Source organism: Colossoma macropomum, unplaced genomic scaffold (assembly GCF_904425465.1).
Source record: "Colossoma macropomum unplaced genomic scaffold, Colossoma_macropomum, whole genome shotgun sequence".
NCBI lineage: Eukaryota > Metazoa > Chordata > Actinopteri > Characiformes > Serrasalmidae > Colossoma > Colossoma macropomum.
The window spans coordinates 1-116619 of record NW_023495254.1 but is presented as its reverse complement, the minus strand read 5'-3'; the positions used below and the strand labels follow the sequence as shown (position 1 = coordinate 116619).

General features: G+C 38.1%; 6 protein-coding genes across 12 annotated transcripts; 3 read left to right on the top strand and 3 right to left on the bottom strand.

Moving 5' to 3' along the window:
- The first annotated feature begins 843 nt into the window (after nucleotides 1–843).
- yipf2 (Yip1 domain family, member 2) lies at nucleotides 844–10058 on the top strand. The gene is made up of 9 exons (XM_036561517.1): nucleotides 844–984; nucleotides 2764–2815; nucleotides 2912–3054; nucleotides 3200–3280; nucleotides 3833–3920; nucleotides 4033–4149; nucleotides 5315–5481; nucleotides 5998–6180; nucleotides 7855–10058. The coding sequence occupies exons 2-9, from the start codon at nucleotides 2785–2787 to the stop codon at nucleotides 7951–7953; spliced, it is 909 nt and encodes a 302-aa protein (XP_036417410.1). The 5' UTR covers nucleotides 844–984; nucleotides 2764–2784; the 3' UTR covers nucleotides 7954–10058.
- Nucleotides 10059–19135: 9077 nt separating this feature from the next.
- carm1 (coactivator-associated arginine methyltransferase 1) lies at nucleotides 19136–50691 on the bottom strand. Of its 5 annotated transcripts, none has more exons than XM_036561496.1 (17): nucleotides 50477–50691; nucleotides 43249–43374; nucleotides 40749–40855; nucleotides 38806–38910; nucleotides 35787–35897; nucleotides 34511–34688; nucleotides 34328–34418; nucleotides 33358–33439; nucleotides 30873–30958; nucleotides 29715–29804; nucleotides 28595–28732; nucleotides 28280–28369; nucleotides 27743–27855; nucleotides 26520–26618; nucleotides 25036–25104; nucleotides 22184–22253; nucleotides 19136–20967 (listed from the first exon to the last, which is right to left on the bottom strand). In XM_036561496.1, the coding sequence occupies exons 1-16, from the start codon at nucleotides 50616–50618 to the stop codon at nucleotides 22225–22227; spliced, it is 1656 nt and encodes a 551-aa protein (XP_036417389.1). In that variant the 5' UTR covers nucleotides 50619–50691; the 3' UTR covers nucleotides 19136–20967; nucleotides 22184–22224. The 5 variants fall into 5 exon arrangements, with proteins under 5 accessions (XP_036417389.1, XP_036417390.1, XP_036417391.1 ...); XM_036561497.1 differs by having other exon boundaries at nucleotides 22184–22250; XM_036561498.1 differs by having other exon boundaries at nucleotides 22184–22250; nucleotides 26538–26618.
- Nucleotides 50692–54426: 3735 nt separating this feature from the next.
- si:dkey-204f11.64 (uncharacterized protein LOC100537752 homolog) lies at nucleotides 54427–65841 on the bottom strand. Of its 2 annotated transcripts, none has more exons than XM_036561509.1 (3): nucleotides 65628–65841; nucleotides 61899–62025; nucleotides 54427–55000 (listed from the first exon to the last, which is right to left on the bottom strand). In XM_036561509.1, exons 1-2 carry the CDS (start codon nucleotides 65712–65714, stop codon nucleotides 61900–61902), a joined length of 213 nt encoding a protein of 70 aa, XP_036417402.1. In that variant the 5' UTR covers nucleotides 65715–65841; the 3' UTR covers nucleotides 54427–55000; nucleotide 61899. The 2 variants fall into 2 exon arrangements, with proteins under 2 accessions (XP_036417402.1, XP_036417401.1); XM_036561508.1 differs by lacking the exon at nucleotides 54427–55000 and adding an exon at nucleotides 57073–57467 and having other exon boundaries at nucleotides 65628–65837.
- Nucleotides 65842–68208: 2367 nt separating this feature from the next.
- On the top strand, nucleotides 68209–77340 carry LOC118801272 (caseinolytic mitochondrial matrix peptidase proteolytic subunit). Its single transcript, XM_036561503.1, has 7 exons — nucleotides 68209–68337; nucleotides 68648–68749; nucleotides 71954–72025; nucleotides 72114–72210; nucleotides 73198–73385; nucleotides 74482–74587; nucleotides 76345–77340. Exons 1-7 carry the CDS (start codon nucleotides 68326–68328, stop codon nucleotides 76563–76565), a joined length of 798 nt encoding a protein of 265 aa, XP_036417396.1. The 5' UTR covers nucleotides 68209–68325; the 3' UTR covers nucleotides 76566–77340.
- aldh3b1 (aldehyde dehydrogenase 3 family, member B1) lies at nucleotides 77341–89726 on the bottom strand. 2 transcript variants are annotated; one of them, XM_036561502.1, is made up of 10 exons: nucleotides 89313–89726; nucleotides 84656–84920; nucleotides 83760–83870; nucleotides 83058–83178; nucleotides 81924–82009; nucleotides 81162–81243; nucleotides 80269–80661; nucleotides 79465–79631; nucleotides 79270–79369; nucleotides 77341–78381 (listed from the first exon to the last, which is right to left on the bottom strand). In XM_036561502.1, the coding sequence occupies exons 2-10, from the start codon at nucleotides 84815–84817 to the stop codon at nucleotides 78182–78184; spliced, it is 1422 nt and encodes a 473-aa protein (XP_036417395.1). In that variant the 5' UTR covers nucleotides 84818–84920; nucleotides 89313–89726; the 3' UTR covers nucleotides 77341–78181. The 2 variants fall into 2 exon arrangements, with proteins under 2 accessions (XP_036417395.1, XP_036417394.1); XM_036561501.1 differs by having other exon boundaries at nucleotides 84656–84828.
- An 8179-nt stretch (nucleotides 89727–97905) lies between these two features.
- LOC118801283 (immunoglobulin heavy variable 5-51) lies at nucleotides 97906–100822 on the top strand. The gene is made up of 2 exons (XM_036561520.1): nucleotides 97906–97967; nucleotides 100506–100822. The coding sequence occupies exons 1-2, from the start codon at nucleotides 97922–97924 to the stop codon at nucleotides 100820–100822; spliced, it is 363 nt and encodes a 120-aa protein (XP_036417413.1). The 5' UTR covers nucleotides 97906–97921.
- Nucleotides 100823–116619: the final 15797 nt, after the last annotated feature.

Below are 116619 nucleotides of genomic sequence, written 5' to 3'. Positions count from 1 at the left end.
TGTCTATAAAAGTGTCATTATTATTATTATTATTATTATTATTATTATTATTTTACACAGAGCATAGATATACAAAGCAAACACAAAAATATGTTAAACATTACCGTAACATATCCTAGTGGGGTACACTGCATTTAAAATAAAAAGGTTGTATATTTTTAAAAGCGTATCTGAATGAATTAATTTAAAAAAATAATTAATTATTAATAACCCTAATTATTAATAATTTTTGGCTTGTCCTTAGCACATTTTGATCTATGTATGTATTAAAATTACATTTTATGAAACTAAATTATTAATCATGTCAAAAAAGAGTCCTTTTTCTTGTGCGCTTCAAAACCAGCACTCACGCTGTCGCATTTTGTGGGAAATCACACATCCAAACCTAGATGAAATTCTCTTAACACCTCAGCGAATGACGCTAATGTGTGCGCAATGGATCATGGGCATTGTAGTTTTTAGCGACGTCTGCTCAGAACTAACTGCGTTGACATGTCTCACTTTTGAAACTACAACCTAACAATATGCTAACCGATCCAAACTGATTTAACAGTCCTTGTTTAACAGTTATATGTTATATAATGTGCTTGTTATATCTCTGATAAATAGATGGTGTAAATTAGCCTGCGTAGATAAATTAAATCAACGCTGTATTATTTACTGGAACATATTCCTAATATTTCATTTTATTTTATTTTATTTTATTCTATTCTATTTTAATGCGAACGGCCTAAGTAATGCCCACAACGTAATAAATAATAAACGTAATAAACTGCGCACATTTTATTGAAATATATATATATATTTATTATTCCTGCTTGGGTCCGGTCACGTGACCGTATGTTGACACACGGACAGGAACTCTCTGGCCCGATAGGTGACGTGGAGTATGGTCACGATATGATTTAACGTAATGATAAAGTATTAAATCGCTGTTTGGCGTGTTGACGTGTTAAAACAGGCTGACAGGAGGACTGAAAACTGGTGAGGGAATGTTAATGTTATTACAGGCAATATATTTAACGAACCTGGATTCAGCTTCTCATTCGCCAGCTTTTTGTTCGAATTCTCCCGTTCCACCTTAAATGCTGCAGCAGTTATAATCTGGCGCTTGAGATGCGCCACAGTGTACTGCAGCACCATTTAAGGTGGAACGGGAAAATTCCGACAAGCAGCTGGCGAATGGGAAGCCAAGCCAACTCCGGCCTCGTGTATGTTGGTGATGTATGTTTGTGTGAATGTATGTCGTTCATAATTCGTTACTGTCTCATTTTTGGGGGGTTATGAATCAAAGCTGCTCAAGGTTGAGAACAGTAACCCTCCGTTGACGCCTTTAGCAAATAAAACAGGGAGCTGAACCTGTTCTCAAAGCTCAGCGTTTGGTTTAAAGACTTAAAGGGGAATTCCACCATTTTTTCAAAATTTGTGCATAATTAAATGGCTAAGATGTAATCAGTGTCGTTCAGAGTGGTTTGGTGTGAAATGCTCTGTTCTAGAGACACTTACAGAGTCAGAGTTTTCACAGCTGTAGTGATAGGAACCAGACGTCTGAAGAGTTTAGTAGTTGGTTAGCTTGCAGTTTTGCTCTACATATAAGTCCATTTATCATGCAACAACTAACCTTAGCATGATGCCACTGAACTTGCTGTGATTGGACTAAAGGGATGAGACTTTGTATACCGTGGTCAAACATCCAACGGTGACATTTTGATTATATGCAGTTAACATAATTATCTGTTGCTTTGTTCAGTTACAACAGTCTTCTGACCAAAAGACTAAATTTAAATGTGATAAGGGGCACAACTTATGTTTTAGCCATATGGCTGGATCAGTTAAGAGCTTTGTACTCAAAGAACATTCACTGATCAGGCATAACATTATGACCACCTCCTTGTTTCTACGCTCATTGTCCATTTTATCAGCTCCACTTACTATATAGGTGCACTTTGTAGTTCTACAGTTACAGACTGTAGTCCATCTGTTTCTCTGTGTACTTTGTTAGCCCCCTTTTACCCTGTTCTTCAGTGGTCAGGACCCCATGGCCCTCACAGAGCAGGTACTATTTGGTGGTGGATCATTCTCAGCACTGCAGTAACACTGACGTGATGGTGGTGTGTTAGTGTGTGTTGTGCTGGTACGAGTGGATCAGACACAGCAGTGCTGCTGGAGTTTTTAAACACTGTGTTCACTCACTGTCCACTCTATTAGACACTCCTACCTGGTCAGTCCAACTGTCTAGATGTAAAGTCAGAGACGATTGTGTTGGTCATCCTCTAGTCCTTCATCAGTGGTCACAGGACGCTGTTGGCTGGATATTTTAGTTGGTGGACTATTCTCAGTCCAGCAGTGACACTGAGGTGTTTAAAAACTCCAGCAGCACTGCTGCGCCTGATCCACTCAGACCAGCACAACACACTCTAACACACCACCACCAAGTCAGTGTTACTGCAGTGCTGAGAATGATCCACCACCCAAATAGTACATGCTCTGTGAGGGTCCATGGGGGTCCTGACCACTGAAGAACAGGGTAAAAGGGGGCTAACAAAGTACACAGAGAAACAGATGGACTACAGTCTGTAACTGTAGAACTACAAAGTGCACCTATATAGTAAGTGGAGCTGATAAAATGGACAATGAGTGTAGAAACAAGGAGGAGGTCATAATGTTATGCCTGATCGGTGTATAAACCATTGGAACATATGGCATTTCACAGTTAGTCATCTTTCATATTTGCTGTGCACTTTTCTATGTTCCCTTCGTCAGTCTTTGCTGTGATCTCCTACCATGGCTAGTCCTGATGATTTAAAGTTTCAAGGTGAGTGGAGTCCTTTCCGATCAGTGACATGTCAATATGCTTTTGCCCATCTCTTTCTGCCTCATTCCATTCTTTATATTTTGTAAACTTGTGCAGAGTTTGAGGAGGCCGCTGACTTACTGGCTGCTGACCCCGGCGCCTCCACACTCAGCATCTCCAGCTCCAGCGCTGCTGTGTCTTCAGGGGACGTCAAAGTGGACCTGTCGGACGATGAGGACAATCAGCAGGAGAGCTCAGAGGTGCATTTATCAATATATTACATGATTAATATTATGGAAATTTTCAATGATTATTTCCTGAATTTTATCCTGAATGATTTAGTCATTCAGTCATTAGTTTTCTGATGCTTTGTCTGAACACTTTGGTTTTGTACTTTAATTACAGCTACTTGGAGGTGAAAAACAAACTAGTGGCTTCTGGACGTTTGAATATTATCAGTCTTTCTTCAATGTGGACACAGTGCAGGTATGGAATATACACTCTAGAGGGGATGACTTAGCAGGATAAGACTGTATGAACAGTTACATCCCTAGTATGCCAACATACAAGGGATGTAACTACAGCCTGTACGCCTGGGCTGACCATTAATACTGAATACCACAATCATTTTAAAAGGTCTTGATATTATGTACAGTCATTCTAATCCATGGTTTGTTCAAAATATGTATACAAACCTGTATCCACAAATGCAAGTTCAAACTGTAGTATGCACAGCAGAAGCCATGTATCAACAACATCTAGAAACGCCGCCAAATTCTCTGGGCTCAAGCTAATCTGAAATGGACTGAGGCACAGTGAAAATGTGTGTTGTGGTCTGAGTCCAGCTTTGAGATTGTTTATGGAAATAATTTACATTGTGTTCTCCATGTCAGAAAAAAGGGACCATCCAGATTGTTACCTGCGTAAAGTTCAAAAGCTAGAGTCTGACATGCCATGGGGGTGTATCAGTGCCCATGTCGTGAGTAACTTCAGGACATTCGTAAAATATCATTCATGTCTTTTTCTAATTTAATTTAGGTGCTGGATAGGATCAAAGGGTCAGTTATGCCTTTGCCAGGCCGAAATTTCGTCAAACATCACATTCGAAATAACCCAGATTTATACGGTAAGGAACGTGTTGTGTTACTGTGCTACTCATTTAATAATTTCATTGTGTTTAATATATGGATGTCTTTATGATTAGGCAGTTGCACTTTGAATGTTCTTTCATTGTCCAGGGCCGTTCTGGATATGTGCGACTCTGGTGTTTTCTGTGGCAATCAGTGGGAACCTCTCCACATTTCTGAGTAAAAAGGGTGACCCTCAGTATCACTATAGGCCACAGTTCCACAAAGGTGAGGAAAAGGATTTTTTAATTTGTTTTTTTTAAATCTCACTTGTTTCTGGAAACCTGAGAGTGATTTACATACATGCATTCAAATGGAATCAGCCTTACTGGAGTCATATGTTTTGTTTTTTGGTTAAATTTTACAGTCAGATGGAAAATTTGAACACCCCTGGTCAAATTGCATATTTTGTTTATATTCTAAGTAAACATAAATTAACTCATCCTCTACTGAGAACCCACTTAAATATGGGATTTTTTTGCTAATTTTATTTATTTGCTTTTGACATATTAGAAAGAAAACATAGCATATTAAATGTAGCATAACTTTCGCACAAGCCACATTTTATGTCTTCTATTTTTATATGTTAATATAATATAATATAATAATAGTACTTGTGTATTAAAATGTACAGAATTGTGTTGAAAATAAAAAAATTGACCACGGGCGCCCAAATTTTAGCACACAGCTGTACCTTTTATTTATGTTTTTTCCCCTTGGTCTCGGTGAGTTTTCCTGTTTTTCATGGTGTTTTTCCTTGTTTATTTCTAATCTTCCTGTAAAGCATTTTTTAAATTATTTTATTTTATGCTTGTTTTATTTATTGCCATAACATGGACTAAAACAGGGGTGTCCAATCTTATCCACAAAGGGCCGGTGTGGCTGCAGGTTTTCGTTGCAACACAGCAGGAGCTCACATGATCAGTTGTTTAAGACTGAGACTGACTGATAAAACGAGTGGAATCAGGTGTGCTGTTCTAGTTTGGAACGAAAACCTGCACCCACACCCACTTTGTGGATAAGATTGGAACTAAAACTCTGAACTAAAATGTGGATATTAGTATTGCTGCATACTATTTTCTATGTTTATAGATAACAGTATGTCATACAGTATCAGAAACTACGTAAACAAGTTTATCTGACATTACTTAACAACTTGGCACAGTTTGAGCCAAGCGAGTGATGATTCACATGCAGTTAGTAACTTATTAGATGGTGGGCTACACGATTCCTTTACTTGGAAGCTACATTAGCTTCATAGTTCCAGTGCTAAAACTAATGAAGCAAACTTCACACACCAAACATGTCTTGGCTGATTGGCTGCATTTGGGGTAAGGAGGGAAACTGCATCGGAGAACCGTTTCATTAAAGCGGTATTTTCGTCTTCTGACAGTGACAATTGCAGCAGTTGCTGTGTTCCTCTATGCATGGCTGGTCCCGCTGGGCGTGTGGGGCTTCATGACGTGGCGACAGAATGCTGAGAGACAGACCAGTGCCTATTCATTTTTAGAGACTGTGTGTGTCTACGGATACTCTCTCTTCATTTATATTCCTACCTCGGTGAGTTTGCTACTACATGAGCTAGGGATGGATGGAGATATTCAAATAAGATATTCAAAGATAAATCAGCAATTCGGCCTAAAGCACAAAGATAGATCACAAAAGCAACCTAAACCATATAGATAAACCACAAAAGCAACCTAAACCATATAGATAAACCACAAAAGCAACCTAAACCATATAGATAAATAACTAAATCAGTCTAAAACACAAAGATGAATCACAAATCAGCCTAAAACACAAAGATAAATCAGTAATTTGGCTTAAAAACATATATCACAAAAGCAACCTAAACCATATAGATAGATCACTAAATCAGCCTAAAACACAAAGATGAATCACTGAATCTTTTCACTTTTTTATTATTGGTAGTGTAAAACATTTTCTTGTTGGAATATTTGAATACTGTTCGTTTAAAAATATGCACATTTGAATATCATCCCAAACCATTGAAAAGCTTTATCGTTACATGTATTACAGCAGCACAACAGTGACTCTCTCTGTTTCTGTTTTAAGATATTATGGAGCATTCCCTTTGGGTGGCTTCAGTGGCTCTTGATTGTTGTCGCCATGGTGATTTCGGGCTCAGTGTTGGTCACCACCTTCTGGCCAGTTGTCCGCGACGACACCAAGACGACGGCTTTCGCCACCATGGCAACCATAGTTGTGCTCCATGCACTGCTGGCCGTCGGCTGCAAGGTAACTTTACACAAATGAGCGGAAGATCAGGTCGGATCCGTTTCATCTTAGTCAAGTCGAAGTTTATTTATATAGTGCTTTTTATAACAGGTGCTGTCACAAAGCAGCTTTACAGAAAAAAGCAGTAGTTCAGCAAAAGATCTAGTGCACCTACTCTGGAGCTGTGAGGCTAATGTAGCTAACAAGTAATGGAAGCTTATACCCCGAACCTGTGAAGTCATATGTTGTTCTGTAGTTGGCCTCAAACCCATATTAGGAACTATTTTTGTAAATCGCCAATATTGTGCCCTGTACCTAATACTTTTTACGAATAGCTTAACATTAAGTTATTAATGGTTATTAATTTGGTCATAAAGACCTTAAAAACCATTAATAAGCAGTTATAACGCATACATAAAGATGTCAGCAATGACCTGTTGCTTGCCAAATAGTGAGCCCACATTCAGCTGCACTGTTCGACTACACTCAGATCTTGCTGGTTACTTTGTCGTCTTCATCAGTCAGCATTAAACCTGTCAGCTTCATCAGATGGTTCATTAATGGTTTTTAAGGTATTTATGACTAATAAGACGACGTTTTTTCTGATTTATTAAGCCTGATGATATATCAATGAACACGTTTACTGCTTTCTTTTATTTACATTTATTTGCTTCAACTTGACACACAGTTCACATTTTGCATGTTGTGGCTTAATATGATTGTGAAATCTGTTATTGCAGTCAGCTCAAATCATTTTCTGTGATCCTCTCAAGTAATTGTGATTAGGCAATTATGTAATTGTGAAATGCCTGCTACCAGTTGGCACTGTGCAAACTGCATGTCTAAATAGTCACCCATTTGCCTCAAACCGTGTCGATTTATTGACAAAATGGACAAAAGTATGGACAAAAAATGTTCAGTTTTGTTGGTAACAGCATTTAGTACAGTGTCAAAAACCACATAAGCAAATTTATTTGAGATTACTTAAGAACTCTATGAGGGGAGGAGTTAAGAAAAATTGAATGATGAAAATAGTTTGAATAAAAATGCTTGTGAATAAAAAAGAAAGCTAATAAAATGCACATGAATTTATATCGTTTTAATAAGCAGTTTTGATATTTGTTTGTTTTGATAAGTCAACTCTTACTTGATTAAAACAGTGTTTATTGATAAAAATATGTATCTCAAATGTCACAAGATGGCAAAAATTACTCAAATGATAAATGAATTTTTTCTCACATCATTTGATGAGATACCATTTTAGTTTTCGGTTTACATGCATTTTAATTAACTTGCTTTTTTCCCGATATTGTTGTAATCAAATAGCAGCTCATCATATCAACTTTTTATAGCTCAAATATTCAGTTCATATGTATTTTAGTACCTACTTTTTTAAATTCGAATGCATTTTTATCAATCCCATATTCATCATTTATTTTTTGTTCATTGCACCTCTCGTACAACTCGACACAGTTTGAAGCAAGTGATGATTTAGACACGCAGTGTTAGCACCATGCTAAGTATCCATCACTTGTTAGCTACATTAACAGCACAGCTCCAGTGCTAATGTTTGGACACCACTGATGTCTTGACTGATTGACTACATTTGAGGGGGGAATCATGTATTGTCACCTCTAGTATCAGTGCTTGCAGGGAACTGTGTTCGTTTTGTAACATGTTTTCCTCTGTTTTCAGATGTATTTCTTCCAAACGGCAGAACTAACGGTATCACCACTCTCTCCAACAACTCCTGCTATGCTAAACCATACAGCTTTGATAAACAAACCTCACTGACCAGCAGCAAAAGGAAGAATGGAGGAGAAATGAATGAAGAGGAGAATTCATTCAAGCACCTTTTGATTAGTGAACTACTGGTTTAGCAGCTCATCAACACGTATGAAGCTGAATTAGTGTCAGATGGTGAGCAAAGTATGACATAACGTCGCTGTCGGAACAAACCTCGCATCTCCAAACATAAATTTAGGTTAACGTAACAATTTAATTCCATGTCATTTTGGACTATTTCTGTTGGTCCATCATGAAATGTTCACACAGTGTAAAGCTGCCGTTTTCAAATGGTGTAAAAACATAACGTTTTGGTCTGACAGCGATGACTCAGACAGTACTGTGCAAAACTCAGAGACATCCTGGTTCATTTCCAGTCAAAATGGCCATTAAGTACAAGTTATTCATTTTCAGTGTTAGGAAGAAGAAAGATTTACGCAGAAGCCTCAACAACTAAATATAATATCAAACTTCTCAGTATTTAGCGTGTCCACTCTTGACCTTTATTACTGCTCCCATTCTTTTCAGGAGACGCACTTTCAGTTTTTCAGAGAAATCTGCAGTCATACCTCCAAAGTTCAGTCTTAGGCTACGTTCACATTACTAGATTGAAGTGGCACAAATCTGATTTCTTTGCCCTAATGTGACTCAGATCTGATGTTTTCAGGGCTTTGTGGAAATCTGATCTTTTCAAATCCGACCTGAGCCACTTTCATATGTGGTCCTAGATCGGATATGTATCCAATTCGTGGCCATGTGACCTTAATGTGACGCTCAGATTGGAATTCATGTGGTTTTTTTTTCCGCTGTGCGTGCGCCATCGTTCAGTGTTTTGTGCTGATGACTCACGTGATTCATTCACATGACGTTACTGAGTAGGATGTGTTCATGAGGGCCATTTTAGGACGCCGGTTCGTCACATTAATGACAGATTTGAATCATAAATGATTGTGAACCATCGCATCAGAGATCAGATTTGAGGAAAAAATCTGATTTGAGCAATGAGGCTTGTAATGTGAACATAGCCTTAGAAGTTGGTTTAGCATTTTCTTCTCCCCACAATCCAAGTAATCCCAAACACATAGTGATGTTGAGGTCTGGACTCTGGGGTGGTCACTCCATTGTCCAGCTTCTTTGTTTGATGTGTCCGTCTCCTTTTCTCAGTGATGTTTCTTGACAGCTACACATCCTTTCAGACCCATAGCGCTGAGTCGTCTTCTCACAGTGGAAGGATGGACAGAAACACCTGTGGATGTTTTCAGATCTGAAGCAGCTTGATGTTCTCCTCTCTCTCAGAGATGAAAGCACTGTTTATCTTATAGGGATAGTTTTGATGGTCGACCAGGTCTTGCACGGTTGTTAGAAGGTCCATCATTTTTGAACTCCAGTTTTGACCTCCTTTGACCTCCTGCTTCCTTATCTAATATCTCGTCATAAATATCTCCTTAAAAATAAACAAATTTGGACTGGAAATGAAATAAGGGTGGTCTCTGACATTTGCACTGTACTTTGAGTTGGTTTATGACGATTGTGGATCAGAACTCTTTGTGGTCTTCAGAAGAATCAATGTTTGAGTTGCTCCTGAGAGTTTTCTGGTCTTTGTGTGCTGCTTTGAACAACAATGAAATTGAGGGTTGTTGTTTGTTTTGATATTTCTGTTGCAAGAAAGTAACATTTGTGTAAGAAACCTGACGAGTGATCAAATGTGAAATGCTTTGTGGGATTAGATTCGCTTAGCAACTTCTGGAGCACTCCTTCAGCCTAACCTGGAAAGGGTGTCTTACATTTCTATGTATTTTTGCCTCTTCTTTTTAAGGCTGCTTCCTCTCACGCTTCTGAAGCACATGGGTCGTTATTTATTTGCATATTTGCATTTATTTTCCTTTTGTGATCATTTTTTGTTCCATGTGGAACAAAGTCATTCCAGTCCGGATTGTGTGTGATTGTAAATTGATTGGAATTCTGTTTAAAGGGCTTGCAGGGAATTCCCAACAGTGAGAATTCAAGTGAGTATTGATGGGGAAAAATATAAAAAACTTTGCTACTGTACCATCTAATGTACACCAGCCCTCCTTGTGGGGCACAAAAAGACAATAAATCATTTGTTTCTTCTTTTTATGACTCATAACTAGATCGGAAAACGGCCTGACTGAAGAAGTCAGAGACCACCTTTCGTTTATTTAATGTCCAGTCAATTTAAAAGTAGAAGAAATCATATTTAAGAGAAAATTAAACAGAAGCCTCGTCGATTGAATATAGTTTTTTTTAGTATTTATTTTGTCCACTCTTTACCTTCATTACAGCTTCCATTCTTTTCAGGAGACTCACTTTCAGTCTTTCGTAGAAATCTGCAGGGATATTTTTCAAGACCGCCAAAGTTCAGTCTTAGAAGTTGGTTGCATTTTCTGCTTCTCATGATCTGTATAAACGCAAACACATTCAGTATTAATCTGACAGTGACGGTTTGGGTGGTCTACCTGCTTTTTGAAACTCCTCCTTTTTCCTGACTTTTCACTTCTTAGTGTGAGTGGTTTATCTTATAGCTAATCCTTCTGAGAAATATAACCTGAAAAAATGATGATCATCTTGTACTTAATAGCTGTTTTGACTTGAATTGAAGGTGGTCTCGGACTTTTCCACAGTGCTGTATGTCTGAAACTAGTGGGCGATATATCATCAAGGTGACGAATTCTATCACAGTTCTGTTTTTAGTGTATTTGATGGGTTCAGTTAGTACTTCTGGAAACACTGAACAACTGCATGAATCATAGAAAAGACCTATTTATAGATTTATACCGGTCATAGACTACAGTCCACTACAGGCAAATGAAATTAATAGATACATGTGTTTGGGATGTGATGTAGGTTTATACAGCTACATTAACACCTGAGCGATAGTAATGATATACGTCACAATAAGTGAAACAAATAAAACAAATATATAAACAACAATACACAGGAAAGAAACAGCTACAATGTGGATATTACATGGTCTTTTAAACATCTTTTGTAATATTTTAAAGAGTATTTGGACAAATGGGAAAGCTTATTCCATATTTTAGTGCCCCTATATCGTATTGAAAATTGACCTCTACAATTGAGCAATTTAGGAGGATGAAAATCTGAAGATTGACGAGTTGAATAAGGACGGATATTTGTCTCACTTAAATGTATCTTCTAAATACATTAGCAAATAAACAGGACAAATTCCCTCGTTTTGTCAAGAAAAATCGTCGTTTTTAACATGATGATAACATGCTTTTTTTAAATGATCAATGTCACTGAATTTTTTTGTGCTCAATGAACTGATCAGCTCCCCAACCAATCAGCATTCAGTGCAGTAAAGGGCTGCTGGAGAAACACAGAAAGATACTATTGAGTTTTCATTGATTTTTTTTTTATGTAATATGTCCTTCTAGTTTCCTAAACCTGAAGCACATCCCTGCCTGTGTAAGTAGAAACATATTTTGTTCACATTTCTAGCCATTTGGCTCCAGTCTCTTGCATTGATTGAAGACTCTCTGGCGCCCCCTAGCATTTCACAGTCATGTCTTTGGAACAGTGGGACGAACAGGGCTTTGTCCCAAAAGGTGCCCCAAGCCCTGTAGTTCTGCTTAAACTCCACACCCCTAGGTGACGTCAACAACGTGTGGACATACAGGGCAAAAGTCCTTGAGGGTGCAGGGTTTAAAAGCTTGCTTTTGGGCCAAACCTGTCCAATGTGCAGTATCTGCATGTGCAGCATGTGGCGAGATGATGTTGGTCATACTCCTCGTTAATTTGCTAATCTATATTCGCTCAATCCAGATTACATGCAAAACGCATCTTAATAACAAGGTAAATTAGTAAATGCATTTTAACTCACAGCTAAACAGACCTCTGAAGTAGTGTGTCATTCTGTTGTCAGTGTCTTGCCTGTCTTAGGAGGTCTGGGTCTAAGCTGGTCTCTTTAAAAGTCACATCCTGTGGTGAACAAAAATGCCCCAAAGCCGATTTGTTAAGTCTCGGGTACATTTTACATTTGTAGTAGTCGAAATATGTTACATACATCCCTGCTAGAAAAACCAGCATAGTCCAACATGGCTGCTCACCAGCAAGACCAGCATATGTTGTATTCCGGATGCTGGTACTCTGGACAACCAGCAAGGGCAAGCTGGGTGCCCAGCTAAACCAGCAACGGACCAGCAGTATTCGTCTTTCAGCTTTTTAGTTAACAACCTTGCAATTGTGATTGGAAGTGTTTCGTTTACCACAGGGCGCAACAGTGGAGAAGAAAACCAGCTTAGATCCATAGTTCTTAATATAAGCTTGACGCTGACTACAGAAGTTTATACCAGAGCCCAGAGATGCTCTACCTTGTCGAAATTCTGTAGTGCATATTTACGTAAAACTGTAGGCAGGACATTCTGATAGCCTAAATCACTGTATCAGAAAATGCCACCAGCAGTAAAACTACTGGTAGGATGTTGTGATAGCCTGAATTGTCTTATCAAAATCATAAGGGGGTAAGTATCAATATTAAGCTGAGTCTGTACAATAGGCCACTTCCCATTTCTCCTGTTAGCTCAAAAATACAACCACTAAACACTAGACATGTGTGAGTGAGTCCTCAAGGAATGGGAGCACACACACACACACACACATTTTCTAAGCCGCTTATCTTTCTGGGTCCCGGGGGACGCTGGAACCTATCCCAGCAGTCACTGAGCGGAAAGCAGGAAACACCCTGGACAGGTCGCCAGTCCATCACAGGGTGGAATAGAAGCAAATGGAGCTGAACGAACACACACACACACACACACACACACCATCTAAACCGCTTATCCTTCTGGGTCGCGGTGGGGTGCTGGAGCCTATCCCAGCTGTCATTGGGCGGAAGGCAGGATACACCCTGGACAGGTTGGAGCTAAGCAGCTAAAAATGAAAATTTAAACGTTTCTCAACATTTTTGTTGGACCTTCCTTTAATTTCGGAAAATAAAAGGATGTATTCCATTTAAATACAAAGAAAACTCACCCATATACTCAGTAGGGCAGTAGGATGCTAGCATTACTGCTACTGAGTGCTAGTTATCATTATTGCTGCTGAGTCAAAACCTCTTCTTATTTCCCTGTTATATCAAAAACAGGACTGCAAAATGCCTGAGGGCACCCATGACCGAGTCCTTAATGAATGGGAGTAAACGGCACTAAACAGCTAAAAACGAAAAGTTAAAATAGTTTCTAATCACTCGCCCAGAACGTTTCTTTAATTGTACGAAGTAGAAGGATGTACTTCACTAAAAAAAGCAAAGAAAACTCACCTGTGTTTCCTTTTGTCTCATTGGCTGTTCACGTTCACTGATGAATGTACATGAGGCGCCGTTTTAAACTGCTATAACTCGAATTCAAAAGCGTTTAAAAATATAACAGCAATGTTGAAATGTTTTATGCTATTCAGTGTTCAGTAAATGATGCTATTCTTTTATATCAAAAAATGTTTAAGCATTTATAAACTATGATTTTGCTCAAATGCTCCATCTCAACCCATTTATTTTGGAGCGCCCTCTAGCGTTTGAGAAACCTGGAAGACAATACAGAGTGGTAGTTCTCCTCTCTAAAAGTTCTCTGACTGAGTGCTGATTGGTTAGCTTTACTGCTACTGAGTGCTGATTGGTTGGGGAGCCGATCAGCTCATTGGCTGAGTGTCCAAATTGGTCCCCTAATCACTTTTCAATTAGAAAAATAGAATAGAAATCTGGATCACTATACAGAGCCGTATTATAGGGAACAGAATTTGCGAGGGGAGTAAATGATTTTGGACACTACATCATTTGCTCATCACTAAACCACTATAAACATCCTGCCACCTGTCCAGTATAACCAATGAGTTTGACTGCACACATGATAAGCTTACTTACATCAGTAACAGGTCTGAGGCCTGTGGAGACGCTGTTATTGTAGCTGGGCTCAGTGAATCTGCAAACCAAACAATGCAGTGCATTATGGGTATCCCCTATTCGCTAGGGTACACTGTTTGTACGCTACTTATTACAGTTCATTGTGGGGTTGTTTAAGTGCAGTAAATGTTTTGCACTATGTCTTTGGACACCGCTACAAAATGGTGGAACCACAAAAAAAGTGCACTATATAGTCAACAGGCCACAAATTTAGACACAGCTCTAAAACTGGAGCTCAAAAGCCCTTAAAATATATAACAGCAGTGTTGAAACTTTTGTGTTTCGTGTTCAGAATCTCACTGCAATCAGTTCTGTATAAAAACGATTAAGTATTTAGCACAAAAGCTCAATAGGAGCCCATTGATTTTGGACTCGCTCAGGAGCGCCCTCTAGTGTTCGACAAGCATGGAAGACAATACCAAATGGCAGTTCTCCTCACTAAACAACTTCTCAAGCCATGTTGGTCAGATAGCTGTAAACAAATCTTTTCTCTCTGATTGGTCCTCGTCTGTATTTCATTGAATTTTGGGTGTGACGCCGCTCCTGCACTGCTACATTAAAGTCAGAGACTGAAAAACAAAAGTACTTTTTTGCCCACCAAAGTGCTGCTATGTGTACAATTCTATATATGCATACTAGCATACGTACTAAATAGTATGTCAAAAATAGTACATCACCATTGGAGGACCCTTCATTAGTACTGTACTGTATATCATACAACAGTCAGTTTCGGCCACGCGAGCTGATTGGTTGAGAAGCGTTCTAACCGTGCTGTTATTTCACCATAACATCACGGGTTTTTTCACAAACACTGTATCACTCCGCTGAGACGCCGTTGCTAAGCAACGACTTTAACCGCTGTAGGAGACGCTCAAACCATTTGAACGTTTTTACTTCTTACTTTGGTCACAAACAGAAAATGGACACTTTTAAGATCACATTTGACCGACAGCCGATTTGGTCCGACTCTGAAGATGAGACGACACTAAATTCCCAAACTGTCGCCACCACTGAGCAGCTTTTCAGTCGGCAGCTGTGACAGAAGAACAGCTAAACAACCAGGAATCAGCCAGAAATGAACTCAATACCATTCGCCAAACTAAATGGGCTGTAAGATGCTTTACAGACTGGCTGGAACAAAACAACATTAATATTGATCCAGCAAAAAATGACAAAACTGAGCTAAACTTGATATTGCGGCAGTTTTATGGCTCAGTCCGTAGTTTAAAAGGCGAGGTTTACAGCCGGCTGTGCAGCGAGTGAGCGGAGTCCGTTACTCTGACGTAGCAACTAGCTGCTTGTTAAGGAACTATAATCTGGCGGAAGGAACTGCGAACATTAAAACATATTAAACGCCGCGTTCACGGACCAATTTATTAATTTCTTACTTTATTTATTTAACTGTTGTATGAATAGAACACTGGAGGTCTTGTGTTATCGTGAACATGACAGCCATGATGTTGTTTCGCGATAACACTCCCTCTCGTGTTCTGTTGCTCAAGCATATTGTTTTGGATGCGGCCATTGTCTTATATTAAGACTGTGACTATCTAATTCCATGGGGGACATGGCCCAAGTGTAGTTAGGACAAAAGCTGCTGTAGTCCACACTAAGTACACGTTAGGGCACTTGCAAGTGTCCCTTCGAATACCAAAATGAGAAATAGGATACAGCCTCGTGGTCCTTGCAAATGAGCACTGCAGGACTGCAACTGCGCCAGTAGGAAAAAGGCTGTATGAAGTGGGCCTGGCTACAATCTGTCATCTAAATCCCCCCGACTTACCTCTGACCTCTAGTGGGGAAAACCTGTCACTGACTCTCACTTCGGAAACTATGAATGCACCCACCAAACCAGAGTCAGTGCCTCAAACTGACGCGGGGCCTTGTTGGAGGAAGCTGTCTTCTGTCATGAACCCAAAGGCTGAGCAGTTCCTAACAGCCTTTAGTCTATAGGCAGCTTCACAGTTCATTTGGCTAATATGATAAACTTAAAGGGGAAGTCCACCAATTTTTCAAAAAAATTCTACATAATAAAATGGTTCCGATGTAAACAAAGTCATTCAGGGTGGCTTGGTGTGAAACGCTCCGTTCTAAAGAAACTTACCAAGTCAGAATTGTTCACAGTGGTGGTGATAGGAACCAGACGTCTGAAGAGTTTAATGCTTCTAAAAGATCCTGCATTGAAACCTGTTACATTAAATGGTTAGATGTATGCTGCCTGATGGCTGACACACTGTTTAGGACAGTTTTGGCTTAAAATGTATTGTAATCCATTCATGGTGGAGGGGTACAGACAGGGTGCAAAATAGTCCCTAAATAAAATGTATTTTTTCCGATTAACTGCTATTTTACCATTATCAACATTACATATAAAAACTCAGAAGGCGCGTGTAGGTTCACTGGTGGTTTTGGATAGATAAATAAAATAGATGTTTTTGTGTTGTAGTCAAGGTGACCCCTGATTCCCATCGCCACCACTGTAACGAATCTCAGTCTGCAGGTTTTTCCACAATGAGCCATTTCATGACAACATCTACTGAATTTGGGATTTTCTTTTCTTTTCTGACTCGGATTCATCTCACCATCTTACGACTTTATTAAAGAAATACTTCGTGTTTTCAACTTCATCTCTTCATCTGATGCATCCAACTAATTACCATAGACAATTTCCACACGTTTCCCTGAATTTAGAACAGAACTGAAACCCCACTCACTCAAATCTCACTTTACAGAACCAGCGGGCAGATCCTGAACTCTGAGAACGACCGTTTGAAATGTGACTGTATAATGTTAATTGTAAAACATAGTTCCGGTCCTAGAATCTCATTGGCTGAGCCACCATTGAGGCTGTACACAATATGAGCGCACCTATGACCGCCTCACAACAACTGAACTGAAATACTATTCTACTCTAAGGCTGCTTGCATTGACCACCGAGTGTGCTGATAAATTAAGAACCGTTTTTTGTTTAAACTGAGGGGCTGACAGCTTATTTTCTTAACTAGAACTACACTGGTTAGCTAGCTATCAGACTAAAATACATCATTAATATCAGAGGCTTTAATTAAAGTACTTATGATGTGATTCACTATAGAACTGCAATATAAAAGTCATATAAAAGAATGTCACTTGAATGCCTTATACACTTCAGATATCCGTGTTTCTACAAATAGTCCACTACTTGTCGAGTATGGATATGGTTGAATCCCAAATGACTATTTTTTAGCCATCTTAAGCACTGTTGTGGTCCAGGAGCCAGTTTTTAAGCTCCTACATAGTGCACTATGTAGGGAGCTGGGAGTTATTTGAGATTCAGCCCCAGCGTAGTAAGAGGGGCGCCGTTGGATTGGTGCTATATGAGACTCGAGGTGATAATTTGGTGACTAATAAGAGCTTCTAAAAGAAGGTTTCTGTTATGATACGTTCGTTATTATACGACAATAAGTTCATGAAGTGACTGCAGGACACAGTGGTGGGTGACCGAACACTCTTCTCCTCATTCAGCAGTCCATGGCTGCTTGGCACTTACACTCTACTCTAAAGGAACTACATTTCTTGGCGGAAGACTTGTCCATTATTGTAATTATAGTAAGAAATCATTTTCTAAAGTTGTGCATTTTATCATATTTAATGTTGACCGGCGTTTTATAAAAGCAATAAGCCACTCACGGCCGTGCGATATTGCGATTTTATTGCAATTTTATTACGGGTAAGGGTGCTCTTAGGCACGAAAAGCCTTCTTTCTTTTATCTCGTGGCTTATTGCTTTAGTCGAAACTCCAGCTGTTCCACTCTAACAGTACAGGTGTTAGGATGGCATAGACTGAAAAAATGTGCTACCAAAACTCTTATGACGTTTTATCCAACTTTACAACACTGGAGAAACACAGTAAAGAAGTAGTTCTACAAAAATGTGAGATTTATATAAACGTTTAACAGAATTCAGGAACTGCCCATTGACTGTTATAAGAGAGTTTAAAGTCAACATGTTGCCTGTTTTGTTTTGCCCTAAGTTCAGCGAAATATGTTGCAATTATTGACCGTTGTAATTGACTGTATGCTACATATGCAGCAGATAAAAATTAGGTTGAAACATGCTGGAATACACCTGTAAAGGGGAATTGCATTGATTTTTCAACACCTCTGCATGATTAAAATTTTAAAACGTAAACAAAGTCATTCAGAGTGGTCTGATGTGAAGTGGTTCATTGTAGAGAGAATGGTTCAGATTTCTTTACAGTGGTAGTGATAGGAACCAGGGGTCACAAATGTAGTAATTTTATTTAATATCCAGAACCACCAGTTAACCTATGTGCTTTCTGAGCTTTTGTATGTAATGGCAATGATAAGATGGTGAAAAGTTTCTTTGGTGACTATTATGCCGATTTAAAAACATACGTTAAGCTAAAATTTTCTTAAAGCTATCATAAAAAAATGTTTCCAAAACTGGCTGCGTATTCATACCTATTTCATGTCATAACTATGTGATGTAATTTTTAGGGTTTAAGAGAATTACACAGCTTTTTAAGAAAATTTCTACATAATTAAGATCCAAAATCATTCAGAGTGGTTTGATGTGAAGTACTCAGTCCGAGAGAACTCTTTTTACAACAGATTTTGGTGTAAACCATTTGTGTAAAAAAAAAAACAAACAAAAAAAAAACAAACTAACAAAAAACAAAACATTCATGGTGGAGGGGTACATGCATGCAAAATATTCCCAACAAATTTTTTGGCTCTTACACCATTATAAACAACACATACAAAAGCTCAGAAGACATGTTAGTTTGCTGGTCATTTGGATAGTAAATAAAATGGCTATATTTACTCTGTAGACATCATGACCTCTCACTCCTATCACCACCACCAAGTTTCTCTACAATGAACCATTTCACCTCAAACCACTCCGATTTTCTTTTATTGGAAATTTTGAAAAAGCAGTGGAATTCCCATTTTAACTGCAGACGTCTGTTTCCTGTCACCACCACTGTGAATGATTCTGACATTCTCTCAGGAAACTCTTTAGACCAGAACATTAAACATCAAACCTCTCTGAATTACCATCGTAACCATTTAGTTATGCAGAAATTTAGAAAAATTGGTGAAACTGCACTAAGAATATCCACCCCAATTCCTATTTCCATACTTTCCCCACATCTAAAAATTCTTCTCAGGAGAACAAATAGTAACCCCATACGCCCCCCCCAGCCGTTTCTGATCATACTTCAAAAGAAAGGGGGTAACAACTGAAACGTGAGGGTGCAGTTACACTTTAATCCATGTGTGTGAAACTGCCCACCGGTTAAACAAAAATGTAAACATCAGCAAATGCATTGTTTTTTTTTTTTTGGCCTACATCAGTCTGGTATGAACCTCTGGACTGGGAGGTCATGTGGAACTACTGTTAGAAGAAGCCAGACTTTCATAGGGATGTCTCCACCAACATTTAATTTGCACCTTTTTTTTCTTTTTTTGTGTCTGTTGCTTTTTTTGTGAAAGGAAAAAGGCAAAAGAAAACAAAAACAAAAACAAAAAAAGGTTAATCTACAAACTAGCAGGCTTTTCTCTTACCTCAATGAAAAGTTTCTAAATCAAAATCAAAACTGAAAATGTGTGAATGGAAGCAATGCATACACTTTCAGAGTCTTTGTCTGGACTACTGCTTCCCCAGCGCGGGGAGGCAGGAGGGGGAAAGGAAAAGGGGGTCAAAAAAGGTCAAAGCTAGTTAAGAGAGGGTTGACTGGTGACAACAATCCCCCGGTTATCTAGACAACAGTCTCACAACACACAGAGGTCGACAAGGGTTTGTTTTTTTTCTTGGTTTTTTTTGTCGTTTTTTTGGGGGGGATGTAAACTAGGACACAGATCCGAACGACTGTCCTGCTGCAGAGGTCGACGACGAGGGCGTGTCCACAGATCCCATCTTCCTACACTAACGTGCTAACATGCTAATTCATCCCTCCAGCGGACTGTCCATCTGAAGCTCTTCTCTGTCCACTGGCCTCCGGAGCAGCCAAATCCTTTGAAAGACTAAACAGGTGGTGGACAAAATCCAAAAGGAGGCGGGGGTTTGCGTTGTCAGTGCGAAAGCGGCTGGACTGAGGTGGCTTTGCTAACCTTCGCTAGCCTTGTAAAGCTCTTGGGGGGAGGGGGGGGTGCTTTCTTTTTCAAACAAAGATAAACAAACAAAAACATCTAGCCACACGTTTCAAATAGACTGGATGGTGCGCGCAAATGGAATGAACCACAAACATGGACCTATCTACCTACACTAGGTTCTCTACAGGCAGGTTCGACGGTCAAAAGGTGCTATGATGGGCTGCTGAGCTGTACGTGTGTCCGTGTTCCTGGGCGCCAGAGGTCGAGGAGGCCGAGAGCAGATTTCATGCTGACAGTGGGTAAAATATGTGCGCAGTCTGACATGATTAAGAAGAGAGAAAGAGAGGAAGAGACAGAGAAACAGCGGGACAGTCCTGCCACAAATCTCAGGTCAGCATCAGCGGTCCGTTGCGAGTGCCTAGTGTGAACGTATGTCATTATTATTCTCATCATCATTATTTTTAAAAACTGTCCTGTGGTCAGCATTCCGTCAACTTGAGTCTTTGTCCATTGGATTTCAAAACTCAGTTTGTGCTCTTTCGGTACACTGACAACCAAGTGCTGCCCCCCTGTGGCTGGTCCTGGAACAGCTGACGGTGGCACACCTCTGACTCACTGAGAAAGAACGCTGGCATCGTAGGATGGGGGGGACGGATATGTGAGAATAAAAACCAGACAGAGAGAGAGAGACAGAGAATATATACGAATATATAATACACATATCAAGACGAGAAAGGTGATGGCCAGAGACTGCAGCACTGGATTTGGTTTTTCTGATTTTGGCTGTGGTCAGTTTAGGAGGCTGGACATGCAGAGGGCCCAAAAAGTTGGGGGGTGGGGTGGGGATGGGAGCTTAACTCCCATAATGCATGGTGTTGCTGGGGATGGCCATAGGGGAGGCCATGGAGATGGCGGGCCCGCCCATGGTGAACTGGTTGGTGACGGGGTAGTAAGTGCTGCTTGAACCCTGCTGACCAGTCGCAGCTCCTGGTAAGACAGAAAAGAGAGAGGAGATAAGTTATGTGGGAAAATAAAGAGAGAAATTAACTGAACAAGAAAAAAAAATTAGTCACATTCAAAACGTAAGCTATTTTAGTCTGAAGGACCACTTTAGATCAAATGGGATTTCTGTAAAGCATCCAGTAAAGCTCATTAAACTCAACAGAACACTGTAATAAATAACCCGTTTCATTCCAAAATGCTGTTTACCTACTTCTAACAATTTGGGATATGAGTTTCTGAAAAACGAAATCCGCTGACAACGGAAAATACATTTTTATTTTTCTTATAAAGATGGTATTGATCATAACAGATTTGAAATTTGTGGAAAGCAACCGCCAGCAATCTAAATTCAAAACAATAATTCCCACTGAATAATTCACTTATTGGTCAAACTTAACCTGCCATCACATTTTAAACATCTTATTTTAGTCCAAATCATTTTACACGAGTTGGCGTAAAAGCAGTGTCCAGTCAATTAAGAACAACACTGAACAACAGAGAATGTGCTGGTGCAGACAATAACGAAGCTAGGCAATTAACAAATCTATAATTATGCATACATGGTATGAGGAGAAGCATACTCAAATAATATATATATAAACGTGTATATATATATATATATACACACATACATATATATACATACACACACACACACACACACACACACACACATATACATATATACACACACACACACGTATAAAAAAAATAAATAAATTTGGGCATGTATATATATTATTTGGGTATGCATCTCCTTGTACCAGGTGGAATTACTCAATTACCCACGAGAAAAACACAATTCATTCCCTTTTATTTGACTTCTTTGACTTTGGCTGATTCAATGTTTGGGATAATTGCTCTGTCAATGCTAATAGTTTTTCTACATTTTAAAAAAGGGTCAATTTAAGTAATATCAACATTGATTTATTTTCTCAGTTCTAATTTTTTTGAATGTATATCGTGGTCTATGATGTGTTTAGCAGCAAAAACAAACAAAAAACAAGTGATGTTTCGCCTAGGGATACACAATCGGGCAACAGCAGTGTTCTTTGTGATGTAAATAACGTGAGGCAAGTAAGTGCACTTGCACTGTATTTGAATGCTGACTATTTAGCACAACAAGTCATGCATATATATATATATATGATTTTGGTACAGACATAGCAGCGGCATTCAAATACTCCATAAGTGCACTTACCTGCCACACCTGACTTGGAGTACAGCCAATTCTGATCTCAGCTAATCCAACTGGGTATTCCTACTGCCTGCTTAAGTTGAAACACTTTTTTAATATTGACATATTAATGTAACAACAACAACAAACAACAATAATAACAATCATCATCACCTTCACCATCTCATGGACCTGGCCTGTAACTTACATTAGCGAGCTGAAAGATTCGCCACCAGGGATCGGTATTGACGCTCTAGTAGCTTTTAGTGCTTTATAAGAGTGGTAGCATGCTGTTGTTAGGTTCAACATGTTTTACAGGATGCTGATATTACGGCTGTTATTTGTTTTATTGGTTGTAAAATGTTTTTTTTTTTTAGGAGAACGATTTACTGCTGGGTCAGTTAGCTTCACTGACCCTTGGGTTGTGTTTGTGTTATTAATTTGGCCGTGACTCCAAAGGCTCGTTGTCTATGTACAAAAGAACTGAACTTATTTTGCAGTTTGTGTATGCGCATTCTCGTTCTCGACTGACGGAGCTGTGCTGATGAAGATGAGTCACCAACAGTTATCATGAAATCATTTACAAGGACGCAAATACAGGCAGATGTACCACTGTGAAGCCAATACTAGTTGTACTCTAGAGGGTCTAATGAGAGGTTTGAGCAAATGCAAAGAAAAAGCACTGAACATGCAATGCTGGTAGATAATGATATAATCAATATTTCATTACATTCAGCACTGTGATCTTGTTTAATCAAGCATATTTTGCCGTTCCTTCAGTAGGTATGACCACTAAGGGAAACAATGGTCCTGTATCATTCACAGTTATTTTAGAACAAGCGATTTAGCTACAGCACAAATTATGTGATTGTACTCCTGTTAAGCTATATCAACAAGCAAAATCCACAATGCCTCCTTCACAAACCAAACTAAAGTCCACTCACTATGTAATGTACAACTGCAGGTATTTTGCATACACCTGAATGATGTGAAGATAACTCAACAGCCAGCAACGTATCAGCAGTTAGTGTTTGCATAGATGGAGCCAGACTAGAGGCCCTGTACACTGTATCTCTAGTAGAGCCTTGTCTCTAACATGGATTAGCGCTGTAATCAGGCCTAAAGCTTTGGTCCACACCTAGATACAGCCTGAGGACCTTCTGCCCTGATTCTGTCTGAAAAGGATAAACTGACCCTAATGACCCTAAGTGCGAATAAAACCTGACATTACGGCGTTGCTTAAATTACTGACACTTAATAGTGTCTTAATAGTGACACTAATAGCAGTCATGGTATAATTCAATACTATTTTTTATTCTTGTTAAACGTGCTGATACAGCAAGTCTTCATCTGTTTAGTCCCTAAAACTCTATTACACAAAAATGATTACATATAACATTGAGCATGAAAATATTTTAAAGTATAACAAATATGTTAAAAGTATCACATCCTTGTAAATGCATCAAACTTAATTCCTGCACATCCATTTTCTCACAAGCGTGGACTCGGTGTGAGCTAAATTCTGTCAATAACACGTGTGGGTGCCTCCAGAAAGCCAGATTTAAAGGAATGAAAGTTGACAGGGAGAATAAAGCAAGGAGGAAAACTAAACCTGGTAAAATCTGTTGAAAGTGGGAAGCGAACTGTGAGATCCCTGATACGAAATCTGAACCTGACCTGAGCTTGACACATACGAGATCTCCACATTAGTGTTTTTACATCCTTTTCAAAACGTTCTCCATCCACACAAACACACAGACTGGCGACACTTTGCTTGAGCATACCTGACCCAAGCAGTTTAAAATCACCACAAGGAGATTGGTGTGGTGCATGTTAGCGAAAATAGCCAGACTAAGATATAAATACAAGCCTGTGACAGAATGGCCCTCTACTTCCTCTTAAGAACTGTTCTGTACAGGGGTGAACTATTTAGTCTGAATCAAGACATTAACTCCGGACACCTTCTTATCATCAGCCTGCACATAAACAAACTGGCATTAGCTGCTTGAACGAGGCTGAAGTTGTCTTATCTGTCACAGCAGCAGACATGAGCATAACGCTTTGAACGTTTTTAACACTTGGACAATGATTGTAGTTTTTATACAACAGTTATTATTCAGTGTTTTATGCTGTATGAATAGGGCAGCGGTTTTTAGCAATGTGGGCCATGGTGGTACTGCTAGGGGGCTACTGGCCATCAAATTTTATCTATTTTTTTAAGCAAAACATAAAATATAGACAACTTTAAACTGAAATATTGTTAAATATTGTGAAAATAGATGATTAAGATAGCTAGGTATGTTTATTTTTTCAGTGAAAGTCAAAGTAAAAAGGTCTCTTTTTTGATAGTATGGAATTCATCTATCATTGATAAATGGATGCAAATGGATTTTTTTTGGTGTGTAATATGTTATGTGAATATGCAACCAAGTGAGATTCAGCAGGCTCCACTGACTGTGTTATATTTGCATTTTAAACAATTGTGTCGGTTTTATCTTGTTGTGGGTCCTGGAAGCTTTGGCAGTCAGTTGTGTTAACCTCAGAGTTAGGGTCTTTGTTTTTGACTGTGCATAGCAGCTGTTTTTGTTTTTCGCCTGAGAGTCCACACAGTCGGTTAAGTTTAGCGCATTTCACTCGTCCTCCATTTCAGGTTAATTGAAGCTGTTATCAGGTGACCATCAGGAGCCAATTACAGAATGATAAATATTTCAAATCCAGCTTTAGAGAACATTTTAAAAAGATGATTTCAGTGGTTTAAAATCCCGTCCCTGTTTGGATGCAAAGCCAAAACAAAGACGAACCTTCGTGAACAGGTTTTCAAATGTATGTGCATTAGCGTGGACAAGGGCAGTGAGAGCAAGAGGGCTCAGACTTACCCTGGACAATTCCTGTGCTCATGATTGAGCCCATTCTGGAGTGAGTATGGTTCACAATCCCCGTGTTCACTAGGAAAAACACACAAAATGCTAAAACTCTCCATTTCAACAAATTGTTAAAAACAAAAAAGGCATGAAAGGTGACCTAGTCCAATACGTGTATCCTTAAATAAAGACAAAAATGTTTACAACAGAACTATACAATATTACAAATCACAAATTATGTGAATCGATTATAGTCATATGCAAAAGTCTACGTATCTCCATCAAATTACGTTTATTGATTTTCTGAACAAAAAATAAGTTAACATCTACAGTGAACACAAGTTTATTTGTGGAATCTAACATATTAAAAAATAATAAATAAAAACAGTAAATAAACAGTAACAGTGCTTTAAAATGTGGGGAAGTGTCTTCTCTGTATATGTTAACTTAGTTTCATGACAAAACATGCCAATTGACCAGGGGAGCCCAAACTTTGCATATGACTCTATTTAATGAACATATAAAAATTCAAATCAACTTATGTTAGCTATGTTAAATCAATATTTAATGGTCATTCTCTGTAGGGCTGCACAATATATCAGTTCTTAATCATTACTGTCATACTGGTCTTTACAGTCCTGACATTAGAAGGCTATAATATACAAATGAGCCTCTAACCAATTACAGAGTGCGGTGAGCATCCTGACCAATCACAGCACCAGATGAGTTTGTATGTATGTTTTGATGAATCAAGATATTTATGTAACCCAAGAAAAAGTCCATTGTTTTGCTTAAAAATAATGCAGGCTAGTCTTCAACCACTCCACATTACTGATTTATTAGTATATACTAAGTAGGGCTGGGCAATATAACAATTATATTTATCGTCATAAATTGTCACAACATGCTTCTCTGAGTATACTGTGGAGATTGTCAGCACTTAAACGACACTTCCCAAGTGCATGTTTGATGACAAAGAAAGTGTAATTAGGCCTGTCTGTGAATTATTGAATACAAACCATATTATTAATAATTTTTGATAGTATTATTAAATGTTGTACTACTTTGTACTACTTATCAAATGTCAGAAAAAAATAAATATTGATATTATGCATTGTGAAAACTTGAAGTATCATGAGACATCACATTTTTGCCATATCGTCCAGCTGTAATTGTAAGCTATATCACAATTTTAGTTAGGACTGATAACTTTATGGTATTAAATATAGTAAAACATTTATTGGTATTTCTGGTTTAAGCCATGCCCACTTTTGTCTTGGAAATCAAAAGAAGGTACAGAAAAAAAAAGCACTGGTCAGGAATCAGTTTAAAAAAAAATTAGGTATCTGCATTGGTATCAGTACTGATAATGATACCTGGCCCTAATTAAAATACAATAAACTATAATCCCAACACTGTCCATATTGTGCAGTCCGAATTCTGTTTGCTCATCTGCGTGTACATGTGGTGCGTGTGTGCGTGCGAGTGCGTATCCGTACGTGCATGCGTGTCTGTACCAAGGGGGATGAGGTTGTTGTGGGAAACTGTAGAGCCACTGCCGCCAATGACAGTGCTGAGGTCATAGGCTGTTGGCATCCCTGAGAAGAGAGGGAGACAAAAGAGAGGGGGCAGATGAAAAAACAAACAACCTTAACACACATCAGGCCCGACTGAGACACATATGGAATGCTGGGAGTCTATTACTGAGCTTACATGGTACAGTTAAAAAAATCTAATACTGGAGGGAAAAAAGCGACTCCTAGTATGTTCGAAGGGCAAATTTGCAAACATCGAACAGCTTTCTTTTTTAGCAATTATCAAATCTCTCACAACAAAACAATATTTATTTTTTTTAAGCTGAATTATGCCAATATTCAGCTTCTTTTCTTTCCAAAATAATGTAATGATTTTTTAAATAAAGTATTTAAATTAGAATGTATCCAAATATTTGACAAACAAACAAGGGTAATATTTGAATTTCCCAAGTATTTTTATTCTTTCCAATTTCTCTGTTTACTCTGTATCCATTGTCCATATGGGTGGCCGGATTGCACTTTCGTGACCACCTCTTGACACACCCCATAACAGTCCAGTTTTAGATACGGCGCAGGCACATCAGACTATGCCAAGTTAACACTAGAGTCAGAAGACAACACATACATGAACGACAAATTAGGGATGAGCTTGGCTATTTGAAAGTATAGATAATCTGAACATCTTCCACATAAAAGGCTTTAAACCATGCTAATCAAACCCTGTTTGTTTGGCCAGTTCAGACTACTTACAGGCTAAGGGGCAAAACAATCATCCTCAGAGACAGGCTTTAAGTTTAAACATATCACAAACAATAGCTGAAAAAAAAATGTAAAAATTGTTACACTACTGCGCTACACGCATGTTTTTACGTGAACCAAATTTAGAGTAATAGCAGCAATGAAAAAAATTTGCTCAAAAATATCAAACGCTAAGTATCAAAATACCTATTGTATTGTAACAATGTCTTTAAGTATTGCGATATTATATATTTTGCCATATAACCTACCCCAACCCACGTCCTGCTTATGTCAGCTCATCCTGAGTGAAAGTGTGCATGTATGTTAGAAGCAAGTAAAGCAGGTAAAATGTGCATCATCAGTGGTACAAACTTAGAAACCACTGATGTGATGGGTCTCAGTACAGTCTACCAGTATTCAGTGGTAAGGAGGGGTGTGTGTATGTGTACCTGACACAGCCATGCCTTGGCTCATGCTATAGGCCCCCCCAGAGTTCCACATGTTCTCAGAGGGGGAGGTGTAGTGTGAGCCTGGTGGGGGGTTAGGGGTGGTGCCTGTGTACCTACAGAAACAGATACACAAAAGGATTAGAGGGCAATCGTCTTATTCTCATAAATCTGCCACTATCAGTCCCATATTTTGGGTGCATTCGGACAGTCCTCATAAACTCGTTAACAGGTTTACATGAAGAAACTTCAACAGCTGACAGTTGTAATTACAAGAGGTAAACCCAGGTAGATTCCATGTAACCTCAGTTTACACAATCAAATGTTCTAGTATTTTGTACAGTGGAAAAACAGCCGAAATAGCAAACTTCTACATCATACTGTGTATAAACTGTAACACTGAACTTCTGCTATGAAGCTTTTTCTTTTTTGCATAGTGAATTTATTTTTCCATCTCATACAGACACTGTTAATGTGATGAATTTTTCAGCTGATAAAACACCAACTTAACACCTGAATGATTCGTTAGTGCCAACTCACCTGAAAAACGGGTTCTTCAGATCCAGCAGGTTGCTGGACTTGGAGCCTGTCTGATCCACTTGAGCAACAATGCTAATGTCATAGCTTTGCCTGAAAGAAACACATGATGCAAAAAGCAAACATGATGCAAAAAGTCAAATTTACCCAGTTTCAAATACTGAACTACTGCAAAGAGCACACGTAAATCAATGTCTTACATCGAACCATTTGCACTTTGATGTTTATTAAAATGCATTTTAAGAGAAAAGGCTCCGTTTTGTGAAACTTAAAGTTCCACATACGCTTGGGGTCTCAGAGAAAGTGGTAAAAGCTCACCTCTTGTTAGCGATGAGGACAGCCGTGCCCGACATTGTGTCTCCAGCCTTGGCAAAGAGCGGCGACTGCAACAGACAGCGAACCTGATACCAATGAGTGAGGGGCTCTGTAGGGGCTGTGGAGAGCCACACTGTCATCCTGCCCAGTGTAAAAGTGTGTGTGAAAAAAAGAAGAAAGAAAGAGAAAAAGAAAAAGAGTGAGTTGTTGGAATTTAGACAGCAGACAGAAATCTATCACATGACAAAAACTCAAGCTTTTATTCGCGTTTATACTGTAGAGCCATAACAGTTAGTCTATTATCAGTCAATGACACTGGTAATGAAAAAACGTTGACATGCTGTAACCACTCTAAAGTGCTCTACAGATGTGGTCCTCCTGCCAGCTGGCAATACAAAAACCAATAACCTTTATTCTGATGTGCTGTCACACTTTGTTAGAAGGGGCTTTTATTTTGACACACTGCAGTGCTTTGTAGAGAAATACATGATGTACCTCACGTTTGCAAAAATAAATAAATAAATAAAATGCTCATTTCACCTCCTTAAACAACAAGTCTGCATGTAATGTGATCATTCATAACTATAAGCTGTATCTTGAGCACTGAGTGAGAATTTAAAGTGCATCACGTTTCGGAATGACATTTCTATTTTAGAGGGAATTTGTCCAAGAAACAGCATTGACAGTGGATCAGTCACGTCTGGCAAATACCGTTTACTAAGTTTAGTACGCTGTGCCGATCCAGTGAACCAAATCAGTGCAACATTAGTTCATAATGGGAACAAACCTCTGTATACAACTTATTCATTTTGGTATGCGAAAGCCCTTATAAATAAAATGTATAAATAACAAATGAAATATTGTGAACATTTTTCTCCGAATGTCACTGATACGGGGGTGCTGTGAAAGGTGCTATGTCCACACTACTCCTCAACAAAAACTAATCAGCGCTCTCCGTGGTGACAGGATATCAAATTCAGAGAGCTTTCTTAAGGTCTCTGTTTTATAACCGCAACACTTGGTGCATTTAAATCAGCCTCAGATGACTCAAGGGAAAAACAAAACAAAAAAAAGCTCTGAAATGGTTCATTACATAGAAATATGATGTTCTGAGTGCACTTACACAGATCCCATGAACGCCACATCAAACCAGAAGGCCAGGCCATGCACCAGCCCTGAGTGCATCATGTGAAACTTGAATGGGATCTCTATCCTGAGAGAGAAGAAACAAAAACAAAAAAAATACTTCATTCTAGAGCTTATTCAATTCGGTCTGTGAAACTGAAGGGCATGCTTGCTTAGTATCGATATTAACTGAGATTATTTGATAAATCAGACATGAAAACTTATCAGTAGAGAACAATGGTGGCATTGTTCCTCTGAAAACAGGAATAACCGCTGTGGAATTATTTACTTCACTCTCACTCATCACCTGAACTGCTTTTCCTTTTGTGTCACTGGGGGGTTAGTTCAATAACTGCAAACAGTCACGTTCAAACACTACATGCTCTTCCTATTGACATGTTTAAAATAAATTGCTGCTTAGGTTAAAAGATCAATGTGTACGAAATTTGGCAGACATCATCTCGAGACCCCACATCCATTATAAATCCAGGTCATTTGTGTTGTACAGTGTTGTACTGGCTCCATAACAGCAAACCCTGAAGTACTTTGTAGACTGTCCCTAATCTCTCATAGTGATTCACATAAATGAGAACTCAGATGAAAACTAAATTGATGCTGATTTTCTTGGATGTTATCAATCACAATTTACACTTATTACCACTAAAAGCTATTATCGAAAGAAATTAAAATATGTGAAAATGAAAAAACTTCACTGCTTGTGAAACACAGCTCTTTTCATGTTTCGTTCCAAATGGGTCATAAAAATTAAACACCACATATCTGTGTGTTGGCCAAATAATGACCACGATATGCTGCTGGGCTTTTTTTTTGTCTCTCTTGGTTATGCTCAGATAAATAAGTTCTCCAACAGATCTACAACACCTGCTCTGCCTCCTTCTAACAAATTAAACCCCAAATATCTTAACCTATGAGGTCTTCAGAAAAAGCCCAGTCATTTGAGTGTGGGTGTGCCCACAGCATAAGCCACACCCCCTAACCACCCACCTTACCCTGACAGGACATATCCAAAAGCCTGATTGTTCACAAGAGATGGTGAATGAGAGATGCTCGGAAGAGTGTGAGGGGTGCGATACAATTTTTTTTGATAGTCTAAAACAGTTAAACCCTTAACATCACATCACGAGTGATAACTCACTTATAAAGGTCTTCCTCTTTAGCGTCTAAAAAGTTGACTGTGTATTTCACGGATTTGGCCATCAGGATTCGGATGTCGAACGTGTCCTGAAGGAAATAGAAAAGATAAAACGGTAAATCTTCAGTGTAACATCAGTGAATAATGAGGACACAGGAGAAATGTGTAAGGCCTCCTGTCAAGCGCTGAGCCACTGAAAACGTGTAGTCAGGCTCAGCTCTCGCTCAGAGGGACTCCGTACTGCCTGCGCCTAAATGCTGAGGAGTCGCCAGAACAGCGACACCTACAGCCAGGCCAGTGCAGCTGCAGCTCACTGTTCCAGCAGAGTAACACTGCCTCAGGCACCAACACACGCCTGCACAGCTGACTACTGCTGAATCAAAACACGCACTCAAACTGAAATATGACTGTTGTAGTTTATGCTATAACACACTTCAGTAACATTTTCATGTAGGTTCACCATTAGATGTTTAGAGGTAAAGTGAGTTTTACCTCGCTAATGTTCAAAAGGGGAATTCCACCAATTTTGTATAATTTCAGAATATTTTAGCAGTTAAGATGTAAACGAAGTCATTCAGAGTTGTTTGATGTGAAATTCCTTGTTCACTGCAGAGAAAACTTACCAACTTATTTATCTTTGTAGTGGTGAAAGGAAACAGGGGTCCCAATGTCTACAGTCATTGAATGTACTATCCAAAACCACCAGTGAATGTGTCTGAGTTTGTATTTATAATGCTGATGGTAAAATAGTCTGCAAAAATAAGTTAACCTGAAAAAAAGTGTTTTTTTGGGGCCAAAAGCTTCTCAGAAGTTTCACAGAATTGTCACAAACATCAGGCAGTGTATTCATTTTCTATGATAACTTTCTCCTTTGAGGGAGATTTAGAGGCACAAAACTCTTCAGACGTCTGGTTCCTATCACCACTACAGTGAACAATTATGACTCGGGAAGTTTCTCTAGAACAGAGCATTTCACATGACATTGGTTACATCCTAATTATGTCCTTCAACTGGTGGCAGAACATCGTACACGGGTATGCAATATTATAAAGAAGGACTTGGCAGATGGCTTTTGATAGCTACTGGGGTACACAGAGCCAAAGCTAGCCCCAGTCATGGCCCGGTCTTGATAGTTTTAACATGTAATGAATGAGAAGTATAATGTTAGAACTTGACTACAGAACTTTTAGTAGCCATTCATTATATATGCCCCCAACTAATTTGTATTTGCTCATGTAATTAGGAACACATTAAGGTTCGATTTTAAGTTTCATTTCATATACCTGGCCCTACCTATCAGCACTAGGTTCTGCAGTTCATACAGGGAACACTTTTTAATATCTTGGTGCATTAAAACAGAATTCAGCTGATGTGTACGCTAATATCAAGTATTTTACAATAGCTTCAGTCGTGGCTCAGCCAATCCGATTCCAGAACCAGAACAATCAGTCTTATACTTGATATTTTCGATAGTAACCTCAGCAGTTGACGATTAATTGCCAACTAATGCAGTCGGTTGCCAGCCAAAAGAATTTGCCCGAATTTGCATCACTACTCATTTTTACACCCCTAGTTTTATCAAATGGTTCTATGATGTGTGCCTGACACTCTTCATAAAATCCCTTATTCCTAAACATCAGCAGCAGCAATCTGGCTTCTCTTTCCTCCCAAGTGCACATTCAACAGCACTGCACAGAACAAGCCTCATGCCCACACGCACTCTATTTAAACTCAGCCTCCACAGCCGGCCATTAAAACAGTGACTACATCCAAAATTTACACACAAAGGGTAGCATACGCAGGATATTTATTAGACTGAGACAGCACTGGGCGAACAGAATGAGACAGAGCAATTTCGCGTGTAATCCCGTAGAAAGTGGCTTAAAAAATAGGATCTGAAATTTGCTCATTAATGAGACCAAAAAAACTGTTTTCGTTATTTAAGACGATGGTTAAGCAGACACCATTTTCCCTGCTCTCTTGTACTGCTCATCACTGATGTGTTCAAACACCACTAGCAAACTAGACAGGGTTGCCAGATTGGGTAGGATCACTCAGATTAGCATTTAATACTATTATCCTTATTTTCTTTCTTCATTTTTTTTTTTACCTCAATGAATTTTAGTTAAGTTTTTTATTAAAGCAATTTATGGAACAGCACAAATGCAAATTAGTCATAGCTTTAGGTAAAAATAGTAAAAAGAAAAACAAGAAAAATAATTTTTCCATTCAACCATAAAAATAAAACATGTTAGGGTTTTTCGTATTCTTGTACAGTAAATATTCAAGACAATACTTGATAGATTTTTTGAACATTTAAATATTTGATAGCTGCAGCTATTGGCCATTCATACTGAGAAGTTGTGAACTCATCCTGTTTAATGGAACTTCAATAGCAAAGGTGAATGTGTGCGTCCCCACATTATCAGTAAAGGTAAATCAGTAATGTACTAGGCTTTGAGTGTGAAAACACTATTTCTTCACTTACCACAATGGGCTGTCTGAAGTACTCGTCTACAGCAGCTCCCCTCAGTGCAGACAGATCCACCCCGTGGAAAGATGGCTGATACCTGAAATGCAAACATACACACAGTGGAAGATATACAGTGTTACAATGAACAAATGTCAGCTGTCACCAGCCAGTCTCTCCTCATCAGGAAATCCCAGGTAACAGAGTAAAACATCAGCAATATTTGTATGATACTGAGTGCTGTATTTAACATCCAGCAAAGTTTGAATAAAACAGACACAAGACAGCAACGTCATAAAACAAGCTTAAAAACACTGATCAGACCTATCTGAGAACTGCCTGGACACGGCCTTCGTATTTTAATGAGCATGTTTGATTGACATCCCTTTCTCCAACACTCCCATTCTTCTACACAGCTGATTGTTGTTACTGTGTCGATTCACTAAAAAAACATTATCTAGCTTTTATGTGGAGACAAATGAGCCAGCTTGATAGCCTCTTAGGTCTGCTTTCGCTTGGTTGTTAGCTTTCACTCTCTAATTCTCTCCGACTTGAACAGAAACCGTGAGGGAACAGTTCTGTTGAAGTTGTGTGGGCAGGACTACCTATATTAGTCTTGGGATAGGTGAAGTTAATGATTAATAGGACACAGTTTTTACAAATTGAGTACCCACAAGAGCAAGATTTACCTAATTAGAAAAAAAAAAATTGCGTTCCCTGGGGCCTTAGGCGTTCTCTTATTCAACAGAATGTTCCTTCTCTCATTCTTTCTCCTCTAGGGGTGCAAAAGGTGCAATCCTGCTCTAATTTCCGGAATGCTAGAATTGATTACAACTAATTATAATAACTTCAATAAGTACTCAACTGTTTGGCAAAAATAGAATTAACATTATTTTCAATCGTATATAATTTTTTAGCACCAAAACAATCCAAGCTAACTGCGGTGAACTAAAATCTACACTTCTATTCTCTGCTCGAAGATCCTCACCAGAAGTTGGCCTTGGTGAACTGCTCCATGTAGAGCTGCTCGTCTGTGAAAGGAGCGAGATGGACGTCGGCAATGGTGGGAAACATTTTACCTGCACAGAGCGGAAAAAAATATCAGCATATTATTACAACGAACACTGCAACACACATACTACATACTTTAACTCACATCTCTACTACTAACCATTAGGCTTGAGGAACTTCTTGGCGTGCAGGTAGCTCTCCAGCATCCTCTCGTTAAACAGCATGTAGCCCATCGGCTCAGAGATGATGATGTCCACCTGTTCAGGTAAGGTCACCTCCTCCACCTTCCCTGGGATTACTATCACGCGCTCTGTCAGTCTGTTACTGTTCACCAGCACCTACGCAACAGACAGTAATGATATACTTTTTTTTTACCCTGCATGAAAATATGAAGTTCCTGAACTTAACATAAAATCTGGCAGCTTGATGCTACATTAACAATCAGGGGAGGGAACAGTCAACATGATACAATACCACGATATTGTATTATTATATTATGACACGACTGAAGATTTGTAAGATTGGTAATATTATAATATAATTACTGTGCTGTGAAATATTGCAGTATCAAAGTTATTACTTTTCACTGTAAATTATTCCACCAAAAGAACGTTTCATGAAATTTACATATATATGAGCTAAACAGAACTGTCAAGCAGACAAATCAACACTCAAAATTTACATATTTAGCTGTTTTCACCTGCAAAATAAAAAGACTTTTAAAATAGGTTTCATCCATTCATACTTAACACATACTTGGGAAGGACCAATATGGGAATTATAAACCGATGATGATTCTCAGTATTTTTCATGTACATGTCTGCTAATGCAGATCAATAAACATTTATAAAACGTATCTACCTGCACTGAAAAAAATAAAAAAATAAAGATATTTTAACAAACATTCTGTGGCTAAACATTGTTCTTCCAGAATACAGTAAATGTTGAAAAAATTCATTTTGAAATATCTGAACGTCTCCCTACCTTATCTAGAACATTTTTACAAGAGCAAGTGAATTTAACAGTTAAGGTCTCACCCAGTTATTAAAACTGGAGTACTGTGGAAGTATTTTGAATTCCAGTGCGTGTTAAGAGCATTACACTACACTGTCCAACAGTTCCCATCAATAACTTCATTCACCAGAACTTTATCTCAACTGGAAGACACTGTAATGTCTTGATAATCAGGACAAAAAGCGCATTTTGGTAATGTAGGTGTTTAACAATGACATTAACAAACAATAAAAATATTTATAATATTACAATAACAAGACTTGAGCCATTACATATTGATACCATGTTATTAAAAATATCACAATATTATACAGTACCATTTTTTTCACCCATCCTTAGTCATATTGTGTGATTACATAAATAATGCCCCCTGGTGTGGAAATTATATTTTTCGCCAAAGAAAAGTGCGCAATAAGTCGTACCTCTGCATGCTGAGCCATGGTACTCGCCTCCACGGCATAAACTTTATGTGCGCCGGCCTGAGCTGCAAAAAAGGAGAGAATTCCCGAGCCACAGCCCACATCCAGCACAACCTACAGACAGACAAGGGGGTTTGGAAGGGGAGAGAATAAATCAGTAACTAAAAAAAAATGTTAAAAGTGTCACTTGATCTGAATCTACCACATCCTTACTGCAAGATCAATCCAATAATAAGGATGTAAAGACAAACAGTATAGAAAAACCGTTAAAATGCCCACATGAAACAGCATATGGAGATGTAAAACTGCCACTGATAAGTCCGTCACTCTCTTCTAAGTGTCTCATTTTACTCTCTTTCATGAAATCTAGGTATCTGGGTGGAGCGTATGAAAGTAAAGTGGGCGAGAAGGGGCGGGGCTTATTACATGGGCTACACACATGAGCGAAAGAACAGCATCATTTTAAATATCTTGGATAAAGAGAGTTTGTGACTGGTCACCAAAAACAGATGTGTTTGACGTTCAGTTGAAGTCAGTAGGTGTTTGATATTCTCTTGCATTGCATCATACTTGGAAGTGATGTATGTAAGGTGTACTGATTACATCAATCCAGTGTCAAAAATCTGAAAAAGAAAGTGCATGAAACTACTCATAAAATCAGATTTTATAGTGATTACCTCCCTTCGCTCTGAGTGTCATCTGGTGTATTTATATGACCCAAACCAATCTGTGCAGTACAGAATTAGAGCTCAGTAGAATCAAAACACAAGATATCCTAAATCAAATCAAATATGGATCTCAATCAAAAAATCCAATTCAACCTGGAAATATTATATACAGATTCAATGGTGAAAAGATGCCACTTGGTAATTATCTCATCTTTTAATGCTTTAAGTAAATATATAAATAAATAAATAAAAAAATAAATAAGGATGTGACTAGCTGAAATATAAAAAGGCAGCTATCCAGTGTTACAGCTTTACAGAACCAGCATCAGAATAAACAGAAGCTTTTTGAATAGACACAAACGACATCGCCTGGGTGCTGAAAGAGAAATCAACACACCTCAATCCAACCTAATCAATCATTAGACTGGATACTCAGCAGAGCTGAGGCTGCAACTCAGCCAGAGTAAAAACACAAGCTATGATATCATGAAGGACAGGTCAACAGCACGGAAGCAAGCATTGACTTTGCAAAAATATTTTACAACTGACCAGAATATTGCAGTGGTGTACTGGTGCTGTATTTTAAGACCCAGTCACACCAGCTTGTCAGTCAAAAAGCGCATTTATTTGAGTGGTCTTTGTGAGCGGTTTCGCACTGTGGACTTGAAGAATAAACATCACATCAAGTTCAAATTTGGTGAACTTTGACACGTAGCGCTACTGCTTATTTTAGCGGTATATATGCACAACATAAAGTATTTCTTCCTGACTACCCAAAAACAAATTCACAAAATGAGAGACTGCACGATACGCATTACGTTAGGAGACTTTCAGCTGGTAGAAATATTTATACTTTTAATGTGTAACACACAAGTAATCCAGCTTGCTAACTGCTAGGAAGCCTCCTTGGTGAAGTACTGCAGCAGACACCATTCACACCACAGCCACACCAGTTATCTACAACTCAGTGCAGCACTATGCTCTCACAAGTATATCTGTATATAGCTGCTGAACAAAACCTCGCAAAATGATAACTTTACAGGAGAAGCAAAAACATTTTCACATGTAATGGAAGTTAATATTAAAAGCCCTTTTTTCAGTGTACGTTTTGATTTTTATTGGTATGTTAAACACAAAATTTTAACATAACACAACTGAATACACTGGAAAGAAACTGTTTTTGTGCATCAGCACCGATATATACCGGTATAACTGTGCTGACTTTTTGTGGTTTTACTGTTTAGGGTTCATGCTTACACCATGATTATTTAAACACTGCTAGAAATAAAGGTACACTTTTTGTTCATCAAGGTACAAACAATGTAAAAGTTCCCTCAAAGGTACAACAGTGGTTTTAAGGTCAACTTGAGCACCTTAAATAAGTTTTTCCAGGTGAAAAGTACAGATTTGTACCTTTTCATAACCGAATGTTTTAAAACAGAACAATAAAATAAAAAAGCCTGGAGACGAGACGGGGTGTGTGGAGTCAATACAACATAGACAATATAAATTCAATGGATTTTGGTACAGTTATGTTCCCTGACTAAAGGTACTGAGATGTACCCTTGAGGGTCCCACCCCAGGGACAGGGTAACTGGCCAGTCACAGTTTCATACCTTTATTTCCGGGAGTGTAGAGAAAAGCTTTCTTAGCGCTCTTTGCTGATAACAGTATCTCAAACTGATCAGCTTTAATTATTTCCACATGCCTAACATAACAACAGATTGAGTTGAGCATCTGAATGGGGCGAATCAGGTGGATCTGATTAGAGGAGCAATAAAACTGCAGGAGAATCAGCAGGAGCTCAATTCACTAACAATCACTTACTGCACACATTCAGGAACAAAGCCATCTGCTCTTCCACACACTACTATTCAGTGTCTCCCCACACATAGGCTATACCCCCCCCCCACACACACACACACACACACCCCCACCCAAAAGTATATTCATGAGCACCTGAATATATTTTTTAACACCATTCTATTTTTATTTCATTCCATTTTAACAAACACCAGAGATAAAAAATATTTTTTTTATGAATAAGATGTTTGTAATGCAAAGCTTCCCTCTCTCCCCTGAGGTCATTTAGACGATCTAAACATAAAGTGCTTTAGATCTAAAAACCCAAAACATGGGAGGTTTCACATTTAATCATGTGATACCTTATTCAAATACCTGAATAAGTAAACAAATGTTATGATGAGATTGGATATCCGTATATTCAAATAACCTCCCCTGTCCACCAGGCCCGTTTCAGACCTGCGGGAAACTCTGCTATTACATTATTTTTATAGATTCAGTTTTGCTTCCACACTTCGGGCCCGCAGTGTTAGTAGCAGTTGGGTCAGTACCTTGTCCTTGAAGTCAGTGTGGTTCTGTAGAATGGCTCGTTGATAGGTTCCAGTTCGAACGTAATCCTGCATCATGTTCTGCTGCTGAGAGAGGTAGCCATAGAACTGCAGAGCCCAATAAGGAAGGAAAAGAGAACAGTGAAGTATTAGTGGTCACAGACTTGAAGAACCTAATGGATAGACCCATTTACATGCATGTTCTTAACCATGTTTTACATACAAACTTAAAAAAGATGGTTCTTTAAGGGTTCTTTAGTAAAGAAAATGGTTCTATATGGAACCAAGAACACTCCTAGAACTCTCTGCATGATTAATGGGTTCTCTGCATCATGAAAATATTCTTCAGATTGATGGAAAATGTGCTATAGATGGTATAGATGGCTTTTTGAAAAAGGTTCTTCTTATCCTTCTTGTTATATAGAGCCCTTTTCAAAAAGGTATAGAACCATCTATAGCACATTTTCCATCAATCTGAAGAACACTTTCACCATGCAAGGAACTCATAACATGCAAAGAGTTCTCTGATGTTCATGGTTCTATACAGAACCATTTTTTTTTTTACTAAAGAACCCTTGAAGAACCATCGTTTTTAAGAGTAGTTTTTTAAAGTCCAAAGTATTTCAGAATTGCTGAAAGGCTCTGCAAAGTTTGTTATGGTTTTTATTGATCGGCCTTATTTTTTAAAAATATGCTCGATTAATCAACATAAATCAACTTATTCATTTACTAACAGGGATGGGCATTTTAGTCAAATTGAATATTTATTTTTGCAGGGCATTATTCAAAAGTATTTCTGAGCTCAGACATCTCATGGTTCTTAAACATAAGCATAATGCACAGTGCTGTGCAAAGCTCGGAGATCACCCTTCATTTCCGATATTTTCAAGTTTGATTTTTCCGACCCAAAACGTTCATGAGCCCTGTAGTGTGCTGTAGCTGAACAAGTGATTCAGGAAACAATCAAACAGAGAGCAAGGCGAGTGGAGAAATCAAGGTGATGAGAGATGACGGACTAGACAGAGGAGCTGCTTATTAAGTTCAGGCAAATAATCACTCTTCACAGTTTCAGGTTAGCACCCAGTTTTGTCCAGCTCTATCAGCATTTCAACCTTGTTCATCCCCAGTTTTTGTTTTCGCTGTACGTTTTGTGTGTGCATAAAACTACAAGCAGGTTTGGCCCTTATCACACGATACAGACAAAGTCTGGAATTTTGAGTGCTTTTTGTACCTGAAACTTATTGTGTGTTGTACCCACTTTCTGCTACACCTATTGTGCAGGTCCTCACGGCAAAATAAGAGTCTGTTAAAGACGTAATTCTGTTAAGTGAGCAGGATTCTCCGTTTTCAAAATCTGTTAGGAATTTAAAAGTTGTGTAGTAGCTTAAATATAATATAATGTCTGTTTTTTTGCCTTTTCTCAGTAACAACTTCTTCACAGCTACACATCCATTCAGACCCAGTGTTGACTTGTCTTCTCACAGTGGAAGAACGGACAAAAAAAACTAGGTTTTTTTTTCAGAACTGAAGCAAAAGTGCTTGATTTTCTCCTCTCTCTCAAAGATGAAAGCTTTAAGTATTGTTTATCTGATGGGCACAGTTTGGTGGTCTACCAGGTCTTGGACGGTTGTTACGAGTCCCATTTACATTCTGATCATTTTTTGAACTCCCAGTTTTAGAAACTCATTCATTTTCCTTTGACTTTCTTTGTGCAAGTGTATTATCTCATATTTAATATCCTCAGAAATATCTCCTGAAAAATGAATAACTTTTACTCAATGACCACTCTGACTGAAAATCAACTCAGTGAAGTGGTCTCTGATTTTTGCCCAGTATTAAATAGGGTTACCATCACTACTTGGAGATAGCAATGACAAATCCATTCAATCACTTAATCACGTGACGGCAAGGAAGCTGTGTATGTTTGTGGATCCAGATGGACACACCTGAAAGTACTGAACGGCCGACGACTCCTCTGTCCTCTCGCTGAAGACTGAGCATTCGTTAAGGTGTCCGCGACAGTTCTTCAGAAGGTTATAAAATGATGAGAAATCTGCAATGTACCAAAACAGCATCAGGCAGCAGGTCAGAATACTATACCACATTTTATTCAAACAGACAGACAATTGTCAACAGACTAATATGAACTTGGGATGTTTTATAGGTGGTGTTTTGGTTATATGGGTCAGAAGTATGGTCTTCATAATTACCACTAAAAAAAAAATATATACATATATACACACACACACACACACACACAATGAAACAGTATTTATACTATTTAAAATTATATATATATATATATATATATATATAATATATATATATATATATATATATATATATATATATATACATATATATATATATATATATATAAATCATAATCACATATTATTAAATAATCATATATATATATGATTACTATTTGACTAGTCAGTCAAAGAAAAGAAGCTGACCAGTCGTTACTACAGGGAGATTCACTCGAAAGAGACCCCGAATATTCTGTAATAACTCTCGCTAGGACGAAGCAAAGTGAACAAAACAACGTTGAGTGTGCTCCTCAGTATATGGAGCTTCGAACAAGCCAGGACGCCCCTGCGTTGGAGCAGAGAGGTAGGCGGCGGACAGCCATCGCAAGGTTTAACCTTCGTTTGCAATTTCCAGGTGCATACCCCCGTACCACTTCATGTGTCTGGCAGAAAGCAGAGATCACTTCGATCATTTCATGTAATGCAATCGATTACACATACGTCAAGGTATGTAGTGTATTTTTTTGGTTCAGATTGCTTCATCTTAACGGGAGTTACAACAGAATATTCGGGGCCTCTTTCGAGTGAATCTCCCTGTACTATAGTAAAAAAATAAATAAAAAGTCAATAAACAACTGTGGGATAAAAATAGACATAGGCAGATATGTATGACAAATATTTTCATAAATAAAGGCAACAAATTTTTACAGCTAAATGTATTTTCTGCCCGAGCATCCTTGGGAAGTGAAATCAGGATGTGGACGTGAGACTGAGCTTTACAATGCGAAACAATGAAAAGTTTGCTGCTTGCAGCTTGTTAATTGATGCTGATGCAGCATTTTGTGGTGTAAAACATGCACTGTACAAGAGTTTTTGTTGTGTTTCAGTCTTCTCGGCTAACTGAGTTAAACGTGGTCTGACAAACTGCAAATTAAAATAAGGAGGAGGTTGAGTTCTCTTAAGGAGGTTGAGTTCTCTTAAGGAGGTTTTTTGCCACTTTGCCTTGCTCACTGGGGCTTGGACTAGGATTTTCTGTAAAGCTGCTTTGTGACAACGTCTGTTGTAAAAAAGCGCTTTATAAATTCATTTTAACTTGAGTTGAGGACTGAAAGCTATAGGGACCACTCTACTGAATTACTTTAAATTTAAACATTAAATTAACTTCATGTTTTAATACAAAACATGATTTTATGTATGAAACAACTGTTCAAAAGCTGTGTCTGCTTGTCATGTACTGGTGAGCATTTTTTAGTTCTGTGCAAAAGTGCCTAGAATTATCACTACCAAAACATTTAGTAAAGTGTCGGCTGTGTTATGACTGTTTTGGTAGTGACAAAATGGTCTCAAGTCCAAGCCAGTTATGTGTCAGTCCAAATATAAGTCAGTATGAACCAGTCCAAATGTGTTTTGAACTCTGACTAAAGTAATTTGGTAGATTGCTCCATATTCAATCTTTGGCTACAATCAACCACATCTCACAGAATCTTGCCTCTTGCAGCTTTCTGCACTACTGCGCAGAAAAGCTTTAATCAGTCCACATTCCAGGCAAACTTGTTGAAATGAGCATTTCTTTGTGAAGGTGAAATGAGTCACGTTTCTCTACAAAGTGTTGCGGTGCGGAAAAATAAAAACCCCTCTTTATTTAAGACGCCGCATCAGAATAAAAGCCAGATGCAGAAGGACTGCGCTTTATGAGCTTAGCCAGCAACTATTTCAGAGTTTAACATTTTAATGTAGGCTAAAAATTAGATTTTTGAGATCACAAAATCATAGTTACGATGTCTACAGTGACCAGATGGACAAAAAAAAAAACAGCTCTAAATTAGAAGAACGTGGTTTAATATAAAGTACTCGACCAGTGTGCCTCACCTTAAATCATGCTTTGGAATGAACTTTTCAATTGTAACAGCTCACTTTAAGATGAACTCAGATTTTAAATTGAAGAAGGAGGGAAAATTCTGATCAGTACTCAGTATCGTCCAATATCCTGAGTTTTTTTCCCCAGGTATCATAATCGGTATCCGGAGAGAAAAGTCAGATCCTCAATACAGGTGTTAATGTAGAATTTAAGTAGACAAGATAAAAAGGACAGTGAGTGTGGTTGGTAGGTGTACCTAATAAAGTGGCCAGTGTTCTCCTAAACATTTGCTGGTGTAAAGCGCGTGCGTGGGCCAGGAGGTTGAGCGAGTGTTACCTGTGGGGGATGCAAACTGCAGGAGCACGCTGTTGCAGCCGAGTGTGATGATGAAGGACTGTTTCCCAACACGACTGCACTCAGTTTCCCGCGACACTGAACACTTAAACACGCTCGCCTCGTCATCTGCAACACAAACACAAGTCAGTCCATGGACAGCAGGCAAGTAACACTCTATTCTGCATTACATGGTGTGAGTGATCAGAGTTGTAAAGGACTGAAACAAATACACTCCTAAAACACACCAACTCCCTGTTTCATCTGATCAATTTACGCAGCAATATTATTATGACGTAAACATGAGCCAGCTAAGTACTTGTGCTGCATCTGAGTGGTACCCTGAGCGTACATTACACAAACACCATATTAAGTTAATGTTTTGACAAAACAAATATAATATACACCCCAGATGAACCCATACATACAACTTCTGCTTCTTCGTCGGAGCTGTGAGGCTCATTTTGCTAAAACACTAGAAGTCAATAGTCACCCAAATCGTTTCTGTGAGTACATGCACAAAACTTTCTCTCAAACCACATCCAGGTCTTTATTAAGGTCGCTTATACTTGAGATCACTGTATATAACTTAGTACGAATGCTGCCATTTTTAAACCACTTATAGCTTCAACACTAAACTGACTATTTCTGGCTTAAGTGGAAAATTGTGTAAACTTGATCAGTGTACTTATTTTGAACACATAAACCAAGTTACTGTATTTGCCGCCTGCTGCTTTAAAGACCCCATGCACTCAAAACTGTGTCTTTTTAAATGGTTAACTCCTCTGTGATGGCATATTATGGTATACACACTCATATTAGTATCAAACGTGTTACCATATCATTCACATTTCACATTTTTCTATTGAAAACGGGTTTTCTCAGGACAATATGTGGGGCACTCTGTAGCAGCTTAGCTTTGTACATCACGAATGAGCTTGAACCTATCATGGTCCAATATACTAACATATGCTAATGAGCCACACGCCACGAATCTGGCACATTTCCATTACGAAATAAAGATGTTGATTAATGTGAATTGTACCTGTTAACCAAAGTAAAGTAAATAAAAGCTGCATGAGCCCAACCTACCAATGCTAAACCAGCATCAACTGGCATTCGTTAAGGGCAGCACAAGCACCCGAGCTGAGAGGGAGAGACAGAGAGCTTGTGGCCTGTGTTGCCTCACGTCCTACGGCAACACCACTGGGGTCGAACTGCGTGGTCAGGCAGCTGCACCACTAGATGTTATGCATAGAAGCTAGCATTAGCTAAGCAAGAAGGCCTAAACTTTAATTCTGACCAGAGACGTTACAAAGGTAGGAGACCGGTCACTGCTTGGAAAATGAAATTTCTCTTTTGTGCCTGGTTTGGAAAATGAATGTGGGAAATTTCTCAATTTCTAAACAGAGTCAACTGGGAAAAGATCCCCTCAGTGTTGAGATCTCTGAAAGCACAGAAGCCAGAACAAGCAACAAAATAAATAAATTAATTAATTAAAAAAAGTTTTTTCTGTGTTATTTGAGCCGATCGCTATTTGCGATTCTTTTCAGAGGTTACCAGCAATTTAAAATGTGTTTTTACATGATAATTTGGCCTTTTAGAGTTTTTAGGTCTCTCCTCCCCCCATTCAAAGAGAGAGAGGAGTCTGGTCTGCCTGGTCTGGAAATAACTGCCCGGCGGCGTTGTCAAGACGGCCGCCGGCAAAACAGACTTTCAGGCAAGTTTAGAGAATAAACACCCAAATGTTACTTCTGAGTTACATGCTTGTTAGCACCTGAGGATAACACTAGCTTAGCAAGACGGCTAAACCTCCAACACTTTGATGCCACAGTGAGGCAAGTTTAGAAGATGAAGACTCAAATCTGAAAAGATGGCTGAACTGAATGCAAAAAATCTGAAATCAGCCATATTTATAAAAAATAAATAAATAAATACTTTTAAGGTACAGACCAAAAGTCGTCGGTCTCATAAGCATCAGTGAGACAATAACTATTCTTGTTTAACACTTGGTGACTGGCCGTCTTAATTACATCTCCACACATGTAATTAACATCAGCGCTTCTTGATTAGTCTGCAGCAAGTAAATAAACCTGCTTCCCGCACCTCAGTCATTTCTGGCTTAAGCCACACCTACATTCGCTTTGTATTTTAAAAGACAGAACTCAAAACCAAAGATATTTTAAAACTATAAGTTAATTCATTCAGAAGAGCAACAGTACAGCTTCCATTATCATGCTTGCTTCTGACCACCAACCAGTCCTCTAATAGGACCACAAGGGCATAATCCCGATCAATTTCCCATCATTCAACTTCTCATTAAGCCATGCTATGAGGGATTAAACAGTGAAGAGTGACTGCAGAAAGCTCCTGTGTTCACAGCACCGTTTCAGCTGTTGCTGTTGGGACAAAACAAGATGCCAATAAAGATTAGTGAAGCAAGATTAGCTAACGCTAAGGCTATTGATAGCTCGCATCTACTGTGGCTGCAGAAACTCAGGAAAATTCTTGCTGTCCTGCACAGGACAAGAAATGGACAAAATAACAGAAACACTAATTTATTAAAGGGCTCACATCTTACATTTTTCTTGGATTTTGCTTTTTTCCCCCCTTGAGATCCACTTGATGTATGTGCGGTTTAATGCACCAAAACCAGACATGCTTCATTTTTCCATGATAATTTTCCAACCTCTCTTTATACCTTAAAATTGAAACAGGCTGCTAATTTGTTTGTATGCGAGTTTTCGATATCTTTTTTCTATCTTTCGGTTATTTTAACCATGAGGATTTGGGTTCAGATTCTCCAGCATGGTCTGTATTAGCATGATACAGTTCAACAGAGTACACAACTGTAAGTTTTCATCAGGTATTTTTGCAGATACTAATACTGGCCGTTAATATTGGTGTATATTATCGGTCCGGCTCTAGTAAAGCTAACGAACTAGGAAATCCTGTAAATCCTACAAATAAAAGCAGAAACTTCTTTCGGCGGCAGAGATCCTCTCAGAGACTTCCACTTCTGCATTTATCCAAGTTTGCAAAAGACAGAAAGTGCAGAATTCGTTTCAGCTCCATAATGCAGTCAGTTTACTCACAGCTAAACAACCATGAGTAAATTTTTCCAGAAGCACACAAAACAACTCACAGTGAAGCAGAGTGAGACATGAAGGCACATGAAACACTCTGTTCCAGGTTCTGTTATACTGCACTGAATAAAAGATCATAACTTCAAGGTCCACATCATTCGAAGATCACATGTCTCATAGGGCCTATGTTCTTTATTCTAGATGTGTTTTTTCATTTCAATGTTTTATCTGTTTATTGAGTCTTTCTCAGTCCAGCACATCTTGCAAATAAAATCAGGTGCAACATATAACATTATTGTTATCGTTATCAATTAAAGCTGACTGACACAGGCATATGTTGGGCTGCTCGATAATTCATTTTGTTTAATTGTGATATAAAGGTGGGCAATACGATGATATATTGTCACTACTGTGATAAACAAAATGCTTTTCAAAGCATATTGTGAATATCATACATAAACAACACTGACCAACTGCATGTTTCATTACAGAGAGCATAAATAATCCTGTTTAACCGGATTGAGTGCAGTGAAGTGTGTGACATGAGAAAAAACACAAGACATATTTTTGGCTGTTTTTAAATGTTGCACTACTTGTGCTTTGTGTCTGTATGTAAAAATACAGTGACACATATTATGTTCTGCAATATCGTGATAAGTAATAATCACAAGATAATATTTTTGCCATATGGCCCAGAACTCTTCATGTCTTATACAGTACTGGATTTTGCAGGAGTTTTTTGGACCACGCCATACATCTTTATGAATTTACATCACATGCACAGACTCAAAAGATTGGGTTTGATGTTTATTATACTGATAAAGATATAATGACAATAGTAGATCATTCACTTGCATCCTCTGAAGACAAGTCCTTCACCAAGTTTATGACAGTTCTCTTTCAAAACTCTTAACATGTTCTCAATCATCAGATTAATTTTGGGCAAAAGGGACAAAGCAACTCTACATGCTGCGTGCAGTTCCACAATTCCACCAGAGAGGTCTCCACATCCCCAAAACTTACGTGGTGCAGCTTTTCATTTTCCGATTTTATTACTTTTCAAGGACACTTTTAGTACTGTAATTTGGCCTTTATATTTTCCAGGAGCCGTATGAACCCTGTGTCAGCACTTGGGTACACGGGGCTGTTGGGAACTGTTTGAAAATTCCTTATTAAACTGCTAATAGCAACACCACAGAGAAATTTTTACATGCTTTCATGCATATCTAATGATATATGTAATCTAATGATATATATAACACATACATACACACACACACACACATTTCCAGTTTCAATAGTTTTCAATGTTGAGGCCAAGATTTAATTTTATTTTATACACTAATAATGCTCTTAATTCAGTGCTCTAATTATATACTACAGTACTGCAGAATGGTTTGGCTCAGATAAATAAACATTCTCCACCAGAACTTTAACGCCTGTGCCTCCACCCTTTAACCAAACAAAACAAATGAACAAAAAAAAAGTCACTTGAGTGAGACTGTGCGCATAGGATGCACTCAGATGCCTAGTTTTCACTACTGACAGTGGGTTTACATCTCTATACAAATAGACTGCACTGAGAATGGTACAACCTGACATACATACATACATACATATATAACTATATATATTATATAACTATATATTTATATAACTATATATATCAACCACTGACATCAACAGAACATCAAACAGTGATTGCTGATCAATCACCAACTATTTTTATAACTATTATTTCACAGAGATTTATGTGCAACTTGGCTAATGTTGAATGTCGTACCGTTACACTATAAAATATCTACTACACATTAGCAGCTCCACAACACCAAAAACACCAGGTTCTGTCCACAGAACTGCAGAGAGGCGTGATAAAGGACCAAAAGTGACTTACAGGACCCCTTCATGCACCTCCATACTCCATTAATATAACTTAGAAATATATATTTCAGGCCAAAATCCAAGGGTTATTTCAAAGCTATCACAAAACAAGGACTCAGACATCAGGCAGCGTATTCACAGCCTGTTCAATGTAATAACTTTCTGTGAAGGAGTATTTAGAGGACTTCAACTTCTTCAGACATCTGGTTCCCATCACCGCTGCTGTGAACAGTTCTCGCTAGGTTTCCCCACAACAAAGCACTTCATATCGATCAACTCTGTACTACTTTGTTCACATTTTAATTGTTTACTTGTGGAGAAATTTTGAAACATCAGTAGAATCCCCTTTAACACTGGGATGCAGTGTGGCTATAATCCTTTCTTTGGGATGTTTGAGGAGATCCGAAAGACCACTTTTCTTTTCTGAAACTCCTGCTTATATCTTAAACATGACGATATGATATTTACAGACATTTCACGACCGAATAAAACACGTCTCTGAGAGCGCCGTGTTGTGCAAATGTGCTTTTGCGCTCACGGAGCCGCTTCTCCATTCTTTTCTTCCAAGGAGCATCCAAGGCAGCCTGAGGCTCGAACAAAAGCCGAGACTGCTGAATGAACAGGCGGGCAAGTGGCAAGAGGGGAGGCGGGGGGGACCTGCTATTGTCTCATAGTGAACAAAGATGAACGTCTAAGCGGTTGTGGATAAGTAAAACAGTACACAGGCTAAAAGCACAGCATGTTATACTGCCTAAATGAGCACTGAATATGTGGCTCACATTTCTCTCACATAGACCGGCGTCCAGTGATGCGATGTGCGCCATCCAAGCTCAAAAAATAAAACACGGTCGCACTCCCCCTGCCAGCTGGCACGCGTTAGGGCTAGATTAAGCACTTAAAGGGGAACTCCATCGATTTTTTAAAAATTCTACATAATTAAATGGTTGCGATGTAAACAAAGATACTCAGACTGGCTTGGTGTGAAATGCTCCGTTCTAGAGAAACTTGCCTTCTTAGAATTGTTCACAGTGGTGCTGATAGGAACCAGACGTCCGCCTCTAAAAGCTATTACATGAAATGGTGAGATACATGCTGCCTGATGTCTGAGACACTGTTTTATGATAGTTGTGTGAAATTTTGGCTTAAAATGTGTTTTAATCCATTTATTTTAGTTAATTCATGGCAGAGGGGTACACACAGGGCATTGTTAGGCAAAACAGTCCCCAAAGAAATCTTATGTCCATTTTACCATCATCAATACTACACATAAAAACTCAGAAGACACGTGCAGGTTTACTGGTGGTTTTGGATAGTAAATTAAACGGCTATACTGGTGTTGTAGACACTGTGACCCCTGGTTCCTATCACCACCACTGTAAAGAAATCTGAGTCTCAAGGACCTATTTCACATCAGACCACTCTGAATCACTGTTTACATCTCAAGGACTGAATTATTCAGAAATTCTGAAAACCTGGTGGAGTTCCCCTTTAAAGCGCCTTAAACACGAAACTCTGGGACACTTTATAGGGGCAAGTTTCATTTTTGGCCCTCTCTGTTTTAAGACGGACTCAGTTACTGACTCCAAAGAAAGAGCGAGGTGCTAGCTAACTTTATGACTAACGTTAGGCGCGAACCAGCATCAATAATAAGCTATTAGTTAGCCAACTTGCTAAGCTAACCCCCTCGCTTTATTGTCCAAGGCGCGAAGTTGAGGACAAGTTATGTTTTCTTGGGCGCTGTTGTCCAAAATACGCCACGGCTACTTTAATATCTCCCCAAATTAAACTTCTTACACTTTGCTGGACATGGTAGTGCGGCAGCTAGCTAGCTTCAAGACGAAGCTGGAGTCAGCGTCTTATTCGAATTTTCCCGGTCCACCTTAAACAGTGCAGCAGCTACATGCTGGTGCCTCATGCGCCACAATACAGCTGCTGCCTCATTTAAGGTAGACCGGAGAATTCGGACAAGAAGCTGGCGAATACGCTGCCACACTTCCAACGTGGTGAAGTAAACAGCGCCTTGTCTGGTACGTCTGAAGTAACATTCACAGCTGTGGTTAAACGCCACAGATTTAAATTAAATCATTATTAAAAAGCACAAACTCGGGTTTTTACTACAAACGCAAACACGTAACCCAACTATTAAATGCTGCATTCGCTCTAGCCTAGTTAGCATTAGCATTAGCGTTAGCGTTAGCCAGCGGCTAAGGCTAAGCGTGCCGGACACAAAGGCTGGAAAAACAAACCGCCGAGCGCTCACTCACTGTTGGAGAGGTTTAAGAGGGCCGCGTCCTGGGTGGTTTTCACCTCCAGCCGCAGAGGCTGCTGCTCGGAGTGCCGCTGGATGTCTCCTTTCGCATCCCCAATGGAGAGGAGCCGCACGCCGGGGAACACGGACACCGCCATCTTCAAGCTCGGGGGGAAGAGAGCAGCAGCAGCAGCGAACACGCAACCGCTCCGATCCGATCTCCCGCGGACTCGGCGGGGAAAGCAGGCCGGGCTCATTAGCGCCTCCGTTCGGTCAAAGCGGGTAGCTTAAATCTTATACTCCTAAAATGTTTCTTCAAAGGTTCTTAGGTAAAGGCAATGGTTCTATCTAGAACCATATGTTCTGTACAGAGCCATTTCAAGCTTAAATGGTTCTCTGCACGGTGAAATGGTTTTTCAGATTTACGGAGAACGTGTTGTGTATGGTTCTGAATAGAACCTTTTTGAAAAGGGTTCTATATAGCACCAAAAAGGGTTCTTCTGTTGTTACAAGCTTGATATATATAGAATAATTTTCAACACGTTGTCCAGCACCAGGCACCATGCAAAGAACCATTGGTAGAACACGTGGTTCTAAACAGAACCATTGGCTTTACTAAATAACCCTTGAAGAACCTTCTTTTTAAGCGTGTGTAGTTACAAGCCTGATATGGTAGCAGAACCCTTTTTGGTGCTATATAGAACAATTTTCAAGCAGGTTCTATGTAGGTCCATACTTCTATGGATCTACATAGAACCTCTTTGAAAATGGTACTATGTAGAATCTGAATCCCATTAATTTGAAGAAACATTTCACCATGCAACTAAGCATGGAAATGGTTCTACATAGAACCCTTTTTGGTGCTATACAGGACAATTTTCAAGTAGGTTCTATGTAGATCCATACGTATATGGTTCTATATATGTATATGGGTTTCTATATAGAACCTGCTTGAAAATGGTACTGTGTAGAATCTGAATCCCATCAATTTGAAAGAAACATTTCACCATGCAATTAAGCATGGAAACGGTTCCATACAGAACCATTGTCTTTACTAAAGAACCACTGAAAAGCAGTCCTTTTTAAGAGAGTAGGAAATTCTTGTGTCAGAGGTTGCTTAGAAAAATTACAACAGAAGATTAAAACACAATTAAGTAAAAATTTAATAAATAAATGTAATATTATTTATTAGAACGGAATAAAAATAAAAGTAAGATAAATGTAGTAAAGGAGGCTAAAACAGAAATGTAGAAAGGAGTGTTACACATGATACTGAAAATCATTGGCAATGATATTGAAAAGTATTAAAGTAATTATTGCACATGATATTGAAAAATAATGTTACACATGTTATTGAAGAGTAATATTGCAATGATGTTGAAAAAAGCCATATTGCACATAATAGTGACCATATTATTCTCAGTGTTCAATGTTTTAGCTGTCCTGCACACTTAAAAAAGATGGTTCTTTAAGAGTTCTTTAGTAGTCTTTTGTGGTTCTTCAGTGTGGTTCTTGCCACACTGACCCCAGTGTGGCAAGCAGGGGATGAGAGGCATCGTTCATAATTCTGAGTTCAACATCCTGCTCTCCGACACCTTCACCAAAGACTCCAGTTCCACTCCCAGGACAGAACCCGCTTTCTTGATGAACTTATTGGGCCTCGTTCACCAACCGTTCTTGAAAATAATTTTTTTCTTAAAATCCACTTAGACCGCTTTCACAAAGATTCTGACCTTCACCAATATTTTCTTATTTGGGATTTGTTCTTAGATAGACTCTTAAAAAAAGATGGTTCTCCAAGGGTTCTTCAGCGAAGAAAATTTTTTCATACAGAACCATAAACGCTCAAAGAACCATTTGCATGATTAAAAGGTTCTTTGCATCATGAAAGAGATCTTCGGATTAATGGAAAATGTGCATGAATATGCTGTAGATGGTTCTATATAGAACCTTTTTTAAAAGGGTTCTCCCATTGTTACAAGCTCGACACCATAACAATAGAAGAACCCTGTTTGGTGCTATATAGAACCATTTTCAAAAAGGTTCTACAATGCACGCAATCAGAAGAAGCCTTTTCATGATGGAAAGAACCCTTCAGTCATGCAAATGGTTCTTTGAGTGCTCATGGTTCTATATAGAACCATTTTCTTTACTAAAGAACCCTTGAAGAACCATCTTCTGTTCATGAGTGTAAGAACAGAATCTATGCACAGAGTACAAAGCTCTGAACAATTCTGCGGTTTAAGAACACGTCATGAATCTGACACAGACTTTTTCTTATGACCTCTCTCATAAACACTTAAGTGTATTTCTACACGACATGACGCTGACCACCACTGAGTGAAAAAACATCTGCAGCACGGTTTCGCAGACGTTAAAGAGTTCTTCTGCAGGGTCCTTTGCCAAAGTGTGGAGACCACCCTTCATTTATTTATTTTAATTTCCAATCAAAATGGTCATTAGTTATTAGTAAAGTTATTTATATTCAGGAGATATTTTGAGGAGATTAGATATAAATAATCCACTTGCACAAGAAAAAGGAAAGAAAAAATAATCATTGAAAGATACAGAGAAAATGGAACTCCTAACAACCGCGCAACCAAGACAGAAGCTCCACTTTTGCTTCAGATCTGAAAAAAGAACCACAGCCATCCTTCCACTGTGAGAAGACAACTCAGCCCTATGGGTCTGAAAGGATGTGTAGCTGTCAAGAAGCCTCACTGAGAAAAGGAGACAGACACATCAAACAAAGAAGCTGCTGGTGATCTGAGAAAAATGGACTGACTGATGCAAATACTGCCACATAAAAGTACAAAAAACGTCGAATTTAACTACATAAAAAATTCACATTACTAAAAAAGCATTTATATACTGTTGTATGTACAAGTTTTGGTGCCCCTGGTCAAATTATGCTTAGTTGACTAACACATCCTACAGAGAACACGTTTTAATGCACAATTTAACATTTCGCTGTTGTCGGAAGAAAACCTCGTATCTCCAAAATGATAACTTTACAGGAGAAGGAAAAAACCTACTTTATCTTTAATGTAAGTCAATGGAACCAGACTTTTTTCCAACTCATTTTGGGCCATTTCTTTTGGGCCATTCCTTATGAAATTTACAAACAATGTGAAGGAGAACAGGCATTTTCAAATTACGTCAAAAACAGAAAAACGACAAAAATGGAGATACGAGGTTTTCTTCCGACAGCAGCGATAATATATAACATGGCCTGTGCAAAAGTAATGACACATTTTAAATTTTATGCTTTATTTTTTCCAAAATGTTAAACATATCGATACCTGTATTGTTCAGGATAGTTTTAAGGCTCTAAATGACCTTAAGGCACTGCTTACATCACAGTGTCTGTCTGTTTATGTTCCAGCATGTGATCTTAGATCTGCAAATACTGGTCTTCTACAAACACCCTCTGTAAAATATAGAAAACCTGGAGAGACTCGTTCAGTTATTCTGCTTCTAAACTGTGGAACTCAATTCCACCTTTTATTAGACAGTCAAGCTCAGCGCTCACTTTTAAGAAGCATCTAAAAACGTCTCTTTAACTCAGCATTTAATTAATCTCATGGTATTTATCTTTTAATGTGATCTGTGTCATTTTCTTATATGATTCTAAATGAATGCTTATAATTTCTTGTATGACTGTTAAGCTTTATCACCTGTCTGTAAAGAACTTTGAGCTGCCACCGGCATAAAAAGTGCTATATAAATAAAAAAATTATTATCAAACAGAAAGTGTGCAATAAGATTTGCCTAAAAATGAAACAGTTCCCTGTAGAGGACGTGTTTACCTAATTTTACTTAGAAAGTCAACAAAACATGCAATTTGACTAGGGGTGTTCCCACTTTTGCATACACCTACACCGGCCCTTTGCGGATTTGAACAGTCAGTCATCTGCCGTCACTTGTTACGTGATTAAATATTAAAAAATACTTAACGCATGAAAACATCATTGTGAAATAACTTTATTGGAAATGTGCATCCATAATATATATCATAGGTGCGTGTGTATTTCAAGGCACTGAGCAGCTGATGGTTTAGTGTATTTAAAAATGCAAAACTGCATAAAACCTGTTCAGTAAACACATTACAGGATAATAATTTTTCATCCTTCAAATAATGTCTTTATATAAATTCAATTACACATTTCATGTAGGCTTGTATAACACAGACAAAACACATGTGGTCAGATCGTGTGAATGGGTGTGGGTCTGTGGAAAGCTCCCAAAACAGTTTTTTAGGTGTTAAGCAGGGATTTCTGTGATTTTCTGAGTGCATATTTGCCGTTATAGGTAGGAATGCTTAGCTTTAATGCAGTAGGTGTCCTATTAAATGAAATACATTGTACTGCTGCCACGGTTGGTTTTGATATATGACAGGTGTCTGAATGGCATATATTACACATTTAATCTCAGATGAATAGGCTTTTATATGTGTTTCTTTTTCATCTTCACTTTCTTGGCACTATACGTAGAATTTCTGCAAACAGTAAAAATAATACAATATGAACCGACATCTTCACTGTGGAGAAAAAAAACAAAGAAAAAAGTACCTCATTTAGTATTCAGACTGTTTAAATACACAAAAAATATAGATTTTACTTGGATTTAATTCAAATGTGTACATAATTTCCACATGAATAAAACATATCATATATAATATCAGTGCTGTGCAAAAAGTCAGACACCATCCTTCCAGTCAAAATGGCTATCGAGTAAAAAAAATGATTACAGATCGAGAAAATGGGGCTCCTAAGAACCGTGCAAGAACTGACAGACCACCAGAGCTGTACCCATCAGATACTACTTTAAGAGAAAGTGCAGCCAACTTCTAAGACTGAACTTTGGAGGTGTGAAAAAATATCCCTGCAGATTTCTTTGGAAAACTGAAAGCGAGTCTTCTGAAAAGACCGGAAGCTGTAGTAACAGAGTGGACATACTAAATACTGAAAAAAAGATATATTTAGTTGCTGAGTTCATATTTCATAAGCTACATTCAAAAGGTGGGTGTCATATGAGAGCTGTAACTGTCTTCTTTCCAGTCAAATAGATGGGGTAATAAAGAAGCTGAACTTTTTTTGTCTACTGAAAGTCGACCGATTTTTCCACAAATCTGAGCTAGAAACTATAAACAGATGGCGTCTCTTCAGTGATCTGCTCTGTGAAAATTATTTTTATAAAATAACACAAAGAGCGACAAAAAAGATTTTTGGCTTTCAGCAGTAAATTGTAAGCATATAGCAATCTGTGTGATCATAAAACACATGTTCTGTTAATTTGAGGGGAGCTTTTACAAAAATAATAAATAAAATAAAAATTTATATTTATTTCATGCAGTTACTGAATAATTAGCCTTACAATTTGGTCATGTAAATTCAGATGGAAAAACCAAAATATACCCTGGAGAATAAGAGGTATATGTTTCCTGCTTTTGTGCTCATGCTGAAAAACCAATCACTTGTACTTAGTGGTCATTTTGACTGGAAATTAACTAAATGAATGGGTCACTGACTTAACAGTACTGTATATGTAATACATTTAATTCCCATGGAAATGATGTATACAACTGAATAACGTATATTCAAAGCATATCTTCTTTTCAGTGTTTAGACCTTAGCAATAAAATCCCTGTTTCATTTTCAGTCAACAAAAGATCTACAAGCAGGGCTAAATAACAGGGTTTTGTATTGTATCTGCTGTTGTTACTGATAACTGGCTCTTCCAATTTGCTTGACTGTATTCGTGGCAAAATACAGAACAGCACTGGCTGATAAACATGCCATTAAAACTTATTTACAACTTCAGTTAGCTAAACTGGCTGATTTTGGCACTTTTTAAACTGACCCAAAAGTCAAAATATTACACACATCTCCTTTAAATGGACTGTAAAGGGTTAGAGTTTCATTACATGTATGACCTTAATATTTAAAGTACATTTGACTTTCCACCAAACTGAATACGTCACAATAAAGCTGTCAAATTGTTTCTGCCGAATTGCATCTCACCTGTCCAATGAATTTGACTGACATTTGAGAAATAAAAGACAAGAGAATGCAAATTTGTTTAAAGAAAAATTAAGACGAGAAAGTAAGGATATTCAGTGTTTGGAATAAAAGGCCTGAGAATTTTGTGTTTCATCTGTTTTCCTGTCATGTTAGAGCTTTCAGGACTCAAACTCCCCTCATTTTACAGTAAATGATACAATACATAAAACTATATCTCTTAAAGGGCCCATTTGAAGTCTCGATATACGATGTAAACAAAGTTTCAAAACGTACATGGAAATTAACCAGCAAAAACAGCCCGTTTTGAATCCATTGTTTATGTGATGTCACAACCCAGCTCATTTGCATACATCTGCCTATTCCGTCTACAGTTCAGTCACGCCCTTTCAAGCCAAAGTTATAAGAAGCGTTTCGGTGTGATTTTTAAACAAGGCACAAGATAGGTCAGCCAATCAGAACGCAGCTCATTTACATATCGCAGCTGTCAGAACAAAACCTCGTATCTCTATTTTTGCCATTTTTGATTTTTTGACAATGTGAAAAGGCCTGTTGCCTTTTATATTGTGTCTAAATTTCATCATGAATGGACCTTCTCCTGTAAAGTTCTCATTTTAGAGATATGTTTTCTTCTGAGAACATCGATATATCAGTTTTACAGTAATAGAACAGGCTGTTTAATTCTAGGCGATAAAAAAGGTTGGAAAATGTCATGTAAAAATGAAAATGACGTTTTTGCTTAAAAAAAAGAAACACAACTGTCATAAGTGGATCCCAGTATGGAAAAATAAATTACAAGAAAAATGATGTATATGGGCCCTTTAAAGTGAAATTACAATACATTGGATTTTAACAGCAAAGCTTCAGTAGCGTCTCCCACAAAAAGAAAAAAGGTCAGTGTAAATGTGCAAGTAGTGTCGATCCAGCGATGAGTGTCACTCCTGAAGTGAAGGAAGAACGGGAATGAGCTTTTAAAGCCCTCTTCATCTTTATACATTCAGAGAGGGAAAAAAGAAAGAGAGAAAGGATTGTTTTTACAGTTACAGTACAATAACAGAGGTGATATAGAGAAGTAGCAGAATTAAAAATATGATTAGCATCATCTCGCACACCGATAATCACTGATGATTCATCAATAAGGTGCGTTTTAATAGATTTTTACTGATCTAATACTGTAGATAAACAGACAAGCAGACAGACAATCCCTGAGAAAAGCTGGGTGCTGTGGCAAAATCACTGGACATGCAGTACTGTGCAAAAGTCAGAGACCGCTCTTCATTGGACATGCAGTACTGTGCAAAAGTCAGAGGCCACTCTTCACCTCATTTCCAGTGAAAACAGCCAATAAGTACAAGTTCAAAAATTTCAGCATCAGGAAAATAGCAGAGCAACATATTTAATAGAAAATTACTCAAAAGCCTCAACAACTAGCTACAACAAAAATTTTCATCCTTTGCTACCTTTTTTTTATCCTACTTCCTTCCCTTCCATTCGGGAGACTTACTTTCATCTATTTTTCCACCCTTCTGAAGTTCAGTCTTAGAAGTTGGTTAAATTTTCTGCTTCTCACAATCTGAGTCACAATTGCAAACACATTCAGTGATGCTGAGGTCTGGACGCTGGGGTGGACAGTCCATTTTTTCTAAGAACACCAGCAGATGTTCTTTTTTGTTTATTTCTTTTCCCAGGGAGGCTACTTACGACGGGCCACTGTTAATAAAAATAAAAATAGTAGACTTCGAGAATAAAGTCATACTATTTCAAGAAAAAAGCCGTAATATTTGGAGGATAAAGGGGGCTAACTGTAGGGGGGCTGCCATAACGCGTTGGGGTCTCGGTTGCTGTACTGGCGCTGGAGCTCCACTCACTCCTGTCTCCTTGTGGAACGATCATTTTGATCATCATTCTCACTGTCTGTGAAACTTCATGCCCTCTTTGAATGGCGCGGAGATGTAGCCACCGATAGCCGTGTAGACGACCCTGCGATTCTCCTTCAACAACACAGACAGACAGTTTCCTCCGAGTCCGTCTGGCTCTCTATTCTAGATAAACAGTTTCCTGCTCAGCCGTTTCAGATTACTAATAATAATCTGGTGCTGATGTGCAGGAGAGACAGGGAGACTGAGTGTTTCTTTATGGGTGAAATCGATATGAAAGTATAACTCCACCAACTCACCGCCCCTCATTTAACACGAGGAGGTGCTGCCTTCCCTTTGCAAAGCCGTTGGCCACAATATTGCGACCTTTCCTGGTATTAATGCCACTTTAATGTCATAATTCTACGACTTTTTTTTTCTCAAAATATTATGACTTTATTCTCGAAGTCTACTATTTTTATTTTTATTAACAGTGGCCCTAAAATGCCGTCGTAGCTTCTTGGCAGCTACACATCCTTTCAGACCCATAGTGCTGAGTCGTCTTCTCACTGTGGAAGGATGGACAGAAACACCTGTGGATGTTTTCAGATCTGAAGCAGCTTGATTTTCTCCTCTCTCTCAAAGATGAAACCTTTAAATGAAACCAAAGATGAAACAGAAGATGAGACTCCTAACAACCACCTGAAAAATGTGGTAGACCATCAAAACTGTCCCCCTGAGATAAACGTGCTGTTTATCTCAGGGGGACAGTTTTGATGGTCTACCACATTTTTCAGGTGGTTGTTAGGAGTCTCATCTTCTGTGTCTCTTTTAATCACTTTTAAAAACTCCTGTTTTTTCCACTTATTTTCCTTTCTAAAGCAAGTGGTTTCATCTTATGTCTGATCTCCTTGGAAATATTTTGGGAAAGATGAAAAATGTGTCCTTAATGGCTGTCTTGACTGGGAATTAAATAAATGGGTGGTGTCTGATGTGCACAGTACCCAACACATGTACACAAAAAAAAAATGATACCAAATGCGGAGGCAACATCAAACCAAAGCGTTCACATTTTGTGGTGGTATGTAAACAACAACAGGGTTTTGGGGGCATCCTTGAGGTAAATGTAATACTCTTAAAGACTTTTTTTAATGCCACTTCAAATGTACTTTAAGGTCACATTTGCAGTGACGATATACCAAATATACTCTCTCTAAACAAAAAAATGTAAAATAAAATGCAAGAAAAACAGCAGGTAACGTTGCCACAACAACCCCATATTACTCAATGTCTGCCGCATGATGACATGATGTCAAATATATATATATATATATGTACATACACATTTATATATAAATTCCAATGTAAATGTCCATCCATATTAAGCCTTTTATTTGTAAAACATAAATGTTAAGCTTTTTAAGGACCCACAGCCACTCTGAATAAATGTGATGTGCCTATGACAATAATTTGATTATGAACCATGAGTTGTTGTCCATATGCAAATTCTGTCCTATTACTCATCATAAGAGATTAGGGGTGAGGTAGCGTGTGTTGTGCAGTCTGTAAATAACCCTATTTTCCTATAAAAAAAAATAGTATTTTAGCAGGGTGGCAGGGCCCGAGCTCCGAGCAGGGACGAAACCCGACGAGACAGCCGCAAGAGCCGGGGGGACAGGCGAATGCCACATCCAGATAATAGCTAACTACAGAATGACAACATAACATCTTATGGAGTTCTGGACAGTATGGCCAAAAACGAGAATTTCTGATTGTTTTGTAGTGTGCCTGTTCAAATAAAATCGTTTTAGATGCTTAAGTTAACCTGTTTGATGTCCCTTCAATATTTAATATGAACCACTTACCAACCAAAGTAACTCTGAAATATTTTATTATGCAAAATAACACAAACAAAACTGAACAAAATATAGATAAACCTGTCTAGAGCTAAATGTTGTTTCATGTCTGAATTTCTACAAGGCTGATTCAACAGCCTACTGTTCGAATTTTCCATTCCACCTTAAATGGAGTAGCAGTTACACTCTGGCACTTGTACAGATGCCTAAATGTAACTGCTCCAGCATTTAAAGTGGAACGAGAAATTCAAATCAGAAACCTATTTTAGCTTCGTTAAATTCTCAAGTTACTTGTCTCGTGTGTTCCAGAGGTCCTGTTTACACCACGCATCAACATGCGTTCTTGTTGATCGGGTCTTGTTTGAATTTCACGTGACAGCCAGAAGTAAACACTCCCATGACCAATTGTGAGTGGATTAAGATCCATCACTCAAACCACATTCGGAACTGGTCAGAGATGAATCTTGACGACATTTAATGTGTGTTCGCTGTCTGTGTATAATTAAGTGAGTGGAGATGTGTCTGCCCAGCGCTGACTAGCAGGAGGAGAGAATAAATAATAAGTGTGTTTACATGCACTTAATAATCTGATCATAATATTATTTCTGTAGTTATCTGATTATTCAAAGGGTCATGTAAACAGCACACTCCGATTTCTTAGACTGGAGTAAAGTCTAAAAATCCGATTAAGAAATCTGATCAAGAGAGCTGGACTTTAGCTCAGTAATCAGATTTCTCAGTGCATGTAAACTCTTACTCTGATTTCTTTCCGATTTCACAGTCTGCGCATGTGTGAAAACAGACATCAGTACCGGAAATAAGCGAGCAGCATCGCCGAAAGACGCAGCAAAACACTTTTGGAGCAACGCTGAAACCAAATACATGCTTGACAAAATGAAGGATTTAAATCTTCTAGATGATTTATGTTCATATTTTCAGGTAAAGTGGCTTGGAAAAAAAAGCTGCGGCATAAAGTTTGAGTTTTACGTTACGTTTACGTCACGTCTTCTTCTGTGAGTTTATTGGCTGGTTGTAAAGCAGAAATCTGAGTACTGCCTGACTCAAGTGCATATAAACAAACAAAATCTGATTTTCGGTTTCAGTTCATTGGATTGTTAGGTAATTATGCAGGTAAACGCACTTAATGAAATAAAGGATGGAGGATACGCAGGCTGGATTTATCCTTACACATGAATATACATGCTTATTTGAAGGTTTTTGGGGGACTTTCCAGTGATGCTAACTTGCATTAGTAACGACAGGCTTGTTGTCCGCTGGACAGTGTTGACAAGCGCACCATCGCACCATGCACAAGGCATTGGATTGGTTTAGAAGTATCACTCTCCGTTTGTTCTCACCCTAATAAGTCTAAAAAACGCATCTCATCTGGTCAAAATGGGGACGCATTTTAGTGAAAAGTCTAAGTGGAATTCGCACTTCAGACGTCTGGTTCCTATCACCACCACAACAATTCTGACGCAGCTTTTCTAGACCGGCGCATTTCACATCCAACCACTTTGAATGGCTTCGCTTACATCTTAATTGTTTAGTCATGCATAAATTTTTCAAAAATGGTGGGGTTCCCCTGTCCATCAGTAACTGTTATGTAATTACAGTATTTAAATTGTAATGTATTTCACTGCTTTGTTACAGGAAAAAGTAATTATGCTGCTTTGTAATGTGTCACTCCTAGCACTGGTCATTACCTCAGAAGAGCTCACAGGATTTTGGGGGCCGGAATGGGTTGTCACTGGACGGGACCCCCATAAGCAGCGGGTCTTTATGGGCATTTTGCAAGCAAAAAGCCTTCAGGTCAGCTGCCGCCTGGGACACCTAACAACATTAAGGAACATAAACAACAGGAATACATTAACATTCAAAAGTTTGGAATCATTATTTATATGAATAATTACTGTTATTTTATTTTAATAATGACTTACACAGTAACTTTAAAAGTAATTTTAAGATGTTTTATTCAATATTTCAAATGCTTTAGGAAAGAATCATTCATCATAATTCATGTAAAAACACTCTGCCTTGATATTTGAACATCACAAGAAAACTCATTTGTTTAGAATTTAATTATTGATATAATTCAGTCATTATGAAAATGTCTACAGCTCTGTCCACCATTCTGGCCACATCTATCATAGTAACACCGCAATACAATCGTTTTACACGTGTATTTTCAACGCAAATTAGCTACATATTATGGAAACCTCAAAACCTTTCAATAGTAATCTCCACTTTTGTCAATTTCTGCTTTTTTCCATAAATTGTAAACTCCGTAATTTGTTACACTGACTTCCATTACAAGTAAGAACACAAGGTTTTGTTCCAGCAGCGACTCTATGTATTTTATTTATTTATATATTGTGCAAAGATCAGCTTCATTTATTCAATTTCCTGACAAAATGACCATTAAATTAAAAACCAAGTAATCATCTGTATAAGTACATGCCTCTGTGTGTGTATAGGTGCATATATATTATTTTATTTATTTATTTATTTTAGTTTTTAGTTAGTTTGCATGTTCTGCCAATTTTATTTCCTATTTGTATTTGTACTTATGTTTATTATCACAGTTTAATTATAGTACTTTGAGCGGAGTAGAGAGATAAGGGCGGGTCTTTAGGGAAAAGGGTGAAGGAAACCAATAAAGGAGTTGTCTTTTATTAGTGTACACCATGCTGTGTCGTCATTGTTGAACATTGCAAAAAAAAAAAAAAAATGTTCAAAAAACCAAGTAACCCACTCGAAATTCAACAGAAATATCTTTTTTTCTCAGTATTTATTGTGTCACTCTTCGCCTTTCATTCTTTTCAGGAGACTCACTTGTTGTTCAAAGAAATCTGCAGAGATATTTTTCCCTGTTGGTTCTCATTTAGTGATGTTGAGGTCTGGACTCTGGGGTGGTCAGTCCATTCTCACAGCTTTTACTGTTTATCTGATCGTTTAATTCTATTTTAAGCTGTATTGGAAACTCTTGTTGTTTTTCCACTGAATAACAAGAGGTCCTGACCGTTTTGTCTGGGCATTAAATGAATGAACCGTGGTCTCTGACTTTTGCACAGTACTTTATGTGTTTCGTTACTATTAAAACGGGAAAAAGGAGGAATTGTTTTTGGAGCTTCCTTGATGTTACACTTTTAGCCGTCTCTTCCCGCAGGGAAAAGCATGTGTCTCTAATTAGGATTTGGCCTTTAGCAGCCAACAATCCTCGCACTGTCACACGGTTTACAATCAACAAAGAGCTTCTCTGTTCGGGGCACATGCTCACTCTCACTCTCACCACAGCTCAACTTCAATATGTAGAGTTCTGAGCGAGAGGGACTACAGCAGCCTGGACTAAAACCACAGCGTATGAACTAAAACCTTATCTTTCTCACTTACTCTCACCTTTTTTCGTTTTTGCTTTACCTTAATAAACTGAAGCACCCTAAAATGTGAACTCTTGACAAAATATCGGCGTCACATAATACAGATCTGTATAGTGCACAAGAAAACACTAATAAACAATATACTATATTCTGATTTATACTCATTTTGAATTTGTATTGATTTACATACTATGCATAGCACTTGTTCCTCATTTAATTTCACTGTTTGTTTCTATGTCTTATCTGATTACATTTGCAAACTACAATAATTTCCAAGTAAAAGAAAACTTACAATAAAAATAATTTTCCCTTTTTTTTTTGTTTTAGTTTTAGCACTGTAGCTTGTAACGGAAGTTTATACACCACCAATTAACGTGGTGCTAAGCTACACTGTAAAAAGTGACACATTAACTAGTGTTACCCATTTTAACACTTTTTGCGTCAGACTGTTTTCTGATTTAACACATTCCGTGTTAAAAGCAACCCAACGTGTGTTACCTTTAACTGGGTACAGAAATATTTCGCCACGCTGTGTTAAAAGTAACCCACTGATGTGACTATTTAAAGACAGAATGTGTTGTTTTTAACACACATCCTTTAAGAGCGTAACTGCATGTCTAACTCATCACACGTTTGCCTCAAAATGTGTCGAATTGTTAGTTAATCTCAAAAAACTACACACAGTTAGCTACTAAAATGGACAAGAGATATAATTTTAAGATTATTTCACAACTCAACAGGGTGGAGTGATGATTTAGGCACACAGTTGGCACCGCGCTAACCAGGGGTGGATTTAGTGATTCTGGGGCTCTAGGCAAAAGACAGGAATGAGACCCAGTGAAGCATGAGAGGCTCTGGGCTCCTCAGTGGCACGACTCTAGACTTGCCAGCATATAAAAAATTATATCCTGGCAAGTGAAATCATCTTAAATCTAGCCTATATATCCAATACTTCTCATTTTGAGTTAGTTGTAAAAATATTAGATGATTTAACTGTTGCTATACATTGATACTTAGCTTATTTAATTAAGGTGATAATATCTCACTATACTGGCAGACAGATTTTTTTTTAAGAAATAATGCTTTAAACAAGCAAAATTATCTGCCAATGTAGAAGGATAATTTGGTACAGAATAACACAGAAGTAATAAGTAATAATACCTTTTTTCAGAATGTAATAAGTACTGTAATCATTACATTTTTGAAATGTAATGAGTAAATTGAATGGATTACTTTTTTTGAGCAACAACAGGGAAAACGTGGCCGGGGAGCGAGGCTGCAATAAAATTACAGAAAATATTCGCCAGTCGCCAGTCTTTTAAAAATGTATAGATATATACTGAAACAGAGCATTTAACCTTAACGCTTACAGTATAATTATTTGTATTTTCCTGGGGGCCCTCGGCTCATGGGGGCCTCCCTACCTTCGCCTAGGGCAAACGAGTACTAGTTAACGAGGCAAACTTCAAACACGTCCTGACTGACCGACTAAATTTAGAAAAAGGGGTAAAACTGAAAACATATGATTTTTCGAAGAACCACTGCTTTAAAGGTTTGTCTGGTAGTGTTGAAGCTTTATCAACAGAGCGGAGGTGAATGAACAGGTGCTAACTTAGCTTCTAAAGAAGGGTCGCAGTTTCGAGTGGCTAACAGTTGCCTGGCTACCCAATTAACATTATCCGTCTAATTTGAACTCCGAAAAATAATTTTCTGGTATATAAAAAAAGGGTATTTCTCCAGAAACAGACTCTGTGCTGTCTTAAAATGTTCCAGCTTTCTGGTTTGACCACTGTACAACAAGTTAGTCCGGTCACGCCCTCGAAGACGAGGCTGAAGTGAACGTCTAATTCTCCAGCTTCTTCTTCGAATTTCCCCGTTCCACCTTAAATAGTGCCCGAGGCCAGAATGTAACCGCTGCACCATTTAAGGGAGAATGGGAAACTTTAAATAAGAAACTGACTTCAGCTTCGTCCCTCGAAGTCGGTCAGTCAATGGTTTCCTCTCTCTCTCTCCCTCTCTCTCTCTTCTAAAGCTCCGTTTGTTTTCTCTCCCTACCTTTATCCGGCGGACGCTGGCCTCCAGCCGCAGTTGTTTTACGGCTTTTTGGGCGATAACCAAACTGCTTGCGCTGTTGTTTGACATCTCATCCGACCGCGAGGCTGACAGGGAGAGCTCCGAGCTAAACAGTGATTAAAATAAAAGAGGGACGACGGCAAAAAAAGCTCATCTCCGCCCCCTCTTCAGACTAACTTTTCCTTCTGCGAGGACGGGCGCGTCTCGAATCGAGCCCTAGTGCCCTACGTAGCTAGTGAATCACTAGTCATGAAGGAGCGCAAAATGAACGGGTTAAGATGGCGAATTTGAGCAAAATCATAGTCTGTAAATACAAACATTTTTATATGGAGGAATGCGTTAATTTACTGAACACAAAATAGGATAAAATATTTTAACGCCGCTGTTATCTTTTTGAGCGCTTTAGTACTCCGATTATAGGACTTAAGGTGCCTTTTGTTCATTACCTTCAGTCAGCCAATGTACACGCCAATCAGTTCGCCAACCAATCAGCATTCAGTAGCAGTAATGCTAACTAATCAGCAATCAGTAGCAGTACTACTAACCAGTCAGCGTTCAGTAGCAGTAATGCTAACCAATCATCACTCAGTAGCAGTAATACTAACCAATCAGCACTCAGTAGTAGTAATGCTAACCAATCAGTCCTCAGTAGCAGTAATGCTAACCAATCAGCTCTGAGTAGCAGTAATGCTAACCAATCAGCTCTCAGTATCAGTAATGACAACCAATCAGCTCTTGGTAGCAGTAATGCTAACCAATCAGTGCTCAGTTGCAGTAATGCTGACCAATCAGCTCTCAGTAGCAGTAATGCTAACCACTCAGCGTTCAGTAGCAGTAGTGCTGACCAATCAGCTCTCAGTAGCAGTATTGCTAACCAATCAGCTCTGAGTAGCAGTAATGCTAACCAATCAGCTCTCAGTATCAGTAATGACAACTAATCACCACTCAGTAGCAGTAATGACAACCAATCAGCTCTTGGCAGCAGTAATGCTAACCAATCAGCTCTTGGTAGCAGTAATGCTAACCAATCAGTGCTCAGTAGCAGTAATGCTGACCAATCAGCATTCAGTAGCAGTATTGCTAACTAATCAGCTCTCGGTAGCAGTAATGCTAACCAGTCAGCCCTCAGTAGCAGTAATGCTAACCAGTCAGCGTTCAGTAGCGGTAATACTAACCAATCAGCTCTCAGCAGCAGTAATGCTAACCAGTCAGCGTTCAGTAGCAGTAATGCTAACCAATCAGCCCTCAGTAGCAGTAATGTTAACCACTCAGCTCTCAGTAACAGTAATGCTAACCAATCAGCCCTCAGTAGCAGTAATGCTAACCAGTCAGCATTCAGTAGCAGTAATGCTAACCAATCAGCCCTGAGTAACAGTAATGCTGACCAATCAGCACTCAGTAGCAGTAATGCTAACCAATCAGCACACAGTAGCAGTAATGCCAACCAGTCAGCCCTCAGTAGCAGTAATGCTAACCAATCAGCGTTCATTAGCAGTAATACTAACCAATCAGCTCTCAGTAGCAGTAATGCTAACCAATCAGCACTCAGTAGCAGTAATGCTAACCAATCAGCTCTCAGTAGCAGCAATGCTAACCAGTCAGCGTTCAGTAGCAGTAATGCTAACCAATCAGCATTCAGTAGCAGTAATGCTAACCAATCAGCACTCAGTAGCAGTAATGCTAACCAGTCAGCATTCAGTAGCAGTAATGCTAACCAGTCAGCGTTCAGTAACAGTAATGCTAACCATTCAGCACTCAGTAGCAGTAATGCTAACCAATCAGCACTCAGTAGCAGTAATGCTAACCAGTCAGCATTCAGTAGCAGCAATGCTAACCAGTCAGCGTTCAGTAGCGGTAATGCTAACCAATCAGCTCTCAGTAGCAGTAATGCTAACCAGTCAGCATTCAGTAGCAGTAATGCTAACCAGTCAGCGTTCAGTAACAGTAATGCTGACCAATCAGCCTTCAGTAGCAGTAATGCTAACCAATCAGCACTCAGTAGCAGTAATGACAACCAATCAGCTCTCAGTAGCGGTAATACTAACCAATCAGCTCTCAGTGACAGTAGTGCTAACCAATCAGCTCTCAGTAGCAGTAATGCTAACCAATCAGCTCTCAGTAGCAGTAGTGCTAACCAATCAGCTCTCAGTAGCAGTAGTGCTAACCAATCAGCTCGCAGTAGCAGTAATGCTGACCAATCAGCCTTCAGTAACAGTAATGCTAACCAGTCAGCACTCAGTAGCATTAATGACAACCAATCAGCACTCAGTAGCAGTATTGCTAGCATTCTACTGCCTAAAACCTGTAGAAAAAAGGAAATTTTATTTGCTTTTTTACTGAAATCCGTTCTTTACTTTCTAAAATTAAAGGAAGGTCCTGGACAAATGATTAAAAACTATTTAAGCTTTTTATTTTTTACCTTCAGCCGTTTATCTCCATTGACCCCCACTCATTTAGGACTCGCTCGAGGGCGTTTAGCGGTCATCTTTTTGATATAGAAATAGGACGTGGCCAGGCTCCCCTTTTAAGCGGCTCTGGATTGAGACACAGCTCAAGGCAGGATCAGCTTACTTCCACTAGGTGGCAGTAATGGGCCTCGCGCTGTCCAGTTTGCCACACGAGCTCAAAAAGAAGAAGAGTCCGGGCTGAGTAGACCGCACTTTATAAATAAGAGAATAAGATGTTATTACGAGTAAGTGAAGCTCTTTTTGCGAAGACAGTTGCCTTTTGAGCTTCGAGTGGGTTAAAATCCACAGTCTCAATATTTACTGAAGTCAGGATAGGCCTGCTTAAGTGTATTGGGCAACAGCAGCAGGGCTAGGCTAACATTAGCTCCAACGACACAGTCCCTCGTAACGGCCGATCAGAGGAGTTTGGGAGAGATTAGACTCGATTAGACAGCTCGGAATAAAAGGCTAAAAGCTGATATATGTGCTTTTTCCGTACCTGTATGTCTTGAACCTCTTTCACTGGTCTTTAATGCGCTGTGTTTTTAATTCCAGAGGGTGTTACAGTGTGGAAAGTCTGCACTGAAGGGCAGCCGGTCAGTCCATCAGAGCTCTCCGTGGAGGAGCCCTCTGATCCCTATAGTGGTCGAGCAGACGGTAAGAAGAGCTTTTTAGGGTGAAAATGGCTCTGAGTGAGCTGTCAGTCTGTTTATTGTCAGTAATAAACCATAAATGCTGCTTCTGTCTCTCTTAAGGGGATGTTTAAAGGGGAGCTCGGCCCATTTTTCGATTTTTCTGCATAATTGAATGGCTGAGATGTAAACAGTGTCATTCACAATGTCCTTGAGTTAAAGAGAGACACCCAAGGTAAAAAATTACTCCAGTAAAAGTAGAAGCTCCTCCCTTTAGACCTCCACTTGAGTAAAAGTACAGAAGTATTTTCCTTCAAATGTGCTTAAGTATCGAAAGTAAAAGTACTAAAATATTAATTATGATTTTAATGTCCTATTACCATTTTTGTAACAGGACTCTGCTTCATTAACTCATTTTAGGTGAAAATACTCGAGTGTCACTCTTGGTGAACCAGTCTTTTAATATCTATTTAAATTATCATAAGCACAAAACGCTGAAGGCAAACCATTTCCATTAGGTAGAACCGAGTGGCTCCAAAATAACCTTTTACGAACAAGCAAAGTTTCAGTTTAAGGTTTATTTGCAAGTTTAATAAAAGCTTTAAACACAGGTTCACAAATGAGTTTCCTTTACTAAACTGCATCTGTAGGTCTCTGTTCATAAACATAAACTAGCCAAAACAAATTTACAATAAAATGAAATAGTGTTTGTATAAATTCAGAAAAAAGACACGTCAGTCACAACTGCATATGGTACATATTTCATTATTGTGGTCTATTTACACAAAGTTAGGTTAGTTCCATCATCTATGTTGGCATAGGCACCCAAAATTTTACGCGGCTGCACTGACGTTGAACGGCTGAGCAGGAAACTGTGTTTATCTAGAATAAAGAGCCAGACGGACTCGGAGGAAACTGTCTGTCTGTTTTGTTGAAGGAGAATCGCAGGGTCGTCTACACGGCTATCGGTGGCTACATCTCCGCACCATTCAAAGAGGGCATGAAGTTTCACAGACAGTGAGAATGATAATCAAAGTGATCGATCCACAAAGAGACAGGAGTGAGTGGAGCTCCGGCGCCAGTACAGCAACCGAGACCCCAACGTGTTATGGCAGCCCCCTACAGTTAGCCCCACTTTATCCTCCAAATATTACGGCTTTTTTTTCTCGAAATATGACAACTTTTTTCTCGAAATATTACGACTTTATTCTTGAAATATTACAACTTTATTCTCAAAGTCTACTATTTTTATTTTTATGAACAGTGGCCCTAAAACGCCGTCGTAGAACCGTATGCTTGCACTTGGTAGGTATGTCCAACAGGTCAAAACAACCTCAAAACAAAGTGCGTGCTGTGCCCTGATTGGTGTGCTGCTTCACGCTTCTTTCATTTTGACTTTGAAAAATATTACGTTTTTATACACACATAAACCAAAAGGAACGACAGATTTCGCATAATGTAGTGGAGTAAAAAGTATGATATTTGACTTTGAAATGTAGTGGAGTGAAAGTAGAAAGTCGCAGTAGAAAAATGGAAATACTTAAGTAAAGTACAGATACACGAAAAAACTACTTAATGAATTACATTTACTTTGTTACTGTCCACCACTGGTCATTCAGAGTGGTTTGGTGTGAAATGCTCTGTTCTAGAGAAACTTGCCGAGTCAGAATTGTTCACAGTGGCCTTGATAAGAACCAGACGTCTGAACAGTTTAATGCCTTTAAAAGCTCCCTCACAGAAAGTTATAACACAAAATAGTTGTGAATATGCTGCCTGATGACTGAGACATTGTTTCATGATAGTTGATACTAAAACATCTTATTAATCCTTTTATTGTAGTCCATTTGTGGCAGAGGGGTGCATGTATGGCATTGTGAGGCAAAATAGTCCCTCCAGAAAATATATATTTTTTCAGATTTATCACTATTTTACCATCATAAACATTACATATAAAACCCAGTAAGCACGTGTTGGTTCACTGGTGGTTTTGCATGATAAATAAAATGGTTATATTTGTGTTGTAGACACTGTGACCCCTGGTTCATTCAGACCATTTCACATCAAACCAGTCTGAATGACTGAATCTGAGTCACAATGATGGAAATATTCAAAAAAGTTGAAAAATTTGAGTTTTTGCAAAATATCATTTAAAAAATATTTGAGCCATTTTCATACAAGAAACCAACACATCTCTGCTACAAATGAATACATAACATTTGTTCCCAACATTTACTGATTATGAACAACTCAGTAGAGAAGAAAGCAAAGTGAGTGCAGATGTTATAACCTCACAGGCAAGATTGAAGGGCATATGTCCTGCGTTTTTCCTAAATTGTAAAGTTGTTCCTCGTGTCCACTTTTGTGTTCAACATTTGTGTGGCCTTTTGTACCAAAAACAGTCATAATCCATTTTTACATGACCATATTACATTCTCTCTTCACCCCTTAGAACTAAACAGATGTAGTTACTGTGCCTTTAAGACTAATATAAGATAAAAGCTTTATATGGATGGCCTGTTTTGAGGCCCATTAAAAAAGCACTTGGAGCTGAAACTCTCCTTATAGCTTCAGTGTTAATGGGTGGAGCTGAACTACTGTAGAATGAATAATACATGAAGGCTTTCGTTCTAAAACGTATTATAATTCACTTTCAAGAAATTAGAATATGTTTTCCATTGTATGTCAGCAGTGACTCTTTTCAAAAAAATGTTTATATTCAGAACTTTTGCAAATGGATATAAAGCACTTTGGATTGAAACTCTTCATTTGTAAAAGAGTTCTTGTGACATCACAGAAATAATGAAGCAAAGTTTCCGTATATGGACCATATAAACAGAGTGGTGAACGGTTATGAACCAGCGCAAGCAGCTTTCATATGTTTTGAAACTTAACATTGTTTACATACTGCATCAAACTTCTTTATTCAGAAATAGTGAGGTAAAGTCAGTTTTCCATGATTGGCACTTTAATTGTTTGCTTACAAAAAAGGCAAAGAATTGTTAATCATGGATAGGTAGCTGTTTATGATTGTGACAGGCTTATGTACTGGACATCTACTATGTTTCAAATGATGTAGAAAAATGTAAATTTTAAATAAAAAAAATTGTAGACTTTTTTTGTTTTGTTTTTGGACAGTGATGAAATGTAGAATATAGGTCAGATTGTTGCTTTCTGCCAAAACAGAGCTGGAAAACGAACCTTCTCTCTTTTATTGCCGTCTCTCCCACAGGGCCGAGGAGAGCGAGCCTATGATATTTACTCTCGTCTTCTGAGGGAGAGAATCATCTGTGTAATGGGTCCAGTAAGTGTCTCAGCTTGAGATCAAGGTGTGCTGTGGAGTTAAAAGTCATTTCCATTCAAATTCTCTCTTCTTTTTTCTCTGTCTTTAGATCGATGACTCTGTGGCGAGTCTAGTGATCGCACAGCTACTTTTCCTTCAGTCAGAGAGCAACAACAAACCCATTCACATGTACATCAACAGTCCAGGTGAGAGACTGAAATGTTACTCGCAGGGCTGACAGATTGCTGACTGATGATTTTAAGCCAAATTAACTATTCAAAACCAGCCTTAAAACGCTGATACATACCAAATACACACACAAAATTCTACATCATCAACAGTCAAAAGTCAGAATTCGTCCTATAATACTAGTTTACAGCCAAGGTAATGTTCATATGTGTGCTGTAAAAGGTATGAGCAAAGCAAAAGAGCTTCAGCGCAAGCATGAAATTGTCTTCCAGTTCAGCTCCGAACTGTAACATGGTTCTGATCACTGTGTTGGGGTTTATTATAATTTTTTTATTATTATTATTATTATTATTATTATTATTATAACTGCCATTGAGTTACATTTGCAGGTGCGTGTGGCTCAACAGGAGCAAATAAAATGTAAGGCAGATGTAGCTGCCTTTCCATTCATGTATTTTATGGGTACTTTGACTTATATAATAAAAAGAATTAATGTAAAGCTCCAAATATCTGCTAAAAAGAGTGTGATACATTGCAATGGAAAATGCATTAGCCAAAAAAATACATAAATGAAAATGAAGTCATATGATAATAATAATAATAATAAACTTTATTTATATTGCATCCTTCATACTCATGAGCAGCTGAAAGTGCTTAATAAGAAATAATGCAAATTAAAATATATTTCTCAGTGTTTATTTTATTTATTTAAGCATGACATGGAGTTTTATTTTCCTGTGCAGAGCTGATGGACATTTGTGTTGAATTTTGACCTCTGGCTGCATGTAATCAATAAAAATCACACTTAAAATGTTTTAAAACATTAAGCAGTGCAACGCCTTTGCTTCCCTTTTTGTAATTTGTGACTACAGTTGCGCGTGTGGTCTGTGAGGTCATGCTGGTGTTTCCTCTTTTTCAGTGATAAATCTACTTGCGTGCTAATAGCACCCCCTAGTGGAGATTTACAAGCCAGTTTCGAGGGCTTTCTCTGTATTTTCCTGCAGGTGGTGTAATTACAGCAGGGCTGGCGATCTACGACACTATGCAGTACATCCTCAACCCCATCTCCACATGGTGTGTGGGTCAGGCAGCCAGTATGGGCAGTCTGCTGTTGGCTGCAGGCACCGCTGGCATGAGGCACTCACTGCCCAACGCTCGCATCATGGTGCACCAGCCCTCAGGGGGAGCCAGAGTAAGAGCCGCTTGTTACTATGCATTTTATGTAGTTTCTATCCACATTTTTTTCACATGACCGCTGTATTTTAAGACTGCGGCTGAAATATCCAGCAGGGGAACATAAGTGTTATTAAGTTGGCTCGGTATCTTCTTCTTCATCTTCTTTGTACCATTTGCACAGGTCACAGTTTTCAATCTAGAACGACAAAACTTGGCAGGATTGTAGAGCCTATGAGGGAATAGTGCGCTTGTGGTTTTGGGACAGTTTTCATACACATTTAAACATGTTTTTTTTCCCCCATAGGAAATGAATGATAAATTGTTTTGTGTTAAGAAGGTTCAAATCTAGCTTCCATGTCCTATGTGACATCTCTCACACTGACCCTTGTAGACCTTGCATACACACATTACATACATGCTAGCACACTAACACATGTGCACACACACTCACACATATATAGTTATGTATGTATAGCTTAAAAAGCTTAAAAAGCACAGCTAACCTAAGACTAAATAATGCTTATTCCAACAGGCGTCATCTGTCATAAAGGCTACTTTAGCTAACTGATCAAAATTGGTCAATTTTATAGCCTTTATAGCGGATGACACCTATTGGAATAAGCATTTATAAACAGTTATGTAGGGTTATGTCAGTCGTCATGACAAGCTTACGTAGGTGTCATGTAGCCTTATGAACAGCACCCTACAGTAAAGTGTTACCAACAATACTTTTCCCTTATGATTTCTCTGATTTCTTTTTTTTTTAATCCTGTTTCATAGTCGCTGTACATACGTAAAACAGCTAGTCACAAAACCAATGTTCAACATTTGAGAAACCATTTTTAATGTAAAACAATATTTTTAAAAGGTTTAACTCAGGAATTTATAAAACAGATTTGTGTTCACTTTTTATATCATTAACGTTGTACTACATTTAAAAAATACGTATTTTATTTAAAAAATTCATTTGTCACAGAGATTTTGGTCTCTGGTGTTATCAGGACTCTTACGTTACATTTTAACACAGTATTTTCAGCTCTATTAAACAGAGTCCTTTGTTACTGCTGCAGAATCTGTGGAGCGTCTAACACACTACTGATTCCTGATTTTAGGGTCAGGCGACAGACATCGCCATCCAGGCTGAGGAGATTCTTAAGCTAAAGAGACAGATTAACAACATCTACTGTAAACACACAGGACAGCCTCTGGAAACCCTAGGTACTGTATCTACTATCTACCAGTTTTTTGTAATGGCTATGTTGGCTCCATTCTTGTGTTTGGGTTTGGAAAAAATGATGTTCCATGCAGAGGTGGGCAATATGGCAAAAATGTTTATCATAATAACTTCAAGAAGTTTTCACAATACAAAACGTCACAATGTTTGTTTAGATATATATAATAAGTCAGGAAAGACAGTGCAGTGTCACAATTAAACAATACCATCTAAAACTATAAATCCAATGATTTGTATTTCAAAATTCCACATACTGTGCTGCACTAAATCTAATTAAACAGGATTAATTATGCTCTGTAATCAACCATGCAGTTTGGAAAGTGTTTTTTTAAGTACTGAAGATGTTCATGATGTGCTCAGAAAAGCATGTTGTGACATATTGATGTAATTTATCACAATAACGATAAGTATTGTCAAACTGCTCAGCTGTTTGACGCCTCAGCTGTTCCATGCCTCATAGCACAATTGCTGAAAAAAGCGGCAGTACATGACGGATGGCGGCATGCATCCGTGTAATTGTTGCTATGGTGACACTGTTATTGCTGTTTACAGTGGCGTTTCTGCCTGCCAGATTTTGTCAGTAATCCGATCAATGTGTTTACATCCACTTGGGTAATCAGATAATGGGGAAACTCCAGGTCTACATGAGTCAGGCGGTAATCGGATTTCTGCTTTGCAACCAGCCAATAAACTCAAAGAAGACGTGACATAAACGTAACGTAAACTCAAACTTCATGACGCGGCTTTTTAAAACATTGAAAATATGGACATACATCATCTAGAAGATGAAAAATATTTAAATCCTTGATTTCGTTGAGAATGTAGTTCGTTTCAGCGTTGCTCCAGAAGTGTTTTGCTGCGTCTCACAGCAATGTCGCTTGCTTATTGTTGGTACCGCAGTCCGTCTTCGCACATGCGCAGACTGAGAAATCGGAAAGAAATCAGAGTAAGAGTTTACATGCACTGAGAAATCTGATTACTGAGCTAAAATCCGGCTCTCTTTATCTGATTTCTTAACCAGATTTCTAGACCTTACTCCGCTCTAAGAAATTAGAGTGTACTGTTTACATGACCATTTAAATAATCGGATAACTGCAGAAATCAGATCATAATCATCATAATCAGATTATTGAGTGCATGTAAACACACTCAGTTACGCATAGAATAACACTGAACGAAAACATAAATGAGACACTTTTTACTGAAGAAGATGCCATGGAAACAGAATTTTCCCATTAGTATCTGGTGTGATCACCTTTTGCTTGAAGCAGCGGGACACGTTTTTTCAGGAAAAAAACTGGATTTTTCTTTTATCAAAATGCTGCAAAATGGTAGCAAGACCAAACATGTTGCATTTATATTTTTGTTCAGTATACATACTTGAGTAATAAATTACATTTACATTTACGTTCTTTATAGACAAGTTTGAGCCTGCACTTCTGACTGAAAAGCAGCAAAAATGTAAAGTTTTTCTTTCATCAGATTCAAATCATAATAAAATGGCTCCTCTTTTACTTAAGTTCTCAGCTTGTTTTACTAAGCTGCAGGTGAGAAAAAGAAATCGATATAGAATTCCAGCATGATTTTGTCATCAGTGGCTATCACGGCAGATTGCAGGGGTTAATCAACTTCCAACAACTGTGAGGCCGTAGAGATTCAGTGCTTATTAATCTTAAATCTACAGTTAGCACACTGTATTTGTCTGACGGCAGTTTTTTTTTCATGTTTATTCCTTTCCCAGAGAGCGTGATGGAGCGAGACAGGTACATGAGCCCAATGGAGGCGCAGGACTTTGGCATTATCGACAAGGTCCTGGTTCACCCACCTCAGGCAGGGCAGGATGAGCCTCAGCTGGTTCAGAAAGAGCCGGAAGCTTCTGCCAGCCCCACCGCTCAAACAGCAATTTCTGAACCAGCCCAGACTGGGGCCTGCCCCCCGTCCTCTTATAAACCCGAACCCTGAGATGCAACTGGAGCTGCTACTGTGACGCTATGAAAGGACATCTGAGATGAAGAGTTCTGTTTTTTTTTCTTTGTAACTTCTTATGTGCCGTGTTTTCCGTTTATTTGGTCCACCTACCTTGTACTTATTCATTGGCTATTATTTTGGAAACACATACTATGTAGGTACGTTTTGTAGGTTTACAGTTAGTCTGTTTCAGCCTTCAGTCTCTGACCACAGGACCTGTGTTGACCAGATATTATTTGGGTTTTGGACCATTTTCTGCACAATAGTGTCACTGCTAGGTTGGGTTTGGTCCACTTCCAAAAAAATGTCCATCCAGGAGCTCTGTGGTTGCAAACTGACCATTGATGACAATCCAGTTTCCAGTCCTGGATTTTTAAATCACTTTTAATATGACTGACTGACCACCTTTATAAATCCAGTGATTAAAAAATCCAGGTTGGGAAACTTCAAATAAACTGATGGGCTTTAGTCTGTAATTGTAAACCTACAAAGTGCACCCATGTGGTAGGTGTTTCTGATAAAATGGCCAGGTGCACGGTAGGTGTTTCTAATAAACTGGACACTCGGCCTACCCAAATCTGAGCCTTTTTGGAGTCTCTGATAGAGCAGGTCTGGTCTTGGTACAGTGAAGATTAACAGTATGAGGTCAAAACATTATGGACTCTTTTATAGGAACATAGAACTTTGTCTAATTTTCCTATATGTTCTACAAAACCTTCAGATTTTAATAATCAGTATAATGGAATAAAACATTGATGTGTACACAGTGTTTCATGTTCAAAGATAAGGCAAACATTTATTTTAGGAGCCAAACCTTGTCTAACAAAACAGTTTACAACGCATTCTCTTTGAATTAGTACTTACAAAACATTGTCTACTATGTTATAAATGTGCCTCTTAAATTTGTACAAAGCAATAATCCCAAGGTGATTTTTGGGATTATACATCTATGCCAACTCCAATCTTGGAGGCCCAGCCACACCGCATAGTTTCAGTCCTGTCAAGTCATTCAGTGCAACATTCTTTTCTGTCTGATTTGGTGTTCATACAAAATTAATATCAATATTGTCCTTTATATCAAGTAAGGAGGACCATTAAGGTGTCAGCACACTTTCTGTGTACGTTTTTAGTAGATTTTTTCAGAAAATAAAGAACACACTGGAATATATAGTAGAGAAAGGTTTATGATTTATGACCATACAAGTTCATACTTGTCTGGACATTTGATTTTCATGGATGTAAACCAATACATCACAGCTAAATAAGAATCATGATATGTCAAACATGCTGCTTGTGCAACTGTTGAACTGTACTGTCTATGTAGTACATCTTTGGCCAGCCAGTCTGCCTCCTACTGGAGAAGTAGTATATAAAGCAAAAAAAAAAAAATCCACACAATTTTATCCTGGTTCAAATCACAGTGGTCTAAAGCATTCAAACAACATGTCCTCCTTCCAGTGCTACCCAAAAGTACTGCAACTAAGCCAGTAGGGTGTTTCTTGCATGATTTTGTTTGTTACGGTTGCTTTTCTTCTCTGACCATTCAAGCTAGTCAGCTCCTGCTATAAAAATGCCTCGTTTTCATCACAGATTTAACAAACAAACCATCTTCACATCACAGAACATCCTCCCCAGCCCTTCTTTTTGGCCGTGGTGGCCCAGCGTAGCCAGCCCAGTCTCCTCTCGCTGTATGGTGGGTAGCGTAGCATGCTAATGCGCTCCAGCCCCCATCCCCGGAGCATACAACCACGCCTGTGGCTGAACGTCTCGAAGGTCCAGCGGCCGTGATAACTGCCCATCCCGCTGGCACCTGAGCAAAACGGTTGGGACTGTCTTAAACAAATGTGACACATACTCAAGACCATATCTGAGCACAAAAATAACATGTAAACAACTTCTCGCTCAAATATACACACTTAAAAAGGGTTCTTTAGTAAAGGCAATGGTTCTGTTTAGAACCAAGAGTTCTATATAGAACTATTTCAGGCTTAAATAGTCCTTTGCATGATCAAATGGTTCTTCAGATTGATGGACAATGTGTTGTAAAGGTTCTTTATAGAACCTTTCCGAAAACAGTTCTGTATAGCACTAAAAAGGGTTCTTCTACTGTTACGATGCTTGACATCGTAACAACAGCAGAACCGTTTTTGGTTTTATACAGAACTATTTTCAAAAACTCTAGTCTATTAGCTACACACTTAAAAAAGATGGTTCTTCAAGGGTTCTTTAGTAAAGAAAATGGTTCTATATAGAACCGCTTAGCACCGAAAACGTTTCTACAAGCTGTTGGAAACTCCTAAGAAGTTAGTTTCATCATAGAATCATTTTAAACACACATCTTAAAAGACATTGGTTTTATATGAATGAAATTGTGACCCCAAACTTTTGAGTAGTGGGGTATATTCAGTTACATCCCAACCCTGCAGAAACCACATAAGTAAGTCTATTTGACATCACTTAACAACTCGGCACGTTTCGAAGTAACTGTGATGACAAAGGCATGAATGCGCCATGCATACTGATGTAGTATAAGCTTGTTAGCTGCGTTAATGTAGTAGCTCCGGTGTTAAAGAAACAAACATGTTTTGGCTAATCGACTACATCTTAAGTAAAGAGTGAAATTATCTAAATCTGATCATTTTTTACCAAAAATAAGAACAGTGACATCCCATAAACACACTGCAGTGCAGGCACTCACCCACTCCTCCAAAAGGCAACCCAGGAAGTGTCATATGAACGATTCCGTCATTAGAACAGAACCCTCCACTGCTGGTTCTCTCCAGAACTGTGGTCACAATCTGCACAAAAAACAGAGAAACACCCAAACTGTTTCACCTCGTACTTTCAGTAAAGGGAAATGCTGGTGGCTTTTGGTTTGTATCTGGTGTCGTACTCGAGACTCATCAGAGAAGACGTAAAGCGCCAGAGGCTTCTCTCTCTGGTTGATGAAACTAATGCCCTGATCCAGAGACTCGATGGTGATGATGGGGAGAATGGGGCCGAAAATTTCCTCCTGCATCAGAGCGTCCGACTCCTTCAAATCCACAATCACTGTTGGAGCTGGACAAAGAGGAGAGGACAAGTAAGGTTACATACATACATACACATACACACACACATTTTATATATATATACATATTATATGTTATTTATTTATATATAAGTATACACAGAATATTTCATTTGTATTATTAATAATAATAATCAGAATCATCATACGACTGATATAATTGCAAATGTTATTTTATTAATATTTCTTGGAGAACGGGTATAAAAATATATTTGCATAAATAAATAAAAAATACCTTATTATTATTCAATATTCTAATTATTTTAAAATTATTATTACAAACCATAATACATTTGCTATTACTATTATTATTCACAATAATGGTAGGGTTATTAGTGGTTGTTTTTACTGGTGTTATTATTATTAATTACTATTATAATAATATGACTATTTAACAGAAATAATAATAACGATAATAATAATAATAGTTGCTTAGATGTAAATGACCTTGTATAAACAAATGCTGAATGGTATTACAATCAATCATAACTTCACCTTCAGATCAACACATTTTTATATTTTATGCATCTAGTACACATTTTTTTTTTGTGTATTTTTAATGTTTGAAAATAGAATGAAAAAAACGTTGTTGAGTATAATCAGATGTATTTTTACACCTCTACTCACCGATGTACCTGTCCTCTTTAACTCCATCTCCTCCTATGACCACTTTCCCCTCTGATTTTCCCAGAAGCTCCATCAGTCTGTCGTAGTGTCTGTCTGTTATGATGCGGCCGTAGTCCGGGCTCTGCTGAGCTTGAGTCCCGTAGAACTCCTCTAGAGCGTCCTTGATCGCGGGCAGGAGTGCGTCCCTCATCTCGGTCGTGCACAGAACGTAGTCCGGGGCCACGCAGCTTTGACCTACATTGAAGAACTTGGCCCACACCAGCCTCTTCGCTCCAGCCTTGATGTCCAGCCGGCCGTAAATGAGGCAGGGACACTTTCCCCCCAGCTCAAGAGTGACTGGGGTCAGGTGCACCGCAGCTGCCTGGAGGATACTCCGAGCTACTGCCTGTGAACCTGGTGGAGGATGGATAGTTTATATAAAGAAGGTGTGGGGGTCATTATTTCATGCCATTCATACACAACAACTACAATTAGTATGGAATTCAATAACATTATTTTCATTATGTAAATGCATGGTTCACATGAACCTGAACATGAAACATGATTTTCAATGTTATTTATTTTTCAGCATGAGGAAAAAATTCTGTTTTTTCCCCACTTATTTTCCTCTGACTTTCCCTTTATTCATGCAACTGGATTAGCTTATATATAATCTCCTCATAAATATTTTGCAAAAAAATGAGTGTACTTCATGGCAGTTTTTACTGGAAATTAATTAAATCTCTCTGGTCTCTGAGTACTGTAGGCTCATAAAATGCTATGTTTAACAATTATGTCTAGAAAATGTGAATATCTGAATAGCAGAAATTATTAAAAAGTGCATCCAAAACATAGAAAGATACAACAGATTCTGTCAAGGTGGTTACAAAAAAATATGAACTGTGGCCACTTACCGGTATAGAAGATATGATCAAATCTGTTCTCCAACAACAGCTTGGTTTCCTCTGCTCCTCCACACATCACAGCATAGCACTCCTGTAATCCCACACAGCAAATAAGGCAAGATTCGAGCAGCAGGCAGGAGAGGTATGCACATGTCAACCACTACGTAATGCAAAACTTGTTTACAGTACCCATATCACACATTTGAGTTGTGTGTTAACGTCTACGATATTTGTGAGGGTTTTATGTATCAAGAGCAGATTTAAACAGGCTGCTTTTGCCAGTGTGCCTTTAATGCTGATATACTGTAGCTGCTGGAACAAAACCATGTATCTCCAAAATGGTCACTTCACAGAAAAAGGAAAAAATATAACTTATAACAGGAATTTATGTAACCAAAAGGTTTCCCCAAGTAATTTCAGACAATTTATGGTGGTCTACTGATCACAAAAATCTAACATAACGCAAAGGGTAAGATTGAGATGATATGTAAATGGCCTCAGTTTTGATTGGCTGTCAAAAACATTCCTTATAACTTCAGTGTGAATGGGTGGGGCCAAACTGCTGTAGGTGGAACAGGTGGATTATGTAAATGCATTGGATTTCACAAAAGCAATGAATTCAAAATAGCATAAATAGACTGGAGAATTAATGATGTGTTTTGAAACTTTAACAATGTTTACATACTACACAAAACTCATGTCAAAAAGGTTCTCTGTGATATGGGCCCTCTAAAGCCTCAATCTGGAGTCACTGCAAAGACAGTACGTTACCTGAGACAGGTATTTGGGTATGAGCTCCGAGAGAAGTTGCTCAGTTGCTTTACTGACCTCTGACGGCTTCAGAATGGCACAGTTGCCTAAACAAGGACATAGAATAAGGTCCAGAATAATGGACGAGATGCTGTTAACTGGTATTAACAGATAAATCTGTGAATCTCTAAATATTTTCTGCATAATTAAATTGTTAAGATGTAAATAAAGTTACTCAGAGCAGTTTTATATGAAATTCTCCATTCTAGGAAAACTTGCTAAGTCTGAATTTTTCACAGTGGTGGTGACAGGAAGCATACATCTGTAGAGTTTAATGCCTCTAAACAGTCATTTATGGGAAGTTATTACATGAAATGGTTATGGAAATGCTTCCAGATGACTGAGTTACTGTTTTATTGTAGTTTTGAGATTTTTTTTTGGACTTAATACCTATTTAAGAAAAAAAAAGAGTACATGTAGGGTGTTGTGGGGCAAAATATTCCCCACAAAAAATACATTTTTTTAGATTTTTGACTGTTTTACCATCATCAACATTACATCTAAAAACTGAGAAGACACAGGTAGGTTCACTGGTGATTTTGGATAGTAAATGAAATGGCTATATTTGTGTTGTAGACATTGTGCTCCTGGTTCCTATCACCACCACTGTATATAAATCAGTACGTTTCCCTACAATGAACCATTTTCACACCAAACCACTCTGACTGTTTACATCTCAACCACTGAATTATGCAGAAATGTTGAAAAATTGGTGGAATTTCCTTTAAAGTAGGAATATACAAATTCTAGTAGTGGTGATCCATATTTTCAGATTCAACTGTTTTGATTCTACATAGTTCTAATTATATACTATATATTTTGGCTCAGATAAATAAAAGCTCTCCAACAAATTTATTCAATGCCAGCCAAGTTGACCTCTAAAAAAATAATTAAAAAAATACATGAATAAAAAAATTACAACTGCTAGGACTTAAGCTTTTTGAGCATTGGTGTGCCTTAAGCCCCGCCCCCTACACATACTTTACTATGGTAGGTCACACCCAGATGCCTAGTTCTGATCACTGACAGTGGTTTCCATGAAAGATGTGCAACGGTTTTATATTCTCATTCTTTACTATACTGAAACCAGCCCACCTGCAGCAATAGCACCGATGAGTGGTGCCACAATGAGCTGGAGAGGATAGTTCCAGGCACCGATTATCAAAACCAACCCTAATGGCTCCCTGCGGACGAAACAGTCATCGAGCTTTGTTGCCTAAAAGCAGTAAAAAAGTAAGATAGAGAAAGAGAGAGAGAGAGAGAGAGAGAGAGAGAGAGAGAGAGAGAGAGAGAAATATGAGTGCATCAGCAAACCCAGCATTTCTGCTTTTCAGTCCTGTAACACTGGAACATCTCCAACTCAGTCATAAGGCAAACATTTCGCAATTTGCCTGTCACAGCAGTTTGGCCTTCGTGCGGCAAAGCAAACAAAAACAAAACAAGCTGTCACGAAAAATCAGTTGACTCAACGCCTTACAATACAAAATTGTCATGATACTTAAGCCTCGACTCAATTCTACTGCGAGGCTGTGAAAGATCAGTCATGTGATATTCTGCAATATATTGCAATTTATTACTTTTCACTATAAATTATGCCTTCAGCACCATCCTAAGGACTATTAAGATTAATGTGGGCTTAATACACGTTAGAAATGTTAATAATTAAATAATGTAACATCAATCCTGTTTTTTTCTGTGTACTATTTTTAAACCCATAATGTTATTTTGAACCAAAACACTGTTATTAAGTTGTATAGATTTTCCCCCATCCATACAGAAAAATCACACAAATCTTACCAGGTTCTTCCCCACATAGCTGGGCTGCATCCAGTTGTGCAGGTTACTAATGGTATAGCAAAGATCGTTGACCACAAGGTCTATTTCAGACAGCACAGCCTCAAACTTTGGCTTTAAAAGAGAGAAAGAAAGGAAGAAAGCATTGTTACTGATGAGCCAAAAATTAGCTGCTGCTAATTGTTTACTAAACTGCTGTAGGCTGAATATGGAGGATATGATCAGCTGATAAGAATAAGGGTTGCATACCATACCATGGAGGCATTACTAATCTGATTAATTATTTCAGATATGTAAGTATGATCCAAGTACCACTCAGTGGGCTACATTCCTGGCACCACAGCTAATTAAAAGAAAAGGAGAAAAAACATGTTCCTGCCTAAAGCGGTCATGTGATGGAGCCGAGCCAGAGGCAGTGTAGATTGGACACATGGTGGTATTCGGATAAGGATCACTAAAGGACAAAAAAAGATGTTCCTGCCTAAAGCGGTCATGCGATGGAGCCGAGCCAGAGGCAGTGTAGATTGGACACATGGTGGTATTCGGATAAGGATCACTAAAGGACAAAAAAAGATGTTCCCGCCTAAAGCGGTCACGTGATGGAGCTGAATCAGAGGCAGTGTAGATTGGACACATGGTGGTACTGGGATAAGCATCAAACTTGGCATGCCTACGTAGTGTACCAACCTCTTAGCACAAATTCCGCAATGAGCATTTTCAGTCGTCCCATAATTTAAAATGCTTCTACACATGACGACCAATCTGATGACCGCTCAGGCGTTTCTGCTCTTTTTGGCCATGACTGTAGTATATTTTGTAGTATATCTTTAAACGATGTTTTTGTGTTTTAAAATGTCCCAATGACATCATGATAGTACAGTTTGATCCCTGGTGCGTACCTTGGCGAGGTCTTTGTGCATGGCCTCCAAAATCTGGGGCTCATTGTCCTCAAGCAGAGTGAGCAGAGCCTGTAGCTGGGTCAGACGGAAATGGAGGGGAGTGGTCACGCCTGACCGGAACGCAGTCCGAAGCCTTTCAATCACCTGCTTCTGGCTTTCCATTTCAAACAGACCTACAAGAGAGAGAGGGTGAGAGAGAGAGAGGGTGAGAGAGAGAGAGGGTGAAAGAGAGAGAGAGAGAGAGAGGGTGAGAGAGAGAGAGAGGCTGTGAGAGAGAGAGAGAGAGAGAGAGAGAGAGAGAGAGAGAGAGAGAGAGAGAGAGAGAGAGGGTGAGAAAGAAGGAAAAACTGAACTTCCAAATACTGTTTTGTGATTTAGGCAGATTTCAGTTTCTGCTATAAAGAACACTCAGAGCCAATTTCTCAGACATGTAAAATTTCTGCATAATTCAGTCGTTAAGCTATATAACTTGTGGACGGTTGCGATGTCTACAACACACATATAGCCATTTTATTTATTATCCAAAACCACCAGTGAACCTACATGAACCTACATAATGAAACAATGGTCAAACTCAAATCTTCCTTAAGGACTATTTTGCCTTGCATATAGCATCTCTGCCATGAATATACTGTTAAAAATACACTTCAAGCCAAATTCTAATCTCAAAACTATCGTAAAACAATGAGTGCGTATACATGCACTCAATACTCCGATTTAATTGGATAATTGGATTTCTGCAGTTATCTGATTATTCAAATGGTCATGTAAACACCACACTCCGATCTCAAAATCTGATTAAGAAATACGATAAAAAGAGCTGGATTTCAGCTCAGTAATCAGATTTCTAAGGGCATGTGAACTCTCACTCTGATTTCTAGCGGATTTCTCAGTCTGCGCATGCGCGAGATCAGACGGTGGATGTCGTGAGTCACAGCAGAAACACTGTTGGAGCGGCGCTGAAACCAAACACGAAATAAAGGATTTAAATATTCTTCATCTTCTAGACGATGTAAGTTCATATTTTCAGGTAAAGTAGTGCGATGTTAAAAAAGCTGCGGTTTGACATTTTAACGTTATGTTTACGTCACGTCTTCTTCTGTGAGTTTACTGGCTGGTTGCAAAGCAGAAATCCAATTATCGCCTGACTCATGTAGACCCGGAGTTTCCCATAATCTGATTACTCAAGTGCATGTAAACGTGTTGATCGGATTACTGACAAAATCAGATTTTTTGCAGTTATCTGATTATTGATTGCACTTAATGTCTCAGACATCAGGCAGTGTATTTATAACCATTTCATGTAATAATTTTCTGTGAGGGACCTTTTAGAGGCATTTAGAGGCATTAAACACTTCAGACGTCACCTCCATTGTGGACAATTCTGAATGTGGAAGTTTTTAAGAACAGTGCATCTCACATCAAACCACTCTTAATGACTTTGTTTACATCTTAACTATTTAATTAAGTCTATCCCCCCTAGGAAACTCTTTTTATTCTGAGATCTGGGTGTGGGAGAGCAGCCCTCAATGTTTCTGTCTGTAATCCTCTAATAGTGAGGTCACCTCAGGTTTTAACACAAGGGGGCGCAAGTGTTTAGGTTTTGGTGTGTTAGTAAGCACAACTTCACTGTCTTAGTTATAACCAGTTCCATTTTACAAATTGAATGGACTTGCACTTTCAAGATCTTTTTTACTTTTACCCAAGTATTTTAGTGAGTAAAGGAATCTTTTCCCTCAGTTCCTTAGTCATTAGTGTGTACACTACCTTAGTAAATCACTGTAATCCAATTTAATGGCAGTTATGTACTAAATGACTGTAATATGATGCTAACATTACACAGGATTCAAGGATTTGTAGGAGGCTGTAAAAATTCAGAAATGCTAAATGATGAAAGGAGCTGCTGCTGATTACACAATAGCTGAGAAAGCTGTGAAGCGTCAAGAATTAACTCAATGAAACTACTGTCCAGAATGTCCCACATTCAAAAAGCGACCCAAACTGATCAAACAGCTGTTCATAGTTAATTTTGTTACAATACTAAATAGAAAAATAACTAAATAGATAGTTACAGTTCATTATTTAGTAACATTTTCATTTTTGTACCATTTTTAAATTGCAAATTAACCATTACTTTACATTTTGGTTTATTACACTTGATTCTAAACCTATGAATGGTGACATATTCAGTACTACTTAACATAAAACAAACACAGAAATCTGTGTCCATCCTTCATTACAGCCTTTATCCTTTTCAGGAGACTCACCTTCAGTTTTTCAAAGAAATCTGAAAGGATTTTTGTTTTTCATTTTTTACACACCTCCAAAGTTCAGTCTTAGAAGTTGGTTGCAGTTCCTGCTTCTCACAATACAGGCAATCTCAACCACATTCAGTGATGCTGAGGTCTGTCCATTGGTGGTCTGTTCACTGGTGGTCTGTCCATTGAGAACCCCAGCAGCTTCTTTAGTTAATTTGGAAATTTCATCCTTTGCTTCTCTTTCTTTTTCTCAGTACGTGCCTCTTCACAGCTACACATCCTGTTCAGACCCATAGTGTTGAGGTGTGTTCTCACAGTGGAAGGATGGACAGAAGAAGTTTGATCGTTGTTTTCTCGATATAAACCCAAAGTATTTATTTGTCTACTTATTATCTATCATTGCCAAATCATTGCGTAATTGTTTTGCTATCCTAGTCGATGACGAGTTCCCCTTTTAAGTTCCTCTCCAGGTTTCTTCCTTTTGCTATTAGGCAGGTTTTTGTCACAGTTACCCTTGGCTTTCTCTTTTGGGGCTTGGACCCTGAATTTTCTGCTAAGCTATTTGTGACAAAACCTGTTGCAAAAAGCGTTATAGGAACAAATCTTGCACTGAACTGAATTTAAACGCCTGTTTTGGTGCTCTACCAGGTCTTGCAGGTGGTTGTTAGGAGTCCCACATTCTTTATATCTTTTAAATACACTCCAGTTTTAGAGACGCCTGTTTTGTCACTTGACTTTCCTCTTCGTTATGTCAGTGGAACATCTCACATCTCACCTCCTCAGAAATGTCTCCTGCATGTGCTTCTACTGTCACTGTAGGATGAGTTTAGGATACTCTGCACTCCTCTTCTGCTTCTGCTGACTTTATTCAAGTTTGGATGACAGAAGAGAACCTACACACTGATGGTTCTTCGCGGGATCTTTGGTCAAGGAGTTCTACATAGAACCATTTCAGACCTAAAAGGTTCTCTGCATGGTGAAACAGCTCTTCGGAATGATGGAGAATGTTTCATATATGGTTCTATATAGAACCTTTTTAGTCCTCTACAGCAACAAAAAGGGTTCTTCTACACTTTAAGAAAGAAGGTTTGTCAGGGTTCTTTAGTGCGCTCAACACTCAAAGAACCCTGCATGATTAAGGGTTCTTTGCATCATGAAGGGGTTCTTCAGAATGTGCTGCATATAGTTCTATGTAGAACCTTTTTGAAAAGGGTTCTATATAGCAGCCACAAGGTTCTTCTATTGTTACGATGACAAGCTTGTAACAATAGAAGAACCCTTTTAGGTGCTATTTAGAACACTTTTCAAAAAGGTTCTATATAGAACCATCTACAGCACATTCTCCATTAAACTGAAGAACCCTTTCACATGCAAAGAACCATTTAATCACGCAAGGGTTTTTTTGAGTGCTCATGGTTATTTATAGAACCATTTTCTTTGCTAAAGAACCGTGACGAACCATCTGTTTTTAAGAATGTACTGTTAAAAGCTTGACATCACAACAGTAGCAGAACAATTTTTGGTGCTATACAGAACCATACACAACACATTCTCCATCTGAAGAGCCAGTTTACCATGCAAAGAACCACTTAAATCATGCAAAGGGTTCTTTGAGTGTTTATGGTTCTTTATATAACCATTTTCTTTACCAAGGAACCCTGATGAACCGTCTTTTTTAAGAGTGTACTGTTAAAGGTTTGGCATCGTAACAGCAGCACAACCCTTCTTGGTTTTATATAGAACCATATATAACACATTCTCCATTGATCTGAAGAACCATTTCACCATACAAAGAACCACTCCTTTTACTAAAGAACCCTTGAAGAGCAATCTTTTTAAGAGTGTACAGAAGCTGCCAACAGTCTAGACAGTCTATCTGTGAAAAGCTTCAGACTGAGAATGGACAAAGTCACACCCTCATTGTCAATGTCATCCTCCCCCTCAGCCCTGTAAGCAAATCTCCTCACTGTCTTCATACAAATCTGCCCTTCTCTCAGCAGTACCACCTTAAAGAGAGCTCAACACAGAACAGTAATACGAGCGTGGTTTGTCTCATTGTGTTAAGGGAGAGGCGTTCGGCTGCACCTGCTAGTTATCTGGAAACGAGCTAAGTTAAATACGAGGCTGAATTCAGCTTCTTATTCGAATTGTCCCGTTCCACCTTAAGTGGTGCAGCAGTTACATTCTGGCGCCTGGGGTGTTGCAAGTGTTCCAACGACTGCTGCGCCATTTAAGGTGGAACGGGAAAATTCGAACGAGAAGCTGGCGAATAAGAAGCTTCGTGAGCAAAAATGCTAAAAACACGTTCATGCAGAGGCTATAAATCGCCATCTGTACACGAAGTGATAGCACACCGCACTTTTTCACTCAGAAAAGGTGTGAAAAAGCTTAAACCTTACCTAATATTTTTATGAATCCTTCAAGAAGTCTTTTTTTTTCCTGCTAATCCATCTGCTAACTTCAGTCCAGTGGCAGCTAGTTCCGGGTGCTAGTTTCAGGGGAAAATCTAGTCGGTCGGGTTTTGCACCTGAAGAAATGTGGAAGGATTTTCAGAGCCTACAAGAAAAACCCGTTGTTTGTGGGAATAAATGGCCGAGCCACAGATATTAAACAAGCGTTTCTTTCTTTCCAGTCGAACACGTAGGCCTCGTAGAGCAGGAAAACTGATTTTCAGTCACACATTCATAGGGAATCACATCATAAGAAGTGTTTAACACTAACAGCAGGTCTGAAGTGTCAACATTCACAACAAGTATAGACATGCAGGCTCGGACTGTTCGACTCCGGAGTCGTTGCAGTCGACTCGGACTCTGATGGCATATGACGGGAATCAGGGGAGTCGGATCCATGAGTCGATTCCACACAATAACTGTCACGATATTCAAATCAAAATAACGAGTGCAATAAAATCGATTCTTCATTCAGCTGAATCACTTCTTCATTAAAGTAAATTAGTTCAATCAAGCCTTCAGTAAGTCAGTATTGGTTTAATCAAACATTCATTCAGCTGAATCAGTTTAATCAACTCCTAAGTTAGAACGGTTTAATCAAACCTTCAATAAGTTGAACTAGTTTAATTAAATCTCCATGAAGCTAAATCAGGTTAATCCATCTTTCATTGATTTATATTAGCTTAATCAATCCTTTAATAAGTCATATTAGTTTATTCAAATCTTAATTCAACTGAATCAGTTTAATCAATCTTTCTTTTAGTTAAAATGGTTCAATCAAACCAATAAGTTACACCAATTCAATAAATCCCTCATGAAGTTAAATCAGGTTAATCCGTCCTTTATTGACATATATTAGTTTAATCAATCCTTTATGAAGTTACATTAGTTAAACCTTCATTGAGTTCTATCAGTTTATTCAATCCTTCTTTAAGTTAAATTAGTTTAATCAGTCCTCATTAAGTTTAATCAGTTTAATCAATCAGTCAATACATTTAATCAGTTAAATGAATCATTCATTCGGTTTAATCAGCCACTTATTTATTTACTTATATTAATGTCATTAATACTTCATTAAGTTAACTCAGTTCAGTTAAACAACCCTTCAAAAAGTTTAATCAGTTTAATTAATCCTTCATTTGGTTGTATCAGTTTAATCTTCATTAAGTTAAATCAGTTTAATCAAACCATAATTGAGTTAAATCAGGTTGATTAATACCTTATTAAGTTAAATCAGGGCCACTTGAACAAATCATTGAGGAGAAGATGAACTGAACCAATGATCTAACCAAGATTTCAACAACTTTACTGAAAACAAGACATTCTGCCTATTCATTTTTACTGTATTTTGGTTTATTTAGGTTTATTCTAATATTATATAATGTTTTTACTGGCAAAAACATACTCACTGCTGAGATTTAAGCAGTTTTCATGGCTGCATAAGACTTTTCACAGTACTGCATACACTTAACATTTACTTTGCATGTAAATGCTTAATTAACTTCTGTATAAAATAGATTGATCTATATATTATTTTAAGCTAGAAGTGAAGTGGGCCTAACTGTTGTGATTCAGTGGTTGACATGAGCAGCTGGAACAGATTTGCTTAACAAACTAAAAAGGTTTAATGCTTGAGAGGCTCTCAGATGTTCATGAGTGTTTCAGTGTGCTGCTTCAGGCTCAGCTGGTTCCTGTCAGGGTAAGATTAGATGGGACGGTGTGAGCAGGGACTTCACCCGAGACTGTCTGCGTTCAGACTGAAATCTCTGTTTTCAGATAGCCAGAAACTCATTTGCACAGAGCACCTGCTGATTGTCTCTTCATCACAACGTACCTGACGGTCATTCACATTGTATTAAGAGAATTTTTGTATTAGTTCATTTATAGGCAGATATTTTAGCTGGAACTGTTTTGATTAAGTGAGTAAGTCCTGTTAATTACCCCCATGGTTCACTATCTCATTACCTCGCTTACAGGTTCCTGTCATTTTTTTGTAAGATGTTCTTTATCTACATATGTGCACGATGTGAGATGGCCCTGGCTGAATTTCATGCTTTGTTCATTTTCTAAATAAAAGTAAATGAACACCTCCTCTACACAGAACACACTTCTGCACATTTGAATGCATAATTAGTGTTTATTTGCTGGACAAAACATATTGGGAAAAAAATAAAACAAACAAAGAAACAAAAAATATATTTTAAATATTGAATGCTTTATTTTTTCCAGTATACTGAACTCAGCTAACCTGTGCAGACGTGTGCTCTCTGTAGAGGATCTGTTAACTTATCTTCAGTTAGAAAATCAACAAAACACTTCCTTTCATCAGTGTCACCCAAACATTTGCAGCTGACAATATAACCCTTTACGGGCCACTCTAATGAATTAGTTTAAACTGCCAACCTTAGATATTTACAAGGATCACGTTCTGATCTATTTATACCCAAAGCATTAATTGAGATGGTAATAAGCTAAGCATATATAAAATCCCAAACCTTAACCCCTAAATTTACACTTGTGAAAATAAAACTTACATTTTTGTATTTTTTAAAATTTCTTTTAAAGGAAAAGTTAAGTAAAAGTAAAGTAAAGTTAAGTAAAGTTTTAAGTAAAAAAAAAATATTCATTTTTGGAAGGAGGTTGTTAATTCAATCTCTTCTCTGACCGAGACATTCTTCCCCATGGACCCTCAACTTCATTTAATTAATGATAACTCTAAATTCCCATTATGGAAAGAATGAAGAGGAAGAATGTTTACTACTATGTTGCATCACCACTTCTTTTAACAACACTCTGTAAGCGTATGGGAACTGAGGAGACACTGCTGTAGTTTACAAAGAGAAATGTTTTCCCATTCTTGCTTGATATAGGATTTCAGCTGATCAAAAGTTTGTTTCTCTTATTGTATTTTTTCTTTCATAATGCAGCAAATGTTTTCAGTGGGTGACAGGTCTGGACTGCAGGCAGGCCAGTTTAACACTTCTACGCTTTTACTATGGATCCATGCTGTTGTTATATGTGCAGAAAGTGGTTTGGCAATGTCTTGCTGAAATAATCAAGGCCTTCCCTGAAAAAGACAAATGGCAGCATATGTTGCTTCAAAACCTATATATATATTGTTCAGCATTAATGGTGCCTGCACAGATGTCCAAGTCACTCATGCCATGTGCATTAGTGCACCCCTATACCATCACGGATGTTAGCTTTTGAACTGTGCGTGGATGACAAGCCGGATGATCCCTCTCCTCTTTAGCCTGAAGGACACGGCATTCATGATTTCTAAAAAGAGTTTAAAAATTTGATTTGTCGGACCACTGGACTCTTCTCTGCTTCACCTTAGTCCATCTTAAATGAGCTTGGGCCCAGAGAAGGCGGCAGCGTTTCTGTATCCTGTTTATATATGGTTTCTTCTTTGCATGGTAGAGTTTTAACTCGCATTTGTGGTGCAGTGATAAACTATGTTCACAGACAGTGGTTTTCAGAAGTGTTCCTGAGCCCATGCAGTGATTTCCACTACAGAATCATGTCTGTTCTTAATGCAGTGCTGCCTGACGGCCTATATTTTTCAAAAAAACAATAAAATTTCTCACTTTCATAATTTGATATGTTGTCTTTGTAATATTTTCAATTGAATATGGAGTTTAAATGATTTGCACATCATTGCTTTCTGTTTTTATTTACATTTTCCACAGCATCCTAACTTTTTTGGAAACAGGGCTGCAGTAGACTGACCATTAGATAACATGCTAACAGGCCAACAACCCACCTAACATGAAAAGTCAGCCTGAGCGTGGATGCTGTGTGCCGGACTCAGCTAAGATGACGATGTATGAACCGGTCAGACTTACACCAAGGAGAAAATGGACAACTTGGGGGAACATCAGAAGCAGTGAACCTACACATTCTCTGAGTTTTTATATGTAAATTTCATAATAATGAAACACTGGTGAATCAAAAAAAAAGAATAATTTTATTAAAGACTACTTTGCCTTACAATACCCTCACTGTACCGTTCCACCAGAAGTGGATTTTAAAAATGTATATTTTGGTCCAAAAACTGTGTCTAATCTATCATAAAACAGTGTGGTAGACATCAGGCAGTGTAGTAGTAACTACACAGTGAATGTTTTTGGAATTACACAGTGCAGAAAGTGTCTAAGACTGAACTTTGGAGATGTGGAAACATATCCCTGCAGATTTCTTCAAAAAACAAAAAAGCAAGTCTCCTGAAAATGGAAACTGTGATAAAGATAAAGGGTGGACACACTAAATAGTGAATAACTGATCATATATCCAGTTGTTATATATGGCAATATATGACATAAATATATGAAAAATGAATAAATTGTACTGAATGACTTTTTGACTGTGAATTCAGTAAATGAAGGGTCTCTAAGTTTTGCACAGTAAATCAAGTTTATTGCATGTTTATTACAGTTGGTTGTAATACAGGTTAATGTATTACATGAACAAATTGTAAGACTCATTGACTCATTACTAATTAATAATAATAAAAATAATAATAAAAACTACTACTACTACTAATAATCATAATGATACTTCACTGGTGTATTATATATGTATATTACTGAAAGCTTGGTCATGGTTAATGAACTTCTCAGAAACAGGATGCATCTGTTCTTTAAGCGCGTCACACTTCACCTGTGTTTTCTGTTTCTGGTCACAGTAAAACTATCATCATCATACCTCATTATACCACTGAGATCAGAAGTCATCTTCATATCTGTGACAAAAATAAAATGAAGTATGTAATGCAATATTGACACATTTTAAATATTACTCAAATTAATCATGTGTTCTATTGCAATGTAATAATTTAACAACGCAGTTAGAATTACATTATTGAAAAGCATAAAGCGAATAAATCCTTTTATGAAGTTTAGATACATTTATAACATGGAGCTAAATCAACTTCTTCATATTAAGCTTAAAAATTCATTTGTATTATAGAATTTACAATAATTGATCATTTTATCATTTGATTATTATTCAAATTTTGTAATATGCATTATAAGTCAAGTGATATTTATCTATAGAGCATGTTTAAAATCAACAAGTGTTGTAGAAAAACTGCAAAACAGTTCAAACAAACAAAAGATTATTAAAAAGTCTTTATTCTAGTGCAATGAATTTGATAAAATAGCATTACTGCAACATATATATATATATATATATAATATATATATAATATATATGCATACACATATATACACATATATATGTATATGTATATATATATATATATATATATATGTGTGAATATATATACACACACATATATATATATATACACACACACATCTTCATTAATGTTAGAAAAATAGATAAGAAGAGGTGTCTTTATATAAAAATAAAAAATATATTTATATAATGAAATTTACAATAAATATGATTTAATAAGAAAATAAACATATTTTATGATTTGAGAATTATTCACATTTTGTCTGATCTGATTAGTCAAGTCATATTTATTTATAGAGCACATAGAAAATCATTATGTTGGGCAAAACCTGCAAAACAAATCAAGCAAACAAAACATTACAATAATGCAATGAGCTAATATTATAATTTAAAGCTTAATTAAAAATAAATGAAGGAAGCCTATAAATTGTGAGGGTGAGAAAGATAGAATGACTTCAGTGTCTTCATGTGAAGTTAAAGCCTTATGATTCTGCTTTTAAGTTCTATAGATTTATTAACATGAAGTTTTTTTTGTCAGAGAAATACTAGAAACCGTTCTGAGAGCAGCTGCAGGAAGCAGAAGCGTTCTAACTCAGGAGTTTAACAGATGTTCACAGCAGAACGCTGTCAGTATGATATGAAACAGATCTTGAGACACAGTGACTGACCAACCGAATTAGAATTCAAGCCTTGACAGATGCAGTAACAGCAGAACAAGCAGAGCATGAGATCCACAGGGCACTCTTCTGAGTCCACAACCACTCAAAGCTTTAGACACTGAAGGGTTTTGCTTATCTTCACACAACTGTTTTACTAATTTTAATCAAACTATAGAATAATACAAGCAGCTGTGCTATAAAACAAAATACAAAATAACATCAGGAATCAGGAATGAAATGTCTAAAATGTTGGAAAAAAAAACCAAAATGTGCACAGGTCACAATTTATGTTTTATTTTTTGTTTTTGTATTAAATTCAGTAAATTATCAGTAATTGTGCATTAAAGTGTGCAGAAGTGTGTTCTCTGTAGAGGATATCTTCACTTTTTTCCACTTAGAAATTTAACAAAACCTATTTTAATCATGGGTGCCCAAATTTTTGCAAGCCACTGACTCATCCTACAATGACAGTGTTTTATATGAAAAGGATTTTCCACAATTTCTCAATATCAGAAATCTAATTTAAACAAGTAAAGAAGTTATTAACAGTAGTAAACAACGTTATCTGACATGTATAAAATCTAATTCTGCCACAAATTAGTTATATTTTCTGTAATGTGTGAGATACACTTTTATTACTTATTATTATATAATATTTGTTATGTATCAAAGTTCTTATTTGTCTTGTGAATTCTGACTTCGTTCAGTCAGGGCTGTTTTCTCTGTGGTGTCTTGGCAGAAACAGCCAAGCGAGCTCATGCATTGGTTAGGCCTTCAGGAGCTGAACTGAAGGCCTAACATGTCAGATTAACCACTAACAGTGAATCAACTGTTTTCCAATGGTGAGATCAATGTTGTGAGAAAGAATACCACTCTAGAACATTCTGGAAGTTCTAGATATGTCACAAACTGAATACAAACCAGTTTCAGTTAGATGTTAAGCATGGACAACAATGGCAGCTCTGTGTTGGACTCTTTACCTATGGACCCACCACTTTGCTGATGCTGGGCATTTTAAGGCCTGAAACATACTCATTGAATGCAAACACTTTGAGCTCCACAAACAGGGTTTTATGTGATGATGTGTTCTAAAAACAACAAAAATAGCAACTGTGAAGTACACAAATGTAGAATTATGAATACATTCATGCATGTACACTGACAATGTAGGACAGGACCATAAAATGCCACATGAAAAATCGTACATAAAGTAGAAAGTGATTTTTTTTTTAAAGTGGCAAAAATCTTCTACTCGGTGTGAGAAAATGCAAAGTGTAGTTGAGTAAAGGGAAAAGATTAAAGGCCAAGAAGAGTAAGAAGAACTGCAGGGGGCGCTGGAGTACAACAAATGAAGTGCCAACGTGAACTACACAAATCTGCCACACACCCAGTACATTATCAGAGATACATAGCAGACAAAATCCTAAATAATGAGACAAACACAGCAGAACTTTCACAAGAAGAGCCAAGCTGTGGACAAGAGACACAAACAACACCATGTTAAACACAACAGAGGCAGCAGTGGAGTGAAATGACAAGGTAAACATGGATAAAATTACAACAGAAACAGTCAGGATTCATGAGATTTAAAAGCAAAATGAAATGAAAATCAAGCCGACCAAATTGTTTGTGGATCATTTCTGACAAAATTCCATTATTACATTGTCTTCGAGCTCATTAGAACTGGACTGGAAGTAGATTATCTGTCCAAAAGTGTCCATGAGTTCAGCTACTTTAAAGGGCTGGCTACATTTACATGCAAAGATTTTGGCCAGTCTGATTAAATACAGTCTGATTATAGATTAAGACTGAGATGTTTATGTGCACTTTATTCAACCTGATGGAAAATCTCCGTTTACATGCGCACTACAGGTATTCCATACCACTTCAGTACCACTTAGTGTGGACGTTACCATGTCAACCAGCATCACGTGAGTCCAGTCAGAGTGAGATGAGCAGCAGTTTGGTACCTTTTAAACTGGCGCACTTGTGTTTTTAAATACTTTAAAATGATGTCAGACTGAGGAAAACATACTTCATATGTACTTATTAAAGAAGGCCGAGAGGAAGACGTCGTATTCTGAGACACATAAGCTGGACACACGTCCCACTGCCATCTTTTAAAGCCCATAAATTTTGTCTCTCGCCATGTTGAACGTTATAAACAAACACACATGTGCAGAACGTACTTTGGGATTGGGAATGTAATCGCTGAGATGTAGTTCACAGTGTTGGTGTTTAAATGGTTTATTGTATAGAAACTTACAGATTAAGATTCTTTTCAGTGTTGACCTGAAACAGAGACCAGGGGTCACCATGTCTACAACACAAATATAGAAATATAGCCATTTTATTTAATAAAATAAACCATCAGTGAAACTACACATGTGTTTTTATATGTTCATAATCATAAAATAATGCTAAATCTAAAAAAAAAGTTTTCTTTGGCAAATATTTTGCCTCACAACACCCTGCATATACCTCTTTTAACAGATAGTTTTGCCTGCTAATGCTGGAATGTAGTGTTTCACGGTGGTTTAACCATTTTATGTTGTAGTGATTGTCCATCACAACACCATGACTGACATTTTATTTCCATCCATGACATCACGATGTGAATCCACTGTATTGTGGGTCCATCCAGTACTTATGTGCTGCTGAGCTGAGTGGAGCAGTAGAGTCTCATCAACACTCACCATGAAGAACACACTCTCCTTATTACTGATACTACTCAGCTTCAGCAGTGAGTTCCTGAATGATAAGTGTATCTCTGTGTCACAGCATAATACATTATTAATAAGTAAATATTCTACTTATTTCAAAGTCTAAAATCATTACAAACTGCACTTCAGCTAAAACCTGGAGAAACTCTGAGTCTCTCCTGTAGAGGATCTGGATTTACCTTTGGAGACTATGGCTTTCACTGGATCAGACAACAGGCTGGAAAACCGCTGGAGTGGATGGGATATGTTTATTACAGTGGAAGTAGAAATAACTATGCAAAGTCTTTTCAAGGAAGAATAGAAATGATCAAAGACGGTTTTAGCAGCATGGTGTCTCTGAAACTGTCTGGTGTGACAGTAGAGGACTCAGCTGTGTATTACTGTGCAAGAGACACACAGTGATAAATATCTGTGCAAACACTGTACAAAAACATGGAGCTGCTTTTCAACTTGATAAACTATAAAACACCCATGTTTTAGAGATTAAAATCTCCTGTCATTTGTGTAGTTTAGTTTAAATAAATTAGTAAGTGTATATTTTACTCCGTATATTTTACTCCGTATGCATGTCCAGCCCCGGCCGGGCGACCAGGGTCATTTCTGTGTGGAGTTTGCATGTTCTCCCCGTGTCTGCGTGGGTTTCCTCCGGGTACTCCGGTTTCCTCCCACAGTCCAAAAACATGCAGTCAGGCTGATTGGACATGCTGAATTGCCCCTAGGTGTGAGTGAGTGTGTGAATGTGTATGTCTGTCTGTCTGCCCTGCGATGGACTGGCGACCTGTCCAGGGTGTATCCTGCCTTCCGCCCAATGACAGCTGGGATAGGCTCCAGCACCCCCCCGCGACCCAGAAGGATAAGCGGTTTAGATGATGATGATGTATGATGTATATTTTACTCCTTAATATATATTTTTCTTATATTGATGTGAAACTTTTTGGCAAGTAAACTGCTTCCTTAATAGTAGCTTCTCTACCAGTTGACTTCTACAGACTAACACAGACTAACTGGTAGCTTACTGAGCTACAGTTTTAGAAATACAGCTTTTTTCTGTACACTGATATAAACCCTACCTAAGCTGGCCGTCTTTAAGATCAATTCAACACACTGGCTCTTGTTCATCAAAGACGCATACGATCTAATTGGATTGTAAAATGTGCGTATGCAAATTTCACCAACAGTTTTGTTCTTATCAGTTCCATCTTTGGGGTAACAGTACGATCAACTCACCATTTGGGATTACATAGCCAAACTATTATCAATGTCATCTATAATAACAATAATGAGAATAAAAAAAGAAAATAATAGTAATGCTAAGAATTTGTTCATAATACATATTACATACACATTGGTATAAACTATTTTATATGCCATTTACAGACATATTACACTTGTGTGGTTTATACTACTCACTCAGCCCACAAAATAAAAACTGTATCTCTGTCACATAATTATTAATACATAATTATTAGATCATTAAATAAGTACAACACTTATGTAATTAAATAAGTATAACAAATGAAGTGCAAATGTGACAATAACAAATCCTCCAGAGACCCAGATCATTATCAGACATACAAAGCAGAGCAAATCCTACATAATAAAACAAACACAGCAGAACTTTCATACATTGAGCCAAGCTGTGGACAAGAGACACAAACGACACCACTTTAAAAACGACAGAGGCAGCAGTGGAGTGAAATAACAAGGAAAACATGGATAAAAAAGACAACAAATGGTCAGGATTTATAAGATTTCAAAGCAAAATGAGCCAAAAATGAAATCCAAGCCAATTCAAACTGTTTGCAAAGCATTTCTGACAAAATTCCATAATGACATTCTCTTCTAGCTCATTAGAAATGGACTGGAAGTACATTATCTGTCCAAAAGTATCCATGAATTCAGCTACTTTAAAGGGGAATATTTTTCCAATGTTTTTATTTCTGCATACACGAATCACTGAGATGTAATTCACAGTGGCTTGATGTGTAAATGGTTTAGAAACTTACAGATTAAGATTTCTTCACAGTGCTGACCTGAACCAGGGACCAGGGGTCGCCATGTCTACAACACAAATATAGCCATTTTATTTACTATCCCAAACCACCAGTGAAACTGCATGTGTTTTTTTATATGCTAATAATCATAAAATAGTGGTAAATCTAAGAAAAAGTTTTCTTTAGCAACTATTCTGCCTCACAACACCTGCATGTTCCTCTTTTAACAGATAGTTTTGTCAGCTAATGCTGGAATTCAGTGTTTCACAGTGGTTTAACCTCTTTATGTTGTAGTGACCCTCCATCACAACACCATGACTGACATTTTGTTTCGATTCATGACATCATGATGCAAATCCAGTGTGTTGTGGGTCCATCCAGTACTTATGTGCTGCTGAGCTGATTGGAGCAGTAGAGTCTCATCAACACTCACCATGAAGAACACACTCTCCTTATTACTGATACCACTCAGCTTCAGCAGTGAGTTCCTGATTGATAATCTATATCTCTGTGTCACAGCATTAATACATTATTAATAAGAAAATATTTGACTTGTTTCAACAGGTGTGAAATGTGAAAGTATGGAATCTTTACAAACTGCAGTTCAGCTAAAACCTGGAGAAACTCTGAGTCTCTCTTGTAGAGGATCTGGATTTAGCTTTGGAGACTACGGCATGAACTGGATCAGACAACAGGCTGGAAAACCGCTGGAGTGGATGGGATATGTTTATACTGATGGAAGTGACAATGACTACTCAAAGCCTTTTGAAGGAAGAACTGAAATCACCAAAGACAATTCCAACAGCATGGTGTATCTGAAACTGTCTGGTGTGACAGTAGAGGACTCAGCTGTGTATTACTGTGCAAGAGACACACAGTGACAAATATCTGTGAAAACACTGTACAAAAACATGAAGCTGCTTTTCAGCTTACCGGTTGTTAAATAATCCTATGCCTAAAATAAGTTTTAGGCATAAAAACTTCCTGACTTTTGTTTCATACAGCATAGTTTAAATAAGGCTTCACTTTCCTCATAATACCATATGTTTTTTCATGTTGATGTAATAACTCCACATCATATGAAAGTTAGATGAATTGGACGCAGAGGAGTTTATATGTCATTATATTACTATTCAGATAGATAGATAGATAGATAGATAGACAGATAGAACTTTATTGAGTGTTTCAGTAGCAAGACATATAATTACAGATAAACTTACATATACTATGCAGAAAATTAAAAATAGAAATAAAAATAGACATAAGTATAAGAAAGTAGAAATAAAATTATATCTATTTGCATATTTACATTTAATATGAGACAGATTTTTTGTATTTACATGATAGCAGGTACTGAGCGGAATGAGGTAGTCTAAAAGCACAATGAGTACAGACATAACTATGAGTTGCAGAAATATTACAGGGTAAAGTGCACAGTGAGAGTGTCATTACAGTAGCAGTTATGATATAAATCGGCCCTTTTTTTAATGCTACTTTGATGCATAAGAACTTTTGTTTCCAAGCACATATTGCATGCTGGTAGTTTGAGGCCTGAAACGTACTTGTGCGAGAACACAAATGCTTCATGCTCTGCCAACAAAATTTCGCATGTTGTTCAGTTCTAAAACAACCAAAATGTAGTATACAATTGATGCAATTGAAGCAATTATACAATTATTAATATATATGCATATTTATAGATATGTACACATGTGCAGTAAAAATGTATCTACATAAAATTCTATAACCATGAACATAAAGTGCCAAGGAAGAACTAAAACTGTCCATGAATCTGCCAGAGAGAAATAACACATAAAGTGACAAGTGAAAAAAATATTATGCCTTAACATCCATTCTACAATGACTTTCTGTATTTCTACTGTGTGAGACAATGCAAAGTGTAGATGAGGGAACAGTTTAAATGTAAAGAAGAGTAAGAAGAACTGCAGGGGGTGCTGGAGTGCAACAAAGTGCAAATGTGAACTACACACATCCTCCAGAGACCCAGAACATTATCAGAGATACAAAGCAGACAAAATCCTAAATAACGAGACAAACACACCAGAACGTTCACGCATAGAGCCAAGCTGTGGACAAGAGACACAAACAACACCATTTTAAAAACAACAGAGGCAGCAGAGGAGAAATAACAAGGTAAACATGGATAAAAAGTGTCAGGATTCGTAAAATGTAAAAGAAAAGGGAGACAGAAACAAAAATCAAGCCAATCCAAATTGTTTGTGGATCATTTCTGACAAACTTCCAGTATAATATTCTCTTCTAGCTCATTTTAAGTGGCTTGAATGTATGTCACTGTTCCAAAAGTATCCAGACAGACCATCTAATAAACTAATTCAGCTACTTTAAACAGACTTTTCACCGATAGTCAGATTTTCTCCATAATTGGGATGTAAAGAAAGTCAGAGTGGTTTGGTGTGAAATGTTTCATTGAAGAGCTGCTTACAGACTCAGTTTTCATTTCACATCTTCTAAGTTTTTATATGTAATGTTAATGATGGTAAAATGGAGGTCCATCCAGTACCTTTGGGATGAGTTGGACTGATCCAGAACTGACTATCCAACATCAGTACCTGACCTCACTAATGCTTTTGTGGCTGAATGAAATCATATCCTAGTAGAGGCTTTTACTGCAGCAAAAATGGACACACTTCCTATTAATGCCCTTCATTTCAGAAGAAACACTGGTGTCTACAAACATTTGGACAGGTTGTTATGTTGTAGTGATCGTCCATCACAACACCATGACTGCCATTTTATTTCCATCCATGACATCAAGATGCAAAACCAGTGTGTTGTGGCTCCATCCAGTACTTATGTGCTGCTGAGCTGAGTGGAGCAGTAGAGTCTCATCAACACTCACCATGAAGAACACACTCTCCTTACTACTGATACTACTCAGCTTCAGCAGTGAGTTCCTGACTGATAAACTGTGTCTCTGTGTCGCAGCATTAATACATTATTAATATGAAAATATTTAACCAATTTGCTGTATTTGTTTCAGCACGTGTGAAATGTGAAAGTATGGAATCGTTACAAACTGCACTTCAGCTAAAACCTGGAGAAACTCTGAGTCTCTCCTGTAGAGGATCTGGATTTACTTTTAGCGGCTACAACATGCACTGGATCAGACAACAGGCTGGAAAACCGCTGGAGTGGATGGGATTTATTTATAATGATGCAAGTGGCAGTTACTATGCAAAATCTTTTCAAGGCAGAACTGAGATCACCAGAGACAATTCCAACAGCATGTTGTATCTGAAACTGTCTGGTGTGACAGTAGAGGACTCAGCTGTGTATTACTGTGCAAGAGACACACAGTGAAAAATATCTGTGGAAACACTGTACAAAACATGCAGCTGTTTTTTTTAGCTTGCTGGTTGCTAAATAATCCCAGTTTTAGGCATAAAAACATCCTGACTTTCATTTTATACTCACAGCACTGTTTAACTAAGGCTTCACTTTCCTCATCATAGTGTATTTGTTCTCATGTTGATGTAGAAGCTCCACATCATATGAAAGTTTTATATATCAGACGCAGAGGAGTTCATACTTCATTACATTACTATTCACATGTAACATTAAAAATCTGCCCTTTTTAAATGCTACTATGATGAGTAAGAACTTTTGTTTCCAGGCACACATTGCTTGCTGGTCTTTTAAGGCCTCAAAAAGGCCCCCAAAACAACCAAACTAGCCGCAGTGCAGTATACAATTGATGCAATTGATACAACTATACAATTATTAATAGATATGCATAAGTAAATGTACACATGTGCAGTGAAAATGTATCTACATACAATCGTATAACCATGAACATAAAGTGCTAAGGGGAAACTAAAAACTGTCCATGAATCTGCCAGAGAGAAATAATGCATAAAGTGACAAGTGAAAAAAATATTATGCCTTAACATCCATTCTACAATGACTTTCTGTATTTCTACTGTGTGAGACAATGCAAAGTGTAGATGAGGGAACAGTTTAAATGTAAAGAAGAGTAAGAAGAACTGCAGGGGGCGCTGGAGTACAACAAATGAAGTGCAAATGTGAACTACACACATCCTCCACAGACCCAGTACATTATCAGAGATACATAGCAGACAAAATCCTAAATAACGAGACAAACACACCAGAACGTTCACGCATAGAGCCAAGCTGTGGACAAGAGACACGAACAACACCATTTTAAAAACAACAGAGGCAGCAGTGGAGTGAAGTAACTAGGTAAACATGGATAAAATGACTAAAAAGTGTCAGGATTTGTAAAATGTAAAAGAAAATGGAGACAAAAACGAAAATCAAGCCAATACAAATTGTTTGTGGATCATTTCTGACAAAATTCCAGTATAATATTCTCTTCTGTCTCTTTTTAAGCGGCTTGAATGGATGTCACTGTTCCAAAAGTATCCAGACAGACCATCTAATAAATTAATTCAGCTACTGTTAACAGAAATTGAACCGATGTAGACATTTTCATCATAATTGGGATGTAAAGGAAGTCATTCAGAGTGATTTGATGTGAAATGTTTCATTGTAGAGCTGCTTACAGACTCAGTTTTCATTTCACATCTTCTAAGTTTTTATATGTAATGATAATGATGGCAAAATGGTGGTAAATCCAATTTTTTTTTCTTTGGGAACTTTTTACCTCGCAACACCCTGCATGTGCCTCTCTGCAGTGAACGACTTTTTAAAATATGTTTTAAGCCAAAACATTATCTTAAAACTACCGTAAAAGAATGTTTCTGGCATGAAGCATCATATCATTTCTATTTCATGTAACTGCTTTCTGTGAAGGAGCTTTTAGAGGCATCAAACTCTATAGACGTCTGGTTCCTATCACCACCACTGTGAACTATTCTGACTCAGCACGTTTCTTTAGAACTGAGCATTAAACCAATCTGGTGAAATTGGTTAACATATTAGTTTTAGAGTCAGGCAAGACCATCCAACGTCAGTACCTGACCTCACTAGGCACTCTTGGTGGAGGCTTTTACTGCAGCAAAGAGAGAAAAACATCCTATTAATGCCCTTCATTTCAGAAGAAGCGCTTGTGTCTACAAACATTTGGACAGATAGATTTGTCGACTAATGCTGGAATTCAGTGTTTCACAGTGGTTTGACCTCTTTATGTTGTAGCGATCGTCCATCACAACACCATGACTGAGATTTTATTTCCACCAATGACATCATGATGCAAATCCAGTGTGTTGTGGCTCCATCCAGTACTTATGTGCTGCTGAGCTGAGTGGAGCAGTAGAGTCTCATCAACACTCACCATGAAGAACACACTCTCCTTATTACTGATACTACTCAGCTTCAGCAGTGAGTTCCTGATTGATTGTATCTCTTAGTCATATAATTATTATTATGTAATTTGTAGGTAAAAATATATTACTTGTCTCAACAGGTGTGAAATGTCAAAGTATGGAATCATTACAAACTGCAGTTCAGCTAAAACCTGGAGAAACTCTGAGTCTCTCCTGTAGAGGATCTGGATTTAGCTTCGGTTGTTGTAGCATGCACTGGATCAGACAACAGGCTGGAAAACCGCTGGAGTGGATGGGATGCATTTATTATGATGGAAGTAGCAATGACTACTCAAAATCTTTTCAAGGCAGAACTGAAATCACCAGAGACGATTCCAAGAGCATGGTGTCTCTGAAACTGTCTGGTGTGACAGTAGAGGACTCAGCTGTGTATTACTGTGCAAAAGACACAGTGATAAATATCTGTGGAAACACTGTACAAAAACATGGAGCTGCTGTTCGATGATTATTTTCAAGAGTGGATGTTTTTCAGGGTTTGAGTTTCAGCAGATGCTGAAGAAGGTTTGGTATAACAAACACAGGGGACAGCAGAGGACAATAAATGAAGTACAGGATGAACAGTGTTAAAACCTTTACATGCTGCATTGTGTTGGGATCCAGCACTGTCATTAGTTTATCAGACTAACATCATGGTTACATTTAAAGTGACAACAACAACAATTTACCCAACTAAATTTTCAGAAGACACTTTTCAGAGTCAGGTTTGACTGATTGTGTGCCGGGATACTTCTGCCTGCAGTGGAGTGTGACTAGGCCATGAGCTGGAAGACTTGTCACCTCAGTGCTGGCCGTGACATGAGGACTTCGCACCCCAACATCCAAGGTTAACTAGGCCACAAGCTGGGATATTTCTCATTAAGGTAGCACACTGTGACTAGGCTTCAAGCCTGGATACCTCTCACCATGACAGCAGAGATTGACTAGACCATGAGCCTGGACAACTCCCACTGCGGTAGTGAAATTTGACCAGGCTGTAAGCCGGGACACATCTCACCGCAGTAGTGGAGTTTGAGCAGGACTTGAACCAGGAGCCAGGGAACTATACAGGAGTTTTTGATGTTACTGATGGCCAGATGTACACACAAGTGCAAACTATGCCTTGATTCGACCGTGTGCTCACAATGCTAACATTTGATTTATTAAGCCTGAGTACACGATCGCATAGAACTGCCTACTTTGTGTACGTTAATGAGATGCAGAGTTTAAAAGGGCAGCCAAATAATGGCACCATCACCACACCTGAGACAACACAGTAAAAGAAAGTTCACTGACAAACAGACAGAGATGGAAATAAATAAGGTTTTTTTTGCCACCAAAATATTCTACAGGATCGTCATTATACTCTAATTATAAAAAATCAAGATCTGTGAAACAATAACACAAACTTTACACACAAACTGCGGCTGCATCTCGACATATTCTGTGCTGTGTCTTCTCACACGTACATCTGATCTGAGCTGAGATAATATAGTATGGATAAATATTCTTTCAGCACGTGTTCAAGGCTCATGTTTCTGTCTAGCTGAGGTCTCACAACCACACACTTTTCGTGATCAACTTTTTATTAGCTTTCAAAAGATATATAGCTTACATTCCTGTTCAGTGTAAACCAACATGAATATGTACATATAAAAACACTGTCACACCAGATAAGAAAATGAGTATGGGGTGAGTTTTGTGGGCCCTAATGCTTTTGAGACACTAATGCAAAATTCAGTCTGGTTTCAAAAGGCAAATTTAGTGGAACATCAGCCGCACGTGTAATATCTCCACTCATTTCCACTCATGATTCTTACACATCTAGTGCATTAAGTGACTATAAACTGTGTGCTTAGCCTTGTGTGACAGTGTTTTACATAACACAAGTGCAGAATTTGTACCTGAAACTGCTGCAAAAAGAAGCTTAGCACACTGGGCCCTTATTCATTACCCTGATCGGGGTATGGCATGGATCAATTCAGTTTCTCCCAATGATATTTTATAGTGTCTCCACATTTAGAAAACCCTATTTCACTGCAGAATGCCTGCGACATAAGCTGATGAAGCACACAGCATGCAGGATGAATCATCTCCTAATGTAGACTGAAATATAATAAACCAAAGCAAGTAAAAAAGGTCACAAAGATCAAAATGTCTTAGAAGCCCCAAAGATAACATTAAATCATTCTTCCATAGTACCAGTGATGGTCATAGTATTCTTTATACAGGACTCTTGAACTGGGTTTTAGCTGTGGATCTGCAGTTCAGAAAAAACCTGGAGAAACTCTGAGTCTCTCTGGATTTAGCTTTAGCAGCTACTACATGCACTGGATCAGACAACAGGCTGGAAAACCGCTGGAGTGGATGGGATGGGTTTATACTGATGGAAGTGGCAGTTATTATGCAAAGTCTTTTCAAGGAAGAACTGAAATCACCAGAGACAATTCCAACAGCATGGTGTATTTGAAACTGTCTGGTGTGACAGTAGAGGACTCAGCTGTGTATTACTGTGCAAGAGACACACATTGATAAATATCTGTGGAAACACTGTACAGAAACATTGAGCTGCTTTAAGGCTGCTAGTATTTAAGATTTGACATGACATCATGATGTAAATCCAGTGTGTTTAAACTTCATGTTCATGTAATTTAAATATAATTAAAAATTATATTTTCCTTCCTTTCAACAGGTGTGAAATGTGAAAGTATGGAATCATTGCAAACTGCAGTTCAGCTAAAACCTGGAGAAACTCTGAGTCTCTCCTGTAGAGGATCTGGATTTAGCTTTAGCAGCTACAGCATGCACTGGGTCAGACAACAGGCTGGAAAACCGCTGGAGTGGATGGGATATGTTTCGAGCAGTGGAGGCAGCAAAGGCTACGCAGCATCATTTCAAGGCCGAGCTGAAATCAGCAGAGACAATTCCAACAGCATGGTGTATCTGAAACTGTCTGGTGTGACAGCAGAGGACTCAGCTGTGTATTACTGTGCAAGAGAGACACAGTGATAAATATCTGTGGAAACACTGTACAAAAACACAGAGCTGCTGTTAGATGGTTGTTTACATGTTTAAAGTCTTTGTGTCAGCAGGTGGCAAAGAAGGTTAAGTATAACAACCACAGAGTCACAGCATTAATATATTATTAATAAGTAAATATTCTACTTATGTCAACAGGTGTGAAATGTGAAAGTATGGAATCATTACAAACTGCAGTTCAGCTAAAACCTGGAGAAACTCTGAGTCTCTCCTGTAGAGGATCTGGATTTGATTTTAGCAGCTACAGCATGCACTGGATCAGACAACAGCCTGGAAAACCGCTGGAATGGATGTGCTGTATTTATGGTGGTGGTGGAATTACTTATGGAAAAGGTTTTGAAGGTCGAACTCAAATCTCCAGAGAAAATTCCAACAGCATGGTGTCTCTGAAACTGTCTGGTGTGACAGTAGAGGACTCAGCTGTGTATTACTGTGCAAGAACCACACAGTGATAAATATCTGTGGAAACACTGTACAAAAACATGGAGCTGCTGTTAAACGGTTATGTTCCTAAGATTCTGCGATGCAGAGTCTTAGTTTCAGAACGTGGTATATAGGAAGTTAAGCTGAACAACACACAGAGGTTGTAGACGACAACAAATTAACTCTAATATGAAAAAGCCCTAGATTGGTTTCAGTCAGACCTCACTGACAGACAACAGTTTATCACTACAGATAAGCACCTTTGATCCACTGCTCCTGTTAACCATGGTGTGCCTCAAGGTACAGGTCTTGGGCCCCTTCTATTTTAATATATATGAGTAAATCATTCACAGCTACAGCCTTAGCTTTTGCTACAGCGCTGATGATATCCAGATACATATGTAAGCGCTAATTCCACCACTTCTTCCTTAGATAGATAGATAGATAGATAGATAGATAGATAGATAGATAGAACACTAAAAATTGCCAAGGATAACATAGGAAACATAGTAAAGCCATAAGCTTATTTCTGCTGTTGTCCTTTAAAAATATTAAGATATAAAATATTTGGATGGTTTTGCTCCAAAATGCATTAAATGCCACTTTTTGCATGGTATATGTTGTTAGGAGGTATCTTTGCACATACACAAAACATCAAAGCAATATTATGACTAATACCACCTTTACTAGAGAAATAAAAACATTTTTTCCATTATAGGTCACGCATTAATTGCAAGTGATTTCCTAAAATTAGGGCTATGACAATATTTGTCATTATTGTGATAAATCACATTATAATAAATGTCACAATATTATTCCCTGAGACGAAATAGATATTGTCAGTACCTAAAAACACTCTCTAGCTGCATGTTTGATGACAAACTGAGCATAATTCATCTTGTTTACCTGGACTTAGTGCAACAAAGTATGTGAAATGTTTAATACAGATCATTGTATTCACAGTTTTTAATAGAATAGTTTGTCATTTTATCAGAAAAATATAGAAGCGGAAAGTTTATGCAAGAAATTCAGGTTCCCATCAAATCCCAAGTGGGTGCTAAAGTGTCGCAAGGTCATGCTAAGTTGTCCTAGGTAGTTGATAAGGAAAAGGTGTTGCTAGGGCATTGCTATGTTGTCCCAGGTGGTTACTAAGTTGTTGCTAGCCATTGCTATGGTATTAACAAAGTCTTACATGCAGTCAGTCCTGAAAGCACAAGTGCACTATTGGATATAGGCTACTGAAAACTTTCGTGGTTCTAGCTTGAAAACCGTGACCTGTGAAAATGGTACACAAAAAGCACAGAATAATAAACTGCATGAAAATGTTTTGAATTATTGTGATATTACATTTTTTACCATATCACCCACCTTTAGCAGGAATTCAGCTATAGATGCTTTTAAAACCATGTAGTGCTGTCATATTATAATTTTAATAATTTAACTAACCATTGGGGCCCTTTAAATGTACTTTTAACAATGGACTGCAGATGCAGTGTTACATAGTGGTTAAACCTTTCTATGTTGCAGTCAATCACAATTGACTGATCAAAAATGACTGACACCTTAAATCCATCATAAAACTTTGTGTTTATGTGATTAAAAAATTATTAACAATCATGTTTAAATATATCAACAGGTGTGAAATGTGAAAGTATGGAATCATTACAAACAGCAGTTCAGCAGGCTGGAAAAGCACTGGAATGGATGGGAATTGTTTGGACTAATGAAATCAATAACTATGCAAAATCATTTCAAGGAAGAACTGAAATCACCAGAGATGATTCAAACAGCATGGTGTATTTGAAACTGTCTGGTGTGACAGTAGAGGACTCAGCTGTGTATTACTGTGCAAGAGACACAGGGTGATGTATATCTGTGGAAACACTGTACAAACACATGGAGCTGCAGTTAGGTGGTTATTTTCATGTTGTTCAGAGTCTGAGTTTTAGCAGGTGGTGAAGAAGGTTAAGTAGAAGAACCACAGGGGGCAGCAGAGGACAAGAAATGGAGGGCACCTTGAAAGACCTTTAGCAAACTTGATTGTCTTTTTTTAGTCAGCGCTGTTACAAATTTATCAGTCATGGTTATTTAATGCTTATTAGGACTGTTAGGTTGCTAGGAAGTTGCTATCAGTCCCAAAAGCACAAGTGCACTTTTTTTTATTTAGGCTCTATGATCCTGCAAACATTCATGGTTCTAGCTTGAAAACTGTGACCTGTGGAAAAGGTACACAAGAAGTGTGGAATAACAAACCAAAGTAACAGTACGTTGGCTTTGTGAAAACTGTGACACATCGTGTATGGTAAACCTGTGTTAAAGTATTGTGATGTTACGCGCCACATGACCCACCTTTACCTGGAATTCAGCTATAAATGTCTTTGGAAAGTCATGTAGTATTATGTATTCATAATTTATAATAATTTAACTGACTACCAGGAGCCTTTAGCTGTAAAATGCAGCAAAAAACAGCAGATTCAATGAATCACACTGTGGGAATCAGTGCAGAATTTACTCTACAGTTGCCTAATGGCACCATAATAACCCAGTGAATTAACAGTGAATAAAACTTTGTTTTTACATGTTACTTAATGTTAATTCATATGTTGTTTAAAGGTAAATTAGTCCTCTCTAGTTCTCTGTCATTTCTTTTTCTCACCTCAGGACAATCGCTTTGTAAGAATCATCATGTCAATCATCAACAATACATCAGCTTACATGTCAATCATCAACAATATCAGAAAACCGTCTCACTCAGGCCTACAATCAACATGATTTAAATCAAGGTGCATGCTCATACTGTACAAGCAGAGCATTTAGGACAAATGTACACATGAACAGAATTGTAATAGTTTGTGATTATTAGTGAGTACAACATGAATCAGCTTACTATCCAAGTAAAGAAAAGAAATAAATAAATAAAGCCGGCAGACACATTTAAAACAATGAAAACAGTAGCACAAAAACTATATATATAAAAATATGACTGAAGAGTTTGGTGCATGGTATGGGGGGGGTGGGTTGGCTCCTTGTTTCACCCAAATTCTAGAGGTTTCTGTCTCCTACTTCCATATTTCTATTTGAATTAGTGTACAGGTATGAGGTCCAAATTCCTACTGACTATGGTAACTGTTGGAATTCTGTGTTTTGACCTTATGTTGTAGTGACCCTCCATAACAACCCATTGTATTTCCATCCATGACATCATGATGCAAATCCAGTGTGTTGTGGCTCCATCCAGTACTTATGTGCTGCTGAGCTGAGTGGAGCAGTAGAGTCTCATCAACACTCACCATGAAGAACACACTCTCCTTATTACTGATACTACTCAGCTTCAGCAGTGAGTTTTTTAACAATTGATTAAAACTTCATTTACATGTAATTAAAATGTAATTAACAATCAAATATTTTGCTTGTTTCAGCAGGTTTGAAATATATATTTAATAAAATCTTTTCCTTCAACAGGTGTGAAATGTGCAAGTATGGAATCATTACAAACTGCAGTTCAGCTAAAACCTGGAGAAACTCTGAGTCTCTCCTGTAGAGGATCTGGATTTACTTTCAGCAGCTACGACCTGCACTGGATCAGACAACAGGCTGGAAAACCACTGGAGTGGATGGGATATATTTCGGGCAGTGGAAGTAGCAAAAGCTACGCAGCATCATTTCAAGGCCGAACTGAATTCACCAGAGACAATTCCAACAGCATGCTGTATCTGAAACTGTCTGGTGTGACAGTAGAGGACACAGCTGTGTATTACTGTGCAGGAGACACAGTGATAAATATCTGTGGAAACACTGTACAAAAACATACAGCTGCTGTTAGATGATTATTTTCAAGAGTGGATGTTTTTCAGAGTCTGAGTTTCAGCAGATGCTGAAGAAGGTTTAGCAGAACAAACACAGGGGGGCAGCAGAGGACAAGAAATGAAGTACAGAATGAACAGCGCCAAAATCTTTACAAGCTGCATTGTGTTGGGATCCAGCACTGTCATTAGTTTATCAGACTAACATCATGGTTATATTTAAAGTGGCAACAACAACAATTTACCCAACTAATATTTTTCATTTCTTTTCAGAGTCCAGTTTGACTGATTGTGTGCCGGGATACTTCTGCCTGCAGTGGAGTGTGACTAGGTTGTGAGCTGGAACACTTGTCTCCTCAGTGCTGGTCGTGACATGAGGACTTCGCACCCCAACATCACAGGTTAACTAGGCCACAAACTGGGATATTTCTCATTAAGGTAGCACACTGTGACTAGGCTGCGTGCCTGGATACCTCTCACCATGACAGCAGAGATTGACTAGACCATGAGCCTGGACAGCCAGGAGTTTGACCAGGACTTGAACCAGGAGCCAGGGAACTATACAGGAGTTTTCGATGTTACTGATGGCCAGATGTACACACAAGTGCAAACTATGCCTTGATTCGACCGTGTGCTCACAATGCTAACATTTGATTTATTAAGCCTGAGTACACGATCGCATAGAACTGCCTACTTTGTGTATGTTAATGAGATGCAGAGTTTAAAGGGCAGCCAAATAATAGCACCATCACCACACCTGAGACAACACAGTAAAAGAAAATTCACTGACAAACAGACAGAGATGGAAATAAATAAGTTTTTTTTTGCCACCAAAACATTCTACAGGATCGTCATTATACTCTAATTATAAAAAATCAAGATCTGAGAAACAATAATACAAACTTTACACACAAACTGTGGCTGCATCTCGACATATTCTGTGCTGTGTCTTCTCACACGTACATCTGATCTGAGCTGAGATAATATAGTATGGATAAATATTCTTTCAGCACGTGTTCAAGGCTCATGTTTTGTCTAGCTGAGGTCTCACAACCACACACTTTTTGTGATCAACTTTTTATTAGCTTTCAAAAGATATATAGCTTACATTCCTGTTTAGTGTAAACCAACATGAATATGTACATATAAAAACACTGTCACACCAGATAAGAAAATGAGTATGGGGTGAGTTTTGTGGGCCCTAATGCTTTTGAGACACTAATGCAAAATTCAGTCTGGTTTCAAAAGGCAAATTTAGTGGAACATCAGCCGCACGTGTAATATCTCCACTCATTTCCACTCGTGATTCTCACACATCTAGTGCATTAAGTGACTATAAACTGTGTGCTTAGCCTTGTGCAACAGTGTTTTACATAACACAAGTGCAGAATTTGTACCTGAAACTGCTGCAAAAAGAAGCTTAGCACACTGGGCCCTTATTCATTACCCTGATCGGGGTATGGCATGGATCAATTCAGTTTCTCCCAATGATATTTTATAGTGTCTCCACATTTAGAAAACCCTATTTCACTGCAGAATGCCTGTGACATAAGCTGATGAAGCACACAGCATGCAAGGTAAATTATCTCCTAATGTAGACTGAAATGTAATAAACCAAAGCGAGTAAAAAAGGTCACAAAGGTCAAAATGTCTTAGAAGCCCCAGAGATGACATTAATTCATTCTTCTGTAGTACCAGTGATGGTCATAATATTCTTTATACGGGACTCTTGACCTGGGTTTTAGCTGTGGATCTGCTATATCCCACATGGAGGCCCAAATACCCATGACGTCATGATGCAAATCCAGTGTGTTGTGGCTCCATCCAGTACTTATGTGCTGCTGAGCTGAGTGGAGCAGTAGAGTCTCATCAACACTCACCATGAAGAACACACTCTCCTTATTACTGATACTACTCAGCTTCAGCAGTGAGTTCCTGATTGATAAACTGTATCTCTGTGTCACAGCATTAATACATAGTTAATACGTAAATATGTTCTGGTTTCAGCAGGTGTGAAATGTCAAAGTATGGAATCATTACAAACTGCAGTTCAGCTAAAACCTGGAGAAACTCTGAGTCTCTCCTGTAGAGGATCTGGATTTAGCTTTAGTTGCTGTAGCATGCACTGGATCAGACAACAGGCTGGAAAACCGCTGGAGTGGATGGGACGTGTCTGGGACAGTGGAAGTGGCAATGACTACTCAAAATCTTTTCAAGGAAGAATAGAAATCACCAGAGACAATTCCAACAGCATGGCATATCTGAAACTGTCTGGTGTGACAGTAGAGGACTCAGCTGTGTATTACTGTGCAAAACAAGCACAGTGATAAACTTGTGTGGAAACACTGTACAAAAACATTGAGCTGCTTTAAGGCTGCTAGTATTTAAGATTTTAAGAACTTTTTCTCTAATTGTTTAAGCTGCAATATAGCTTCTTGAATTATGCACTGCCTTCACTTCAAAAATGTAGAAATGTAGCCAAATCATTTAATTTAGACATAATATCGTTTACCCTAATCATCTACATAGATGTCTTAACTGAATGCAGTGAGTCATTAGTTTGGGAATTTGAGAATTTAAATGTTCAAATTCAAACATTTGAGCCACAGAGAATACAAGTAAAATCACACAAATGAGAGTATGATAGCATATGATAGTATTTTTAACAATATCAATTATCACTACTTAATGTAACTTGGAATTATTTATGTGGTTTATTTTATAGCATGGGATTAATATAACCAAGGGATTAATATAACCTAGGGTTGTTTCTCTGGCTTGTTTTATAGCACTATTAACATAAATTGGAATTATATGCACAGTTTTATATAGCACGGCATCAGTGCAATTTAACCGGATTGTTACATAGTATGGGATTAATATAACCTGGAGTTATTTCTACAATTTCTTTTATAGCACAAGATTGAAATAACCTGAATTTATTTGTATGGCTTGTTTTTTTTTTTAGCATGGGCTTAATATAATCTGGGGTTATTTCTAGAGCTCATTTTATAGTACATGATTAATATCATCTGGGGTTATTTCTACATTTTGTTTTGTAGAATAGGATTGATATAATACAATGGAATATTATATGATAATAAACAAATATGATATTAATATGTTTCTGCAATGCCTTCCGCCCAATAGCCACTGAGATAGGCTCCAGCACCCACTGCAACCCATATCATGTGTGTGTGTGTGTGTGTGTGCGAATTTCTACAGTTCATTTAAAGGTGGCTAGTTAGCCACAATCATGAACACTGAATATATCCTATTAAATAAAATAGAATATTGAATGCTTTAAACATGATTCTGTGTATTTCCATGTATATTCACATGCAAAAGTTTGGGCTCCCCAGTCACATTACGTGCTTTGTTGATTTTCTAGGTGAAAATAAGTGAACACGTCCTCTACAGAGAAAACACTTCTGAACACTTTAATGCGGCCTGTGCAAAAGTTATGGCACATTTTCTCCTCAGCTGACATCACATTTTCAGCCTCTGATGCTCTGATAAGCATCCGTTCATACTTGTAGGTTGGCGTGCTGCAATGAATGCTACACTGGAGTGTCTTGTAGAGCGAGGCAAATAGTTTAGTGTTGACAGTGGTTTAATCTTTTAGTTTCACTGCTCTCCATTACAGCTTCATGACATCATGATGCAAATCCAGTGTGTTGTGGCTCCATCCAGTACTTATGTGCTGCTGAGCTGAGTGGAGCAGTAGAGTCTCATCAACACTCACCATGAAGAACACACTCTCCTTATTACTGATACTACTCAGCTTCAGCAGTGAGTTTTCTGAATGATAAAGTGTATCTCTGTGTCACAGCATTAATACATTATTAATAAGTAAATATTCTATTTATTTCAACAGGTTTGAAATGTGAAAGTATGGAATCATTACAAACTGCAGTTCAGAAAAAACCTGGAGAAACTCTGAGTCTCTCTTGTAGAGGATCTGGATTTACTTTTAGCAGCTACCACATGCACTGGATCAGACAACAGGCTGGAAAAGCACTGGAGTGGATGGGATGGGTTCGTAATGATGGAGGTAGCAATGGTTACTCAAAGTCATTTCAAGGCGAA

Bases quoted from the DNA above. Each gene is read 5' to 3' on its own strand.
- yipf2 (XM_036561517.1), top strand. From the start codon at position 2,785: ATGGCTAGTCCTGATGATTTAAAGTTTCAAG. The intron at 2,816-2,911 runs GTGAGTGGAGTC...AAACTTGTGCAG, and splicing joins TGATGATTTAAAGTTTCAAG to AGTTTGAGGAGGCCGCTGAC. The intron at 6,181-7,854 runs GTAACTTTACAC...CTCTGTTTTCAG, and splicing joins TGCTGGCCGTCGGCTGCAAG to ATGTATTTCTTCCAAACGGC.
- carm1 (XM_036561493.1), bottom strand. From the start codon at position 50,618: ATGGCGGTGTCCGTGTTCCCCGGCGTGCGGCTCCTCTCCATTGGGGAT. The intron at 35,898-38,805 runs GTACTGACCCAA...GTCTGTCTGTAG, and splicing joins ACACTGACTTCAAGGACAAG to GTTGTGCTGGATGTGGGCTG. The intron at 30,959-33,357 runs GTAAGTGAAGAA...TATTTCCTTCAG, and splicing joins ACTTCAGACAGCCCATTGTG to GACACGTTCGACATCCGAAT.
- si:dkey-204f11.64 (XM_036561509.1), bottom strand. From the start codon at position 65,714: ATGTCAAACAACAGCGCAAGCAGTTTGGTTATCGCCCAAAAAGCCGTA. The intron at 62,026-65,627 runs GTAGGGAGAGAA...TAATGTTGTTAG, and splicing joins CCAGCGTCCGCCGGATAAAG to GTGTCCCAGGCGGCAGCTGA.
- LOC118801272 (XM_036561503.1), top strand. The intron at 68,750-71,953 runs GTAAGAAGAGCT...TCTCTCCCACAG, and splicing joins CTATAGTGGTCGAGCAGACG to GGCCGAGGAGAGCGAGCCTA. The intron at 72,026-72,113 runs GTAAGTGTCTCA...CTCTGTCTTTAG, and splicing joins TCATCTGTGTAATGGGTCCA to ATCGATGACTCTGTGGCGAG.
- aldh3b1 (XM_036561502.1), bottom strand. From the start codon at position 84,817: ATGGAAAGCCAGAAGCAGGTGATTGAAAGGCTTCGGACTGCGTTCCGG. The intron at 83,871-84,655 runs GTACGCACCAGG...TCTCTTTTAAAG, and splicing joins TGCACAAAGACCTCGCCAAG to CCAAAGTTTGAGGCTGTGCT. The intron at 83,179-83,759 runs GTAAGATTTGTG...TACTGCTTTTAG, and splicing joins GCTATGTGGGGAAGAACCTG to GCAACAAAGCTCGATGACTG.
- LOC118801283 (XM_036561520.1), top strand. From the start codon at position 97,922: ATGAAGAACACACTCTCCTTATTACTGATACTACTCAGCTTCAGCA. The intron at 97,968-100,505 runs GTGAGTTCCTGA...TTGTTTCAACAG, and splicing joins GATACTACTCAGCTTCAGCA to GTGTGAAATGTGAAAGTATG.